This window comes from Liolophura sinensis, chromosome 1 (genome assembly GCF_032854445.1).
Source record: "Liolophura sinensis isolate JHLJ2023 chromosome 1, CUHK_Ljap_v2, whole genome shotgun sequence".
In the NCBI taxonomy this organism is placed as follows: Eukaryota; Metazoa; Mollusca; class Polyplacophora; order Chitonida; family Chitonidae; genus Liolophura; species Liolophura sinensis.
This window is the reverse complement of record NC_088295.1, coordinates 59,138,126-59,282,304: the sequence shown is the minus strand read 5'-3', so window position 1 is coordinate 59,282,304 and position 144,179 is coordinate 59,138,126. Positions and strand designations below refer to the sequence as shown.

At 39.2% G+C, this 144,179-nt stretch overlaps 2 protein-coding genes across 8 annotated transcripts in view; one reads left to right on the top strand and one right to left on the bottom strand.

The window, feature by feature from the left end:
* Positions 1 to 45,757: 45,757 nt before the first annotated feature.
* Positions 45,758 to 128,704, top strand: LOC135476125 (glutamate receptor ionotropic, kainate 2-like). Of its 4 annotated transcripts, none has more exons than XM_064756045.1 (17): positions 45,758 to 46,080; positions 79,399 to 79,693; positions 101,244 to 101,399; positions 106,419 to 106,670; positions 107,374 to 107,555; positions 108,032 to 108,085; positions 108,454 to 108,621; positions 110,661 to 110,693; positions 112,079 to 112,231; positions 112,933 to 113,040; positions 113,894 to 114,007; positions 114,664 to 114,876; positions 115,340 to 115,682; positions 119,685 to 119,902; positions 121,314 to 121,539; positions 122,150 to 122,418; positions 126,643 to 128,704. In XM_064756045.1, exons 2-17 carry the CDS (start codon positions 79,582 to 79,584, stop codon positions 126,832 to 126,834), a joined length of 2,793 nt encoding a protein of 930 aa, XP_064612115.1. In that variant the 5' UTR covers positions 45,758 to 46,080; positions 79,399 to 79,581; the 3' UTR covers positions 126,835 to 128,704. The 4 variants fall into 4 exon arrangements, with proteins under 4 accessions (XP_064612115.1, XP_064612107.1, XP_064612131.1 ...); XM_064756037.1 differs by having other exon boundaries at positions 122,150 to 122,424; XM_064756061.1 differs by lacking the exon at positions 110,661 to 110,693.
* An 11,692-nt stretch (positions 128,705 to 140,396) lies between these two features.
* The window catches only part of LOC135477299 (glutamate receptor ionotropic, kainate 2-like), a 53,566-nt gene continuing 49,783 nt past the window's right edge, over positions 140,397 to 144,179 (bottom strand). For all 4 annotated transcript variants that reach the window (XM_064757459.1, XM_064757460.1, XM_064757461.1 and 1 more), the window contains one exon: positions 140,397 to 142,780. In XM_064757459.1, the coding sequence (XP_064613529.1) occupies positions 142,490 to 142,780 (291 nt within the window). In that variant the 3' untranslated portion in view covers positions 140,397 to 142,489. The remainder of the gene's footprint in view (positions 142,781 to 144,179) is intronic.

Sequence of the window (144,179 nt, the reverse complement as noted above, 5' to 3'; positions counted from 1 at the left end):
TTGGCCACCTATCCATGCTTCTATGTACATGTCTCAAAGTGACATTTTGCCAGTATAATAAAACAATGGGATTTACTTCCTCCAGTAAACGTAAACCAGACTTTAAATTCCGACGCAGAACGCTCCTGGAAGGTATCACAAGATGACTTTCGAATCAGGACTAATGTCTTTGAGACGCACGGATTACCTTGCAGGATCTATTTAGCGGTGCGGCGGCATAATTTCATTACCTCAGGGATTAATCCACGCCACTTTTTCTGCTGACCTTTTGTTATTCGACAATTGGTCAGCTCCGCACAATGGCTTCCTGCGGGTCAGTTGATGAGTCGTTCATCAGAATTAGCACGGATAACAGCCGAGTGTTCTCGGTACGCCAAACTGTAAAGGGACAGCTTTGTCTATTAATAAGAAACCAATCCGAGCTCCATACTATTTGGTGACGTCTGGATGCTGTATGCAGTACGATCGTTACCCAGGGCTCAATGCCAGGACAGAGCCGTCTCTTTTTGCAAACAAATAAATTGTCTTGCATGAAATGGATAACATTAAGGATTTCTTTGTAGAACACGTGACTGCCAATGTGCTTGGCTCTTTCCACAGAAATAATGACGATGATGCAGAAGGTGGTCAGATTATGTGCAAGATATATTCAAAGCTAATCACTTCAGCTTTGTGCAGAATCATTTCACATTTTATGGTCAATACATTTTGATTCCTTTTCGTGATTTCACATTTTTATATCTCTTTCAAACAGCCAGTAGTTCCCCACAGGTGGTCAAAGTCGCATGCGCATGCTCCGCAATTGTAATCAGTTGCAATCAGTTTACATCATTGCCACCATTAACGATAGCGGTTGATCATTCGCCATTATTGTACACAAGTGACCCTTCTTATTAAATCTGGGGAGCGGAAGGTACTACAACAAGGTAGAAATGCTTATCCTTCAATCTCTGAAACACACAAGGTGCAGGTTAAATACAGCTCGTGTTTGTGGATTCTAGGTGTAAAACGACGTTCCTGTATAAGCTGATATATATATATCCCTGATTTTCTCAAGACTCCTACATTAGAGCCTCACATCGATACAGTTTCTTTACTGCCAGAAACCCCACACTCGTGAGCCTCGTTTCTCAAGCCGTTCCGCGACTGTCTGGAATCAAACTGGTCCAACAGACACACTGGGGGCGGAAACACCAAAAGGAAGTCGCGTCCGGTAAATTGATAGATATGTCCCCTTCCGAGGTAGTATGTAAATAAACTCGTACGTCAGTCTATCAGCTGGCATTACATGCTGTTACGGTGGTTAGCGTGCATGTTGTAATAACATGGCGAGAAAATAATACAGCCATGCAGAAAACAATTATGGTTTCCGACATGATTTATTTATTTCATTGGTGTTTTACGCCGTACACAAGAATATTTCACTTATACGACGGCGGCCAGCATTATGGTGGCAGGAAACTGGACAAAGCCCTGGAGATACCCACGACCATCTACAGGTTGCTGCCATACCTTTCCAAGTAGGGCAGGAGATAAAGAAGCATGAGATGGACTTGAAGTCACAGCGACCGTATTGGTGAGAGACTCTTGGGTCATGGCGCCGCTCTGGTGGGCTAAGAACTTCGGCCACAGGGGGCCTCATGATATTGTATATATAACCATATAACATATTATAGATCAATGGCCAGGGATGCTGTCAAACACTGGAAAGAACAGTCTAGAACAAAAAAGTCAGGAACAATTAAAGTACATGGAGGTGTCTTTATGACATGTTTCGTTTATTAACGTAAAAAGCAGCTATAAGAATTTTCCTTGCAACTTGTCGAAAGCGGGGTCTTCTTGCCGTCAGTAATAACGGCAATATTTTTTATTTGATATAACAATTGCTTGTTTATACGAGAGCCGTTGTAACGGCCAGACCGCTTCAGTTGCCCAATGGTTAGAGCGTCCGCCTCGAAGTCGGGAGACCCGGGATTAAACCCGGGTCAGGTCATACCAAAGGCTTCAGAAATGCTACTTGTTTCTTCCTCACTTGGCGCTCAGCAGTGAGAGGTTAGATCAAGGAAACAGGACTGGTTGGCCCGGTGTATAATGTTACTGGGTAGGGTGTCATGTTTGGTGTCTTCGGCATGATATTTTAGGCATGGACATGCCCTGTCATAGCATGTATGTACCCTCACCTAAGCATACGTACAAAAGTGTTAGACGGCCATGTTGAAATATATTTTTGGGTGAGTCATATTTTCCTGATGTCCAGTCATCCTTAGGGTAGCCCAACCTTATTGTCCGGAGCATTAGGTAGTTGAGCTTCCATTTCACTCCAACGCGACTATCCAGTAATATCTGGAATTTGAACATGTTTATATTGCTTGTGATATGTGTTTTCTTTTGATTATAAAATAACGATTATTACTTTATAATCAAAAGAAAACATACAGGCATGCTTTTGCCTGTTGTCTGTTCTGTTCCTTTAACATTTAGAATTCTCTACGAGGTTGTCTTTCTTGCGCTTCTGATTTGAATTTTACATTTTCTGAATTGTCACGATGTTTGTGTTACATCAGTCAGTAAAATAACAACATGATTAAATTGTTGATTTGCGTTACAGCATTCACATTTGTTTTTGCGTCAGTATTTACACGTCAAAGTCACAATGTGCCACATTTTCCGCCAAGTGGTGCTCAGTCCGTTCTTTTCCTTATGTTATTTTACTGTTTTTTGTGTTCGTCATTGAAATACATACGATTTCGTCTTAAAACAAACGGTATGACGGATCGAAACCATGCATGCACTTAGTCCGTTTTGTTCTGACATAAAAGCAATGAAAACTTAGTCTATCTAATTTAGTATAAAGGCACCATAAGGAGCTGCATAATGCAATAGGATGCTGACATACCAAGAATGAAAAAAAGAATAAATATATGTTAGTAAACTAACTTATTAATAATAATGCAAGCTACCGTCGTTATCAAATCAATTCTGTGTTTTACTCTGATTGTATTTATCGAACTTTGCTCAGTGCTGAATCACAATAAATGTGATGAGCGAACTTGTCATGTGGCTTCCTGAACGAAAAGCCTAATGGATCTTGCTGTCGTCACGAAGACATTGGGGATTATTTTTTCCTAAGGCGAGTACTGTAAAGGATAGAACAGTCTTTTGTGGTACACATGAAAAAAGCGGACAATATGTAGAATAAGTCTATATTATCAAAGGATTTTAATCTTTGCTGGAAACAGAGCATTTTACATTGTTGCTAGGAAAAGTATATGCATCTTTTGATAAACATGTATAAAGGGCCATTGGGGTGGGGTTAGGAGTGGAGGTGTGGGGGAGATTTAATACCACTGTCACGAATTGTGATTTGTGTTAAATAAGACAAGGCATGTCTAGGTGTTTTATCAGTCTAGTTTTGAGAGATTCTAGACTAGACTTTTTGTTTACAGTCACTAAAGAGAAATTTCTTTAATTACCTGGCCTTTAGCAAAGCGGCTGTCTGAGAACCACCTTTAGGCGACCAGGCCACATTGTTAAAGGCATCCATTATCTCGTCTGTCTTTAGTGTTAATATTTTAGCCGATTCCTCCGGTCACCCGACATTACTTAAGACATGCGAGTAAAACGGAGTGGAAGGTCTCAAATGGAAAGACGGTGGGGAGCTATTCATAATTCATTGTCCCAGTCAAATACCAGCGGGAATTAGTTTTACGGACGCCGATAAGGCAGTCCGAAATGTCAAGCGAAATTAATAAAAAGAACAACAACAGCCATCAAGAACCTGTACAAAAAATTCCCTAAAAATTTTTAAGCTTAAACAAAAAAACAAAAACAAAACACACACAAAAAAACCCAACATACACATTGCAGAATGACAGGGAAAGAGCCCCCTTTTTGTTCATAGTAGCTTTCAATAGTGTCCGAGAAAGTCATTCCATTATCCGAGGCGTTCAAGCAGAATGCTGTCAAGTATTAGCTATTCACCTTTGCTACTTCCTAAAATATTCATGGACGGGTTTGGCGTGGTAAACTGGTCTGTGTCTCCGGGAGATGGGACCTTTGGTTGGGGAACGGCCAAATAATTAAAGACTCTCAAACAACAGGAAGAATTTGGGTCATTTGTACATTAGAGAATAGTATAAGTGTTTGTCATCTTTTGGACGTGCAGATATCAAGTATGAGCCGTCCAAACTTACTCCCGACAAATATTGTTATTAATTTATTTATTTGATTGGTGTTTTATGGCGTACTCAAGAATATTTCACTTATACGACGTTGGCCAACATTATGGTGGGGAGCATATTGTTATTAACACTGGGAGGTGTATAGTGAGGTATAATAGTTTCCTCCCAGGTGTCTGGCGTCCATATGCCTGACCATCGACAGACAAGTGAGGTATATTCTTGAGCACAACGTTCAAGGCCAGTCTCCACAACGATAAAAAATAAATATATTTGGAAGTGTAGTTTAATGTTTTATTGCCTGGGTCTCTTTTAGCAACGAACGCATGGTCGTGGGTTTTCGTCCGGTTTCTGAGCGGTTTCCATCCACCATAATGCTGGCCACCGTCGTACAAGTGAAATACTCTCGAGTATGCTGTAAAACGCTAATCAAATAAATGAATATTACATGAGTTATAAATAAGGTTGTGTAGGCCTATATTATGTAAGGGAGGGCTAGTTGTTTGTGTAGTGCACAATATCACGACCAATGAATCTTAGACGCGATGGTTTTATAAGACTACTACACTGAACGAAGAGTAATGAAAACTAGACTTTCAACAAAGAAATGAAAAAATAGACGATAATGAAAAAAGAGCCAGGGCATTAAACGTCAAGACGTGAATTAAATATTTTCAGATCAGAGAATGTCTCGCGTCTGTTGTTTTCTGATCTAGGTTTCATGAGGTGGCATAACATGACTGAACATTCGATGCAGCCTGTATGTAATATCGCTTTTAAACTCTTAATCGTTTTTGTTGTAAAAGAAGACATCAAGAAAAAAGCATTTTTTATATCACCAACTGAATTTGAACTAATTTTTTTTATGATTCGGATGCGTGGTTTGTATCCGAAACACATAGCACTTCAAATCCAGAATACGGCCATGTATCAAGGTAAAACAACGTTCAAACAACAATCCCGAGTTACAGGGTTACTTTCTTCTCACTGCATAAGTCGCCCATGTTTTTCTTGGCACAGAGGCGTTATTATTACGCAGGAGTCATCTATCAGCATTATGTGACCGCATTGTACAGTCTCCAGACGTTTTATATAAGAATTGCTTTGAAAAACTAAGTCACTCTCTGCTCTTTATTGCTCGTGACATAAATAAGGTATTATTTTCATCTTGAAAGGAATTACCCCGCTCCTCCCCACCCCCTAAAGCTAGTCCGTCTTGTCTAGGACGCCTTCTACACGGTAATCCAAGTTGTTAGAGAACGTAAGACGTGATGTGGAAGGTATACATGGGTACAGAAGAAAAAATACTCCTAACCTGACACATTGCAGCTAAAAAAGAAGAAGACTCTTATGTAATATTCATTTCTACAGAAGAAAAATGCAACAGGTCCGTTCCCAAGGGTAATCTGCTAACTTTTCCGGTGACGGGAACTTGATTAATCCTTCAACAAACTTTAACTTTTTCATCGATTAAGCCAAGGTGGGTAGACATTCCGCCACATTTCATCATAGTTAAGCCGGGGTCATTCCTGACATCAGCGCTTGTGAGTGTTTACTTTTCTATTGGTTTTCCTGACCCCCCCCACTTGTTTTTTAAAGCTTAACGGCCTTTGCTGTAGCCTTAGTGTGGCACCTATATTGCAAGACTTCGTTGACAAAACCGTCGGTTTTGGCACACCGACCATTAGCCGACAATGTCCAGGAGCCTGACCCATGTCTTTCTAACGGAACAGGATATTTGTTTTCACCGATTTCTCTCCCCATGCCCTCACATCGTTTCACTCTCGGATGAAGATGGAATTTATGCCTGGAATATCCACTGTCTGCCCGGCATCATCGAAAACTGATGACCGCTTCTCTCTTGTGTGTTACCGGCTTTATTTCCTATTTGTATAATTTCTTACATACCTTTTGGAGCTAGTATTAAACGTTGTTTTGGAAATGGATCTTGCGATTATCGAGTTGGAACGCCCTTTAAGGACTACGAATGGTATATGAATGTCGGACATGACGCTCATATTTACAGGCGGTTGATCTACCGCGTCTGTATATCTGGCCACCTTCCCAAAGGACTATGGTTTTATACCTCCCACGATAATGCCGGCCGCCGTCGTAAAACACCAATTAAATAAATATATAAATAAGTCTCTCTTTCCATGTTTAGACTGTTCAACATCCTGCTGTTTTGGTAACTGTATCTACACGGTTACAATTATGTTTCAACAAACATTATCACGGGGATAATTTAAAAATTTGAAGAACGAGATAATTGCTGAGAATATGTAATGTGCCTTCTTATCCCGTCATTTGTGTATCCCACCATGCGCATAACTCACCATTCGTATATCCCACTATTCTTATACCCCGTCTCTTCTGCATCCCGCCATGCGCATAACTCAACATATGGACATATCACTATTCTTATATCCCGTCATTTCTATATCCCACCATGCGCATAACTCACCGTTCGATGTCCCACTCTTCTTATATCCCGTCATCTGTGTATTCCACCATGCGCATACCTCGCCATTCGTGTATGCCATTATTCCTATATCCCGACATCTGTGTATCCCACCATGCACATGCCTCACCATTAGTATATACCATTATTCTTATATCATATCATTTGTGTATCCCACCTACGCGTAACTTTTCATTCGGTTTCATTCTGACTATTCTTTTATCCCGTCATTTGTGTATCGCACCATGCGCAAATTTCACCATTCGTATATCCCACTATTCCTATATCTGCAGAAATGCAGAAATGACGGGATATAAGAATTATGGAATATACGAATGGTGAGGTATACGCATGGTGGGATGCACAAATGACGGCATATAAGAATAGCGGCATATACGAATGGTGACGCATGCGCATGGTGGGATACACAAATGACCGGATATAAGAATAATGGCATATACGAATGGTGATGCATGCGCATGGTGGGATACACAAATGACCGGATATAAGAATAATGGCATATACGAATGGTGATGCATGCGCATGGTGGGATACACAAATGACCGGATATAAGAACAGTGAAATATACGAATGGTGAGGTATGCGCATGGTGGGATACACAAATGACCGGATATAAGAATAATGGCATATACGAATGGTGACGCATGCGCATGGTGGGATACACAAATGACGAGATATAAGAATAGTGTTACATACGAATGGTGAGGCATGTGCATGGTGGGATACACAAATGTCGGGATATAGGAATAGTGGGATATACGAATGGTGAAATTTGCGCATGGTGCGATACACAAATGACGGGATAAAAGAATAGTCAGAATGAAACCGAATGAAAATTTACGCGTAGGTGGGATACACAAATGATATGATATAAGAATAATGGTATATACCAACGGTGACGCATGCGCATGGTGGGTTACACAAATGACAGGATATAAGAATAGTGGTACATACAAATGGTGAGGCAAGCGCATGATGAGATACACAAATGACGGGATATAGGAATAGTGGGACATACAAATGGTGAGATATGCACATGGTGCGATACACAAATGACGTGATATAAGAAAAATGGGATATACGAACTGTGACGCATGTGCATGGTGTTATACACAAATGACGAGATAAGAATAGTGAGATGTATATAGTGAGAGATGTGCGGACGGCGAAATACACCGATGATGAGTACTGTCTTCAGTAATCATTCGCATTGAGCCCAGTGCCTGAACATTGCATGCAAAGGTGGCCAGCGATCACTATTAGACGTGGACACTAATGCACACTACCAAGCCTTGAAGTCACCGGAACGCCAACGAACCTAATTTGTCTGCCAAATTTACAATCATTCCTTCAGCGGCCACGTGAGACGTGATTGTAAGAAGGCGTCCATGGGCCCGTGTCGGAACCTGTCGTGATTTGCCGAGTCCCCCACGACCACGGCGAGACGGCTCATTGAACACCACTGTCCTGTGAAGCATTTAATCAAACAGTCGGCCAGCTCGACAGTATTAGGTTAAGCTAAAGAACTTAGCTAAAAATCTCATTTTCTTGTTCGGATTCGACCCTGGCGAGCGGTAATTGTGTGGGACGTGCAGAGCAATCGGTTCAGCTTAGGAAGTAATATAGCCAAGGGTTTTTTTGCCGCAATTTAAAAATGACACGCCGATCTCTGGGTCTCTGGTTACTTTAACGGAATGGCGTCCATAGAGACGTTGTCGAAAGGAAAGTTTTTGGACCCATTGAAATCTTGGATCGGGATTGGTTGACTAAGCGAGTAGTGGAGAGTAACGTCTTTATGACGATGACGTGACCTGTATATTTAGTCTGCCAGCCATGTTAGCTTGAAGAATTAAGCCCTGTATGTGACATCATGGGTAGACAGGGCAAAGAGTCACTATTTGCACTGGCCCTTTCTTCTTTATTGAAAGGAGCGTTCAGTTACATACCTTGCACAAAAATGTTGATCTACCGCAAAATTGAAATAAGGCCACATTGACATAAGGTTTACGTTTGTTGAAGACCAATTTTCCTCCAATTGTGTGGTGTGCCACAAGTAGAAAACCCCGGGCACTCCCCAACTGATATGACTGACCCTCAGTGTATAGGTGAAAAGTAACCACGTTTGACGTTGAGCAGCAATCAATGTATCCACATTATATATATTTACACATTTAAATTTTCTATAATGAAGAATTTTCTGAGAAGACATGTTTACAAAATGCATGCATATTTTGATTTTTGAATCTAATTTTAAAAGTTATGGAGATAAATTCAGATATGTCTAAAACGCATCAGTATTACAAGGAAAGTTAATTTTTTTTTACAGTAGAAGACTTCAGGGCTGGAAAAAAGGAGCTCTAATAGTGCTCGATTCCCGGAAAACTGCCTCGTCTTAAGAATCTTTTTCCTAATCCTAATGGTAAAAAACAGTGTAGGTTGCATCCCATCTCATGGCCAAGAGGTTACAGTGTGAACGTAACAGAATGACTCAGGACAACTTATTATGGACAACTTTATTGCCCACAACTTATATTCTAGCATTGTACACGGTTTGAATAATGACTTCACCCAGTCGCCTAGAACATTACTCGCGTCTTCCCTACATCACTGAAAATTGTCGACTGCTTCTCTTTGTATGATTCCGTCCGATTTTCATACTTTATATACTTTCTTGATTCTTTGGTACATTGTGTTCGACGTCGTTTTGCGAACTGGCCTTGCGATTATTAATCCGGAACGTTCTTCTTGGTTGACGGCAGGTATACGAATGTGTGTTTCGACGCATATATTCAGGAGTCTATATCACCAATGCTATCGCTGTGAGTTCCACTACAGCTCACTGGCTTCCTCTCCTGTCGTACTGCAGCCAATCAATTAAATAAACAAGTAAATATATTTATTTATTTGATTGATGTTTTACGCCGTACTCAAGAATATTTCACTTATACGACGCCTGCCAGCAATATGTTGGGAGTAAATCGGGTAGAGCCCGAGGGAAACCCACGACCATCCGCAGGTTGCTGAAAGACCTTTTCACGCAAATAAATATAAATAAGATGAACTTTTTATATGAAAAAGTAGCCATTTTTGAAGAATAGCGGTTTGTAATTGTCTGCAATCTCTTTTTGATGGCAGCTAGTTATAAACTAGGTAACTAACAATTCACCATAATTTGCCAACATAAAAATCAGCTATGGCTTGATTTGTTGTTAAACCAAACGTTTCATGAATACTTTTACGGATTAGTTAACATCATGCCAAACTTTACCGGGCTTGATCAACGGTCGACAACGAGGTTATATAAAACTATTTACCGCGCTGACCAATAAAATCTACGTTTCCGTATTACTCTATAAAGTAATACCTTTCAAGCGAATGAGGCAGAATCCTTGATAGTCAGACACTAACCATTGGTAAAAGTGAATATTTAGCCTTCTTTAATAGGGAGGCTGTGTAGGAGATTTGTCTGGTTTGTGTATGGTCGTCACTGGCCTCAGCCCTCTACGATAGGCCCACTCTTCCTAAAGCGACCTCTCCTTAATCACCCGGTAGTATTTCAATTGCGTGTTCCTGGAACTCGGTGACAGTTACAGGATAAGCTAACCCGCACTAATATGAGCTAATATCCTTCCAAGCCTCCCCTATTGATGGGCTACTCTGGGACAGGAGCAGTTGATTATACCACTCCGTGACCAGATCCGCCGATTTACGACCAGACGAGGTAGAAAGCAATTTCGGACGGAGAGTTAACGAGATTTGTGGCCGAACTCCACGATAGAGATGTCTGTTAAAGTTTTGTACAAGACGGACACAAATCAATGAAAAGCCGATCTCTAAGGATCACAACCTGCATACAGACAAACATTGCCACGCCTTCTTTTGTATTTCTGCAATGTTTAACCAATGAAAGCTCAAATCACAAACTTCTTGCGGTAAAACTTAAAGCATTAGAAAATGGTTTATTTTTTCTACAAACTTAGATCCTTTTTTTAACCGCTGGAAGCTTATAATCAAAATTTCTTGTTGCAAATTTCTTGTTGTAAGTCTTAAAACATATAAGATAATTTTCATTAAAATAAAAATAAAGTAATCATTTTATTTCACAAATTTAAATTCATTTTGATTATGTCATTTCATTTTTTTAGTTTTCATTAGTTCGTGTTATTTTATTTTGATATTTCAAAATGTACAATACGCTTTTAAGACAAACGTTTTCGTTTATGTTTAGGTTATTTTTTCTCTCAGTTGATAACAATCAAAGCATTTGTCTTGCAAAGCAATCTAAACCGAGTGTTTACTTATTAACATCGCTCCCAGAGAAAACCACTGATAAATGGTTGTCTGGAATTAAAAAGGCTTTCTTGGCACCATTTTCAACGTTTTGTTGTCCAGATCAATATGACTTTTCACACGCTGGCTGATTTAACAAAATTATTGAGGGAACTTGATTTCGACAAAAGACCAATTTTTTCTAAATGTTAATCCGACTTATGTGTTCAGTTAGGCTATTTGTACATTAGCTGTATAAGTTAGCTTTAGCGATTAATATGTTAATTAGACAGCCGACGTGCTGATAAAACTCCACGCCATCGACGGCCTCCAAACTATAACTGTCAGGCTATAACTGATTAGAAGTATCTCAACACCGTATGGAGACCTTCCAATCCTAGAGGATAGCAAAGTGTTTCTGGTACACCTTGCATAAAGAATATCTATATATCCACGTGATGTGTCAAAAAATTGATAGGAACCGAGAGTATTTGCAAAAGCATATAGATCAAATTTCATTTTTATCACTATGGTCTTGTATATGCAGCCAAACAGTCCAAATGTCCCACCATTTGCAGTGCCGTATTACCAGTTTTTTAATTACACCGGTATGCAAACTTCGGGACAACCAGGTTATGTATTTTTTTTGTAGGGGGAGGGGTAAATTTGGAATGGCGTGCACCCGTTCATTTAGTGTATTTGCTATGACTAAGGTGGGGTTTGAACTACCAATCACGGCGAATGAAACAGACTTTCTACGAAGCCACGGTTCTGGCGGTTCAATCGAAAGTATCGTCATCTGTGTAGGAAATCACAGTGAAATGTATGGTACACGTTGAAGTGCAGACACTGGATACCGATCTGTTAACCAAGTAGCTAAATTATCCAGCACAGTATCATGGGAGGATTGTGGTTTCAGGGTATAGAATCTTCGCCACACGAATCCTGATCATTATCTAGTGACACAGACTGAACTAATTGAACTGCTGTCTGCGGAGTCCGTAAAACGGCGAGGGCAAAACTCCCTGAAGACGTTTATGACGAGAGTCATGAAGGGCGGAAGTAACCTTTGACGTGCGGAGATGTGCAGAATCTTCTGGATTACGGCGTGGGCCATGCACTCTGAAGATGTCACGGATTAGAGAACTATAACCTTTGACCATAATGATGCTGTTCAGCAGCGTTATTTTAAACAAGATTACTTAAAAAATGCAAGGTATGATGAAAATGTTGTTCATATGAATTTTAATGCGTATCTCATATCCCGCATCAAGCGATATAAATTTAGATAAACTGTAAGACCATAATATGAATAACTTCTCACTTTGTAAATTCAATTATTAATCCCGTTCTAACGATGTCACTGACTAATTAAATAATCGCAAACTAACGGAATGCATTGTACTCCACGCAGATTATTGAAACATCTCTTTTTGTTTGTTGGTCTTTAATTTGTGTGATTCTGTCATTAACATATACGGTTTCTTTGCACGGCTCTCATTGATATTCCGTCGAACCAGTTGTATCCAAAAGAAAACACTCAATATCAGTTTGTTCCTGTAGGACCTGATCTAGTATCTGGTTCTTATCTGGTGGGTCCCAGGAATCGAAACAGCGAAACCGAGTCTCAAATGACAGATGCTAATGGCTACTTAACTTCATATATTACTTGTCTCCTTTGAATTAGCTTCAAAGAAAAATTTGAGGAAAATTTTCAATTCAATAGCCGTTATGCGAAGACAATACTTAGGCGTCTCTTGTGTTCCGGTAGAGCTGTCATCAATTGGATATAAGACGTGGAAGCAGACCGACAGGGGGGTTTTCGTCTGCCTGTCTTGGAGACGTATAAAGAAACCCAATCGCCCTAAACTCTTTGCTTCTTTAATCGATACATAGTCTATGTGTCCGGAAGTCAATTTTCTGTGAAAGGAGTCGCGTTTGTGTGGATATGATTCATCAATCAGAGTTCACCAATCCCTTACTGAGAAAGTATTCCCTCACCCCACGAATTATTACGAAGTGATTGAGACCATTACCAATCAACTGCTTATACCCAGCTGTTCTATATTACTCATGCGCTGAAAATGCATGGTGACAATTAAACCAGGGAAGTGGTTTGCAGAATTGTTGATATTTGGGTTTAACATAAATTAATGTCTACTACCTGCAGTGCTTATACAAGTTGATTTTACTACCGTCGAATCTGTTGCATGAAATAAATGTTCTCTACTCATTGAATGAAACTGTTACTGTTCTATTTTATGTTTATTTCCGCTAATACAATCAATCCATCGTAATATTCATCACTGGGTAGAAATCAACACCATCCTTTAGTGCAAAATCTTCGTTATAATATTGAATATATTAAACTATGTATTATGAAAGTTATCATTGAACACATCTGGTAGATATGGCACTAAAGGAAAGAATATGATAATTGCATTTTATCCCATAAATATGTTGCAAAGATACAACCAATTTAGTCATTTTTCTTTAAACTGTTCTTTACTTATAATCTAATTCTTTAGGGTTTTCAGGTCTCAGTTCACTCGATGTGGGTCGGGTCACACCTAAGACCTTAAAAAAGAGGAAGTTGTAACTTCCTCGCTTGTCGTTAAGCATGAAGGGGGTAGTGCAACGACTGGTTGACCCGTATCAGTATAATGGCTCGGGCGGGACGACTTACTTGCCTTCGGTCAGTCCCCTCAGTGAAACAGCACTAGATAAAAGAACGGCGAAATTGTTAAGTATGAAACCCCAAGCACTCACTCACTCACCCGCTGTGATCTTTTATAACCCTTAAAATTTCAAAACCCCGGAACAAAACTATACTGTAACAAAGTGAGGATCTGAACTGGATCATGACATGGTAAAGACGTCCCTTACTTTCAGTGTGTAATATAATGACTGGTATATAGCGGATTGCAATGTTTATTACATGTTTTTTTTTTTCAGAACAACTTACTATTCCCTGAATTTTGCCGTAGGCTAGCTTGGTAATGACTGACTTATAATTATGCTGCACATTCTATAGATATTTAATAGTACCTTAATATCGCTCCGTTTCTCAAACGAGCCCTGCATGTCATTTAAGACAGAGCAGGATTGGCATTTGATTTTGCGAAGCCAAGATGTCTCAATCTGAACAATTTAAAGCTCCTTACATAAACTTTATATTTCAAAATCTAAATGACGGAGGTTAACCTCTACGATCGGGAATCCTTAACATGGATTTCTTGAAACTATACTTTGATTTGTTTTGTTTATGAAAAAAACCTCTTTGATATTATCTTATGACGTTTACAGAATATATTTTCAATATTCGTCTTAATCGAGTCTCCTTTTTGCTCAGATTGCTTGGCACATTACACAAAACGTGTGGGAATTTCGATATGCGCATATAACCGCCCCTTTAGTTGGCATGCAATAATATCTGCGTCTGGACATGTCACGAGTGAAAGAGTACTTCCCTCCCTGTCCTATTTGTAAAATTGCCTTCGCACTTTTGGCGTATATGGTATTATAATTGAAACCACACCGGCCTTTCAGAAGGCAATATGTCAGGGGCTATAGGAGGCAGTTTTTGGATAATACCAGCCTTTACGCAAGGCCGGAATTTCCCCGAGAGACGTTTTAATGCGCTGATTCTGATATCTGTAGATGAATGGCCGTTAGCAGTGTCTGGACATTTGCTGAAGGCTTAAGCCTATGGCTTTAGCTGAGACATTGGTTGTTTACGAATGAGCTCTTCGGCATTGTTGATTGACGAGTCGCCGTGTACTGGGATTTATATATACTGTAGATATTGTATTATGTTGTGGTCAGATCGCCTCAAGCGGGATTCCGTATCATAAGGGTAATATTTCGAACACCTGACATTTGTGCCAGTGAAGGGATGAATATATGATGTGATTTGTGACATTCGGACACCAATCGTCAACCATATGGACATTCAGGCTAATAATCGCAATACCAATTCCCAAAACAACGTTTGACACAAATCACCAAAGCAATAAGAAAGCACATGCATCTAGAAGAAAGAAATTAGGGCTTGTAAAGAGAAAATATACAGTCAAAAGTTTCAATGATTCCAGAAATACGCAAGATATATTCTAACGGATTAAACTAAATTAGTATCCAAACTTTATCATGATAAAAAATATTTATGATATATCTCACTCATTTCACGTCATTCATGTTTATGTGTGGAAGGAGAATGACAAGACCTTTGGAAAATCAGCTCCCCTCGCCAAATACTTGACAAAAATCCTGATTTAAAGCCACAACTGGACCAACTGGAAATGGATTCGAGCGCGCGACCTCATTGGTCATACATTGGAGCATGATGGCCACGCTTTCCTCGAATAAGTCAGCTAGGGCCTATCCAGGTTGTAAAAAAGGCCTTAGCAATGTAATTATTATATACATGTGCGTGCCTAAAAGGTAAACTGGCTATTATTCACAGAAATAGAATATCAGTCAGGTTTATACCGTCATTTCAGCGAGCTCAGTCTTGAAATTTTTTTTCAGCGATTTCAGCAAAACAAGCAATATTATAATTCACATAACTGTGATATTCCGTTGTTTAATACAATGTAGGTGTTTCTTTGGGCATCGAAGGTGTATATATATATTTTTTTATTTTTTTTATTTTTTATTTTTGGACAGTTAATCTCAGAAATGTTATAGTCTTTTCTCCACTAATGGACGTCGACGCATGCTGCTCGGTTTGTACAGTAGATATTTCGCTTATATTGTTACCGTGACTTGCATTCAGATGGAAAATCCATTCACGAGGACAGGTTGATTTCTGGCTTCTCCAATCTAGCATAGCATAGCTAGTCCTGGAGTTTGGTTTTTGCTATTCTGTCTGATGCGCTGTGGTTAATCTCTAGGGGAGGCTACCATTAGAGAGTGCTTGCCCGTTGGAACAGATCAGTTTATGCTTAATGGGAAAATGTCGGTAGTCGGTTGTTAATTGAGGTAATTTGTAATTGAATTGGGCATCTGGCAGGCAGGGTATCAAGACTGAGCACGGAGTCGGTAACATTGTGCCGTAAACGTCAGACAAATTATTTTTGCTGCAATGGCTTCTCCGAGGAGCACAAGTCCATGAAACGCCCTGTCCCAGATGACAGCATGCCATTTATGTGTTCGTTTATCCATTTGCTGGCGTATTCCTTATGCATAAAAGGTAGCGTTTTTAGTAGTCGTTTGCAATTCATATACATGTACACACTATCGCCGCATGCACACTATATTCCAAATGGGTTATCTCCCTTTTACCTCAGAAAACCTGAACGTTTAAGAACACAAAATTTAGGACAACTTTCAAGATTATTAAAAATTATCTTCTTGGATTCTGCCCCACGATAAAGCAGACTGATTGAACAGACCTGATGTTTTATGGATATGCATATGTCATATAGATTCGGTGCTGACTTGAGATTCATTTTTGTGATGTCTTATAATGACGGACATTTTTGTTTGGATCTGGATTTAGTCACTACCGATTTAGTCACTACTTGAGTGCTTGTCTCAAGTGGTTAGGATCGATGGCGTTTGAATACTTTTATAAAGCCAGTCTATTACGCCAGGCATTATTTGTTCCCACAGGTTGAAACCTCATCCGGTCAATTCATTTCCATCTAAGACTGTTTGTTGGGACAATAATACGCCAATAAAAACACGGGTCGGTGGACTATATTAGACCTAATCAAGTTACATGAAAGTTAATCAGGATTCCTGTACTTTGCAGAGCTGCCATGAAGACTCCTGCCACTAATTAAATTATCACATTTGTCAAGATTTAATTCAGGGTTTCTTCTTTTCCCAAACGCCACTTCCGCGCTCCGGTTTAATTCATTTTAAAGCCCAGCTTGTTGATTGGTAGTCTAGTTAAGTCCGGGTTTTAATCTTACCCCTTGTAGTGTCGGCAATACTATTCTCGCCTTTCACAGGACCGTTTGCCCCTCAAAGCTGTATCCGGTGTAAATACGGAACAGCAGCGGCTGGCAAATATTTGATTATATTTCACAGTTTGTCAAGCGATTTGAAAGACTTAACTGACAAACCATATGTTAATTTCTCTTAGAGGTTTCAAATTATTGCAATTCTAAAGTGCAATGAATATTGAGTAAGCGACACAATTACGACGCGGTTGGTGTGGATTTTTTTGGCTGGCATTTGTTTGGCTTCATAGGGATTAGTGAAATTCCGTGAATTCTGTGATGTTTCAATCGCAACCACGTGACTGAGTTTTGGAGTGGCATGCAATATATAAGCGGTCGACAGCACCCATTGGCATGATGCTTCAGCGGCGGCGGCACTTTGGCGGCAGGGACTCGCCATGCTACAAGAAGACAGAATATATGTACACATACCTAATGACTTCCCATCGTCATATTACAAATGAAAAATTGTTAAGTACGACGTAAAACCCTAGGCATATACACGTAATTTGATGGAGATGACTTGACTTCCAACAATATGGCACATACACTCTGAGCTCGCCCTGTGTTTCTTATCTGAGGGAAAGTTCGTATGTTACTTGCCAAAGGGCGTGGTTTTAGTCCTGTCACTCGGGTTTCCTCTAGCAATGAAAATGACAGCCTTTAAACGTTCCATTGACCTTAATTTTCGTCCATATTACAGCTTTATTATACACCTTCCACGTTTGCCTATCTTTGAACGTGGTGGCGATCGTGCCGCATATTTCGTATTGCACGTCTTGATATTGTTACATCGCCATTAGTAACGCGATGTCAAGCGAGGACGTCACACGGGGACTACTTTCTGTTTACAAACAATTGAAGGCTTCCATATACGTCATCCGATGACGTCAAGTCTTTCAATGTGTGCATATCCTTGCGCCATTCTAAAAAAATTACTACGTACTTTACAATCTTTCATTTTTATGCCAAATTTCATATTCGGCGATTAAAGATAATTCAATTTTCCATTCTTTTTGAATTGTTTCATGTAAAGTGTTTAATACATAGCTTATTGTTATGGATACGGGCAGATGTGAACTCGTTTTATATTTGCGTGGCGGAAGGGTGAACTCGCAAGCTCGTTCACGCTGCGGTGCCATGCAAAAACAGAACTCGTCCACATCAACCCGTATTCATGCAATAACCTGTAAATATAGGCGTACACGTCTTACATTTTTGAAGTGTTTTTAAAATGTATATAGTTCCAAGACATGGACACGAAACGTGATGACGCGCCCTAACCAGAAACAGTATACTGACATTAGACCGACCAGAAGCCCACTTTCTCTTCCCGTCATGGTGAAGCAGGAAATGAGCCTGGAGAGATTCCTGCTGGTTTAGCGAACGAAGGACTTCTATATATGCAGAATTATTCATAACGATTAATGAATTTCGGTACGAAGAGGGCTATATCTGACGTCCTTTTGATTGGAAATCCATCTCGTTGGATTGTAAGGTTAACGGCTTAAATTTTGCTCTTCGCAAAGAGTCTTAATTAAGTTAACTTTCATTTCCTCACAATGCTTTATTAATGACGAAATTTTAGCGTAACGCCCTAAAACAACCTGAAGAAGAAAAGCATAACACTTGAAAATTTCACCTCAAGGCTAAGACGTTCTGGCGTTAAAGAAACTGTCAGTAGGGATTTGGCTGAAGAGGTTAGAGACAAAAATGGCAAGTCAAAACCTTTCCAATAAAATCCACAGAAATCGAAAAAGAGTTTTAAAAAATGGGGAAGTGTTACAATAAGATTATGGCAATAAATCCCTTGTTTACGAAAGATCAGAGATTTCGATTGCTCATATTCTAAGTCGATTCCATGGATATTTCCGTGAAATGTGATCAGTTAGTTGACGCCTGGTATGTACGACGCTTTTGAATATGACAAGTGAGTGTCATGCTGATTAATAGCATACTGTATGATACGGCTTCAGAGGCCTTCATGGCCGAGGCATTAGTGTCCTAGCCCAGCCTCTCACCAATGCCGTCAGTGTAAGTTTAACATCAGCTCTTGCTGGCTTCCCCTCAGGTTGTATACGTAATGAGAAAGTCTGGCAACAACTTGCGGATGGTCGTGGGTTTCCCCTCGGCACAGCCCGGTTTCCTCCCACCATAATGCTGGCCGCAGTGAAGTATTCTTGGGGTCTGGAGGAAACCCACGACCATCCGCAGGTTGCTGACAGACCTTCCCACGTACGGCCGGAGAGGAAGCCAGCATGAGCTGGACTTGAACTCACAGCGACCGCTTTGGTGAGAGACTCCTGGGTCATTACGCTGCGCTAGCACGCTAACCGACTGAGCCACGCAGACCCCGACAGTGTTATAATGAATACACATTACGACAAATGCACGTTAAGAGAGAGTGAATGCTTAGGCTTTAACGTCGTACTTAACAATTTTTCAGTCATATGACAGCGAAGGAGTCCTTAAAGTGCATGGAATATGCCTCCTTGTTGCAGGACGGATTTCCACCGTTCTTTTATCAAGTGATGCTTCACTGAGACGACATACAGAACACAAGTGAGCAGCCTCACCCAAGCCATTATATTGATACGGGTCAACCAGTCGTTGCACTATCCCTTTTATGCTGAACGCCAAGCAAGGAAGCTACAACTTCCTCTTTTAAGGTCTTAGATGTGACTCGACCCAGGATTGACCCTGGATCTACCGCCTCCGTGCACGTTACGACAACTAATGTATAGGTTGTATAGTATCTGGTAAAGCTCAGTTTCATTCACGTATTGTATGTAAATTTATGAATGAATGTGTAGTCATTCATAACTTGTTGATAACTTGTTGTAATCTACAGGTGGAACAAGCAACAACATGAACTTCGGCACTAATTCTTCTGACAGTACTAAGGGTGAACTAATACACTAGGTTGAGCCAAATTACTCGCTGTGCGTCAGAAAATCGCACCAGTTTGTTTAGGTTAATTGTTCCGTCGCTCAGAGCTAACCGAAAACGCTAACTGGACTGTATCTCTGTAATTGCTAATATCCTTCTTCCTTATCGTAAGCGAATCTCCCGGTGCCTATCCGTTTTTAATGACCGTTATAATTCCAAGTTTTTCTACGCAAACTAGCTTCGTCTGGGGACCCCTGACTCGCACGTGTATAAAGACCCCTGTACGCCGCATGGTGAAAGCGATCTACAGAACTACATCACATGTGGCGATGTCTTATCTTGGCGTGTTGCGTAAATACTGCCGTGCAAATACAGAGTAACATGTGTTTTACCTTCTATGACGTACACACCTGAATGCCATATTATGTGAAAGAAAACAGCGACCTCAAAGCAAAAGAACTGGCCTGCACTCAGTTATTCCCTGTTATCTCACATAGCAATAACTTCTACCAACCTAGTTTATAAACTATGGACTTGCTCTCTTATCTGAAAAACAAAATGACCAACAAAACTAAATCTGACGTTCCAACAATTACCAGACATGGTCCCGTCACATTACTAACAATGCCACAGTCTGGCGCTCAGTGGGTGGTAATTATATATAGATGTGGTATAGGCGCAAAAAAATCGTATTTTTCATTCTGGACGTTTTTTTGGCTAGACATGCTATTATTTTTTCTCTGTCGTCATAGAGATATTTACTGAGCTGGCAAACTTTTGTGTGACAAAACTTACGTCTGTTCACATGTCAAGCTGAAGGGATGCAGCCAATTTATGTCTATTATATTTGCGATAAAGCATGTGATATTGGTTTCTACTCCGAGCAGTGGTATTTTTTGGCAGACAACGGCAAAGGAGAATGTAATAAAAACGCCGGTTCAGTTCGTGGGTCGCGCAGTGCAATAAGAAAGGTAATGTGAAAACACTGTGTATTTAATTAATTAATTCATCATTTTTTAATTACCTGACGAACATCCTATTATAAAGGCGCAAATGAGCCGATGTGAGTTGGATTCGAACGCGGGAACTTTTTGGCCAAAGGTTGATGTTCTGAAATGAATATTTAATTTAGGCGATTATTTTTTCTTAATCACGTGTGCTATTTAATATAACGTGCGTAGGTTGTAGTCTAACCGTAAACAGACGTTGATGGTTGTTGTCTCAATTCATCTGTCACACAGGAAGTCCCGAATTTCGTGCCCACCATGTGATATAAACTATGTATAAATATTTAATGACCCAATGCTGCTAGGTTAACTGCCTTATGTCTTAAACCCAATGAGTTTTGACATCCCAGGCTTTAATTTTATCCGTCTGTGAAAGGAGTTTTGCATTCAGATGTACATCAATATAACTTTTCGTGCCCAAAGGGATCCTGTACCCAGGAGAGACAATTAGCGTTATCTTGTCTGGGGATGGGAACGTCGGCCCTTCTGGTGTATCAATTATCTCCGGTCAGTATCTTCCCTGCCACGCGCCATCGACGGGTTGCTCCGTGACGACCCTCAGTAACTGTCGGACACGTGGTAGGAACGGTCAAACAGCAGTAACCGCCGGGGTGAGCCAATGGTCATTTCCTCGCCCTCCAGACAAGCTGATGATAAACTCAAGACCGAAAGCAATTTGTAACCAATCCAAACCTGTCAGATTCTTGTCAAACTTCTTGTGAGCATGTTCCGTTGATTTTGGACTATAACTGACCATCTGTTCGGAAGGTTGCGCTGCAAAGGGGGAGGAGGGTGGGTGTGTGGTTGAGTGGGTCCCGTCTGTCGATCCCGGTATTCCCGGTACATCGCTCAGCGAAAGGCTTGGCTTACCCTTCCATCACCAAATACCTTTCCAGATGCTCGTATTTCGCCATACACCAGACTTACCTGCTATAGACTTGACTTTAATGCCTGTAAGTGTATAGTTGAGGAGAAGGGCCTCTTTTCGTGTTATCTTTCACACCCCCTCTATTATTTGATGTTAGACGCCAGAGGTCGTTTTTTAACCTGCCATATATAGACGTTACGATCCCATAAGCCTTTCCGCGTCCAGTTTGCTGGATGGATGAGAAAGGCTGTAAAAACATATAAACAACTCAACACTTTCTGGTCAAGACGGTTGCAGCAAATTAACGACAGAACTTATTTTGAGACGGTAACAAGTTTATTAGCTTGTAAGCCTCAACAAACCAAAACGTCCTAAATGTGTGTGAGTCGTACTTACTGCACCTCAATAAATCTTAGAGTATATGAAGCTGTGGATGTTTTTGGCTACTCCTCGGGCGTGTAAGTGTTACTGTGACAAGGCCTATTTTCAAAGACAGTCATACAAAGAAACCATAGATAAAGTAAATGTGTATTCGTCAAAAATGCCATATATATAAGACATAAATGCCTATGTTATAAGAGACAATTCAGTCTGCCCTCCCTCAGTGATAAACTTCATCATATATTTCTTATATTTGACGGGTGTTTTACGCTGTACTCAAGAATATTTCACTTATGTGACGGTGGCCAGCATTATGGTGGGAGGAAACCGGACAGAGCCTGAGGGAATCCCGCGACCATAATAAATTTGATCATGTTTTACGAATAAAATTTCAGTCAAATCGTATTCATGCATTGAATGATCTGCAAATCAAAAACGAGGGCAAATATACTTTCATTGAAGTTTGGCTAAAAAAGTCTATATGATCAGAATGTGTAGGGTTTCTCTGCGACAGTGGTGCTTAAAGAAACTCATCGGACGTGACTATCAGCCGGGACAAAGCATGATATATACATAATATAAAATATTATGAAAATAGACGTACATCGTAGAGAGTAAAAATAGGCCAGCTACGACAGTGTGATAGTTGGCAAATGGTCACACGTAAGCAGTGAAATACGACCTCTTGTCAATTTACCAGTATTATTCTATCTGGTCATGTAAATACTTACACGGTGGCAAATTACATGTCCCCTGCTGTGTTGTCATCACGTTTAACATACGATCACATTAAAATGCGAAGGGAACAGGCTTCGGGGATGTTTAGTCCACCAGCAGAATCCTGGTTTATTCAGGCCAGCGGCGACATTTTGATAGGTTTTAAATGGTTACACGTAACCGGTGAAATATGATCTCTTTTCAATTCACCTTAGTCAGGGTTTTCTTTCCGTTTCACTTTCAGATACGTATCGTTTCAAAAACAACGATTTACCTGCGTATAAGTCAATAGTTATGACGACACCAGCCTAACTGTAAAAAGTACATTTTTTAATTAACACCTTTTAATACAAAATGCTATAACACCAACCGCCGCTTATTTGAATTCTGCTTTCACTGTTCCTCTGTTTGATGATTGTAGTTCTGATACTTTGTCAAATATATTGTAGCCCACTTTATGTTACCCCCTATTATCATAATTTGATAGCATTCGAACCATTATAGTTTTTTTTATTTACTAGTATTTATTTGATTGAAGTTTTACACCATACTAATATTTCACTTATACATGTACAGGAGCATATAGCATTATAATGGGAGGAAAGCGGGCTCGGCAATCCCAGATAGGAGGCTAGCATGTGCTGGACTTGAACTCACAGCAACCGCATTAGTAAAACGCTGCTGGATCATTGTGCTGTGCTGGAACGCTAACCCTTCGGCCACTGTGGCCACTCAGAATTATATGAACCACCCCTATGACAGTTATCTCTCATGGAAGTCTCCTCTGGTTCTGAAAGATTTTCGTCTCTATTTGACGACGACCTCTCAGTCAAACACAGAAGAGAAGTTTCGGTACAATACAGCATATGGTGCAGTAAAGTTTTGGCCAAATAGCATTGTGAGGACTATTCAGTTAGCAACTTATAGACCTACGTGGGGCACCACTCTGAATCTCTCCATGTTGCGTATATATTGGCCCCTACTTTGTTCCATGGGACTATCTATGATCAGTCGTTATATAGGCCGATAATGCTTTTTGGCCCGCAGCATCTTGCATTATTTGTTAAGTATCTGTGGAGGTATGCTTGTTGGCTCCGTTTCCTTCACCCGTAAACTACTGGTGGAGTGTGTGTGGAAAATAAATCAAGTTAATAAATAAAGAAGTTAATAAATATTATGATTCAGGGGCTTTCTTTTTGAACGATATTCTAGAGAAAGGCTTGTTTCTCTGTCACTTCTGGCAAGGAGCGGTTCTCTTTTTGGCTACGGGCCAACACTTTCGCTCCCTTAGAATAAAATTTCCACAATGACGAATGAATCAGTCATTCTGAATTCATATCTCCATGACAACGTGGCGTTTTGTTTTTTTTGTTTAACAAGGAAACACGTGAAAGCAATGAAAAAACATACAGGAGGTGTATTCGATCGCGCAACCTCATCCTAAAACATTAACGCTTTTACACACCTTGCATAGTGCAATGTACAATTTTACCTGCTGTAATGTTTTATTGGTAGTTGATAAAGCTTGTGTCAGATGTTACCAGACGTTTCCATGAATACAGTATCAGACGTTTCCATGAATACAGTATCAGACGTTTCCATGAATACAGTATCAGACGTTTCCATGAATACAGTATCAGACGTTTCCATGAATACAGTACCAGACGTTTCCATGAATACAGTATCTTCTGAGTCATTATAGTGATAACTGTGGGTATCATAGTCAGTAAGCAGTTGGCTTCGGTATATTGGAAATGGAAGGCACAAATATACAACTCTCGTTAGCTGGTCCAGAATTGTTGCAGCTGAGAATATTTTTGTCACTAGGGTTGATCCTGCATCGTGAAAATTGAGATTGTATACGACGAATTTGGTCCAGTGTAGAAGGCTTTGAATAAGAGTATAATGTTGAGTGCCTGGCACAGGTTCGTGAATACAGCTGGGTTCAGTAACGTAGAAATTGTCCAGGGGTATATATAGAGTTGTGCACAGTATCGTTTTAATTGAGCGTATAAATGTGTTCAGTGTCATGGGTATTTAGGTTGTATTTGAATATACAGTATCATGGAAATTGAAAGTATATACGAGTACAGCTGGGTCAGGTAGTTGACGATATTTATGAATACAAGTGGAGGAATTTATGAACACACCTGGGTCCAGTATTCGTGGAAATTATGAATGATATGAATACAACTTAACTGGCTCCAGTATTCGTGGAAATTGAAGGTATCTATGATATAGCTGACTCAAGTATCATGAAAACTGAGGGTATGTACAATAGAATTGGCTCCAGTATCATGGAAACTGAGGGTATATATGATATCTCTTGTTCCAGTATCATGGAAACTGAGGGTATATATGATATTTCTGGTTCCAGTATCATGGAAACTGAGGGTATATATGATATTTCTGGTTCCATTATCATGGAAACTGAGGGTATATATGATGTTTCTGAATTTTTTTCAATAATGCAAGATCGAGTATCATGGAAATTGTGGATATATATGAATATATCTGAGTCCAGTATCGTGAAAACTGTGGGCAATATGAATGCAGCTGAGTCCTGTATCGTAATAACTGTGGACAAGATGAATGCAGCTGAGCCCTGTATCGTAATAACTGTGGACAATATGAATGCAGCTGAGTCCTGTATCGTGATAACTGTGGACAAGATGAATGCAGCTGAGTCCTGTATCGTAATAACTGTGGACAATATGAATGCAGCTGAGTCCTGTATCGTAATAACTATGGACAAGATGAATGCAGCTGAATCTTGTATCGTAATAACTGTGGACAATATGAATGCAGCTGAGTCCTGTATCGTAATAACTGTGGACAATATGAATGCAGCTGAGTCCTGTATCTTGATAACTGTAGACAACATGAATGCAGCTGAGCCCTGTATCGTGAAAATTGATGGTATTTATGATATAGCTGGCTTCAGTATGGTGCAGGTACTTTTGAACAGGTCCAATATTGCGCAAATTTGGCCTGGAGTTACCACTAACTGGTACAAGATTCGTGAACATTAAAAGTACAGTTGTCAACAGCTTGTACACGATCTCGCCGAATACTGCTTTGTCATTTCGTGCCAGACCGTGTCAATGCCGTCTGACCCATGCAGTCAGACCCTATTCCATAATCAGCGGTTTTATGTCATTAATGTGCAGAGACCGATCTGATTGGTCAGTTCGTTCAAGGCTAAGATCCGGGGAATCTTGCAACGATAATCTCTGCGTGTAGGACAACAAAGTGTAGGACAAAAGGTGCCTTATCTGAATTAGCTGTGATGGTAAAGATGGATACGACTGGATTAAAATATCGCCATTGTAATGAAATCGGTCATATTACACGGACACATCTTGTCATATCTGACAATGACGTATCAGCATCGGGGTCATGTGGTCTCCCTTATCCTTCTTCTATCCATCGGGTCACCTTTCACTCCAACCACCATCCCCCCCGCCCCGTCCTTTCCTCCCCAGTTGTCTGGGGGCAGCATCAGCTGCTAGCATAACCTCCCGACCCCGAGGGATAGTGACAGCACAGCTACCATCCGCCTGCAAGAACATCTCAGTGAAAATGGAAATTTAATTTGTCCTATTTGAGCCGTTCTGTGGGGATACATCAAATTCTATCGTGAATTAAATCACTGCGCACGTACAACAGCGAATATTTATTTTCATTAAAGCCCATGGTAATAACGTGTCGACTCATCATGCAGGTAACGGCACTCTTCTCTGAATGTTGATTTATTAGTATTTCTAACATCTTAGAAACGGTCGATATATCAAGATCCCAGTACAATTAATCCAAAGATTCTACATGCACCTTAGTTCTTACAAAATGCAGCAATGTGATATTTTTGGTTTTACTTGATTGACTTATAGAATTCGTGTAATTATTGGTTAGTTGGTTAATGATAACGTTTCACCAAAAGTAGCCATGTACTTTGTGTCTTGTAAACACAATTCTGTATAATGCGCGGCACTGGATATCATCACAAGTGCTTAATCAAGGTACTCGAAGAGACATAAAATATTTACCATGTATATAATAGACTGTCAATACTTACATCGCTGCTGTCAAACATTACCACGATTATGAACAAACAGGACAAGAAAAAATTGTTTTGAGATGTTTACACAAGAAAATGTTCAAGGGCTGCTCGCTTAACTCCAGTGTTTCCTACCATAAGTCCACGTATTTTGTGCGATGCCATCTGGGAGCATTGATTCCGTTAATTGTTTGAATGACAAAGGAAATTGCTTCGCATTAAGTTGTCATGAACCTGAACAATACGACAGGGGCAATTCATATTTATCACACAGATGTTTGATGGCAAGTTAACTGTATGTCAAATATATGAAATTCTACAGAGAACAAGGCAAAGTAAATGATGAAATTAAATCTATACACTTATATATATGCTTTGTGAATTTAGATTCATGGACGATAAATTGGATTTGCATTCAACCGTCTTGAAAACGTTTTGGGTAGACATAAACTTAATGGGTAAGTCAATAAATAAAAGCTTCACATTTGTTAACTAGTACGCCGTACTTTTTCAGATTAGAAGTAAATAATTAAAACATGATTCAACATTTTAATGGGGTTTTTTTTCAGCTGGGACTTGACGATGCACTCCCAAATATTTCTCTTTTTTATTATGGCGATAGGGTTTACAGGGGGAAGAGCCTGAGCGCACAATTATAGTATCTGACAATTAAGTAGCGTAAAACTGAACCAGAGGAAGCTGGATTGAACTCTTGTCTTCTTTTTTTGTAAAGTTCCTAACGGCTTTACGCAGCACGATTAAATTATGTTTATATCAAATATCCAGTTAAATTTAGCTCTTTTGTCATTTTCATTCTCATTCCACAAACATAATGAACATATTAACTATATAATTAATGAGAAGAAGCAACTGTTTGTCATATAACGTTAACAAACACAGCCGAATCAGGTACGATCAATCAACATTTTGTTAAGTTTCTGAAATTAAGTTTTCAAAAATTGCTTTTCTTCTGGAAGGGGAGTATAAAAAAAAATTGTCTCGCGCCGAGTTGCAAATTGAGTTGTAAATCATTTCTGATTATCGTCGAAGTATTACGATACCTTTTTGCTTAATTGTTCGTAAACAGAGCAAAAACTGCACTTGGCAGCTACAAGGAACATTAATTATTAACGATCGTTTTGCTTTATTAAATGTAAAAATGCACCTGGTGGGTGATATTGAGTTATGTAATGCCGCCATGTATTTAATAAAAAACATGCTGCATCCCAGAAACACCCGGGAAATTAAATGTTGTACATTTCATGTATGTACAATGGATCCATTGAAAGAAGCTTCACCCGGCCAAACAAAAATGAATAAACGCTCCATATAGACCCTTTAATTCTTCAGCACTTAACGAGTAAATTTTCCATTGAAATTCACCAAGTGCAATAAAGAAATTTGATTTTGCTTTTTTGTGTAAAATCGTGCCATCATGTATTCTAAAGAGACCAAGTCGCGCCACCTGCATCAATGGAATATATGCATATATTATTTGATCATATACGAATTTTTGATTAACGTATTTTTTCTTGTTCGTGAAGATCGTGACCATGACCTGCATTGGCAAAAACTCAAAAACAGTTATTCTAACTGCATGAAATATATAGAAATACCCAGTCCAAAGCCGGCATTGAACATGTACCTGTATAGCTTCTGTCTGCGATTTGAAGTCATACATCTTACCCCTCCTCTATTTTCTGTTTCTATTTGCCAAGTTGTGTCTGGGTGACCTTTAAGAGTTCAATTCCAGTGATATTCCATGTTTGACTTTTCATTACTGTTTCTTTTACTCTCCAGAAGCTGAAAAACGGCCCCTTTTGTGGTAAATAAATGATATATTTGTTCAGATTTATTCTGCTTGTATAATATACGTATACTTAGATTTCAGCTCTTCCTGGAGCTCAATATTGGGCTCAGAGCCCATGGCACATGTACCAAGATATTGGTATTGTTAATTCATGTGTTAAGTTCTAAACATGCAACTTTTAACTTCTCCAGGCCTACCACTATTTATGCAATGGTGAATCTTTCAACTTAATCACTACAGTCAAATAGAGAATATTTCCCTTTATCGTCTTGGTTTTGATGATTTTTTTTTAAATCTAAGCATATACTCTTACCGATAAAAGAATTAAACTCTCATCCAAAGCTCCGTTATACAGAACACTTTATCTGTCTTCTTGTCCGTGTAAGATATTTATAGGCCTCAAAGTCGTACTCACTGCTAAAACTGCGTGGTCCAATTTGGCAAGAGTTTTTTGACCGTTAAAAGGAACAAGGAGTGTTTGATGTAGTGTTGGGGACTGCCTTTAAATTAGACTTGATGGCTTCGCCCATTGGTGAATTAACCAAAGTAAAAACAGATTTACGCGTCATGTTTTTTTCTTCCTCCAAGAAACAAGACTCTTTGGAACTCTCGTAAATCATTCACTGCACAGTGGCATGAACGTTATTGCGACACGAGTATTTTTCTCATCTTTTCCAACCTAGTATCAGGTTTTCCTTCTCCGCCATGGCCAAATCATTCACCTTAAGCTGTTTTGGCCACAAAAGTTGCTGTATAATCTATATATACTTAGATCCCAGTTTATAAGTCATCAAATATGGTTTAATGCAGACAAACAGATGGTACAATTACTCCAGAATTAATCAAGCCTGTTATTCGATATCCTTGATATGTGGGCTTTTAGCATTGATTTATTTATCAGATAGATGGTAATATTGTGCCAAATGTTTTTCCAAGAGTATCAGTATTCATTTGTGTGCTCATATAAATGTTTTTTGTGCTCATTTGCTACATACATGTAGCGGGGCCTGCCAGCTCCGTACACACCTGCAAAAAAGACCAGCCATCGCTCATAATCGCTGTGGGGGCGTCCGTGTCCGAGGTGGTTAACGTGGCAGTGCATGCGGCGCAATATCCCCGATGTGAGTTCAAGTCCAGCTCATGCTGGCTTCCCTCCGGCCGTTCGTGGGAAGGTTTATCAGTAATGGTCGTGGGTTTCCCCTGGCTCAGCCGGTTTTCGTCTCACCATAATGCTGGCCGCCTTTGTATAGGTGAAATATTCTTGAGTACGGCGTAAAACACCAATCAAATAATAAATAAATAATTGCTGTAATTTTGACATTCTCCGTATAACATGTTCAGGGCCCTGTTTCAGAAAGTAACCAATAGCTGTAACTCTACTGTAACTAAACCATATACCTGTAACTATATATAGGCCATGTATGGTAGTTACAAACAAGTTATCCTACAATTGCCTTCTTTACACAATTACAGCAGTTAATTAAAGCATGGGAGTCTTATTATTCGGACTCCTTATTTTATATCCACACAGGTTTAACACGTATTCTTATAATCAACTTATAATAATTATAAAATATTCTATCGAATGTTTCAAAACTTAGTTACGACAATAATCGTTTACGTTGCGTGTTTTTAAAGAACATATATAACTGAGAAGTTTTTTTGTAACTGAGTAAACATATGCTGCTGGACAAAAAGCAAAATTAACCCTGTCTTAATCTATTACTTAATATACACTTTTATATAATGTATTATATAGGTATATCAAAGAGGTGTCCATTTGTTCCCTTGTGTAAAACTTTTCGGGCTTGGGAGTGTAGTAAAGATATATTTATCTTGGGTATTTTCCAGGAATGTTTTTGCAATCTGGTAACGATAGTCTACGTGAAAAAAAAAACTAAAAAATTTCTTGTCGGTGTACAAATATACGTTATGGGTTGTATGCAGGTGTTAAAGCTCTGCTCTGTGCCTAGTATGCCACTCTGCAGGGTTTGACGCAATGTCTTTTACATGCTTACAAAACTCACGCGCGCACTGCAGTCAGTGGGAAGCAAAAACCAATAACTCACCACAAGTCAATAGAAGAGGGAAGGACAGAAAAAAAAAACAGTCTAGTTTTTCCCTGGCACGCGGCGTTTGTTGTACACACGCCTCTGCGGGCGCTCATTAGAGTTAAGTTCGGAAAACGAGCGGAAGGATCGTTCGTATTTGTACAGATATAACAGTGTTTTCTTAAATCCCCAGAAGAGACCAGATGGCTGTGAAAAGCGCCGGATTCTTCCTAAACTCTATACAGGATAAAAAAAACAACTTTTATCTGGTTATAATGAGGTGTGTATAGATGGAAGTTAGTTGGCAGAATAACCAAAAAGGTTAAGCACAAGAGGGATTTCTGGAAATTTGTTTCTGACTTTGCCCTAGTGTTTGGCGGTATTCAAACACGACAGAGGATGGTTTGTGAGGCCAGTGGGATTCTGTCATTATTCAGATTTGATGTGAATACGCGGGCTTGTTACAACTGTAACGTGGCATTCTTTATCGTGGCAGCAATTATTAACCGATGAGAGTGGGAAAATTTAATGCCAGATAATGGTAGGGAAGATATGAAATATAAAAGCAAAGTATAAAATTTCTGACTTCAGCCAAAATTTGAAATTACTATCTTAAAGCTTATTTTTCGGCTTTAGAAATAAAAATTTTGGCCACCCCATCAATATTATCTAATGACAAATGTGTCAAAATTTCCAATACCAAAATGTAAGAATCGTGAAGAAGTTTTAAATTTTGAATTAAGTTAGAAATGGCTTTGTGGAATCGTCTCCAGGTGTTCTTTTTGCAGTTATTTCTTATATTTCAACTAAGTTCATAATCAAGAAAAAAATTAAGAACTTTAAAAAATTAAGAATGCCAGTATGTGAATATATCAGATGTAACTGATGTATAAATGAATATGTATATATGTACATGGATTTAACATAATACCTTATGACTAAAGGCTGGAATTTGTTCAGATAACAAACTGTTAATTTTTTGTATGAGTTTTTTTTTTCACACAATAAGCTTTTCACCCGTTAAAGGCATCAAATGACCATATGTTTTTACCCTGAGACGAAATTGAAATCAAATATGCTTCACTGACAAATAACAAGATTATTTTTTCTAAAGACATCTATTAGATTTTTTTAACGAATACCCAGGAAGAAGAGAAACCCAGGGAGAAAAGAATATCTTTTTTTCCACAATCCATGCATGTCATGTACTTTACCCATGATTCCATTCGCTTGATCTCGCCATTAATCACGTGATTCTCGTCGACAGATGTTTCCTGTCAAGACATGACTCGTCTTGCAGCTATGCTCTGTCAAGGCGCGCGCTTCGGCTAATATTTTGATGAACGACCTGTAACTCGAACTCGGTGTTTTAGCTTTTTTGCGGGCTTCCTGAGATTCCCTCGATTAAGTCCCACTACACGGACGGGTCATAGTGACGCTCTTTTGGGGTCAGGGATGGAAGCAGCCTCTTCTTGAGTTGTGTGGCCTGTATGTGATTATGCCAGCAAGCCGCCTTATCGCCCATCCTCATGTCTTCCGTGCGCATTTTTTGTGGAGCTTACCCTGTACGCATGTCTTCATATATTACCGCTTGACACGGGACTTTTATCCGCACCCTCTCTGTATTTATTTTGTAAACACATCAGAGTGTGACCAGTTAAATATACTTTAGGCCCAAGGGTTTTCTTTGTACATCTCGGAAGAGCATTATATCTGAAGAACTCACCTCATATATTAACAAAGATTGCTTATTTTTAAACTGCGCTCTTCGTTCTTTTTTGCATAGTTACGCTGCTCACCACCTACAGTTACGCTGCTCACTACCTACATTTACGCTACTCGCCACCACAAATACGCTGCTCGAAATCTACAGTTACGCTGCTCACCACCTACAGTTTCGATGCTCACCACCTATGCTTACGCTGCTCACTACCTACAGTTGTGCTGCTCACCACCTACACTTACGCTGCTCACCACATACAGATACGCTGCTCACCACCTACATTTACGCTGCTCACCACCTACAGTTACGCTGTTCTCCATGTCTCAGTCATATGACGACGGGGTGTCACCAAGCGTGTGCACATATGCTGTGGAATGGCGAGTCCATGGGGCAAAAGTGCTGCCGCCACTGTATCAGGCCGAAGGCACATGACAACCCCACCCAGCCACATTATACTGACACCGGGCCAACTAGTCACGTTTTCTTGGTCTAACTCCTTCGTGCTGAGCTCCAAGCGAGGTAGCAACAAGCACCATTTTTAACATCGTTGGTATGACGCGACACGGGTTTGATCCCGGGTCTTGCGATTTCGAGGGAACAGAACATTGCAAGCAGAATACGTACATTGTGAACTTCAAGAAAGCGTAGTTTTGGACTTAGGTCGTCGTGAGGCAAGAGTTTTGTATTTACTTCCAGGTTATTTAGACATTATTGTCACTGCCATGTTTGCAGGTGAAAGTGCCTCGATGTCAGGTATAAGGTGAGTTTGCTATATCCGGGCTCTTTTGCGCCGTCCGCTACTGTTCTGCACATCCTTGTGGTAATAATAAATGTGTAATCATGCAACCCTGATTTGGCATGTACTCGCCCTGCAACAAGAAAACGCAGTATATACACGCACAACTTGTGACTTGGTTAAGTAAGACGCAAAAGCCCAAACATACATACATTCATACACACATACATACATACATACATACATACATACATACATACATACATACAGACATACATACATACAGACATACATACATACAAACATACATACATACATGCATGCATACATGCATGCATGCATGCAGGCATGCACGCACGCACGCACGCACGCACGCACGCACGCACGCACGCACGCACGCACGCACGCACACACACACACACACACACACACACACACACACACACACACACACATACATACATACATACATACATACATACATACATACATACATACATACATACACACCTACATACACACCTACATACACACCTACATACACATGTATATACACAATAGTCATGCGTAGTCTGAGAAATTGGCGATATTATGACCGATGTGGTAAAAGGTAAAAGTCTACAGATACAAAAAGTGCTTACGAAATCCTTTCAATCTCTGCTGATGGGCGTCCCATTTCTTTCAACCCTTAGAGAATAGTTTCGTCTGATCTGGGAATGTTACCATTCCAGTCAGATCGAGCGAGTTTAATTGGCTCGTATTGGTTTAAGACGTTCCATGCGGAGAGGGTGAGACCCACTGGCCGTGATATGGCTTCCTGCCACAGTTACCGCGAGATTTGACGTGGCTTGTAATCGAGCGGGCTCCTATAACTGATCAACTCATTTCCGGTGCGACGAAGAGTATTGTATCGGTCAGACAGTTAGCAATAAATACTCTCTTCTCAGTAACCGTTCGCTGGTATTGAATGGGCATCGAGAACGATCGTTGGTTCCACTGTAACAGAGAAAAGGGCTTCCGTTTAATCAACTTTATAGCAGCGATTACCTCGGTGTGAGAAAATTAATTCCTCATCGGGATACATCCACGGGAGACAAGACACGTCTGAATCTGTCTTCGTTTTCAACGAATATCTTACGGCCAGTTCTGTTTATCACTGCTAAGTTCACTGGATTTCGTCCTAAATTGGGAAAAATAAAGAAGTCATATACTGTAAGTGTGCCACAGCTAGTTAGATATTCTCTTCATTTTCCCCCGGCGATCTTTATTTGAGCCTTTCGCTATCGAAATGCACATGGGATATATGGATTCCGGAAATCTTCACTGACTAAGCATCAAACGCCAGAAACATTGTTCAGCAGTCAAAATTGATTAAAGCTGTCTATACATGCGAGAAATATAATCTAAACTTGTCAGAGTAAGTTTTAAATTCGATCTGTTTATTCGTTTCTTATTTAATCAAGATATTCTTGAAGCTGAATTAAACCACGCATATTGGGTCAAAATTGGAGAAGACGTTTCAAAGGGACATTTAAATTAATCAGTCATTTCAGTTGCAGAAATTAATATCTGCCCTGGTATTTACCAGTTAATCTGAGGATTATACGCGGAATACTCTTAACTTGTCAGAATTACTTCACCATAGCGCTTCTTGGATATTTAATGAAGGCATTCTTTGGTGAACTTAAATCGGAACAGGAGTCTATAAATTAATCCCCACAAACCTTTCCGATATAAACCGGCAAAATCAACTTTAGAAATATTCAGCATCGGCAGTTCAGCCAAAAAATAAAGAAGAAGTGTTATGATTATTAACTCAAAATACCATAAATAATCTTGGAAAATTACACACACGTGTCAAGTTTGAAGGCTGTAGCGAGAGGATTGCGAGATGTAGCACATCGCGATGTGATGCTCTAAATGGGTGTACACTGTAAAGTAATGATAACTGTGGATGAGCAGCCATGTAGTTACGTAACTCATCACAAACTAGCTAGGTAATCCGTCAATTAGGCGCAAGTTATCTTCGTCTTTATTTCCCCTGGGGCCAGAGATAGCGAGTGGAAGGGGTAGAAGTCTTTCAGCACGTGATAGCAGTATAGGCATTTGCATGAAGCGTGTACCGCCATTGCGCTTTAGAACCAAACAGCTAAGGGATTTGCGATCATAGGTTTGCTTCAGGAAAGCCACAACTGCAAATGCCACCGCGAGTATAACTGTTGTAGTGGCGACATCTCATTTGATTGGTATTGATATTTTTTTTTCTCGATTCAATAACAATCTTGGCGAACGAAAATTAAAAACTAGGAAAAACACCCATTCTAGACCAATTTGAAGAACTCTCCAAACCTATTAGTATATATCTATAAACCTTGACTATATGAAAACGTAGGTACAGAGTTACGGCTTTCTGGCTACTTGAAGAGATTTTTTGAATTTTTTAACAATCTGAAATAGGGGCTGTAAAAACAGTCATGTTTATTACATCATCATTATGCTTTTTATGAACATTTGCAATCAAGGGCATAATATGTTTGCATTCGACGCGAAGCTATTCACGGACGACGAATTTTAACTGAATGTCATGCCTAAAACATTGACTGTCATCCCTGCATACATCGTTGAAAAAGTTGACTGCTTCTCTCTTATATGTAAGGAGCTATCTTTACCTTTATAAATATTATTTCACGACTAATGTCGACCTGACTTGACGCTTTTCTAGTGTTTGTTAGTTAAAATAGTGTTTGTTAATTAGAATATATTTGATTTGTACTTTGGTGTTAACGGGAATTCTAATAGTTTATACACATAATACCCATAATAATATATACACACATATATATATATATATATATATATATATATATATATATATATATATATATATATATATATATATATATATATATATATATATATATATATATATGTGTGTGTGTGTGTGTGTGTGTGTGTGTGTGTGTGTGTGTGTGTGTGTGTGTGACTGTTTATTATATCCTAAGCTCATCAACTCTGTAATCCGTTTTAAGGCATATTCACAGACACTTTTTATAGCAAAATTAATTTACCTATATGTTTTAAAGATTTTGAAGGCTTATAAACGCCTTTCTGTGTGATAAGGACTTATATTTGAATAGATATCCTCTATCACAGGACGGATCAGTCGCATCCTTTTAATGTATAACGTGAGAGTTTTACAGATGGTCTGGACGGTACATTACACACTAATATGCAAATTGCCTTGGCTACAAACGCCGCCATCTTTCAAAGACTTATTTGTTAAGCCTCGAAGTGTATTGGAAACCCTCGTGCATTAATCCATCTTTGTCTACAGGGACATAATCCGCCCGAATTGAATCAGACATTGTTAAACCTGATTTCCCTGTTTACTTACTTACTGAGGGTGTATAATAGAGCGCGTCTGGATACAGAGCCCGTCGTGACTTACAAATACCACTAGCTCTCTTTCCGAGTGGCAAAGCTTTCCATGGCCATGAGGCCACGGCACACTGAGACGCGCTATGTTATTTAGAAAGCCTTGTCTTCCGCGGTCTATTAGGTTCAGGTAATACTCCGCCTAATTAGTTTGTAACAGCGAGAGATGGGTCAATTCCGGGGAACGTCCCTTGTTCCGGAGACGCTCCCTAGTTAATAATATATAAGGACAAATATGACCGGAGATGAATTCATTGAGAGAATTGAGACGTCTGTGTACTGTATAATGATATAACGGTGTACAGGTCGGACAACAAATGGTATATTTGAGTCTAATCACCCCAGTATTACGGCATGTTACGTGCCTGTTTAATCTTATAATAATACATAAAGACAAATGTGGCCGGAAAGAAATTAATTTGGGGAAAATGAGACATCTCTGTACTATACTCTGATATATAGAGATTATCATAGGAGTGTCTGATCTGCGATGATGTGTCAGCTTGAGTTGTCTAAGGTCGACCTGTTGTATCAGCCGAGCTCGAATAGAGAGGACGATGCTAGGGATTTGAACCTGCGCCGAAAATGGTTCACCTATAAACGAGTGCAATCATTTCAGATCGAGTATGTTTATGTTTCAATTGCAAACATTTTTTAAAAAGCCTATATTGTAAACACCCACGACCTTACACAATTACAAGGTGGTCACATCACGAAACACTGATAAAGCCCAACGCTGTGTCGTCACGTCAGAGAGACGTGAGTTATGCGAGCAAAGTTTTAACGTGTGGTATAGTATAAAGTCAAACAGACGTCTACATGATGATGACTGAACTGGAAGTTTTGGCACTAAAACAGTGTTTCACTGAAAACATGATGCGGCCGTGTAAGTACTGATCGTGTCTTGCTACAATGGAGGTATTGGACATGTTCCATGCAAAACGAGCACTGGACATTGATCATCCCACATCACTGGCCTCGGTGCATTGGCAGAAATAATAATGAAACTACGGACGACTACAGTAAGTGTGCGAGAGTTGGACATATTGAGAGTAGTCCCTGTTTTCAGAGGAATTGCATATACGAACCATCCTATACAGCAAAATATGGGATGCCTTTGTATCACGTGGGCATCGGCCATAGGTGTATGATGAAACCATATACTGGTTGGACAACAGTGGTATGGAGACTGATTACCGCGATATTATGTAATGTTTAATCGTATGATAACACTGAACGACAAATATAGCCTCAGAGAATTTAATTTCGGAGAATTGACAAGTCTCTGTATATAATATTAATACTGATATATAAAAGTATATTGGCTTATATACTGGTGGGGAGACTCGGGATTAAACCCGGGTCGGGTCATACTAAAGACTTTAAAAATGGTACTTGTTGCTGCCTCGCTGGGCGCTCAGCACTGAGTGGGTAGAGCAAGGAAAAAGTGACTGGTTTGGTGTGTCATGTCTGGTGTCTTCGGCATGATACTTCAGTGACGGCTGCACTTTGGCGGCATGGACTCCCCCTGCCACAAGAAGACACAATATATGTACACACCTAATGACTCCTCGTCGTCATATGACTGAAAAACGGTCAAGTACGACGTCAATCCCCAAGCATACGTGCACACTATACTATGGTATGTCACGTGCACGTTTAATCTTATAGCTATATATATATATATGAGACAAATGTGACTGGAGAGAAATTCCTTGAGAGAATTGACATGTCTTTGCATAATATAATCATCTAACCCTGTATGTACAGTGGTCGGGCAGCAATGATATGGCGCTATATATTACAGCACGTTACGTCTTTAATCTTATTAACTAATACATAAAGACAAATATGGCCGGAGAGGAATCCATTGCATGTAAGAATGGAAACGTTTGTATGTTCTGTTTATTACACTGATGCATACACAACCCAGAAAGCAATGGTGTAGAGCCTCATTACCGGTACCTTACGTGATATTACGTGCTTAATCTTATAAGGCAAACGAATTTACCGACGAGACAAGAATAGCCTCACGGGCTTATGCACCCAGTATGGATTAGAGGCTATTAGTGTATGATGTCTCAACGCCGGAACAAAGAACTCCTTCCTGTCAATAATCTTGGCAGTGCGCATATAAACTTAGCTATTAATTTTTCATCTCCAGTTTATCGAGGCTGATATGAATCTTTCCATTCGTATATTGGCTGATTGGGTGGGCATGTCAGATGATCTTGTTTGACATCGGTCCTATGAATCAGTGGGTAAAGCAATGATGGTGATGTCCAGCTTTGCGTAAAAATTTTACAAAGCTAAGAGGAGCTAAGGGCAGGGTGAGGTGGGTTTGGGGTATTGGCGGTGTGGGAATGAAGAAATGAGGAATGTCAACAATACATAAACATGCAATTCCAACTTAAATTTTAATACCAGTCTCAATTAATGTCTCGTTTTAAAAAAGTACGACAAATTCTTCAATGTTTTTGTCCTGCACTGAAAATCTACCATAGGACGGGCCAGTATAGTTACGTTCATATTACGTCAGAGGAAACGTCACAACGTGGAGATCACGTGCTTACAGTTTATATGTTTAACCAGGCCCTCGTAGTAAACATTTGTGTTTCCATTAATTCGAAAAAGTGAGACAAACATTCAAAATATGGTGCCCATTTAGCTTTACGTGTTAGATTTGCCAGTGAGGCAAAAATACTTTTATTTTCAGCATTAATTGCGTGTTGATAGACAACACACTGTTTGCGAAGCTCTAAAGCCCCAACAAATACAGACAACACTACCTCACATGATATCACTCCATGAGCAAGAGTGATTTACAACTACACGCACAAAACGCCATGCGAAACGTTGACATACTGGTGACGTCACGTAAAATACATAACAGCGCATGATCTATGACTAATGATAGGTGATAAAGAAAGTCGATTACTGGGATAAGGTGGCCTATACAGAAATATACCAGGAAACATTGCGTCGAGTTTTGGCTTTCTTTTGCTTGTCAAGACAGAAAAAAAAAAGAAACATATATCAGTTTCCATCAGATTTTCATACTTTATGCGTATATACACTTGATTCTAGTAGCTTGCCTCGGGACCATGTGACATCTTTTTAGTATTGGAAGATACCATCTCCCATCTGTTAGTCCTTTACCAACTCTACAGAAATGAAGAATACTGTTTTACGTTGATCTAATTAAATCTATATAACTATAATCCTTTCTTAATTATAAAGTCTGTTTTTAGATCTCTGGATACTAAAAACTGTCAGGCTGTTGCCTCTTTCTTAGTACGATTTATACACGTGGGTATGTGCAGTATTCAATGCTCTGCGTGTAACTTTGGTCTAAGTCCCGTCCCTTAATTTTCAACTGTACATTTGTCTTACGTATTCCTGTGTCTGTTTCGCTCTATGTGAAATGTCTCCCTTTAGGTATGTAAATTTGTGAATAACAAGGCATGGAATCATAAAATAGAATCATAAAAACATACAGAAATACATAACATGCATACACATGTGGGTTGCCATTTTCCAGCACTTCTCGTCAAATTGCGCATTCTCGAGATTTGACTCTGTACGAAACAAGGTTCAGCGGTATCGGGTTACACAACAAACATCAAAACAAAGGTGTTAAAGTCTATTCTACCCACAAAAAATGAAGAAAATGAGGCTAAAACGGCATATTTCATGCAGCTTTTTGCTGCCCTTCTCTTTCCCTTCCTCCAAAGCGTTAATACATTTTAGATCAATCAACGGGAAGGTTATTCCATTGTAGTTTACCTAGATATTTCAAAGCTGTGTATGTATGACGTCGTGTCTAAGTGTTGAGTGACGAAGGAATGTAAAATTGCACTGTACATGTATTATGACGCCATAACGCTGAGCTCAGATCGGAACGTCATGAAATAAATGTTTCTTTTTCCACGTCATGACGTCAGGGTGTAAACTATGGAAAATGTAAAATCAGAAGCGATATCTATAAACTGCGAAATAACGCTTTTATCACTGAAGGAAATTCCGATAGTTCACCTATATATAAATCACAAAAGTAACCAGTAAACAAACTCAAACTCTTTTATTTGTAGACATAAACAGTATGAAATCATCTCGGGGAGGTAAACGTACCGGCCGGTGTGTTGCGTGACACACTCGATATTGTTTGATATGTCATCTCTATTTAATATGTATATTTGCACACGGCCCGCAGCTAACAGCGGGTTAGAATTCAGTATATTTTACATCTCATTTTAGTTTCTCCATGTTAGAACCGTTTGGGTGCTGGGAGATATGTTTTACTATATTTAGGCCGAATGACGTCATTTGCATCACTACATGCACCGCGTTGATAAGTGTCTTCCTTCCATATAAAACCTCTCTTCGTTGTTTAAATCAAGATGTCTCCTGCCCAAAGCACTCTGAATTTTCCAGTTATCACGCTGTCTCCCCTGTCCTAATTTTACTGTCTATCTGATGTGGTCTTTTATATTGCACACCATTCGTTCATTCAAATAAACACCTATAAACAACTTGTGCAAAATAGCACTAAATTAAATGGCTAGTCCCCAGCATCAAATAAGTTATGTATGAACCTCAACTTCGTCTATCAGTCCATATCATGCTGGACCATGCATTATTTGTTAAATATTTCAAGAGCTACATCATATTATAATGCTTTACATACAGATCAACGCGTTTCTGTAAGTGTAAGGAATTAAGTTTTTTGGGGGGCGGGGGGGGGGGGGGGGAATGGAAGTTTTTTCACGTTATTACTGATATTGTTTACAAAATGCAACTTATCACATCTGTATAAAGTGTAGCCTTATATAAAATGCCATTCGTTCTGTATTTAACCTGCAGATGGTCGTGGGTTTCCCCTAGGCTCTGCCCGGTTTTCTCCCATTGTAATGCTGGTGTAAGGCACCAATCAAATAAATAAATAAATCATTCGTTTTGTATTTATGACCTTTATAAGGACAATATGTGAACAAATGACAAATGTCACACGGCTTCATATATCATTCGTTGGTTGTTCGACTTAACGGTCTTTGCTCAGTGCGTTAATGCGTACAAGCGTGTAATGAATTAAGGGTGTGTTTTCTGACATGTCGGTTTATTAATTTCGGGATTACAACCTTCCGATAAAATATCTGCTAAAAAAAGGATAGCTACATGGCACTGACATCTAGACACATCTTAACGCCATTATATATATTATATATTATATAATACACCACTCTTACTCAACTTACGAAGTGGTGGTATCTTTATTTGTATGATTATAGTTTGAGGTCGTGCAGAAGAATATGTCAATGAGGTGACAAAGTTTACGGGATTATCAGACCGGATATAGAGTCTTGAGAAAAGCATGATCTTTGGCCAGCTAGACTATACCATCTCCATTAAATCAAGTCAGACACTACACATATTGCGATATTTTTGTCACTCCATTAATACATACCTCCATCCGACAGCTTTGTCGATAGCAGACTTCCTACAATAACTTAACAGACCGCCATCGATGTCCAGTCAGACGCTTAATCACTCAGGTTGTCAAACAATTTAAGCAAATAAAACTATTCAGACGTGCACTTTACTTATATACTGAAAGTACTTAAACGGTAGGTGGGCCAAACTCAGGAGACAATGGAATACTCCAGGAAATATGTTGACTTCATTAATCTAGTTGTTTATTTCTGCCTCTTTTGCCCCACTCGTAGATGAAGTGGAAAGTTCTTATCCTATTTTATACATATTGCTTTTCTTTGCTATCCCCCATTAAAGGAAATGTGTGATGTGGCTTAAGATATTTAAAAGTCGTTTGGGGCGTAGAAATGATTTTAACTACAGTTTTCCTTAGGCTCCATAGTGGTCAGTGCGGAAATTAAGTAACACGCTGTAGTGACGTCAACAGTGACTGGTGTCAAGACAACTTTGTAGGGGGGGCAGAGCCCGAACTGGGAGGAGCTAAGTTGGCCCGCGTTTCTACTAGGTTCATCGATGTTCATCGTCATTTCCTAATATTCCCAACCATTGAGGGAAAAATGCATTAAATAAAGAAGTTATTAAGGAATATAAAATATGCCTCAAAAATGGATACTTATCTTTTACCTTTTGCCATATACTTATATGTTTCCCTTAAAAGATAATACTCATTTTACAGTGCTTTTCACTTATCCTTTAAGGAAACAGATATTTGATTGAATAATGCATTTATATAATTAACATTCATCATATATTGAGCCGGGTGGATCAGTTGTATTCCTTCTTGTTGGATCAAGGCAGTTAACGTAGATTTATGTCGAGTGTCTGACTTGCTTACATAAAGATACCATGCAGCCACTTACATGAATTGCAAGTAAGCACAAGTAAACCTACTTGAGCTCTGTTTAAAGGGAAATACTACAAGAAGAAAATGCGAAAGCAAACAGCACCAGTACAGAAAGACCATTGAATTTCTATGGTTTTCCTCTTTAGATTTTGATATTCATTCACTTAAATGCAATGAATATATTAAAATTGACATGGGCTTTAGGGATTACATTGATTATGTCACCAATGACGTCACAACCACTTTTCAATCTCAAAAAACAATATCAATCAAAAAAAGTATATGTATTATCAGGTACAGTTTTAAAGGAAAAGAGCTCTAAAAGTCGAAGTAGGCTTCACTAAATAAACCACTTAAAACTATATATAAATATACTTTCATTTATTTTTTTAGATTTTTATGAAATGAGTTAAATGCGTTCTAATATTTGAATTTTAAAGTGGGCTTTATGAACCACGCTATCAGAGCTCTGGTTGTATGTGGGAAGGTCTTCCAGCAACCTGCGGATGGGCATGGGTTTCCCCCGGGCTCTGCCTGGTTTCCTCCCACCATAATACTGTGGGATACTGCCGCCGTCGTATAGGAGAAATGTTCTTGAGTACGACGTAAAACACCAATCAAATAAATAAATAAATAAATAAATAAATAAATAAATAAATAAATAAATAAATAAATAAATAAATAAATAAATAAATAAATAAATAAATAAAAATAAAATAAATAAATAAATACTATCAGAATTTAGGAACTCTGACGCCAGAGGAAGTTTTTTTCTGACTCTAATAATTACACTGAATATTGGAATACCATGAGTAAAAGATTACTAAAATAATGTTCCCAAAAATCCCTTCTTTCTGGTGCACATTAGGAAAAAAGTGAGGTGCCGCGAGAGTTCCTAGATACTGTCAGTATGGCTCATAAAGCCCACCATAATATTCACATAATTGATTACCTTTTAACACCCTTTAATAAATCTGAAAAAATAAAAAAATATATTTTTACGCATAGTTTTCAGTTGTCTGTATGGTGAACTTTACTTCATAGTTTAGCTTTCTTTTACCTTAATGGTCTTTCTCTCCATGTTTGGTCTTTCTATTCATTTCGACTGAAACGGGTTATATCCTCTTTTACGGGAAATACACATGTACAAATAAACACGTTACACGTGCAAAAAGTCTTTTTAACACACTAACATCAATTTCCATGTAAGGATATATATTTTTGCGTCATCTTGTGTATTTAACAATTGGCTGAAAACGTCGAGGATTGAGTAGGCCCTACCTCCCTATAGATAGATACTCTAATATATCGTGATAGTGACGACATAAGTTTGAAAATTCTAGTTATTATCAGGCATAGTTCTCAGACTATTGTCCATTATTAATTGTTCACTTCTCTTGTTATGTTTCACTTTGTCCTCTGCCATGCATGCCACGGACGAATGAATTGCTCGAGTATGCAGATCCCACTAATGAATGTACTGTGCAGACCATGTCCAATCTACGGGCAAACACTGTACCTCCTCTAATCCGACCTATATAACATTGAATCGACTGAACTGCAGGTTTTTCATGAGACCTCAGCGCTTACGTATCTTGGTTTCCCAAAGACGTAGGTCTGTTGAGTCAAGTTTTATAATTATATGGTTAATACTTTTAAACTTAAATCTTACAATCCTGCAATCCACGCAACTTATCCAGTAAAACAGTGTCGTATTTATTGGTACTACAATGATCTAACAGGGAGTTCTTGAGCTCTGTTCATTGTTAGTTTATGTCACATTGAAGAATTGTCTGTGCCTGTTTAAAATTCCATCGGTGTCTAAGAGAGAAAAAATCAAAAGCCTTAAATTAGCGATACCTTGGTCTTACTTGGATCATGTAGGGGGAGTTGGGTTCCAACATCCTACCTCATTGTTCAAAAGAAGTGAAAAAAACCCCATCTGTTCAGAAGTAATTGTTTCTTTCTTGTTTATTTGATGACAAAGAAGCCAAAAAGAGCCACCACCGTCCTGGGACTTCACTGTAGCGTAATACCCCTCTCCAGAAATCTCCCCTTGCAGACTTTCACGAAAGGCCTTTCGTCTGGAACATAAAAGAGGCATTTGGGTAGTTTGGAATACAAGTATAAATAAACGCATGACATATTTTACATTTACATAGACGTTCCACGAATCATCCCATTCCCCTAAATACCTGAGGAGATTTCTGTACTACTTTATAATACATATCATCATGTTCATAAAAACAAAGGTTCATAGATGGAACTCTATTTGGTTCATATTTGGCTCGAAGTTTGAAAACATATGAGAACAAGCTGAAAACTGTTTTTACTGGAAGACGTCTGGTAGGGATTAGGTTATGGGGAGGAGTGCACGTAGCTCTGAAGAAAAAAATAACAGCGCTGGGATTTAGAATCAAGTAGGGGATATTAGTTTAGGATTAGTTGTATCCTGGTTCGAAATATTGTGGCTGGGCTGTGAGGGGTGGGGTGGGAAACCTTCAGGGCGTAGGGTAAAGTGCATGATGTCTGATAACGGGTCACAGTATAGATGTATCAGTGATAAAGGGGTCCGAGCAGGGGTGGGGAGGTGGCTATTTGTGTATATATAGGTTAAATATTTTGGAGTAGATTACTAAACAATAATGGGTATATGTTATTCCCTTGCTTTCCAACAGGTTCTCGATTAGGGCCATTGTTTCTTCCAGCCTCGCCGGCTTCACCCCATACTCAGAAGTGCAATCAACAATAGTCAATTACCCGCAGCCTACCGTGCGTGGAACGTTTGAGGTTCCCTTGTGTGGGGAGGATAGCTAAATATACGTACCCGAAGAGAAACCCACCTTTTCACATGTGCCAAGAAAAGAAAACAGCGTGTAGGTCCACACGCGCCTTAGAACCGCGCTGTACCGCCTGTTGGTTAGATCAGCCGAGCTCCTGCCTGTACTGTCGTGTCTACATACTACCAGTTTCTTAAAGGCCGACGGGCACAAACTGGAAATTTACAACGGAACTGGAGTTGCAGTTCTTGTGTTGATGCGAAAACCCCAAAGGGACAAATAGACTTTGAAGACTGTTATCAAGACCCAAAAGTTGGTCAACACGGGTTTACCTACCCTGAGGCGCCTGGACGTGGGAACAAATCGATAGTCTTCAGTCTGTGGTTGTTTTGTATTGGACATACACGAAAAGGTAGGTGCCTATACAGGTAGCAGTAACAATGCCCTTCTTATCTGTTCCTTCTATATACACCACATGTATACGTAAAATTTTGGTCGATTTTAGTTGTTTAGACTTTGGGTGAGAGAATAATTTTTAAGATGGCATTATATTGTAATAGGAAGACATATCTGTTAGATCTATACCAACTTTCAGACAGTGTATTACTATTTGAACTGGACAAGGTCAAGCATTCCACTAACAAGTTCATAGATCTCGCCCATGGCTTTGCTAAATGATCGAACAATGTATATCATATAGATCATATTCCAAGGCTATGTTGAATGTACAGAGTCATTTTGGGTTTATATTTAACGAGATCACAGATAACAAATTTGGTGTTTATATGATTTTACAAGCTTCTCATTCTCTGAAAAAGTGACAAATTTATTGATACCCAAGGACTTACATATTGTTGATTGTATGTAGTACAGAATTTTAGTATCATCAATGACCGTTTAAATCAAAATACATATAAAATCAAGATAAGCTAAAGCTGATGTGTACACTGGCTATTAAATAGGGAGGGTTGGGGCGGGGGCGGGTGGGGGGGGGTGATATCTTTAATAGTGTATAATGTTCACACGGGTTCAGTCTAACCAAATGTCAAACGCTAGGATCGTTCCATTTTTCGTTGATGGGTATTCAGACAAATGTCGCATATCGCTGTTTACGCCTAGGCTCTGCGCCCACGTGATAGCATGTATAGATAGCTTAATATAAATTTTTTTCGTAAAATGTTATACAAATCCCACATTTTGAATGCATTTCGTAATATGTTTGGACAGACCATGTCTGATCACACAAACATAACACACAGGTATGCAAGCACGCGGTAATACAGTTTTTGTTTGTTTAAATGATGAAAGTGTAAAGGGCAATATTTTAATTAACTATGGGGTATTGATTATTTCTAGTGCGTGGGTTACAGGCGTTAAAGGCCATTAATGTCAGACTTGTACGCCATACGTGTCCTGCCACGCCCGCTTCTCCTCGCCGCATCCACACCTATCTCCACCCCGACACCTCCACATCTGTTATATCCCTGGGGAGAAGCGAAATGGGCGACAGTTTGGCTGAAATAATCAGCTGTGTTTTGTATATACACTCTAATACTGAAACAGTGAATGCAACAAGTAGATACGTTTTAGAAGCATGACTGCGGAAACGCGTAAGCCTGGTCGCGGATCGAAGCCTGGGACTAACATTTACTCTGGCACAGAATTTCTCACATAGACGGCCATGTTAAGTTATTCCCTTTTACCCCTGGGTCAGGTTCTATGGTGGAGTGAAGAAGAGCATATAGTTACATTAGACGTTGCGAAGTTAACATGGATGACGTAGGCTCTGGCCAGGTTTATTAATTTGCGCGGTTTCAACTACGTATACATAGTTACATATACCAACAAAATCTTTATGGTATGATTACATATACACGAATTACGTCGAAATTTTGGCGAAGTTGAGGGTAGAAAAGGTATGTTTTGCTGCACTTTCTTTCATTTTTAGGTTATTTTTGAAATTTTCATTGTATGAAATGAAGTAATCAATTTCAGGGCTTCAGAACATATAAGTGATGAATCCGGTCAAATTATGCGCTAATGCATGTTGTCTAAATGTGTATTCTATATACCAGCCAGCACTCAATGTTATGGTACTATAACACGAATATATCCCAGACTATATAGGCCAAATGTTTTTGTATAGATCAGCTAAGCCAAGGCTTGGCTTAATCTCATAAAACAGTATTAACGATACCATGATTTATTTTCACGCCTTCCAGCTTTACCAGTAGACCATGAATAGGTCAGTTTTTATTTTGGAACTCCAAGTAGCTTCTTTACGTACATTACTGTACATATACTAGCGTCAAAGAAGTTCAGTTTCGGTTCCGTGCGCTCTTTTGTCATTAATGGTAAGAATCAACAATGAATTTTTCTATTGTGCCTCAGTTCACTGATCGTGCAGCAACCGGTGTATACGCATCATGGTCTCTCAGTTATTGTATCTTGAGATGAATTTGGACTACAGTCACTCATATATCTGAACAAAAGGCTTCAAATTTGGTCTGATTTATGGGCAACTCGTATACAGTGAACGCCAAAGGCCCATCAACTTTATGTTTTCTTCTCTTGTGTTCAGCAGGTTCAAATCTGAGTAATAGACCGACCGCTTAAATCTATATACAAGTCTTTTTAAAGTTGTAAAAATCTAGACCAATGCACAAATGTGTAAAGACATCATTACTTTACAATAATGTGTACATTAGAGGTAATGATACAGTTCGTATATCTACCGTACGATCTTGTACGAACTTGCCACATATGTACATAGTTTTCACGAATCTGTGGAGCATAGATGATAATAAGAAGAGATAGTTATATCCCGGGAGATAAAGTTTCGTGAATGAAAAATGCGCGCCACAACGCTATAATTCAATCACGGTATGAATTTCATCTTTGAACTCTGTTCGTGGTCAAGAAAACTTCATACTATTTGAACAGCTGATGGGGTTGTTCACGACTGTTTATCTTTATGTCAGAAAGTTTCACCCGGAAATGACGAGTTTCTCCAACGCTGTCCATTCCGTTCCATTCTGACGTCCGGGTTATTGATACACCCTGAGACCCGCTTTAATTAACAAGCCGCACACCAGCGCTGACAGATGTTAACGGTCTGTAGTTTCCAATCCCTTATGTATATATATATATATACGATGGTCAGGCCCTCTGCACTCTCGGTGTATAAGCTACTTAGTAACTCGGCGGACGAGAAGACAGAAAAGACCCACTGTCATGCTACCGTGTACTGTTTGTAATTCCAAAGATTATAGTTTAAACGTTTTTAATCATTTCGATCAGTTTATAAACTGCTGATAAAAAGTTAACAAACGGCTGATAAAAGGTCATTCGTTTATCTGAAATACATAAACTCAGCAGAATATTTCATTGTGATGATATTAAATGGGTGAGAAACTGAAATATATAATGTAATTTTTCATGGCCATGAGCCATCGACTATATTTGCTCTAAGTGACATTTTGAGAGGCAAATGCAGGTCACTAAATTTTACTTTTGGTACCGAAACTCACATTTTTTTTCAATAGAATGTTATTCTATATTTTAAGCAAATATTAAAAAGTCTTTGTGAGATGAATTTGATAAATTAGTCATATTCGTAACTGCAGTTCAAATACAGTGTATATTCTAAAAAAAACATGGTTTTCTTTCACCTTACGATTTTAATAGGCCTATGTTTGCGATTTTATTTCCATACAGAATGATGATAGTTTTACGCCACATCGGCAGTATTTTAGCCATAATTGAGTGGCGATGGATTATACAGAAGCATTTCTTACTGCTGCCACCATCCAAAATGTCTTGCTTCCTGCATGATGCTTGAGTTCTCGTTGGTCTAGCCTGTACATGTTGTTGTTGTTATGGAAAAGGAGACAAATAACTTTGGGACATTCACAGAAAGGAAGTGGAGCTTATGTCAAAATATCCGTCAACTTCAGTCAGTCCAAGATGGTGGATTCGGCGTTCCGGCTGACTATTTTAAGTATATTTCTAAACACACCCATCAGTTGCGCAGCCCTAATGGTTGTTGTGGTTGGCACGACTGAACACGATACTGGTCTTGTTCCTTGCCAAAGATATGGTGCGAAGTGATAAAGCCTGGTATAATGAGAGTAGCTGCACCTTGACCCCCTCTCTCCTCCCCCACACTCTTCTCCCCTCTTTCACACCCTTCTCCCCACACTCTCCGTTTCCACAAACAAACGCCACTATCCACTGCACCAGTAGGGAACCGAAAGCCGTCTCAATTACCAAGCCCACTTAACACATGTTTACAATTACCGCCGACTGATTTTGTGTCACAGTACCTGTCTAAACTAAGATGTCGACGGAGAAAGCTGGACACGGTGTTTGTGCAGTATTAGGCCTATTTACCTCAACCCTTGTTAGACCCTACACGAAGTGCAACTACATAAATCCTCAAGATACTTTCTCTCAAATCTTTCGTCCGCCGCGCGAAAGATGTAATCAGCATTTCTCCCGTCACAAATACTTCTTTTCCATCACAGCACAGAACTCTTGAGCACTCGTCAACTTTTAACCTTTTGATACCATAGCCAAAACAAAGACAGCCCATGTTTTGAACCTTTATTACGGTTACCTTTTAAGTTGGAAGCCATCAGCAATAGTTTGGAAACTTATGTCTAAAGTTCATGCTAGTCTAGTGCCCGGATGTATTTAGAGCCATTTTCGACATCGTACAACAGCTCTGTAATTGAAGTTCTTTTTTCGTGAACACTACTGCTACTTCAGACTCTTGAACAAGTTACATTTTCGTTTGCCCTCAAGTGGCACAGTCGCTTCTATTGGCTTACATGTTTTTTTTACATGCAAGAACTTATTGCTTTAGCAAGGGTCAAAAACTGGCAAATATCAGAGACGCTAATTCCTTCCAATTGCTACACATCGCAAAGCAAGTATAAACAGGTGAATAGGGAAAATCATGGAACGTCAAACAGATTACAAAGTGGGTCCTTCGCCCTCGTGTCCAGTTGCAGATTGTTTAATTTAACAGGAGACGTTTCGGATTTGGCATCTTTAGCTTCCTTGTTATTTCTTTACTAAGTGTCTTTGACTGGCAGAGTTTTGTAAACCAACCAGAGAATTCGCCGAGTCCCTGCACACTGTTGTGAGCAAAGCTTATGAAGTGAAGTTTTGTTGGCAGAAGTCTTAGACGTAAACTTGTCCAGAAGTTTTAAACATTTTCCAAGTAAATAATACTTTGATATCTCGCCTGAATTCAATCAAAATGTCAGTGCGGATAGAGCTTGAGTCTCTCAAAAGTTCCCAGCGGATTACTTCATGTGGAGTTCATCGAGGTTGACAGTTACGTCACGCTATGTATGCATATTCCGTATATAAAACGTCCGTATCTAGTTGATTCATCACGATCTGGTAAAATACTACTAGTGTTGCACTTTGGACTTAAATGGTGAAATTCAACATTATACACAGCGTATTTCGAGATTCTATCTTTCGGCTACATCGTCAAAGGTTGTTAATCACCTTTATATGGTTCACATCAGTTTAATTTTCTTAATTTAAAATTCTTCGTAAGGTTTGGTAATAAACATTTTTTTTGGAAAATTTTGCCTTGGCATGTGCGCTAATTTTCGGCTTATGGCATATACAGTTCCGTGGTGAAGCCTTTAGTGAAGAAAAGACGTTCTTGGTTGTTTTGTTCAGAACTTGAATCTTTTATTCCATCAGACGGTATATCCAGTTACTCTACGATTGAATGCCAGAGACCAGAAGGTGGACTGCCGGTCTGTTCGACACCCCAATTGTTAATGTCGAGGGAGAGCACAGTAGGATATCTGACACCTCACGGAGATGTTCATTACAGTGTATTTGTATTAAGGTCATTAAATCGCAGTTCAAATTAACACCTTGTTTGCTCTGCGTTCAATTGTTCCTGGACGGTGAGAGAGTAAACTGGTGGTGGACTTGTCTCCTATTCTCAATTACTCGTCGACAGGAATGTGTGACAAGTCTTGCTCGTAGACAGTTGGTCCTTTCCCTCTAACACACATTAGGCGTGTAGATTTATTCAGAGTTTTCCGAACTGCAAACCGCCTTGGGACAGTCTCGCATGTTACGAGCCATTTCTTTCGTCTCCACCTGACAAGGAGTTAACTGGTCATTATTAATGCATGTCCATAATTTGCCTCTGCGGTCTTGTGGGTGTTGCCAAAGTGATGGAACTCTCCACCATTTGCATATTTCACTTTCCCTCGCCAGATTGTCTGTGGATTTCATGAGGGGTATCGTAAGTGATTATCATCAATTTAGTGTGAAATCTTTCTGTTTACCCTGTAAAGCCCCATCTTACAATGGCTCCCCCCTGACACGTCGAAATGTACAAAGAAAATTTGAATTTGCCGAAAACCTCACTGGAATGAATTGATTTGGAGAAATCAATGGAGATTTGAGAAAGTTGTACAGTTCCGCAGCCTAAAGCTGTCATTGGTTTCTGACATGCTTACAATCTGTGAAGATATTTCCGCGATAGCGCCTTCTCCAGGTGAGGTTGACTGTTTCTTTTTTCTTTTCTCCTGTATTCAGCTATCAGCTATCTGTAAAATCACTCAGACTTTCTACCAACATAGTCTTTCGTCACCGACACCTAGAACATCCCAATCTCTACACATCGATATGTTACATGCCAACATTATTATAAAGAAAATGATTCATAATGTTTAAGTTTATACGCCTTTTTTTCAAGACGAAGACTTCATTGCCTTCGGCGACGTTTGAATTATTTTTATGTTGGGGTCCAGAATACTTTGACGGAGATAGAAAAGTGCTAGATAACATTTGATCCATCTTTATGTAAGCCCCAGTTTTGACACTGCCATGGTTAAAGTTGTTTTTAAGACTTTATATAATATGGCCTTGAAAAATGAACTTTACACTGATCGCCTGTTGCCACCATGTCACAACGAACAGGGATCCAAGCGATTACAGGAGAACAGTCTGAATCGAGGCCTGAAGGTTATATTTTTCTGATATAAGGGAGAAGTTTTCTCCGCTAACACATCGCTTTTCCTAGCAATGGCAAAGAAATGGGATTAGTCATAGCCTTCTTTGCACACCATTGACGTTGAGGGACGACACCGAAAACATGTGCCGGTCTTATAGGTCATTTGAACGGTTGAGACAAGTGGCCAAAAGAAAATTACAACCAATGAAGATGGCTTTGTTTTTCATACGTCGCTGCCAAGCCGCGTGGCAGTCAAACTACGTTACTGTATGATTGACAGTCTTATGTATCATAGTTATTCACATTCTCTTTCGCCTTATAGATGAATAAACTCTGACTTATTTTTCGCACGCCCTGTAGTCTACGTGGAGATGACATTACGACCAAGTATTGATCAATCGCCTGTTATTTTTTGGCCCATAAAGTCCCTTCGTCTTCCCCGCTAATAACTCAATTTACCCGCCAAATTTTCAAAGGTTCCCCCATCACCTTCCGGATCCCAGAAGGAAAAGAAATGGCTGTAAAGTTCTTATTTATTCATGCCTCACATTATATACTACCTTGTTAAGTGTGCGTATAAAATTTTGTGAAACTTCCCAACGGGTTGGTTGGTCGCTGAACTTAATACCCGCGGCAGAACTGCGGCTGGCGACGTTTCTGGTCTCCCCAGGCGTGAGAGTTACAATTAGTTACTGGAGCGAGATAGGCTTTTAAGTGCATTTATTTAATGGGTGTATAAGTCACGGGATAAGATGTATACTTTTATTATCCTGATGTTAATATATTCCTTTCCCTGGACACGAACGGTAATGTAGACGATTTTAACTATATATCTCAGGGCATTAGGACGTTTGCGGTGTCCACATGGGAATAGGTATAACGTTATGAGACTATATTATACTAACATCCCTGTCAAATTTAGCATATATCATAATTATTCTTCATCTGAAGGTAGCTCATAATTTCAGATAGCAATTTTTTATGTTTTTTTTGTTGCTTGATGAATGGAGAGAATTGGCCTTATAGGGGTATATATATATATATTTATATTTTACAGCAGTTATCTTCGCTCTTGTGCCATGGTTGCGTGCATATCTATTAATGACTTAACTTGTGTACTATATTTGAATATTCATTATGACTTTATCATTTAGTTTCAGCTGTTTAGCAGACTCTTTCATGGAAAAGTCTGGGGGGGGGGGGGGGGGGTATTTGTCCGCATTTAACTATCATGAAAAATGTGAACAATTTTCACGCCATCATACTCTCAAAATAGGTGTATTTGTACTCAGTCAAATTCTTAGACATCCAGGCCGAATCCCATATAATAACAAAAGGAATGTTGGAAGTTTTTTCAGTTTTAATGCAAACATTATATTTCGACTAAATTAACTAACATATTTAAGTAAAAAGCTTCAGAAAAAGCTTTTTCCAGATTTGCTCATCCGACGATGTTAAAATAACCATGTGTTTTTGCCCTTTTCTGTGGCGTCATGTACTATACTTCATCAAGCATCTATTTGACCTTGAATACAATTAATTGTATTCTGTCTGTCGTGCTAAAGGTGGGCTTATATAGTTAAAACTGCCTATAATTGCCAGCATGTATAGTCTTTCTAAAGTAAGTCGACAAATTGAAATATCTCGTTCACGAGTTATTAGCCATTTTATGATAATGGGAATGCATCATTTCTGTAGACAGACATTAATCATATAAAATGCCATTTATGAAGTGGAGCCTTATGGATGGTAATAAAAGTAGGTCTGATATATAGCATGCTAAGTGAAATTATTGCAGCTCACAGCCTCATTTATAGTGTTTTTATTACGATTTTTTCTTTTTCGTAAATATCAGTTTGCTTAAATGTCCTCCAAATTGAGCCGGACGAATGATGTCTGTCTCGAAAAGCTATAATATAGACCACCTGAAACTCATCACGGCTAGTTTAGACCGTCTGCCGCATGCCCACGCGGTGCATGGCATGTGTTTGTTCTTGGCGCAGAACTGAGACACAATCGGTGCAAACCATTAATGAGTTACACCTATCCACCTGCGTCCATGGCTACCTTTGTCTGACCAGGGATTCAAAACCAGACGAGTTTGGTGTTGCCGTTTCCTTTTGAAAATATGACATCTGTCCTTGTCCCTGACAGATTTCGATGACAGTTCTGAAAGGGCAGAAAATACTGAAGACATTCGTCAGACTTTTGGGGATAAAAGTAGTGACAGTGGAAAATTATGTTGACTCTGAATGTGTTATTGGTTTGAAATAAAGTAGGGATGTTTTATTCTTGTCAATGATAACCGAACTGGTCGTATATTAAAACACATGGTATGGCAAATTGATATAGCAAAATGTGTGTGTCTCGAATATGTTCATTGTGAAATTTACCTCATCAATTGATATCACCTACGCATTGTCAGTTTTTTAAAATATTGTTATGATTTCGAAGAATTAGCTGATATTTAATCAGGTATGGTAACTCAGTTGTAATTTTATTGGAATCTTGGCGTCAAAGCAGACCTTGGTACATAACCAGTCACTGTACCAAAATGGACCTTCAGCATCAATCATTGCAACGTCAAAGACTAGCCAAAGATCTAAGAAAGTATATATACAGTACGAAATTACAAGACGGATTCATGCAAAGTGAAACAGTAGCCTGTTTTCAGTGATGTTGGAAACACGCAAGGAATATTCTAGGCAAATAAGTGAAATCAGTATCCGAATGGTGTACCATGCTAGTTTATGATTTGTCGATAAGTAGATGAGCAGCCATACTTTGATTTTTGATTGTATATAGTATTTATCCTGTCATCAGCATCGTCCATTATCCACTCGGGCACACCGTAGAGTTCACCAAAGCCTGTGGCAAATCCTTACATTACTCATTTCCGCTTGAGAGGAAGATGAAAGTATTTAGTCTGCTCCTGAGTATGGTGTTTTAATGGCAAATCGGCAGTCCTCATAACTGGTCTAATATTCCATATAGACCCAGTTATTGATGAATCAGTGGCCTCCAGCCATTCCTCAAGCGCCACGACATCTGCCCCGCTCCATGTCTCCCAGACCAGGGTCCTCTGGATCAAGAGAGGAAACAAAAACGCGTAATGAAAACGTCTGAAGTTATAGGGCAAGATAAATAATTTGCGCTTTGTTCGTATGTAAGGTCTGCCGACCAGTGCCTTCTGTGGCCTAGCAACCCGGATAGACATAGATAAAGATCACCATTATGAAGACAGCGCTATTTCCCTAATTTACAGTGTGCCACTGGCCAAGTGTTTCGGTTGATGGTATTTGGCTGTTGCAATTCGTCTTCGTAACTTCAACTCCACGCGGGTTGAGCCCAATGGTGCAAAAGGACAAACTCCAGAACTGATGCGCACCATTCGCTGAGCAGAAACGCAATTGAAATCATAACTCGACAGTTAATTTTCAAGGTACGGAGTGATTTTGAAATTAAAAGCAATTTCCTGACAACGGTAAAGGTATTGACGGTAATGCTATTAAGGGGAAGGTCGCTGCAGGCGTTGTTTATCTGTCACGTCGTGAAGACAGGTGTTGTATAGAATTGCTCCTGTTCTGAATCCCATTATTAAAAGGGCATTAGATGTGTTAGAAGGACTGAACCTTGTTTCATATTCGGTTTGCAAAGGTTTCTCAACACATTTATTCATTTATTTTTGTGTGATAGTTTCTTACATGTTTGCAATTTAATGAATCCCGATTTCCCCCAGTTTCTTTTGCGGTCTTAGATAGAATTAGATGTATTCCCCCCTATTTACACTTTTCGTTTTATTTATCTTCGGCTTTGATCGAATCAGCTAAAAGAATAACGTGATATATGACTCGGATATGACGCTTATATCCCTCGCTCATGTGATTGTCACATACAATAACGCATTCAATTATTTGTAATATCCTGTTGCCTTCTGTTTGTTTACAAATCAGTATCACAGAAAGGTCGTTTTGGATTCTGACAATTTTGTAGGGGCTACATTCCATTCCAAAGAGTTACCGTTCACCTTCTTCAGGTACCTGTGTTAACAGCCATACTGTTTTTCGATAGCCTTTTCATTCTCAACAAAAACACTTACGGCATTTACTCCAAGTTTATTTTTTTCATGCAATCCGGTGTCACGTGACGCCCCACAAAGTCCCTCTGGCGGCGCAAATCTGTCAACACTCGATCTCTTTCTCCGCTAAACTATTCATGACATTTAACGCTCCTGTCTGTAGCAGGACGAAAACCTTCCTTTTTATAACCGAAACTGTCTTCGGGAACTCATTATCAATATTAAAAGTTAGTGAAGTTGAGGCGTCGAGTGATAATTGCGTTGTGTCACCGCCCGAGTTCCTTACAGGAGCTTCTAGCAGAAGAGGGATGTTCCATGTGCAAAGGCCATCAAACATGGCTTCTTTTTGCTGGTTGGCGTTAAAATAGAACGGGAATGTGGAATAATTATTTTTAAAGATTATATTCTATACTTGTTTGGCGGTGGGAATCGGATATAGACTTGGTTTCGTCTGATGCATGTATTATGTGTGTGGATGTATTAGTTTTTAAGAAAACCGGCATGTGTAGTTATAAAATTTACAAAATATCACGCAGCACGGCTATAGTATATATATTACTTCGGTATAGCATAAGATTCCAGTGCAACTACAGGGGCGCTGTTCTAGACCATAAAGCAATATCCATAGTTATTTTAGCTGGAGGCGCTCATAGTTTCCAGTGCCAACTATCCGCAACAACACAGTCCCTTACCCTCTTCGCGCAACGACAGCCCTACGTCGGCGGTGTGAGCAATAAGGTGAGAAAGTTGGACTGCGGCCATGACCAGGATGCCGCTAATAAATAACATGAATAAGCATTACGGCGTGGTTGCATTGTGTTGATGGTTAAGCAGATATGCAGAACACATTATCTGATCTGGAACATCACATAATATCTATGTACAGGTTTACTATATTTGCTTAGAGACTGTTGCATAATGCGGAGATTTAACCTCGGTTCTCATATAGTTATGGGTAAGAGGTCGAACCAAGGTGTTTGGAATATGATGCAAAATATTTTTGGGGAAATGATTTTTTTTATACCACATATTTAGCGCGCACCTATACCCCACAATGGAACCTGTTATTGCTCCCCACCTATCTATTACCACACATTTAGGGTGTGTCTATATCCCACAGGGAAACACAGTCTGATCTGTCATTGTTTCACACCTATCTATTACCACACATTTAGGGTGTATCTATACAACAACACAGTCTGGTCTGTCATTGTTTCAGGCCTATCTGTTGCTACACATTTAGGGTGTATCTATACAACAACACAGTCTCTTCTTCCAATGTTTAACACCTATCTATTACCACACATTTAGGGTGTATCTATACAACAACACAGTCTCTTCTGCCAATGTTTCACACCTATCTATTACCACACATTTAGGGTGTACTTATACCCCAAAGGGGAAACACAGTCTGGTCTGCCAATGTTTCACACCTATCTATTACAACACACTTAGGGTGTACCTATACCCCAAAGGGGAAACACAGTCTGGTCTGCCAATGTTTCACACCTATCTATTACCACACATGTATGGTGTACCTATACCCCACAGGGGAACACAGTTTGTTCTGCCATTGTTTCACACCTTTCTATTATCAGACATTTAGGGTGTACCTATACAACAACACAGTCTGGGCTGTCATTATTACCTATCTATTACCACACATTTAGGGTGTATTTATACCCCACAGGGAAACACAGTCTGGTCTGTCATTGTTTCACACCTTTCTATTATCAGACATTTAGGATGTACCTATACAACAACACAGTCTGGTCTGCATTATTTCACACCTGTCTTTTACCACACATTTAGGGTGTACCTAGGGTGTCTGCCATTGTTTCACACCTATGTCACACATGTCGGGTGTATCTATACCTCACAAGGGAAACACAGTCTGGTCTGCCAATGTTTCACACCTATCTATTACTACGCACTTAGGGTGTACCTATACCCCACAGGGGAAATACAGTCTGGTCTGCCAATGTTTCATACCTATCTATTACTACACATGTATGGTGTACCTATACCCCACAGGGAAACACAGTCTGGTCTGCCATTGTTTCACACCAAAAACAACGTTTAACACTAGCTCCCAAAGACAAGGGTATGTAAGAAATTATACAAATAAGAAATGAAGCCGGTAACACACAAGAGAGAAGCGGTCAACAGTTTTCAATGATGCCGGGCAGACAGTGGATATTCCAGGTATGAATTCCATATGAAAGTTCAAATCCGTAGTCCATGAATACGTAAGTATATTATAACACATTAAGAGCGTACCTATACACCACTACGGAACAGAGTTTAGCCTTTCATTGCTTCACACCAATGTGTAATCAAACCTTTAGTGTGTACCTTATATCCCTCAATACGTTTCAGGTGTATCTGTATATATCTCCTACAAGGGAACAGGCTTATACAAGGGAAAACGCTCATGGTGTGCGTACACCCCGTAAGGGCAAAGACCTATAAAGGCTAATTCTGTACTCCACTACGGCATTCGCTTCAATAATACGCACCTATACCCAACAAGATGCACCTACATCCCACAAGGGCACAGGTATATATATGGTTTGTTTAGTGTACACTAACTCCCAGAGGGTACAGGTTAATATACCTGTCCCACATATATAATCCACAATATGTTCCACAGCTGTCAGGCCGTAAGAGGGAAGGTCTGGCCGCAACCTGCCGATAGTCGTGGGTTTCCCCCAGGCCCTGCCGGGTTTCCCCCCACCATAATACTGGCCGCCGTCGTAGAAGTGAAATATTCTTGAGTACGGCGTAAAACACCAATCAAATAAATAAATAAATAAATATAGCCCACATGGCAACATGATAAGAGTGTACCTATCTTCCACAAAGCAACACACTTATCATGAACCTAAACGTCACAAGGGAACACGTGCTGGCCTCCGCTTACTTTCACACCTGTCTACTCTTGAACCATCTGGGATTACCGACAACCTAACCTGTCATGATGCCAAACTTTTGTCTTGGGATCGGTTCACCCACCTGGGGCGCTAGTGTTCCACGAGCTTACGAAGTCGGCAAAGCCACTGGTTCTTTTGATCTCGTAACGTTGCGCTTAAGGTATAATTTACCTTGATGTTAATAGAATACACATCAGACTAGTGTTACTTACGCCAGGTGCGGGTCTCGGTTAAGAGAAGTAACTAGACACGTGCGGGATCAACAAAAAGCGGTTACCTAAGGCGATCAAACACTCTTTGGATATCTGAGACAGGGTTATCCGCACTGAAAGTCTTCCTTGATTAGGTCGTTTAGAGTCATAACTAGTGGTATCACTTAACCCTACACTTTCGTGGTTCACCCCGTCACAGACTGATAAAAAGGAGGTGTGTCAGACCGAGATGGGTGTATGACGGATACAGATAAACCTTCCTTGCAGTATCGTTGGACAAAATATATGAGAATATATAATTCATTTATATGAATAATGTCTTCAACGAAAAGTAGAGAGCGCAAAAGATCTCACGAGCGTCGCCAACAGCTTATTGACACCAAATCCCCTCTAACATTGAGACCTATGAATTCTACAAATTCCCCGACCCAAGGCTGGATTTGAACTCGCACTTCGATTGTTCTTCCCTCTGAGAGATCACAGCTTGAACTTAGGAACGTTTAATGCTATATTGTTCACAGTACACATTCTTTGGACATTAACAAATTTGACCATGTACCAGAATGTATGTTCCATGCTTTATGGTTTTCCGTGATAGGAGTAAACACACTGTACATTAAAAACAAATAACAAAAATTCTATGGCAACTTCACAAATTATATCTTTATAATATTTATATAATGACTAAGCTGAACACAGAGAAATGAGACAACTTCGTCATCGTTACCGGTGTTCCCTTTTACGCTGGGTTTAAAGGGACTAATATTCACACAACACTTGATAACTTTCCTCGTAGGTCACACCTAATGACATTTACGAAAAATAAAGGTGACATATTTACGCATTGTCCTGGACGTGAGTCTTTTCCTCCCCGAAACCGAGGCATTGTGCTATCCAATCATACGTCTTTAGCGATATGAAGACATGATGATGAATTACATAGGAATTGATATTATGTATTGCATTGGCGGTTAATTCCGCACTAAAGACTGTGGGTGGATGAATTGGGAGAGCCTGGATTAGAACCCGTAACCTCATTGGTCAGGTGGCGATCTACTAGAACGTTTTAAAAACGAAGTACCTTTCGGGGAGCGCAACAAGTTTCACAATATTTTCAGTGGAGTGTAAAAACCAATGCTGAGCCCAACGTCACCATGTCTCCAGAACACACATGCTTTCGATTACATCGTGTTGTTACTAAGATATCTCTCATGTTTTCAATCCCACGAGTTAACTACGTAGAGAAAGAAGTGCATCGCTCCACCATAACATACCATGACTTAACGGGAGTCATTTTTTTTTGTCATTCAGAACATTGTACGTTCTGATGAAGAATGCTTTATACTGGTTGTTCTCCAAACCTGCCTGACACACCCTATCTGATTCCGATAAGCCATCTTACCGTTTAGCCGTGTGTGGCAGCCAGTCGAACAGCGCACTACGATAACAGCACATGTCTGCCTGCCTGGCAACACACAGCACATGCCTGGCAACACACGCTTGAAGAAGTTGCTTGGCATTTTCTTCAGCATTAACGAGAAAGGCAGAACCATAAAGAGGGACCTGTCAGTACCATTACGAGCAACTCCATACGCACACGGTGTAATATCAACACAGACGCGATACACTGTAAAAATACTTGGAATCTTTCGGGGGAAAAATGATACAGAATACTCACAATAGTTTATGCTAAAATGCATACACTACAGCAAACGATATAGCTTAAATGGTTTACTTAGGTTTCACTTTCTGGAGCTAATAATCCTGCTATATATAAACTAATTGTGTTTATCCTGACATATTTTGTCTGGGATTCAAGCCCTACGCTTGCCACACTTGGCATACACCATCTGTTTGGTATAACACACATCCACGTATTATTATTATGTTGTTTTTGTTGATACTCATCAAATGAGGGAAATACTTCGACCGAGTTTATGCCCAACACCACCGATTTACGGGGGTTATATCTATGGTAAATAACTTTGGAAATATGTCTGTATTGATTTGGGCTGTATACACACCAGCCAATCACGGAATGATCTTTGTGCATGTATCAAAGTCAAGCCAGCAATACATACATACATCACATGCGCATGACTTATATATTGTGACTGACAGCCCATCTACACCAGCACTGAAGCCTTGGTGTCGAAAACGAGCTTATGGAGTATAACATTATGGTTTTGGAATAAAGTATTCTTTCAGCATTTTCGATGAAGTTATATACACGTCCAACACACCAAAGTGCAGAGCTTGTCATGTTACGTGTCACTGAATAAAGGCAATTTTGATAGTGAGTATATGGGTGATTTTACTGAGGGCTTGGGTGATCTGTTGGAAAAAACGGACTGTATATGTAGGTTTACTGGCCCTACATGCACCTTCCAGTCACACCTTTGTCAGCTATCCAAAGTAAGATAAAGAACCCAATATCTAGATGCTGCTTGTATATAATACCGATGCTGTTCACCTTGTCTTGACATCGAGTAATACAGCAAATCTCTTGGGAAAGAAAAAAACACGCCATTTGCGAATCACGCAGTAAGCCGCCACTTTTCTTCCGTGCGTATTTCATGTACTTGACCAAAGCTTACCGTTGTTTTCGGATCGATTATGCCATGGCGACTTTTTTATTACCTCAAGCAGAGAATCCCACTCGTGGATTGGAACGCCGCGGAGCATCTTCTATTGTCAACATAGCAATGAGCGCACGGTAATTGTTACATCCCAGTCCAACCTAGTGTGAATACGGGATTTATAAAGTGAAGTCCAAGAAATGTAAGTTTGCATATTAATTTATGCATATCTCCATTGATTTGAGTCGACTATACAGCTTAAGTGGCTAATGGAAACAAGTTACATTAGGGAAATTTTTTCAACCAATTGCGTTTAGTGCTAAAGTAAAAAATAGTATACCGGTAACTTCTTTTAGTGTTGTTTCTAACTCAGACTGTGACAATGTAACTACGGGTTAAATTACTCATGTATTAAATATCAAATACCGGTCTTGTGGGATAATGGAATATTTGTCAACGCTTAAATGTTAACCTATGCGTCGAAACATACATTCGGATACCAGCCGCAAACCAATAAGGACGTTCCAGGTCAATTATCGCTAGGCCAATTGCCAAAAACGATGTAGAACACGAACCACCAAAGAACTAAGAAAGTATATAAAGTAGGAAAATGGGACGAAATCATGCGAAGGGAAGCAGTCAACAGTTTTCAGTGATGTTGGAAAGACGCAAGGTAAATCCGAGTTAGTGGAATCAGTATTCAAATCGTGTACCATACTAGAATATCATTTGTCGATAACAAAATAACTATCTGAGTTACGCTTTGATTGTATGCAACTGTTCATATATCTAACATGGCGATTTCATATACTTCCCCCTACGGTTAAACGGAATTAGGCACAATTATGGAGTTGAGCGCCATAGATTCTCGACGCTTTTTTTTGCCATGCTCTATGACATTCATGCATTGTAGTTAGGTAATTTTGCTGAGTGCTTTGACCACTTCTATTTAAGAACTTAAATGTGATTGTTAATATCGTCAGAGACCAGATATACGATAGTTCTGACTGATACGACTACACTGTGATCCGATTCCTTCTTTAATACACCAATGACTACACGTATTTATATATATATACATTGCTTCTCAGATTTTCCCAAAAACCCACTGAAATCAGATGCACTTATCGTAACCCATGCTTACTTATAGGTCAATTACCTAAAATGCTCTTTTTAGGTCAAATGAATGTCATCCTACTTTCAGCCCTGAAACTTACATGTATGTCAATTATATCTGACTTTCACGAGATTATTTGTGACATATCTCTATATCAATGGCAAATTAATCAACGGCTGTGGCATGAACGGACATATCGCCTATAGCATGATCAGCCGCTAAAACGCATGCGACAGAACCAAATTAGGCCAACAAATTTCAAGTGACTGCACCGGTTCACTCTGAATGTGGTCGTTTTAATCTCTATATTCTGTCCTGGCGTGACCTGTTTTTGGCTTTAAAGCTGATATCCCAACCCGCGTTAATTCTGTGCTAAAATGGCGAAGCTAGTGTTTTACTATACACGGTGATTGCATCGCATGTATGTACAACCTTCTATCATATGTGACCCCTGTGGCCTTGCGGATCAGATCGAGGTGACTTTAGGTTACACGTGCACAATGAAGGCACATGGGCGCAAGATTTGAGCGAAAAGAGCATTGATTGGGTAATACTGCCGCAAAGACATTTTAGGTTGTTAATGCGCTTTAAATTTCTGTACTGTTAGTTTGGGCCTCGTTAAAATATATCAGAATTTTGTCCGTTTTGAAAAGAGCTGAAAACTTTTATACCATTGTTATTCCCACCAACCTTGGAGGATACCAAGCTTACAGAATGCTATGACTTCACTTCCAGCAACCACAGCTCAAAAAATGGTGGCCATACTAGGTTGATTTTTTGATATGTTGTACAGGAAAGTGCAAGCTGCATGTGGTCGCATGGCATAGTACCACACGAAAGTATGTACAGGGTATGTATTTGTGATGATAAAACTGACAAATTCACTTCATAAATAGTAAGACAAATTAATACGCCCGTGTAACATATAGGCTTATACTGATTTGGTGGCCATCTTGGCTAGAGTTTCTACATGTTTTTGACTTCTCAAGCAAGATAGCATGGTCCATGTTATCTTGGGAAGATTCTCTATATGACACACAGTGCTGTGATTGGAATGCTGAATCTAACAGGAAGTATACGGAGAGACTATTTGTTTTTAATGATAAGCACTCTTGACTCGTGACCGTCCAACGCCATTCTCAAGTGTTGATATTAAAGAAAGCCCCTGTTTATTGCATCAGCAATCCGGCATACGGCCGTCAACTGGAAACAGCATGTGAAAAATCATAATCGCGTTTTGTGAGCTTAGATGACCCCGGGAATGTTCCTTTAATTGAGATTTAACTGGGTCCCGGATATGACATATGTGTGTTTAATGCAGTGTTCCTCGTCAGACATTTGACACCAGGAACAAAATCAGAACACGGTATTATATTGGAAAACATAATATATTAGATGGAATGAAAACTTAATGCAGAACAGGATTTCTCATCCCAAAAAAAGGAGTAAATTTTCGATATTACGTTGGTTTATTGAAGAATGCGATGAGCACTACAGGGAATGAATTCTCTGAAGGTTTATTCCATATGCAACATGTCACCGTATATCGTCTATTTATTGTGTGAAACACTATAGACAGAGAGTTCTTTTATTACGAGTTCCGCCAGTGAATTTGTCAGCTTATTAGCGAGAGAAAATATACGTTAGTGAGTGAGTGAGTCGGTCAGCCCTGCTCCAGTGAAGTCTGAGACAGTGAATCCGTGAATGAGTCGGTGAGTTAGTCACTCCTGCTCCAGTAGACTGTCCGTTTGTGAGTCAGTCAGTCTATAAGGTAATTATTCAGTCAGTCAGTCATGTTCCAGTGCTCCTTCCGTTAGCCTGTCAGCGTATGAGGCAGTTAATCAGTGAGTGAGTGAATGAGTGAGTGAAGCACGATAGACAGAGGGTTTTGATGTCGTGTTCATTTGGCGATTTTGTCAGCTAATGAGTGAGTGAACTGGTACGTGAATGATTGAGTGAAGGAGTCAGTCACTCAGTCAATCAGAAGGTCAGCCCTGCTCCAGTAGCCAGACCGTTAGTTAATGACTCAGTGTATGAGTCAGTAAATCGGGAATGAGGCAATGAGTCTCCGTTAGTCTGCCAAACCTATGAGTCAGATAATCAGTGAGTGAGTGAGTGAGTCAGTCAGTCAGTCCTGTTCCAATAGCCAGTCCGTTAGTCTGTCAGCCTACGAATCAGTTAATCATTGGATGAATGAGTGAGTGACTGAGTCAATTTAAGGATTAGTTAATCTTGGAATCAGCCATACGCTTATTTCATCAGCTAGTGAATCAGTTATGCGGGCCTACTGTTCATCAAACATTCTGCATTCAAATGCTTTAAATATTATACTGAAAATATAGCCAGACCGTCTTTAGAACTGGTCTCATTGTTCGATGATGAAGTGACGATTTTACGAATGCTTTAATAGACGGTGTAAAACATTTGTGCCTTCAGGTTATACCCTATCTTATCCAGCTAGATATATATGTCTGCAATTTACACCTGTGAACTACCCAACCGTTTAATCACTTTTCAACTGTACATGTATATACCTCGTAGCAATGAGCCTCATACATTATTATGGTGCTGGCACATATATTTTATGACCATATGTATTAATATTGTACCAGCAAAAACTGTTGTTTTTTCGCCCTGCTATAGCTGATCAGCGAAGCACTGACGTGGATAAATAAATAAACACAAGTGTATAACAATGCGGGTGTAGTCATGTAATTGTAGCTCCTATATTAATTTTCCATTTTCGCTTTGGTGGATCGCTCTGTGTGTTTATTTCGGTTTCTCACTCATATATGATATAAATGCCAGCAACCTGCGGACGGTCGTGTGTTTCCCCCGAGTTCTGCCCGGTTTCCTCCCACTATAATGCTGGCCGCCGTCGTATAAGTGAAATACTCTTGAGCACGGCGTAAAATATCAATCAAATAAATGAATAAATAAATAAATAAATGATATGAGGTGTTTGTGTTGTCAGGAATGATTAGTTCACCCGTCACTCGTCACAAATTATGACATAAAGTAGGGTAGTACAATGGTATTTCTCCTCTACGTCCACCTGTGCCTTTCTTTCCTACTAATCCTCGACTTTGTTGTCAAAATCAGCCCGCCATAATGAGGGCACTGACAAGAGGCCTTATTTCACTGGTTGCGTGTGACCATTTGCCAGCTGTCACCCGGTCGTTGCTGGTCTGGTTTTACTCTCTGTGCTGTACGTCTTCAACTATACATTGTATAAACTAAAATCGGTTTATTCCAGCATGACATTGAACATAATAAATGTTATTCGCAGTACTTCGTATAATTAACACTTGTATTTTTTTGCTGATTTCAAAATGAATATCCATGTAGTTTACTTTCATTACTCAAGGCAAGTATGTGTAAAGTATTTGTAAAAGCTCCGAGATATATTGATGTATCCGTCTGTGCAAGATCATATTTCATAACCCGATTTAGTCGTATATGTGTTTGTGGGTGATACAATATTTGGCTAATTTGTTGCGTAAGTGTGGCAAAAATGTGTGTAACCAGTAACCAGTAAATACGTTTCTCCATTTACATCTTGGAATGTTTCTTCAGCTGAGGAGTTGATAGACGTTTTCATTCAGCGGCTGGTTATTACGAATAACGTTACGCCAAGCGAACAAAGAGACGGGAAAAAAAGATTACCACATATTTCAACATGCAAACGGCTAAAGACCACGTATGGTATTGCATTTCTGCCAGTTTGATGTCAATTCTGACAGAGCCGTCTAACAGCTTTTTCATTAAAGGGATGTCAAAAGACAAAGCCGAAAAAGGCCAATAGAGAACATTTTGTCTGAAAGCAAGCCAGCTAGATTTTGAGAGGGGATAATATCCCTTTTAGCACCGAGAAAATCCGCCACGATTTGCAATCTGGCTTTCAAGATATGGCTAAAATACAGCTGAAGATGTCACCACACTGTTAACGCTCAATCAATCAATGTACGAGTTCGAGGACAAACAACGAACCACTTATAAGTATTCCAGACTTTGCTATATACTGATATACTCATTACACAGACCGATGCTAATTAAATTTTTAGCCAGTCGCGAACAGACTGGCGAACAGTCGGCTGTTTTGGATTAAAACGAAAGTTGTAACAGGTTTTCTAGCCATTGAGCTGTGAAGCTAAAAGTTCCAGACGGTGTAAGTAGATTAAGAAACCAAGAAACCGTATACAGCGGTCTCTATCTCTCTTTCCCCCTTTATGCACCTCAGCTGGTCGGCGGTTCCTAACGATCTGGGTTCGTTACTGGGGTACTGGTCTGTTGATTCTCGTTCACCAGTACGCCGTCCATACCGCCTTTGATATTGTCATAGTATTGCTTTGTGCCTTGATTCATTAACCCTTCTATACCCAAGGCCGAAAGTACAGTGCGTAAATCTCTGCTAATCACGTATAAATATCCTAATATACGCAATGTCGGATATCAGCTACATGCCTAAGTAAGCCAGATAAAGGCTTCTTCAGTACACCCCAAAAAACTATTGACTCGTTAGTACCGGAATTTTTATTAGCTATTTGTCACCCCCCTTTATGAGTGTATCGACAAATTTGGTGCTGCATATTCAATGAAATAGACTGGACAAAGCGGTAAGTGGGATCGATATAGATTAGACGGTGAACAGTCCTTGCACTACCTCGTGCTGGCACACAGTCTCTTAGGGTGCAGCTGTTCTGAGGAAACCCATAAGGGTAGTTAACTTATTTGCCGGAGGAAGTGATGCGTACAACGCTCTCTGAGTGTATGGGGACCATGTGGCGTACAGGCTGGCGAACCTCGCGCCATGCGCGTGCAAGACCACGCTCGTAACAGCGCATGCGTCGCCATATATGATCGTTTCACATCACTTCCACCACTAGACAAGTTTGACCTGCGACAAACTTAGGCATTTTAAGGCTTATAAATTGACTCAAAAAATCTACTAAATTTAACAGAAAGCATGTTGTCTGAGTGATTCCGCTACTGTACAAGATTATTCTGTTAAAGGTCAAACATGCATTCTATAAAAAATTCAACATAAAGATCCCCTTCGACCTGGGATACAATGTGTGTCATATTGTATCCCAGATTAGACTAACAGAATATGATGTTGAATATGACACATAATTGTGTTATAATAACAGAATTCATTCTAGCATCACTCAGATATCAACTTTTCTGTTAAAATTAACAGATTCATTTTTTTTTTGGTGTAGCCCCACCACTAATGTCCTTGCGCGGAAGTATAATCAGTGTTTTTAAATAAAATAACTTTATGTTCCTGTTGGAACCATGTGGTACATTCAGATAATTAAAGAGCATCCTATAATTTTCTTGTAACTGTGATTCTAGTTTCTGATTTCATGGAAATCAGACAGCTTTGATTTAGGAGAACAAACTTATCTATCAATTTGTACGTGTTTGTATTGCATTTACGCTTTGGAAACAACATGAGTTATTAGAAATCGTCATAGCTGGACTCACTTCATTATCACTTTGTACAACAACAAAAGGCGTGTGTTCCACCAGGGTGGATACAAAAATCTCAAACATGAATGCTTGCCACACCAGGTTACATGGCAAGATATGACTGTCTTTCTTCTGTCATTGCGTTTTGGTGTCTCGAAAGGCTTGGATAATTTTCTATTAGTCTGCGTTAATAAGTCAGCACAGTTCTGAGTTATTAATGTTTTGCAGGATTGTTACTGCGGATACAATAGTTTTCACGAAAACTCCACATGAAAACAGAGTTGCTTCACAACGCTTTTTCATCTGATGGTTGTTTGAAGTCATCCCTTAAATCTTCATGTTATTTGAAGTCATTTCCCAAAGAACAACGCTTCAGTTGCGAAAAGAGTTGTGAATGGTGATATTTTCAAACAAACTAACTGTACATGTACACGTATAGGGGCAGTGATGCAGATCACAGGAAAGTGTTTTCTGCATATTTCACCAGGAACCGTAACTCTACAGATCATTTTTGTATACAAATTCCGTAAAATATATTGTAAAGTTAAAAACTGTCCAATGATGCGTCAAATATGAAGACGAAAATGTATAAATAATTTTGTATATATCTATATCTGTATATTTTAAATAAATAGATTAATAAACATATGAATAGATAGCTATGCCGTACCTACATCAGTGACTATAGCTAAGTTAAGTAAGTACATGTAACTGTAAACTGAATAAAGTGAAATTAATTTAGTGGCTAAATTCATAAGAAGCTAGTAAATTAGAAGAAGTTATGCTATAAATAAATAAAATGAATGAAATAAAGTAAAATACGCTTCAAAAGATCAAGGTAATCTATTTCCCATGCGACCTTAACTGTCTTTATTGTACAGTGTACGCCGAAGGTGTGGGTGTCTGACAGGATGCGTGACCTGATTATCCCGCCAGTGACTCCCGGCGCCTCTCTAACCTTGTTACCCGAGAGGATACCTTGCTCGTAATTGTGCCGTACATGTACCACGTCTCTGTTTTACATTAAACCCGTCTAGTAATGAATATACAAGCGGACAATTCCACGCCAGAAAGGAAAACAGCAACCTGTAAGTCTGGCGAAGTTCTAACCAGCGAATTATACCTTGTTGTATTCGCTGTGATCTAAATAAAACCTGTCCCTGGAAGCGTTTCGTGCTGATATACATATTTATATATAGCTGCAACAAAACGCCACAGGAAGATATTTTTTATTTTTTTTTTCTTCATTAGATGAGACAAGAAGGTCTTTCAGAGAACAGCGTTGTTGTTGTTGTGGTTGTTTTGGTGATGATGTTCTTCTTGTCCTTGATCGTTAGGTGTATTTTTGAAATGCGCATGCGTCGGTCATTTTCGTCGTTAAATATATGTCCTAGCCTTGGAATCTAAGGCTATGTGGATGAGTTACAGTAACCAACGATTAATGAGATCAAGAGTTCGTCTTATTATGGAGACATCCTGCAAAGCCAGACTGGAGTATTGTCTATCATCACTGTAATTTAAGGTAACATTTGGTGGGTCGCACAGTTTTTGATACCGTTAGTCGTATTGGTGGTTTGCACCGTATATAATCAATCAATGGCATTTATTGTTGGGTTTATGGGTATGTAGAGGACATCGAGGCTTAAACTACCGCACCTGTCGAGGCACCTGACAAATTTCATTCCTTTAAGCCGCAGTCGACCCATACATGGTTGTATATGTGTATAGCGTTCACTGTAATCCCTTAACACACGTGGATTTCAGGGAAAATAACAAGAATATAAGCACCAGTTCATAATGCGGATAAAGCAGGCGGTGATTAAAGGTGGTTACCATTCAACTTCTTTCCAGGAAACACAAGGTGCGGATTCAAACCCTACCTTTGACAGGAAATGTGTAGATTTCTTCGCCCTCTCTGCTATAGTGGGACCTTGGTGATGACATGCGCTCGACCACGCCCCTTTCCGCAGTGTGATTTTCGTTGAAGATTTCTAGTTTTCCACACATAGGTGTGTGTGTGTGTGTGTGTGTATACACGTAGTACCGTGCATGGGATATTTCATGGTCTCCTTAAAATGACCACCATTGCACAGATGAATAATAATTAACGGAAGTCTTCCGCGCGCGCCTTTTGACATTATCACTCTAACTGTTCTTGCTCTAGGCTTGCAAAACGTTTTTAGTGCTAATTGAAACTAGTCTTTCGGATTTATCTTCCCAAGGGTGTGCGGTGAGAGAACTATTTTTATTAAGCTATCCACATTGTTTAAAGAAGTTCAAGACATCTGCATTTTTTTGAGCTTGAACTCAGTTAAGCAAACAAAGTTGGTGATGTATGCATGGAACATAATTTTAGGCGTGTATATATACTTTGTACCGTAGGTATATATACAGATGCGGCTGTCTTTGTGAGCAAATAAATACGGTTTATTTCCTGGACAAAAAAGGCGTTCTACTGCTGAGAAGTCATTTCTTGTGAGCGGAACCATGACTGGAAACCCCACTTGGGTCATGCTGATGGCCTCCAAACCTAAGCAATTCTATATATTATTAGGCTATGGATTTGCCACGCAGGGAACGCGTAGAGATGCGGAGACTGTTTAAGTCTACACTTATGTACTAAAGATGTTATACTTTACGATATCAAATCACTGCTTTATTGCTTTGGTTTGGTTTAAACCAGTTACCGGCGAAAGTTGTTCGGTCCCTGGTATTTGTCAAGAGACTTAGTGACCTATAGCTGGTTTCTTGATTTAACTAGCACGAAGACGACTGTATAAAGATGGTATAATGAGTTAGCACTATATGGTTTTCAATGTGTTTGTTATACATCACAATATGACAACCCTGAAGATATCTCAAAAAGCAAATGTGTACCGTTTTGTACACATGTGCCCGTGTGGCTCGCGATGTAAACTTACACTTATGTCACTTACATGTACACAATTTAGTACACAAATAAAGTATCATAATTTACATTAAGATGTATGCAAGTCACACGTTAATGACCCAGTTGGTTGCAATAAATATGTACCTTGTGTATTTTTGTACATACAGTTGCTTTTAGACGTATAACACAACTTTGCATTTGTTTTCTTATATCAACGCACTTGGTTAAGGGGTTTTCGAATGGTACAGGGAGCTTTTCATGAAGACAGTTAACCAGTTCACCAATATGTGGTATACAATTGCAGTGTCTTATCGTTGGAAAACATTTAACTTGAAGTCGCTGGTAAAGTGGGCCTACACCATATTCTTTTGGATCACTGTGCCACTAGCTGTGTATTTAATTTCAGGACAGTAAAAGTTATTAACTGATGATTTTTTGGCAAAAATGTGAAGAAATATGATAATGCAAGAAATCTTCCCTTAAAAAGTTAGTCAAATCAGAAGCTTTGTACAGTGGGGCATTTGCTGTCTAATTAAACAGTAGTCTCCGATCCTTCACCATTTTATACCGGTCGTTGACTGTGAGCTTTTATCGCGTCTTTTCACGACATCGTGACGGTGAAGACATCCATTTAGTAGAAGCGCCATTGTTTAGTAGGCAACCGTTATAATAGCTTCAAAACTCGGAGTTTACCCGGACTAGTAGCCCATACCTTAAGGACAATAAAAATACGATCAGTTCATGTCATTGTAACTTCAAGGGAAAAGTATTTAATGAACAGGAACCCTACGTGGAAAGAAATGTTTTTAAGTTTCTAATTTCAGTTTTACGATCTCGTTTTTTTCCAATTTCGTGTGACTCTATCGTCAGCACTGCTGCTGAGTTTGCGACGAGATGTCAGAAGGTGCTAAGATGCTGGTGACAAGCGGGAATAGCTTTGTAACCTTTCACACTCTCCGAATGTTTCCTGTTTTTTTTTCTCGAAGGACTCCTATTTCTTTTATGGGATGTGTTACTTTGAAAAGAAACACGTGCTGGTTGCAACATCTGATATATACCATAGCATAACTACACATTATCAAACAAAAGAAACTTAGACAGTCATGTGGGTGTATAACTAGCCACTTTTGACGTTCCCCACTGGCCGAGAAATCTAAGCCGACGTCGCTGTGGACGATTAGCCCACAGACCCATGAGGTCACCATAGGCCTCTTGTACCATTCGAAAACCCCTAACCAAGTGCGTTCAACATACAAGCTCGTGTTGCTTTCCAGTCAGTGTTGTATACGCCTGGACATGATGCAGCCTGTGGAGGAACACAAGCGTACACTGTGCTTTCGCTTTTAAAGCACCAGTGTGTAATATAAGCTTGGGCGTAAAAGAACGCCTTGCAGAATGCCCTGTATCACATCACAACTATGACCGAAAACATGTTTGTAAATCTGAGGAAAAAATCTCCGCCTGCCAGGACGTTAATGCATCCGTTAATTCGGCGTTCCAGCAGCATGTCTTTCATCGTTAGTCAACAGTCGATTTTATGGTGAAGGATGGAACGAATTATTTGGCGATAACGGAACTCAAGGTGGGCTACTACGGGACAAATAGACAGCCGCCTCCATCTGTGGTGCTAACTTTGTAATAATGAGGAAATCTGAAGATCGTCTAGGAAATAGATTTTGAAAAATGTTTTGACCATTTGGAAACTGCACGGTTGATACAGCGTGTGTATATACTTGGTGTTGGTTTCGTCTTTGCGGGTATACATCTGGGCGCCGTGAAGGAAGACAGGCACGCCAGATGTAACGCTGCAGGAATTAACGGTTTGGATTTTTTGGCATCATCTGGCACAGCGTACGGATAGATAACCGAAACATGAATTTTGCTTGAGGTAAGAACGATCCACAAAAATAGCACTGTTTTATGCTTTGGTGCTCGAAATAGGATATATTAATTCCAGTAAATTAATCATGATTTCCAGTAGAATTGGAGGCAGTTCTGAATAACAGCATTACATCCCCACAAATAATTGAAAATGGTTGAGATTCCTAATGCTATAGCTGCAGAATACTGTGTGGTTCACAACATGCCCTAAAATACCATGTATTCAATTAACATGCAGTATACCGTAAAGTTCATTACTGCACTGAATCATGTGGCCACAGCCTGTACTGGGCCAAAAAACAGTAATTCCCACACAGTAATCAGCAGCTGTATACCGCACGCTACTGCCCAGATTTTGGATATTTCTGAAACGTACCGCACAGTACATCCCATCCAGTGTGCTGAGGTTACAGCTCTGCTGTGCATTAGAGAAGATTTACTTTATAAAACACAGGACGAAATTGCAACTAACCTCATCAGGCATAACAGAAACCTACACAGCAAAAACCGCAGTTTGTAGGGTAAAAATGGTGACAATTGTGGACCAAAAAGCATGGAGGTTTTTACTTGAAAGTATATACGGTTATGTAAGTATACAACGGTACTACAGAGGCTTTATTTTACGGAACAGTTTTTTTTTATGTAAAATAAGCGTTTTATGTTTGATGTAGCATGGATACAGGTTTGAATAATTCCTGAGCATGACCTTTGTATTAAACACTGTAACACTTATACAAAATATATATTACAGTATGTTATACAATTAAAGGGTGTGGCTTTGGAATTATTCGAAACAATATGCATGCTATATATGTATCTGTTTTCATGTACATCTACGTGCAATGTGTTATATGATCGCTTCGCTAACAAAACGACGTTGGGAAAAGACCCGCTATCCGCGACCACTACAGACAAGACATATAGATGTAACTCGTGGATTCACGATGGTGCTGAAGATGTCGCATTCTATGGCGGTTAAGTTGAATTATTGGATTTCAATCAAGGCCCAATATTGTTCTACCCACAGTACTTGTGTGTTTTGATCAAGGGAAAAATGCAAAATGAATCTATATGAACCTGGGAACATACTTATTTACTTGTTTGATCACCTGTATGGTTAGAAATGTAGCACACTTCGTCGACACAAGAGATTCCTTGGTTGTAAATAACGTATTTGAGCTTATTTTAAGGATATTGGGTGCAATATGCCATGATAAACAATTAACCACCATGAATAAAACACATAGTATACATTGTAACAAGAAGAAGATACGACCACAGAAGTGTCTCCTTACACTCCATTTGCCTATCGAACTGTGCAGTAATCTGTTAACAATTAAAAAATCCATTTGTATACTTGACGCCTGATGTTATTTGAGAGGATGGAAAAGATACAAACATCCCAAAGCTGAAGTGGAATGGACAGAACCCGAAGGCACTTGTCATCAACAGGCTCAGCGGAAGCCAGGTCAGAATCCGGCAATAGTCTAAGGTCATCAGTTTGCCAGACCCTCGTGGCTAGCCTTATCTGTACCCGTATTAAATGCAGATGTCACATCAGACAGGCTCGGGCAACGATCTCCCTGTGTCGGTTACTAACCAAACTAACACTGGATTCGGAGAAACCACAGATGGTCTGGCTTAAGCTAAAAACCAAGTTTGACAGACACACATACACTGAAAGCCCTCTCTTACTCATAGACTGACATTTATGTCGATGTGGCCATAATAGCAAACAAGGTTTTTGAGAACGATCCACAAATTGATTCAACTTCATCATTAAGGATTTGTAAACAACGAAAAATTTGATTTGCTGTTGGTAATAAGGCACTTTTTTCTGTGATGTTAAGCCACTGCGTTCGTTCTTAATGAACCAACCCTATCAATTTTGCTTTATCGTTTACAGTGTAAGCGATAAAACTTAGTTCAATTTTGTTTTTTGTCTGAGGATTGCTATCTACAAGCCCTCTCTTTGGCATTACGCTGCAACAAAACCGTTGCATGTCTTTCTTTTTGCTCATTTACAACGTGTAATAAAATTTACAATTGATTTTAGTGTCAATGAAAAAATTTAGTGGTTAATGATTTGAACTTGTTGGTCGATAATGATACAATAAAACGATACTGAAATTCTAAAAATTTTATGACCACATTCTAGCAGACCCACGAAAATATGAAATGAAAACGATTATCGTAGTTTGCCGAACTGCCTGTGTTAGTGAAGTGGCGTGTTCGAAACCCCAAACTCTTGCTTCCTACTTACGGGCTTTATGCCGGAATGTTTGTCGTTCTTTTTTGTTTCTGGCTATTGTGTCTTCAGGTTCAGATGTAGAGATGTCATCTATATATTCTTAAAACGAAATCCGATTAAAGCAATGTTAAACGTAACGTGGATATTTATTTATTTATTTATTTGATTGGTGTTTTACGACGGCGGCAAGCATTGTGGTGGGAGAAAAGATCGGAGAAAGCCCACGACCATCCGCAGGTTCCTGCCGAACCTGCCCACGTACGGTCGGAGCATGTAGAATTATTAATTGCATGCAGTTTCATCATATCTTACTGGATTCGATGAGTCTATAGCACGCAAAGGGTTTTAGTATGGCTCTCTTCAGAAAGCAAAATTCTTTTCCACGAAGAAAAAATCCTTTGTTATATTCAGTCCATGAGCATGTGTGATAAATCACTCAGATAATCAATCATTATGATATGTCACCCGCGATGTCAGGGTTTGGCTGTTAGCCGAAGCCCAACCAGGCGGTCACTTTGAGATACCCCTGTATACTGGTTAATGTATACCCATTAACTCAAACTCCCGCCAGCCCACCACCAAAACACACACACCACCCTGCCCCAAAGAATCATACAGTATCCTCTACACTAAAGATCTCTTTGATCATGATGGTCTCTCCAAGAATTCTTTTCATCACAGTGGTTTCCAAGAAGCGTGAACATCGCCGGGTTACATTGGTCTGAGGATTGCTCCTTTACCTTTTGAAGAGGCTCATTGGGGTAAAGGAGCAACCGCTCGATAAAATGGACATAGGCATATTGAGAACTGGGTCCATGGATACTTGAAACTTAATGTTCTATCACTTAGATTTCATTTGTGCACGTTCGGTGATTATGAATGAATGAATGATTATGGCTTTACGCCACATCGGCAATATTTCAGCCATATCGTGGCGATCGGTGATTATGGATTTATTATCTAATACCCCAGAATATTATCTGATATGTTGAAAGAAAAAATACAATATATATCGCAAGAAATGTCTGATATCGCTTTTTTCAAATATCTTTTGAAATGTTTGTTTTGATGTTTCTTTAGGTGATAAAACCGGTTTGCAGGCCATGTTCAGTTTTGTCATACATGGAATTAGCCAATGAAATCAATTTACAGTGACGTCATTACTTGAGTGAATTGCACTGTCCAAATGACGCAGACAACACGGGGAATGCTATAAATGACATTTTAGGTGATTCACTATAATTGCATTATACTTGCACTTGAATTCAAATTTGAAAAGAGCACAGCCGAATACTGTTAATTAGCCTATATATTTTTGTGGAATTATAAGCTGAATGAGAGAGGAAAAAAACATAAAACATTCTTTGCGATCAGCTGCGGTTCCATTTAAGAAATTGTCTGAATTCTGTAAATTTTCTGAACCTTACGATTATGTTAGAGGTGTTGGTAAAGTATGTGGTCGCGAAGTGTTCTTTACATATTCAGTGAAAACTGTAAAATCGTTTAGTTAGAAGCGCCTGTCATATGTGTGTAGTCGCGAAGTGTTCTTTAAATATTCAGTTTACGAACGATGTGAGCTTTTTTTTATGAAAGTGTTTACATACCAGGTTGAGTGAAGTTCAGTCATCTAACTTCTAACTCTTAGGCCACAGATCGGCTAAACCCAACAGTGTTTATCCTGTTAAGATGTTAAGAGTCTTCGCAATATTCATTGTATAGCAAATATCTTCTGAATTCGTCTGTAGGCTATATATGATCGGGCAATTCCTGAATTCACCACAACTTGATGAAACGAATAACGTTAACTCATTTACACGTTCTTTGAGCGCATGACTGGTTGAAATCTCTAACCTCATTCATTGGCTACATGTCTGCGCATGCTACATGTATATGTGTAACGTTGCTTGTATACCTTGACCCATCGTTGATCGTCTGATCTCGTTTCACAATTCAGTCGTCTCACCCGACTGAGATGAACACATGCCGTCGCCTCTAGCACTGTTTGAAATAGCGGTTAAGCGCTCAAAAAGCAAGGGAGGTGCGCAAAGCGTACTAAGTAATTCTACTGACCAAAGGTGATTGATAGAGTCTTCGTAAAAGAGTTGGCCTGAGGGGACATTAAGCTCCTCGTCGGAGAAGAACGGATTCATTATTGCCGCGACTTGATTTTAAAAGAGCAGTCGGATATATAGGCGAATAGAACTTCCCACCCAATCGTCTTGCCGCCATGTTTGTTTTCGTTTGACGCATGCTCAAAAAAAGGCGGTACAACGGACGATAAAAAGACTTCTGGGAGTGGGGGCGTGAAGGTGTTGGGTGGCAGAAAGTCGTTTTGGTGCGAAGTGTCTAGATTAACAGTAGATAGGGTTTATTTGATTAAAATCGTGTCTAAATCAAAGAAAAGAATTGATGTTGCTTTGGGGAGTGCATCAAGGCAATAAATCTTGAGTTAGGACTGCTCATTATGTCCTGTCCGCCGTAGAACTTAGCCCGTGGGAATTCGGGCGAATTCATTTTGTTTGAACAGTTGTGTTTTGCGTACACAACACATATATACGCATAGGCTTACGCCGAAGTTATTCTTTTAAATTTCCTGTATCTGGCCTCAGTTGTTATTTTTCTGCCCCAGAGATATAAATTGTCTTGTTTATAAAGGCTAAGATAAAAATATCTCCCACAGGATTTTGTTTCATGTTATTTTGTGGACAATATTGTGTAATCTTTGTTCATACATAATACCGTTAACTCAGCGAAAATGTCAGTGGGAATGCCAGTCCTCTGTGCATTCATCTTTAATACCCAGACAAAACACCGGGAGATTGGTAATAAGTGTGTACACAAATATGGCATAGCATCAGCTGATTGGGAGTTATACGGGCTCTATAACCTTCGGAGCCTGACCCACTGTTCATGGCTAAACGTTGTCAGGTTCAAAATAGATACGGTGTCGGCTGCGTTTTCGATATGGTAGGCAGTTGAGTAGAAACCGGTTCACTGAGAGCTTATTGTACAGCAGGAAAGCGCTGCACAGTATCGGGGATTCACCTCGAGAAAGCCTAATTTACCACTTGACGATCGTGTTGACGCAGGAGCCGTGCGATGGTCTGGTCGCGGCTGTAAAGAGACGGTCTATACGGGCAAAGCATCGCGCTTATACCTCCCCACCGTTTAAGCCTCTCTGTCCTATAACGGAGAACGGGCAGACACATTTCTACTACTACTACTACTATATCGCACAAATTGACGGTTTGAACTGTGTGCGTTCGACGACTTTTACACCGTGTATATCCCCCTTCTCTCTCTTGTCTTCACAGAAAGCTTTACCTCGTCGGCGATGTAGCCCCGTGATGTGTATCATTATGTTATTGGACTCCCTGTATGGATTTTTCTGCTCAGTTACTCCGGGCCGGACGACCGAGTCGGATTAATACAATCGTAGGATCAGAGACAATTACGACGGGAGCGTCTTCAGGAGGTGACCTTGTTCAGAACTCTACATGGCCATGTTTGAGGGTGTACATAGACAATGCCTGGCGGTAGGCATCGGACTCGTCAATCTCCTAGCATGGATAGTGCATGGTCAAGGCGTCTCGGAGACCATTAGAGTTGGTAAGTGTGCACTTTGTTTTTTCAACCATGTTAATTACTCCACTATTCCAGCACCCCCCCCCCCCCCCCCCCCTTCCTCCGCGTAAGCCACGAGACAGACGCCGCATGCTATTTCAGGATGGCACTTCAACAGCCATCAATTTATTAAAACAACAGAAATTGCGAAGAACCCGCAGGCTACGCTCCGCAGTGGTGGCTCGATCTCTTCCCTTGTACATACAGTGATATGCATGCTTAATTATTAGGTAACTCTCTTCAAACATTGTTTATTTGCTATTGGCTGAAGATAAACGTTATTTTATAAGAAAACAAAAAAAATATCTATAAACAAGAAACTACAAATAACCACACAGACGCCTGTTAGTGGTGGTATCCCAGGAATGTATCGTTCACGTTGCATGTATGTATATGTACGTGTGTGACGAGTATTTCTACTGTATGGTTGATGTATTACAATATGTGTATGTGCACAGTGCATCTGTCATTTCTATAGAACAGACACAGTACTTGCACAACCAACCGTACGTTATGGTTAATTTCTTCTGTCATAGTATACATAATATACGACCACTTTACCGTGACATATTTTCAGAGTACACTCTGACTCAGGTCTGAAAAGTGTATTATCATTTAAGCCTGGTATGACTAAAATTGAATTGGTTTTGTATTAGAACAAAACTGGTATTAAGATTTAAACCTGTATTAAATTTTAATAAACTTATGAACAATTTGAGCGAAGGTACTAAATACAAACGTTGTAATAATAAGCTGACTTACACACTCTGAGTGAGAAATGTACATATGCTTTAGTTATGTCTCTAATTAGTTTTAGCCACCTGTTAAGCCTGTATATTTTAGTGATATAACCTTTGAAACACGAAAATTTGGAGAGTACTACAAATGCTGTGAGACACAAACAATGCGGAAAAGACAACAAATACGGCGTGAAAGTTTGGAAATAATTTCGATTTTTTTTATCTCAATGTTGATTTAGAAGGCTGACCTACATATTGTGTCATATTGACAAAATTATATGTGCTTCGTTGTTTCTGCTCTCCAGTACCCGAGCAGTACTAGTCTTTCTGTGAATTGATTACCAAGAAATGAAGTGTGTTGGTCACTTGGGAAATCCTTCGAAGCCATCCCACAATTGCAGTCCCACTAGACTTTCATTAGCTCGGCGACCCCTTGTAAACTTCATTGTCTAGAGGAAGTGAACCAATCCCGTGTTACACTCCATAGCCAAGTTGTCAAACCGAAACGTTAAATTTAAAGTACATGTAACTAAGGGTTGGGTTGGTTGTCACATTGTACAGGTACTATATAGACCAGAACAAAATCAATATTACTTCCCAATGTCCTAGGCCTGAAGTTGATGTCGTGGATCCTTTATTTGAGAAATGCTGTGATTGCCAACCTATCTCCCAAGCATTCACTCCGCCGTGGTCTATTCTTTCATTTTCGTTGCTCTTTGATGTCCTAAATTTCTTGCCATAAAATTCGGCCATGGTTATTTGCTTGTTTTCATTGTTTAAAGTATGTTTTATGTACAGAACATCTTTCTCTTTTACTTGAATACGGCGTAAAACACCAATCAAATAAATCAAATAAATATTTTTTATGATCTTATCACGTACTTGTATCTCTTTTAACTAGATGTACGAATGGACAAGAATCCATAGTTCACTATATAGACGATATATCTTTTTTAACTACTACTCATTAATGGGCCCTTCGGTGAATCAATGAAATATAGGTGTTTTATTTTGTCTTTACGTTATACATATATATATATATATATATATATATATATATATATATATATATATATATATATATATATATACTAATGAAATATACCGTAAAACAACATAACGTTGTTATAAACTGAAAACAACACGCTGTGTAAACTACGTTATTCCATGTTGAGAAGAGCCTGGACCGTGACTGCAAGTATCTTGCTAACACACACACACACACACACACACACACGCACACACACACACATATATATATATATATATATATATATATATATATACTGTAAGGAAAGAATATACCTATAGGCTAATCGAGTTTAAGTTGTTCACAGGTTCACATCTTTACCCATTTATACGATAGCCGCAAACCATCCCTAGCCATTCAATGTTTATGCATAATTTAAACATGCCAAGAAAATATACACGAAAGACCTGAAATGAATCTTGTGAAGTCGACAAGGTAAGTAATATATCTATTAGCCAACCATTTGTCCATCATATATATGCATACAGCAACTTAAAGATTTAATACGCCTCATTAATTTAACTACCTGAAAACTGAACATATAGCAATGAAACCATGTCCCTAGATCTGTTTTGACCATAATGCGCATGTCCATGTTATACACGCTTCCGATAACACAAATCGTTCAACATTGTGGAACTGTGTGTTGTCAGTTTAGCAGTGCTTGCGCTCTAGTTTTCATACACAAAGGAAATATTGAATGTTAATGAAATGAAAGACGCACAACAGCACTTTCGACAAGAAATGATGGCAGTTACTAAATGATGGCCAGAGGGATCCGTTAAAACATAAAAGGATTGTATATCTAATATTAACAAAGAAATAACTTGAAACAACAGTTAAGTGTAAAATATAGAATTTTGTAGAAATATAGTGATATGACACATCATAATGTTACTTTGCAGCCCACAGCTATAGGAATCCATTGACTCATTGAATGGGTAGGCCCACAGGAAAACACAGTTTATAATGGGATTATGTTACGCTTAGACGCCTCCTAGTCAATTTTGATGTGTCGTCTATGTCTCACAAGTGTGGCAAGTGTATATATGTATTCATGGAGTTTTAACGTGGTACTTAACAATTTCTCAGCCATACAACTACAACTTTCTCCTTACACACAGAAAAAAAATGTAGAACTTAGAAAACATGTCAGAATGTGCTATCCACACGATAAATATGTCAATGTAGGAAGCATCCTGGTCTCGGTCACTCATTTCCTCAACGGCTTTACATGATAATAGCACTTACGAGAGAGGCTTTATTTCAGTAATCTACGGTAGCAATGATAAACGAGCGGAATATATAATAGCAATAGTTTGTCGTCATCCTGTTGTTGCACTGTATAATATTTGAAAACTATACTTCTATATTATGTGATCAGGAGAGGCAGAAGAGGGGACCATTTGTTGACACTCTCTGATAAATGTTCTCTTACATATTACAGTTTATACAAATAACACATGATTGATGTGTCTTGATCGAAACAGGACTTTCATAGCGTTAATCCTTTTCTGTGATACTGTCGAGTATGCTGTGCGTGCTTGAGTTTACGTTGGGCCTATGTATGCAATGTTATAGGATGTACGTGTTTGTCTGTGTACACCGTCCCATGTACACAGAGGAGACATGCATGCTTCTGTATCACACAATCATTTTGCGGCTTATTGTGAATAGTTGCATTTTTTTCGCGGATATTTGCCTTTGTGCCTGTTTCACTTTTGAGTTAAAAATCATATAATTTGTGACTAAGGTACCCTTTAATAGATTCAGTGAAGTTTAGATCGATTTGCTATATAGCTGAGCGGAAGGCCCCTCCTCGGATCTGTCTATGTTGATATTCACACTTAAGCTTTATTGACCTGATGGTTCTCGAGACGTTTACCACCCATTGAAACTTCTTTTTTCCACATCAGCTCTTCCTTCAAGGTACAATGGCTTAAATTTCGAAGCATTATCATTGGCACGTTGGGAAAGGAGTCTAATTCCTCTTAAGTCAGCTTCTTAATGATACAGTACAATGGATTTTTCCATTGAGCCATAGGCTTAAACCTGATCGTTAATCAACATCGCATGAGTAGTTTACTCTGTGCGCATGGCTTAACATTTAAGCAAACTACACTCCTTCAACCGACCATTGTTTGTCATATAGCTATCTATCCAGTGACTTAAAACTTGTAATATAGTCAAAAGTTCTCGCTCTGCACAGCATTCTTCAATTTATGGGGAACTGTGTTTGTCTATTTCTCACTAATTTTCCAAGTTTGTGCTGCAGTTATATTTTTCATTCTACATTCGTAGATTTTATAAGACTCATTTTTATTTCACTTTTCCATTTGCATGTATACTGCGACTTGCATTACATAACACATATTCACAATATTTATTGAATTTTGTACCAAACTACACGTATTCACTCTGTCAGTTTGTGATCGTGTGTATTCGTTATATACAAACTACTCTGTATAAACCGATCATTGTACAAAACAGTATTGCGGAATACGCCATATGTTTGTCGAGATATACACAACCAAACTTTATTTAGTTAACCTCAGAACGCGTGTCTCATTGTCCCCTGCTCACAAACAGTGGTAATGAAATGCATAGATTTTCATATGTGGCTCTATATATCGTCACGATGGGGGGTTGGTGGCGAATCAGGTCCCTTACCGAAAGCTGTCACCGTCTGCCACGTGTTACATTGTAAATGTCTTGATGGAGCATGATTGTCACACATGGGAGAATATCGTTCATTCAGTATTTACGGCTTCTCTCTGATCTGTGTCTGTGATCTATGGGAACGTGTTCATGCTAGTCCACCTTTTGTATGGAGTATGGAGAATTCTTCGAGATTTTCATTATAAATTGAATAAAAAGGTCAAAACTGAAAACTGTGCGGCTGGATTAACTGTGGGCACAACGTAAAATGTGGAGTTCAATGGTCCAAAGTACACAAGGTACATCATAGACAAAAATAAGTTTATAAGTTTTTATATACTTGCCTCTTTTTGATAAAAATTGATTGTTACGAGGCATCTTATCTAATCTAAGACCTTCTAATTCTGAACCAGACATGTCGTTCTAAACCTGAACACAACATGAAATTGTAAACTTCTACAAAGCGTGTTCTTCCACACCTGAACAAGGCCTACCCTTAATCTGGACGAAGCTTGTCCTTCTAAACCTGGACGAAGCCTGTCCTTCTAAACCTGGACGAATCCTGTCCCTCTAAAAGTGGACGAAGCCTGTCCTTCTAAACCCGGAGAGAGCTTGTCCCTCAAAACCTGGACGAATTCCGTTTTTCTAAACCTGGACGAAGCTTGTTCCTCTAAACCTGGACGAAGCCTGTTCCTTTAAACTTGGACGAAGCCTGTTCCTTTAAACCTGGACGAGGCCTGTCCTCCTAAACCTGGACGAAGCCTGTCCTTCTAAATCTGGACGAAGCCTGTCCTTCTAAACCTGGACGAATGATGTCCTTTTAAACCTGGACGAAGCCTGTCTTTCTAAATTTTGACGAAGCCTGTCTTTCTTAACCTGGACGAAACCTGTCCTTTTAAATCTGGACGAAGCCTGTTCTTCTAAATTTAGACGAAGCCTGTCTTTCCTAACCTTGAAGAAGTGCGTCCTTATAAACCTATGCGAAAGTCTGTGCGTTTTCAAGTCATGTGATAAAACCGTTATACGTGATGCTTTATAGGCTATGTTAACTGGCACAAGATGAATGTTCCAATCGGGATAGTGGTTCTCCTATATAAACAACGTAACCCCAAGTCTAGAGCACACCAACGTAAGGCGCCTTTTCATACGTCGCATTATGTGGCGGAAATGACAAGGAAAATGGACAGAATGCTTAGGGGGGCTTTACTTCACTGATATATATGGTTCTAAACATTTTAACAGTCACAGCACGTTCATTAAACATTTGCCAAACATGGCACAGAGTTATTAAAATGTGTTGATCAAAAACACGTGTGGTTGTGTAACTAGCTGATGGCACACGAGTAAGTATGCATTAATAAGTCTCCCATGTTATATTTAATTATCATCTCTAATGGCCCCAATGATTGGGCTAGTTGGACTTCTTACAACAGAAAGTGCACTGGGCCATGGCGTTCGCGACCCCTGTAGGCATTGTGGGGTATGAACTGTATCACACCTATCTTAACCAGTGGTCCTATATTTATTTATATATACGTACACGCTGAGTGTGGAAATGGCATATTATAGATTATAGAGATCGGTGAGGTGGAGCGAGATAAACCTAGCCGAAGATGTTTTAAAAAAAAGAAAAGATAACGCTCCGTATGCTAGAAGATAACATCAGATTTTCACCGGGGCAATGGCAGGTTCGGAACTGAGAGTTCGCTCATGCAGTTTGTACCGTTTGGAATTATTACAACGGTGTTCGAAAGATACCAATACACACGCATCCACATGCATCAAGACCTTTGTGAGCTGGTACACCCATTATTTCTTATCTACCAGGCATTTCTACATCCCCATACATGGCGATAGCCCATAAAGGCAATACAGACTATTTAGCTCAACAGGCCCTCAGATTAGATATCAGATTCCAGCTCAAACATACACGGCCACTAAACCTGTTCACATTTATTGTACACATGCTCTGCCCAAAAGATAATACTGCCGTTCATTCGTCTCCTATTTGTGGTTATTTACTGTGTACTAGGCTGTATTCACTTGCAATGTCCACCGGGCATTGCAACAGGGGTATGTACAAGCGCTCATAGTACGCCCATACATACCCACGCTTTTATACACGAAACCCGCATCAACTCCTCAGCTCGCTCCATTCCCTCGCATCGTGTTCTGTCCAGTTCTCAGAAAATTTTCTGATCATCACAGATGGCTTTGATAGTTTTGTGACTGATTCAGTTTAATGACTCCACATTGGATAAATAACAGTATTCTAAATACAACCCTCCATGCAAATTGATTGTACTTGCAAAGTTGCTGTTTTAACTGTTTTCAAATGTGTAAAGGTTAACGGGTTATTGGCGGTACGTTGATGCAACAAAGCATATAGGAATGTTCACGAGAAAACAATTCAAACGGCTTAATGGCTAAATTTGTTTTAGTTAAACACTGAAATATTTGAATGATTGGAATATAATTTCAACGTTGCTTGTAGAAGAGAGCATTGTTCTGTGTCATGCCATTTTCAGGCGTATTAAATTGTGCCATTGTGATTTGATGCAAATTTATAAGTGTCATTAAAACACTTATTTTGAATCTGTTCCCTTGAGTTGATGAACAGTCACATGAATCTCATAATAACACAAACGGATATCATTATCTGGGCATCTGTGACCATTCAGTTTCACGTAACAGAGAAATGAACCACGGCTAATGAAATCTGTTCTAAGAAATTAATGTTTAAATTTGGATGTTTTAGCTTAAGATCTTTCGTCTTTATGTGTACTTACATTCTTAAAAGCACAGCCAAAAGCCGTTAGTTCGTGTGTCAAGCTGGTTGGATTACATTAACTACCCTCTTCAACTCAAGTGCTTCATAAACTGTTTGAAATGCTGTATAACTGTTTACAGACGTGTGTGCGTGTGTCAAGAACGCGTTTTCTCAGCCTGGTATGTCGACTCCCCTGCCCTCAGGCGGAGCTTTAACTTGTTATGGCACCATTTTACAAATTACTTCAGCATGGCAAATAACGTGTTCGAACCGCGCACACGTGGATGGTGAAGGATTTATAAGACAGCGGTTTGGTTACTCAGATGTTAATGATAGCCTCGGCTTAAGTATCCCAGCCCCACGGTATCGCTTGTGTCATATCGCCGGGCGAGGGAGAGCAAATCATTACCGAGACAGCTGATCCGATAAATACATAATCAATAGTGCTCTGCTCCACTAAGATAGTGCGGGAATCTCAATGGGGTTTTGATGCAGAGACGATGACACAACATAGCCGCAGACGACTGCCGATACCTAAAGAGGACTGTGGAATGTGGAAGTAGCTTCTCTGGGCGAACTCCTTTCCAGCTATGTCTCATTAAACTAACAAGGGGTTGCTATCATATAGATTAATTAGCAGTACTGGTGAAGCTATTAGCTTAACAGCTCCAAGAACGCTTGAGTTGTCACACAAAATGTCATATAGCTGAAAACAATGATAACACGCGCACATTACCGAAACATAATCATACTGAATCAGTATGCTGTAAGAAGGAATTAAGAGCTACATACATCGATATATCACCATATTGTAGAATAGAATTGTTGTGTTTACGTGTGACTTGTGCGGTATCGATGTTCTATACAGAATACGATAATAGGAAATCCGGCCGAGGAGCTCCACTTCCTTATCGAAAGTCGAGATTTAAATTCATGCAGTGAGAATGTCGTTACGGAAAGAAAACACAAACCGTGGATCAATACGTATAAACGAATTAATACAGGTTTGTAGTAGAGATGGATTTAAAGTGCAGAGTTGTACAATGTTTTAAAGGACAATAGGCTTTATCCAGCTTGCTCGTATAAGGCCGATGAAATGCCCACATGTACAACAGGGCTTCAGACAAACTACAATCAGTTGCATGTGGAAAGATTTTGTCCTGTATGCCTGTAGTGTAAACAAAAACAAAATACACATAGAGCTAAAAATGTGCACTATGTAATCCCTAATTATACTGTCAATTCAGCGTTATATTTGTCAAACAAATTACAAATTAGAAATTTTACATGCTTTTCATCAGTGGAAAACATCTTTGGTCAAAGCCCATGGCCTTGTATACGTACTGGACTTATTGTCACTCACTTTATAATTAAAATAACAATACCATATTATAACGGTTTCGTGCCCCGGCTACAATTTTTCTGCCGTTGAAATTGCCTGCGTCATGCTTATTCTTCAATCTCACCGGATGCCAGCGGGACGGGTTGTAATTGGCGGAATGCCTTAAGCGCGAAAATGTACGGGTCAAGGAAACCTTTGCCGTTCTGACTGACACAAGTGCTTCCCAAAAAGCTTTTTGCCGTCGGCTCGAAAAGTCGCACTGTAATAGCTGTCCAAGCGAAGGCTTTGCTCCGGGTCTTTGTTTATAATTTTCCGTCTTCGTACAGGCGTCATTCAATCCAGTGTTTATGCTAACTTCATAACTGCCTCGGTACTTAAACGAGTTAAGTCAATCAGTAACAAATTAGCTGTTCCCGTTGGCAAACCCAATTTGTTCAGGTCGGCTTGACTTGTGACGCCGGAGTGTATGTTGTAAGATTAGTTCTGCTAAGGACCAGTGAGATTCAGGCGACAAGATAAGATCAGTGATACTCAGGCATCACAGGCAATATCGCTCACATGACTTATCACGAGAAATGACGTGACATATCAGCGGATATATCAGATGTTACGTAACGGGATTAGAACCGTCACTACATCATCGTGTATGATGTATTACATAAAGTATGATTAAATTTTTGGGATAAATCAGCAGAAATATCACGTCAAAAGGACTTGCTGCAAACTGAAGAGATAATGATATGAAACGGACGAAGCAACATTCTTTGGAGTTCTTTCGAAATATGACAGGAAATGATATTTTTCGTCTTAATTGAAGTTACATAGTAAATACTATGCAACCAGTCGCATGACATTTGTTGTAGGACACTTGTCACATGTGACTATAGTCTCATACTTTTTCAAAAGATGTCAGAATTTGCTGAGTGCTTGTTTAGACTGATCACATCTAACCAGCACAGTGCACACTGGAAACAATTCATATCTTCCACAGGGAGTGAATTGTATGCTACAACTTCCTATTGTATAGTAACTCAGGGAAGTGTGCAGGATGTCTTCATTGTCTAAATTGCTCATGCAGTTTTACGAACATTCGACACTTTATTGGGTTTTTAGCGGTAGCTTCTGCAAGTGTAAAGTCAATCGCATGAGTGGCTGTTGAAAAAAAAAAGCAAGTGACAACCGTACGTAGAGATGCCTTCCTTCATTGTTAGATGTCACCTCTTGTGAACTATCGTTACAACACTTGTCACGACAAAAATTCGCCGCACACATGTCACCTAGGATATAATACTGCGTGTTTCACTTGATTAATTAAACGTGGTATGTATTGATTTCGTTTCTGACATTGCTTTTATACTTCAAAATAGTGCAACGTTTATTGTCCCACATATATATCCTCATATGTGTCTTTTAAAAAAAAAAATCAAGTTATGGAAATGAAAGTGAGACTTGAGTAATACATGTATATAGAAACTGAAGCGTTGTGACAGCCATGGATGGAACACGTTAGAAACCGAAAAACTTGGACTTGGTCAGTTAAGTTAACCAAGCATAGACAATATCATATGACTCGTTTTGCAAGGAGGCATGTAATATTGCATGACAGTGCGTCTAAATATATGCGTGCGCTATATATATATATATATATATATATATATATATATATATATATATATATATATATATATATATATATATATATATATATACTTAATGCAATCCGTAGCCATGGTACTTAAATAGACATCGTGTGGCACCTTAATGAGTAGCTAATCCAAGCGCTTTGCTTTAATTGTACACACATTACAGTATGCTTTCGTTCGATCGCTAAATAATGAATGGTTGTCGAGTTAGGATGAATACGCAGCTGTCTTTACACTACGTCCTTAAATTCAATGACACATGGAGTACAAGTACTACAACACTGCTGTGTCTCTAATAGCTAACGCCCCTCGGTTTGGGTGTACAATCGTTATCCGATATGCCTTTAAAGACTTAGATAGCACCCTGTGTTTGTCTCTTCGAGATAGGCGAATTCCGTTACATTTTTTTCTCGTGGCGAAACCGCGCTTTCTGGAAATCAGCATCAAGGTATTGATACGTTATTTGATACATCGCTGTTAATGCCTGCACGCTCTTTTCTTCGTCCGTTTCCCTTCGAGGTGTTATGTCTCTGTCGTATATAGACATACCACTATAACCTTTATTTCGATATCTCGTTGTTTATTTTGTACGTCGTAGATATGCGCCTCTGCGGGAGCGGGTGCTGAAGATATGCTTTCGTCTGGCATGTTGCATGTTGAAGACAAGGTAGGGAACTGTTTGTCTACACGGGTTTTAGCCCACACCTGCCAGGTTTTATCGACACCTAATACTGCGTGTATCCCAGGAATCTTAAAGGTCAGAGGAGACGATGGGATAACCGATATAGGAATACCATCGTCCGGGGTGTGATAGTTTCTTGTGGACGACATATATAGGATTTACATGGGAAAGGGGAGAAAGGGGAACGGATAGCGTCATATACACACGCTACAGTGACCGACGAATGCATAGTGCATTGAAAGACACATTCGTGTTGCTTTTAAACTTTTTTGATGCCTGCAGTATGTTTCTGTAAGAGTGTCAAATTAAACTCGCCTGATATCCAGGTTATTTCTCACCAAGTTTATAAGAGGTCATACATCTTACTCAACACAGTGCATTCACGGAGAGCTACGGTCACTTACACTAAATCCTCTTTTATTGGGCAGCAGCCTGCATGTAGGGATTTTTAATGCATGTCTGGCGTTGTGCATTGAACGACACTTTTTCGTATAGGTTTCGATATAAAAGAATACAATATGGAAAGTAAAACCCGAGCAGCAACGACAGAGTGTGATATGGTCGGCAAATTGTCACAGGTGAAGGGCGAATTATGGCATGTTCGATCGTGTTAGCACACAGTGAATATGTGGTCCTTTCTGACTGGACAATAAACACAGGGCACTGGAAAGGGACAAAATTATACGGTGGTGACAAGATCCAGATTATACTGAGAAACTCCAAAACAAGCAAACGATATCAAGATGATACTTAGTCCCATTGCTTCTGACGTCTTCATCCAGATATCTTTATATACTTTATTCTGCAATTCGACTCCTGGCGTCGTATTTATCAAGCATCTTAAGACAAAAAATGAAACGAAACTTGCAATTAAAATACTTTGCTCTATGAAGTCTTATTATGTACGCTGATTCTTTACCGCAGAACAATGTACCAACCACAGTTTGACTCCCTTTATCTTTTGGGTTTGGTTTTTTAAATACTTACAGTTTTTGACTCCAGTCTTAAGTTGCTTGATAAATACGGGTCCAGTATTCCAGTATTTGTGTACTAGACGTAACACGGGGATTTGGAGTTATGACGTCACAACGTCTCAAAATACCTATCTTGTCGTGAAGTAAATTACTTCATTTTTGCATGGGCAGATATATAAAAACTATCCACAAAAAAAAATGACATCGATTAACTGACTTACCTTTCAAATCCTTTAAAATATATATTTCAGATAATATAAGTTCATCGATTATGGATAATATTAATTATTCTATATATATTGTAACAATACTTTGATTTGCGCTATAAAGCGTCGACGATGTCATGGCGTAAAGAGACTTCCCTAGGTTGTAACGTTACAACTCCATAGTATTATATGTACAAATAAGTGTCAATTGCCGTGACCAGATTTGTTACATGCGGACTGTGTATAGGTTCTAAAAACAATTAAGCCTACTCTCAATATGAGGTTTAGAATCCGAAATGCGATTGAGTGTCGGGTTGGACCCTGGACAAAATATGTAGCCTGTCTATATACGGCTGTTCGAAATCGCCGTATATAGACAAGCCTGCTATTTTAACCTATATATGGTGAAACAAGTATTTGAAGGAAAACTCTACGAACAAGTTCATCTTTGTCCCGAATCAGAGCGTTCGTATAAAGTTTCTTATGGACCTATATTATTCCTTGGACAAAAGTGCATCAAAGTGACAGGCAAATGACATTAACTTCATAGCCTAGAGCACTCAACTCGGTTAATCCAATTTGCCTTGTGTTTATATACTAAGCCTGGTTTTTATTATTCCACTTGAACTGTTATGTTCTTATCGCCGTAAGAATTAAACATTGTGACACAATGTTAACAATCATTAAAAGCTCAGATACTTTAACTCAAGAAAAAAAGCAAAACGTAAAAATAATTCAACAACAAAAAATATATATATATAACACCTAAAGATCCTGAGCATATAGAGCATATATCATTAAAGAAGCCATTATATATATATATATATATATATATATATATATATATATATATATATATATATATATATATATATATATATATATATATATATATATATATATATACACGCCAAACTCAGAGAGATTCCCTTTCAAATGCCATTACATATACCATTCCGTACAGATCAGTTTACGACAGCTTCTAATTGTGTGTTGACTCTTTCGTGAGAATGGTGGTGCAAAATCTTTTGTTGAGAAGTCAGGGGAAAATATTTCTGTTGAGAATGGGTGGGCAAAATCCTTTCATGAGAATGTTGTTTCAGATATTTTCTTGAGAATGTAATGCATATGTCCCATTCTTGAGAAATCTATGTAAAACTGTTTTTGAGACTAGCTATGACAGAATGTGTTTTGCGAATGCTCTATAATTATAAGTAAATTCAACAAAATATGACTCTGTCTGGACGCAGTATTCCTCAAATCTAATGGAACAGTTTATGTACCGTTCTATACACGTATTTATATAGACTGCTTTTTAATGTTCTATTCGTAATGTTCGTTCTTAGTGCAGAATTATGTCATATCCATTTTTTTTTTATAAAACTTTGTATAAGAAAGTCAGCCCTTCAGGAATGATTGTAGACCCATATCTGGATAACACCATGTAAATCTGTGCTAAATGGTTTGCTAAATGGGAACTCAGGATGGCGTAACTCAAGAACCACCTCTTAATCCTCGGAGATCGTTTTTTCTAGTGTCTAGTTGTTTTGTGTCACTGATGATCTCAAGATGCAGCTGAACTTTCTGTAAAAAAGCGCCCTATTGAAAGAGACATCGCATGTGTTTTCGCATATAGGGTTACATTAAAGCGTACTTGTTACACACTGATTACCTGTTAGCATGACGACCTATATAAGGATCGGGTCAGAATGCCTACGACTGACAATGTAGATTCAGCCTGTACACGCTTCTATTATTTTCCCGCCGGAGGGATCGTATATCCTTTTGTATTTTACCTCGTTTTCAACTCTCCTGTTCTGTCGATATCTAAAAGGTGGTCCCCGGAGAAGATACTGTGGTTGTAAATTTCGCCCAAGGTTTTAAAGCTCTCGTGGTGAGTTAACCAACCGTGTCGAGATCTGAATAAAACACATGATGTTTACCTTTCAATCCCTTGTTACAAGTAACGATTTTACACGGAATTCTTCATTTTAAGCTTGACCGAGAAACGAAAGAAAAATAAGCTCTCTTAACAACTGAATCGTGTCAGTCAAGGTTTGTACGCCACTGCCGAAAGCTATTTGCTGAGATTAAATTTAGTGAAGAAGATATCTAGGGAAACCCACAACCTTTGCATTGGCCTCTTTTTGAGTACATGTATATACAGTCGCCATGTTCACTTCATATAACCACACGATAAAAAGTATGTACTGTGCAACATACGGAATTCCAAGCAAGGACTATTTCATGAAAACTACACAGACTGTTTGTAACATGTAACTGGTGACATACTTCATCTCGGTAGGCTTTACCAATTGTTGATATTTATTTAGGTATTTTATTGGTCTTTTGCGCCGTACTCAAGAATATTTCACTGATACTACACGCCAGACATTATGGTGGAATAAACCAGGTGTCTATGTTTATGGCATGGCAGTATATTTTACTGTATTGTGAAGAGTATGCATTAGTGTCATGGAGGGAATTGAATGGGAAGAGCTCAAGGAAATATGTCCGGTTGCGGTCGAAATGCGGATAATAATTGGACTCCTCGGTGTTTTAAATGAAAAAATAGACTACTATGGTAGTAGGTAAAACAGTTACAGCATGACTTATAGACCTGAAAGTATGTATACTAACATCTGTTGAAGATTTTTTTTAGACATCATGATATTTATGGATTGACATCAATTCACAAACTTTTCAAGGACCAGCAAATTAAAGGACGGTTATTATAGACGGATTTTTATCACTTGGTCTGTTTCTACAGGCGATAATATTGACCGTGGTTATTCTTTGATATTGTCATGTGACTTTAAACCATAATCACCCATTCACTCGATATTGTAGGACCGTCAGACAGTTATGAAGTGGACATGCGTTTAGACAAATGATTGGTTCGTTGGTCAGTTGGTTGATGGTCAGTCAGTAATTCACAACCAGTCGCGGCTATGTCTTCCATGGCAGCTGGTCAATAGTTCAAAAGTTTCCTCTCAGCCATTTCATTGGTTTATATCATTAGAGCAAACGCCTTAGTTTCAGGTGCAAGGTTAGAAGTTATAGATGACAGTATTAGATGAAACTTCGGCAGGCAAATGGCGTACAGTTGACTTTCAGTTTAAAGAACATTGGAGATTTTCCTATACGTTTGAAGTGAAAATTTCACCAATCACTACATTTTTGTTGATGCAGTGACTTATAGGCGACTTTGACTGGCTTACTCGTCTCAGACGTTGCTCTTGCTGCTTAATACCAATTAGTTCGCGTACTAGGAGCCAGTTCTTTGCTTAAACTACCGTTTTACGTCAGGAGGTTGGTCTGGTAGCCCATCTTGTAAAAGCGACTTTCTTCTCCGAGCATTATCCCAACCTCTGTCATCTAAGAAATATGTTCTTGATCGTGTATTGAAACCAACAGACCTGTACGAACTGTCAAGAACAAGCAACCGACGAATCACAAGCAGTACTGTTGCAAATAGGTCAACTGGATGTCCCACAGATTGGTTAGAGATGCTCAATTTTTCTGTGACGTCATGGCGTCACAATTGCTTTCACCGGGAACAGAATGTAATGTAGCGTTGTCACGAAAAGGGGTGGTGGGATAGCGGATGTGTTGGATCTATCCATCCATTTTCTGAGTAACACTTCAGATGTTCAGTTCGCACACTGCGTTGACTGACTGAGCGGTGTAGGCTAGTAACTTGCACAATGGAAATCTAATATTGTTTTTGTATCTGACTAGAAGTTTTTTGATAACTGGTGTGTGCGAATCGATTGCATTCAGTCAGCTTTATATTTTGTATGAAAATACATATATGTATTTTTATATTGTAACAGGCGTTGTGTTGAAAATGGTTCTTGAAATTGGAACGTCCTATTTCATGTTGACGGGTGGGATATGAATGTCGTATTATGGGCTCTTCCATGTAACTGCCTGGCGACAGGTGTTTCATCTCGTCTGCATTAACTACAAGCTGGGCCGCGTGAAGTGGTTTATCACTTCTAGTAGTGTATAGTATAGTATGCACGGCACTCAAACATGCGAGATAACAATGCATTTGTTTAGGTACATTTCCTTTCACTTGAAGTTTTCTCTCAATGTTTGGGTACGTCTCAAGTCTTTAAATCTGTTAACGTTTTGACATTTACGCCCTACCCAGCTACGTATAGGCTGACGTATCAAAGAAGTAGAGCAAGCGGTTACTATGGCAACGCGGAAGAAAACAGCTGATTGCTGACATGATGGAGTTTGTCTTGAGACTTGTTGGTTTGTCAGCCCGCGTAATGTTTAGACAGATTCTTCCACCTTCAAGGAGTTGACGTCAAAATGATGCCACGTCCAGGAAAAGCACCAACTTTCCATCTGTGAGCTAAATTCTGCTTTTAGGCTCAACACTATGTAGTAGGGAAGTGCTACATGATTGCTCACTCAACGATATCCTTTGCCGCAAAAACTGAGCTTATATTCTGACTCCCAAAAACTTGATGGGCCCAGAACGCGACGTCGACTTTTAAACTGGCCTTTAGCTTGAACGACTTTTGAAATCGGAAGTCGCGGTTTGTTTCCGTTGAGGCTTTGGTTGAATTGACAATTACCCAGATATCACACTTTCGTCATTGCTCTGGCCTACCCTCTATGCCGTACGTCTTTAATTGTATCACATCCCAAAGGCAAGTACATTTTATTTGAAAGACCTGTATCCGTTTGTATGTTTAATACCGTCTTGTACAATCAGAAGCCAATAGGCCTGTTGATACCAACCTCTAATTTATATACGACAGACAATCTTTATAGGGGCCACAGAACATTAAGCGCCAAACACCCACCTGTAAGGTTTATTTCGTATATCCCCAATCCTGGAAAAGACAGTGGTTTAAAGGTCAATAGGCAGTTGCTCACGCTTTATGAATGGACCAAGTAATGAGACCGCCCGTCTGTGCAGGTCGTCCGGGGGAATTGAGGATTACTTAGTGCGGAAATCATAGCTCAAAGAAAAACCGTAGAACGGAATTAAGTATCGGTGACATTGGGTATCACACGGCGTCCGGAGGCCAGATTTAGCACTGTTGCCCTTCTTTTAGACTTAGCCTGAATACGTCTTCCACAGAAAGAGATTTAAGCGAGCTATACGACTGGCTGGTTTTCAGCCATACGCTACACGTATACATGGACAGTGCAACGAGGATGTATGGGAACTATGACGCATGTCGCATGACCGCATATGCTATTTTGTTTCTTATAGTTGCACAATGAACTGTGCTCGGTCTGTTTTGCTGACATGTAATAAAGGATTTATGTTTATTTTGCATTTTTGTTTGTATTTAAAAAAATAACATGGTTTAAGCGTCATAATAATACTGAACAAGCTGAATGTACATTGAGTTGCCATCGACATTATATATGCACAGTGACCAAAGAAACGTCATCGTCAAGTCACATCCAAATAAATTTGAGCTGGATTCAAGCCAGTGATCATATAGGTCCTGGGCGTTGTTTTTACCAAATAAACTAGCAAAGCCGCCCATGTCTATCCAATGATTTACAGATTGCTGTTAATTTGTCTGGCGCTCAAAAAATGCGGTTTACTGTTTCATGTTTTCTGTAGATGTTGCCAAAACAAATTTCTTATGTTCATAACCCAGTCTATCTCTGTCAGTAATGTGCATTTTTTCGTTTCCCAGTACTTTTGTACTTACAAAGAGCACAGTGACATAACTAAGATGAATTTATCACTTAGCATTCAATGCTAAAACACGCTGATATGTAAAGTTGTGTTTTGGAATAGTTATACAATTATATCTGAGTAAAATAATACGTATTGCCCAAAATGTTTTAAGCGGCATTTCATTGTTCATAATTGCATAGTTGAACCTCTGTTATACCTACAGAATACGAAAGGATTTTGGCTTTCTTATACATAAGTTAGTTCTTACGCGTCAGGAAAAGGGCAAGAGTTCATATTGAGTTTTTGACTCAGTATCGGTGGGAATGATAAGGAGGGAATACATTTTGGCTAGAACTCAATAAAAGTATATCTGTATAGAACAAAAACAAGTGCAAAACGAATTTACAGTGGTTTTGTTCTTTTGTTTTCTATTTTCAAGAACGGTAGGTAGAATTGTAAATGTATCTGGTTCTGTCTGGTTTCCTGATAGAACATCCGGATGACCATAAGGACAGGTGTCCTCTTAGCGGATTACATATACCAGTGAAGTTGACAGTTTGAACCCATGGCTTATACACGGTGTCCCAGAAGGCGCGCACCATACAGAGCGGTGTGTTGCCCCATCTCTTCCAAACATAAAAACCAATTCAACTCTTTCTTGTACTGTTAGGTTATTAGCCATAATTAACTGTGAAAGATGGGAAAAAATTAAAATCAGTATTAAATTAAATTCATGAATTTTTCTTAACGGCAGTATCGTCATGGGAATACTTGAATTTTGCACGTCGGATGAGGGTAATGACGTTGCTTTTAACCTATCAATATGGCAAGAGACAACGAATCTCATCCTTTTATTTTAATTGATGTAAATGTAATGTCAGGTTAAAGTCGTATATTCGAACGTAAGTATATGACCAGACATGCTTTGCCTCTAATAAGGAGGTTTCCTCCGACCATAATACTTTCCCACGACGTATAAGTGAAGTATTCTTGAGTATCATGTCCTAAGGTATCCTAAGTCAAATAAATAAATAAATAAGTCTAATAAGGGAGCCTTTCCTGCCAAAAGCAGTTTGAGATGTTGAATTTGTTGTTCATTCGGCCCATTGACGTGATGTTTTATCGGCAAAGTAGTCACCTATAACCAAAAAATTGCCAAAGAATAATGTCCAGTTCAATTCGAATCCGAGTCTCCATTGCACTGGAAACGGTACCACATTCGGATTTTTTGTGGATAGTGTTATGTTCCGTAACTAATGCCGTCATGGCCTTGATAAGTCATCGCGGTAACATGTAAAGCCATCTACAGCACAACATAACACGACGTCGTTGACTCTACTTGACTGGAGCTGGCTGTCATACCGCCGGAGACTAGACTAATGCAGTATGACGTATTATGGGAGCCTGCGCAGCGGGCGGAAGTAAACAAACGGCGGTTGTGATTGGATTACTGTAAGAAACCAGCTCTCGCAAATAGACATATGTCGCAGTGAATAGCAACCAAATTAATGATTGATTGTTATTATGTATTTACATCCAATGAGAAGCTAATTGTAACTGACCTGTTTGACTTCGAAAGTGCTACTTTATCTGATCGAATGCCGTGTTCAAATCTCTCATAGAAATGATGTCCTCAGCTTCGGCTGACTTTTTGTCGGCTCGCGTTATTTGTATGTTTTTTCATCCGTTACAACGAAGCGATAGCCTTTGTGTTCAACGCAGCTAAAACATAATGTATTTACGCAATAATTGAAGACAGACGCTTTACTTGATTATTAAATAATCAAAGATTAATTTATCACCGGTAGGTTGTTTCTCAGCAAATTAAATATCAATTTTCTTCACTGGAGTTTTAATTAAATTGTGTGTTATATATATCAATCATGCTACGTCGGTGTAATTTGATACGTGACTTTATTAAAAATGAGTCTTTGAGGGCTCTTCTATCATTTTAACAGCATCGATGAGGCCAAGACTGAAATAAAGATGTTCGCACTTACAGCCTGATCTATAGGGCGAATGTCGCTGGCTGTTCGCGTACTACGCTTCTAAATGAGCTGTACAAAAATTTATCACGTATATGAAATTAAAATTATCTGAAAAATTTGATCACTGTCTGTTAAATGAAATGTTCTGAAATTTTTGTAGACATTTTTTTCATATAATGATTTGCGTTCACTTTTCATAACCTATGCATTTGTGTCTAGACGAATGAGATCGCGCGCTCAAATCCATTTGTGGTTTAAATTTGAAGTCTACGAAACATTCCACAAATCCTTGGCTGGGTATTCTTAACCGTATTTAACGACAAAAAATTGATAAAGAATGCCAAACGATACGTAATAATAAAATAAGAAATGTTTTCGAAGTTTTCAAAGTTTCTTAGTGATTATCATTTGGTGTAGGATTTCTTGATAAAGATCACATTATAATATCCACAGTATCAAACATAAATTGGATAATTCATTCATAAACACCAAATTATTTTGTGTTATATTCAGTTTGATGCTTAGACTTAGACTTTTTTTATTGGAGTCACAACAAACATGTACAGAATTGTGTTGACGTCTTAGCTATTCCCTCGTAGGTTCCCCAAATCGCTGACAGTTTCCTCTTGTATTATTGTAGCTATTCCACAGATGGTATTAACTGCAGAATGCATACAGAGGCGGGTTTCAAGACTTCAGTAAATGTGTTATGTGCCCAATTTAACGTTCGTCAAATTTATATTCCAAACACGCGCGTGCTTCCTAAATCTCTAAATGGAAGAATTCTGTTTTTCTTGTCACAAGACAATTGTCACTGACAAGACAACTGTCACTGTACTGACAAGAAAGGACGCGTGCTGTGTTGAATCGTACAGTAAGGCTAATTTGTTTCGGTGCTGACCGCGAAACAAAAGCTTCTCCGCTAATAACGGAAGGCAGAATGCTCCCATATGGCATTGACAGATTCTCCTGTATTACAGTGTTATCATACATTCTAAAATGAGCTGTTGGGCGTTTTTTTTCTCCTCCTTTGTAAACATTGTTCATTTTACCCTGCAACTCTCTTAATCTCACATTATATAATCGAAACAACTTCTTGAAATCTGTCTACCTAAATTCCCATCGCCATAACTTGCAGTGAGGTGGCTACATGGGTAGCATATATTAATATTTTAACCAGAGTGTCTTCGATGTCGTCAACTCGTCTATTCTGTCTTACCTGCGAAATTTTAGCTTGCAACACGGATCCCTATTGAACTTTTTATGTCTACGACTTTTGAAGTGATGGCGTAATACACAACTGTTTCGTGACAAATATAGTGTCTCATAAGGGGACAACATGACAGTAATGTTTGGCCTGAAATGTCAGAAGCGTATAGGAGTTTGAAGGATGTTGGGGTATATCACTGCAATGATAAGGCCGTGGGGTGGGGCTAGTGTGAAGCAGGACCTTGATATATTGCGACGTCAATAAATGATAGTTGCATAACGTCTACAATGTTACAATGTATTAGTTTCTACTGTAACGTTGTTCCGTTTTTATCGCGATTTCATAATGATGACGTGAGAAACGAACCTTTGACGTCAATAAAAATGGGGTCAAAGTCCTACGGCTGGGCGTTTGACGGTCCCCCAACCAGTCAAACTCGTCTGCTCCATCCGTTCTGAGATTATGCAAAGTATTTTGCCAAAGACATCCTTCTGTTCAACGTCCCTAATGACTTAATAGATATTTATCACTCTGAGTTGCCCTCTCAAGTGTGCTAAGATAGAAATGATGCATCAATGGTGATTTGTCAAATTTACATAGCTGAAGTTTTTGTGCTTGTCATTTCAGGAGGACTCTTTGAACCCGAAAATGAAGGCCAGGCCTTAGCGTTTAAATACGCCATCGAGAAGCTGAATGTCAACAACAACATCCTGCCACAGACGTTAGTCATTTACGATGTCCAAGAAGTGCTTACGCACGACAGCTTCCACGCTTCAAAGAAAGGTAAGCATCCTGAAGTTGTTAAGGAGTGATCACATATGTGTCGTTAGGGCCAAACAAGATTGTTTGCTGGTCATGTCAGCTGGAGTCCGCTTTTGGTTGTCAAGCTGAGTCCAGTATTGATGATTAACCACAGACTCGCTTGACACTGCCATCTCAAGATGGCCGCAAAATGTCAATAACTTTCAGCACGAATGCTTCGCTTTCAAGTCTTTGCCTATCCTATTAAATGAGACCCTTCAGCTTGATTGGGTCAAAGCGTGAAGATGTATTTTACTTCAGATATATAATGAAACGTCTCGTTCGTAATATGGACAAAGAGACATGCGATAGAAAAATTTTGGAAAGATAGTCCTCTTTTAAAGTGGAAGAAAGAAAAGGTACTTAGTTTATTCTAAGTGATTTAATTACATGAAATGCTCTCATAAAATTAGGACATAGCCTTTTGTATATTTCTAAATATGATCAGGCTGTTTCATATCCCACAAAGGCCCTCATCATGACAGTTTTATAGTATGCAGTAGAGAAGATAGAGAAGCTAATTTGATGCAATACGTGTGTAGGATAAAATGGCTCTACTTTAACTTTCATAACAGTTTCACATGTAAACCTGATTTCCAAGAAAACACCAAGGTGACATTTCCTTTGAGACTGTGACGTGGGTTCGTTAGCACGAACTCAGAAAAGGAAAGAGCTGAAAATGTGGTTCTGCAGTAAAGAATCAGTTTGTAAATTTTAAACTTCGTGGGGGAAAATGTTTCTATTTCAGCTGTGTTTAACATTTTGACATTTATAAATATGGGCCCTTGTTTCTAATATACCAGCACTGCTAACAATACAGGGCACTTTTTAATGTAAATTCAAGTACGCAGCTGTTTTAAAATACCTCTTCATATTTTGATTTTATTTTTTCCTTTGAAACTTGCAACAGACGACGCGAATTCATGTAAGATTTTGTGCGTCCAAAAAACTTATGGGTTTGGATAAAAAAAAGTTTGAAGACATTGTGTGGACGAAATGAAGGAGAAGGGCTGTAACCCGAGACAAAATGTGTCCATAATGATGTGTCTGATTGTTCGCGAGACAATAAACAGAAACCAACCCCTCTCACTCTCTCAGGGTTTATTGGTGCAATTTGTGGGTAATAAATCTTCATTCCATGTCAGCTCCGCCAGCCACGGCTAAATGATCTAATAGATATGTCTTTTTGGTGTTTTCATGGCCTCAGACTATAGAACGGCACTTCTGGACAGTTCTCCTCTGTACGTGCTTAAGAACTCGGCAAACTGTTGCCCCGAATCGCCTGACGCTCTATGGTGCCCCCCTCCTCAGGGGAGCGTGTCAGTCGTCTCATAGACCCAGCGATAAACCCCAGCTATGATTTGCCAAATGTTTGCCCAATGCCACTGAATCGTCTTTTCATTGTCAACTTAAGAAATTCACCCCGTCCTTTTAAAATTGGAACGCATATTTACGAGTCCCCTGGACCGTTCCCTAAGGTGACCTTAGTCTGAAATTGTGTGTGATATTAAAGTCCAGATCTGAGCTACATCAACTGTACAATTCCCGCGTGTAAGGTCTCCTTCAGACAAAACCCTCGCGGAAACCCAGACTTATTTTTCACCGAATTTCCATTAATTGTCATTGATTAAGATTACTGTGCCATTTTGTTGATTCGTTGGAATTAATTTTGCCCTGAATGTTGCGAAGGTTGTACTTTCATTTGCTTTAGTTGATGTGATCAACCTACCTACATACGTAGTTTGGATTTTCATGTCAATATATAGATCTATATGCTAAGTGATAGCATACAAATTTTATTCTCTAGTGTGGGGATTTAATTTTTTAAAAGCGGTCTTAAAGAAAAGCTACTGCCACTGATCGAGGCCTGAGAATTTTCTTTTTTTCCTCTCAAGGGCATTCTTAAAGGCTTGCTTATCATACCTAAAGCCAGTGAAGCGCTTAAAGAGGATTGGAACTCCATATGTTGCAGTTTATTTTAAGGAAAAAAAGTGTTTAACCTCTTTTTATATAGCCATTACTTTCAAATACATTTGCTATAGAGGACTGATTAAAGCCAATCTCGTTTGGTGTTGCAGCTTTCACCTTCTTGTCCACTTTGCATTTGTGACCAAGATGTCCACACTGTTCTCTGGCCATGCCATACACAAGACGAATTCTTTAAGGCAACCTATTGACAGTTTAGGAGCGAATTCACTGTCTTTTGTACATTTTGTTCTAGGGAAGACTCGATTATGCGAGACAAGCAAGTTTTTCAGATATTTGGTACACTCATATATTTTTTACATCTACAAAACCATGTTTGACATTTTCGCTCAACCCCTCACGATCTGGAAGTCTTTGGGTTTTGTCCCCGCTGACAAGTTCCGCCCGAGGGTGGCAGCTGTAAAGATAAAACAGATCTCTTTGTTTGGTTTACCCGCAGATGTCCTTAAGTCAACCATAGCCACAGGTTGTCCCCAAAAGTTGTTGTTGTAGTGTCTAATGGTGGCCACCAGGATCTCGGAGAGCCCTGTGTTCCTGTCTAAATTACTGTGTACTCTTAAAGACAGATGACCACGACCAATGACTCCCCGCCAAGTTTATTTATTTATTCAGGGGACCCTTGTCTTCCATTGTCTATGTGAGGTTGAAGTTCAAATTCAACAGTGCTCCCACCCAGTCATATTCGGGCTTATCGTGGCATCACAAACAGGATCATGTAGACATTATTTGGAACGTGTTATTCATAGTTCAAAGGTCAATAAAACACCACTGTACGACGAAAAATAAATAGAAACCGAAGACATCAAAGTTTTGTCACGATGTTGATCTATTGAAGGACTATCTTTTGATAAGCATGACTTTGATGCCACATTATCAACTTTTTTTTCAGAAATGTACTTATTAAATTTACTTAAAAAAAAAACAAAAAAAAAAACAATTCTTATTCAAGATGTTTTTTTTATTTCCTCCAGTCAACTACATACATAAATTCTTAAACAGTATTGAATGAAATCAGCCAGTTACCCTCATCGTTATATTTAATCCTGTGGTTTGGACGAAGGTAGAATTGTTTCATTAACAACAAACAAGTTGTGGTCCCATTTGAAACTCAACTTGTCAATCAGATGTAAAAAAAAAATCCTGGAGTATGGGGTATGACTCAGCAAAATTATGTTTTTTGATGAGGAACTTGTAGTTTGTTTAGACTTGATTTTCACCTCGGCGTGTGTAAATTTTGGTCTGAGAAATACTGACAAAATTTACACAAGATCAAATGACTGTGTTATCACTCCTGTATTTTAAGCGTGCCGAAGTGACGAACTGCAATTACGAACAACAACAGCGATAGCCAGATATGCGATTTTCAATTTTCTGGTCGCTAAACTCAGCGGAAGAATCTTGAAAATTTTTCGTCCGGTTTTCGCCTGGAAAGACACAGGGATTGTTCCATTTGTTGGAGAGCTTCTCTACGCAGCACTTGTAACAGTACCCCGGAATTTTCTCTCCGTAAAGCCTTACCCCTCGGGCCAGCCATTTGTGGTACGCCATATCTAACGTGTAGCGGAAACAGGAGCGAGGTCTTATATTTGGGGATTGGGAAGTGGATGGTTACTTGTGATCCGATGAGCGGGATACCCACGGAGCTCCGGGTTATACCCCTGTGCTCAGCTTTCCAATCAGCTAATCCGCCTCTAGCACCGTCTTCTCGTACTCAATCCAAACACAGAGTCGCCTGCGAAAACAGACACTAGTTCTATCAAATCGAGTGGCGTGCTAAAAGCAGCTGAAGTAAAACGCCAAAGAGGAAACGTTTCAGAGGCAATTTGCCTCCCATAGTTGTTTTTCCCTGTATCCCACTTATGTGTTTAGATGGGGTTTTTTGGTGATCCGTGGCCAGCGGCCCAAGACCGGCCGCTTGTCAATGAGATGTTTTTCCTCGCCGTCGGCTACCCGACAGATACAGGACTTCCTATTCACCAAAGCACGCGCGGGCTATTTCTTAGCCAGCCGTTTGCAATGGAACCTCTTCGCTGCGAGCGGCAATATGGTTGACACAATCGTTTTCTATAGCTTTTAGAGCGTTGTGGTTCAGCGGATACTCTGTCTGAACCGTTCTCCACAAAACAGACCATTCTACTGTATTGGAATGGAGTAATTTCTTACTGCACTTAAGGAATATTTGAATAAGGAAACATCACCTGTCCACATTAAATCTTGTTGGCAATGCTAACCGTCCATGATAAACAAACTTAGCAAAGCATTCACAATAGCGAATTCCGAATTGAACTAGGGAATTCTGAATTGAAATGAAGAATAAAACCTCACATTCAGTACGTCCAGCATTACGGCTAAATAAATTTAAGCGATATTTTTCAAAGTTGTTCCAGCACTTGTCGAAGTTTTGTCGTTCACACACAGTCGTTTGTCAAAGTCAAAGTGTGCTGATGTAAAACCTTGGATAACAAAGGCCGTTGTGTTTTGTTGTGGCATGAATGCACTTTCTGTTTTGCAAGAAATAAACATCAAAAGTAATATAGCATAGTAAACAGTTCTGACGTTAAGGCAAAGTCTGTGCTAGGCCTAAGTCAGTTTGTTGATTGTAGGGACAGATTTCAGTTCCCACTTGAATCCCACTTGAGACTTTAATATTTATGTTTCTCGTGTTTCTCTGATACTACGTCACGACAGCCGTATACACAACCAGATTAGCACAACTAGGTTTGTATGCAGTATACGTCGTCCGCATACACTTAAGACTGCGCCCATTTTTGAGCATATAAGCTCAAGCACTTGGTCGTGTCTTGTCAGTATAATTTGTAACTGACGAGAATGATTTTGTATCGAAAGGAGTTTATATCTGATCAACCATACATTTACTGAATCAGTCTGTCACCAAACCAATCAACCACTCAACATGTTCCCCTGTTGATTTATGTGCGAATGATACCCGTTGTTGTATATACACCAATTATCCTGAAGGGTTACTGAGATATATCTTATATTTTACATTAACAGTGTGTAAACAGCTCAAGGAAGGGGTCGCCGCCATATTTGGACCCATGTCAAGTTTGTCTGCTGCGCATGTGCAGTCCGTGTGCGACGCGATGGAAATACCCCACGTGCAAACCCGATGGGATCCGAATGACATTCGAGACTATTATTCAATGAACTTATACCCACACTATACAACACTAAGCAAAGCCTATTTGGACTTAATAACGTACTGGAAGTGGGAGCGATTCACCATTTTGTATGAGGATAACGATGGTAAGTAAATATCTATATATCAAGGTGGCCACGCTTTTGTATTATTTATTTTAGTCAACACGGGATATTAAGGAAGTGTTCTTCAGAAAGGCGTGGATCACCAACGGAGAGAAATAAAATGTATTTTCTAGCATTTTAGCGTTCAAAAAACATGAGGAATTTATGCAAATCGTACATCAAAATTTTAGTAACCGAGCTCATGACCACAGGAAAAAATGTCCGTGATAAAATGGGTGTTATATGTACCTCTTTACAACTTTGCTTTTTGTGTTATTCAGTAGCATAAAATAAATATTTATGAATGGATTATGAATGAGATTCGAGACCACTTTGTCAACATTTCCGTTGTTTTCTTGTGATACTTATTAATGAACCCGTACTTAAAGTGATTTGGATCTGAGATTATGGAAGACGTTCACCAATGGATGCTCCCTTGACTTAAGTTCAAGCATGGATCTACTTTCCATTGTGTGAGATGGAGGTGAACAATAACGTTGACGAATATAACATATTGTACAGCAACAGTACTCTAATCAAAGTACCGGAAGTGACGTAAAGTAACGCGAGATTTCCAAGTAGTAATCCCGGTCTTGTGCACCGGCTATATATACAGCTTAGCAGATGTATTCTAGCTCGTATGTTCGATGTTAAGCCCCAATTGACCGAGACCTATAAACAGTGTTTTGTTTCCCTCTCCCCGTAGGTCTCATTCGATTACAAGAGCTGTTTAGAGCTTCCCAGAAGAGCAGTCTTAAGATCACCGTGCGTAAGTTAGAAGCGGTGAACGGAAACTACATTCCAATCCTGAAGAGTCTGCGGGATAAAGGCGAATCCAGAATCGTCGTGGATTGTCATGTATCAAAGGTTTTTCAGGTGTTAAAACAGGTGAGTCATGAAAAAAAACATGTAAGGCAACCTTTGTGTGCGAATGTCCTTTTGGACGTTCATTTGACAGCTTTTGGCTTATCAAGGCATGCCATATGACTGAGATTCAGATTAACTGCCATGGCAACGCACAATTTAGGTACAGACAGTGGTGGTACTTCAAAAGGTAATGATCCGACGTATGTTCCTGATGTCTCTGGATGAACCAATATGTCTTCTTATCAGCAAAGCCCTATAAGTCTTCAAACGACTAAGTTTCCCGTCTGTAGAGATACTGCATTCCTTGTACAAACTGATAAAGGATGTCATCGAGGATTATGTGAGTACATCTCCCATACAGTACTGTATGATGCTATCTGCCATCTGTGTTTTGTGTTGTCATGCCTCATTGCTACACAAGGCTACAAAAGACGATTAGGATACATATGTGTGTGCATTCTATAATAAGATACCTTTGTGTTTGTATCTCATTTCAGGCTTTACAAGTTGAGATGATGTCTCAGTACTTTCATTATTTTTTCACGACTTTAGTAAGTATTTTCATTCACAGTGTGGTGATGAAACTGTTCTGATTCATTACCCACCTCGTATTTTTGGAGATGTGTAATGGTGAAGTGTATATAATCAACGAAAATTTGCATAGAAATAAGCAATAAAAACCATAATTACCAAAAGCAATGATTTGAATTATGAAGGAAACTTAAGCGATGTAGAATAATTCAGTAATTGAAGGAGAAGAAGTAATCTATTCAAGAATTCTGAACAAGCAATGGCAAGTTAAGTAAAAATCAATCCACCTTGACACACCATGTTTACCGTTTCATATATGCTCATTCCCACAGAGCAAATAAGCCTTCTACAGTTTCCTCCTCAACGTCATGAACATTTTGTGTTTCAGGACTTGGGTCTAATAGATTTGGAAGATTTCAAACATGGCGGCGCCAACGTCACGGCGTTCAGAATTGTTGACCCAATGAATCCCAAAGTACGTGACGCGATTAGCGACTGGGCATTGGAGGAAATGAGAACGGGAAAATCCGCACTTATGAGGCAACGAGAGATGCAGGTATGGTGAACCATTGTGAACATGAACATTCTCAACTGAATTTTCGATGAGAAACGAAAAATGTTCATGGCAGGTTTTCGTTCCCAAAGATCGAGTTTTAAACTATCTTGGGAATATCTGTAGAGCATTTACATGTAGAAGGCCTGCACACTATCAGTTTTAAAACGCCTTATGAGATATGCTTCCATGAAGTAGCCATAATATTGTTTCAAACTGAGTCGTTTTCTTTTTATATGCTCAGCTCTGCAATTTTTGTTCGAAGTCATGAAGCTACAATCACGACCGAGTATTACTCATGATGACTGATAGGATTTACAGATTTATTTTCTAAATACTCATGAGGTCTGCTAGGAATAGCTCATGTATCCCTTTGTGTGATTGTACCTATTTCTATAACATACTGAAATATTTACGCAGCGGACTCAGTCAGTACAAACGTAAACATATCTCTGCTCATAGTCATGCGTGTTCATGTATAGGACTTAACTGTAAAGCATGGTATACATATACGTGTTATTGGCAACTAACCTAATTATAATCAATCCAATAATCGAATTTTCCAATCCGGCCATACATGGGAAGGTTTTCCGGTAACCTGCGGATGGTCGTGGGATTATCCACGGACTTTGCCCGTTTCCTACCACCATAATGCTGACCGCTGTCTTATAAGTGAAATACTTTTGAGTACTGCGTAAAGTAAATCAAATAAATAAATAATCGAATTGTTCAACGTGTAAACAAATGAGCCCAAAGATAGATAATAATAAAGGCAGGGACGGAAATCAAATAAAGTCTGCATAAATTTATATCCGGAATGTTTTCGAAAAAATTCGAGCAAAGTTAACATCTGGATATGTCTAGATCCCTGTGAAATGTAACAAGCAAACGTCGCCTTTAAAGTAATTAGGGCGTCGTATGATTACTCTGTTTCAGGAGTTATCCAATTGATGTACATATTTCTTTCTTCGTGTCATACATTCTGACCTTTTTCGTCTAATATACTGACGTCCAAAAGAAACTTTACAAATGCGATTTTAACTTGTTTCATTTGGACACACATGCGTCTTTGTGTGACTGTTCATGAAAATGTTTCTCCTATCATGGAGTCTCATCTAGTTCACACCATCCTAAAACATCACTCTCTTGAGTACATATCTCTTGCATACGCAACATGTGGTTGCTTTTGTTCGGTCGTCTCTCAGAGCCTTGGTAAATTTTCATTTGGACGTCAGTATATATTTGACCATACATGAGCCGGAATGGTTAAGTGACAAATCTGTTGGCCAGTTGGCTAAGGTTCATAATGTCTGTTCTTGACGTATTTAATATGTATCAGTGTTATATTAAAGTAATGAGAGTTCCAGAGTCTCGGGGTGAAAACGGAAGGCAGCCGAATGATATCATTGGTTTCATTTAGTGTGTTCCCAGTGCATTCTATTTCATCTACTAATACTCTTGTCAGCATCGTATGGTTTTGACTTCCTGGGGATAGAAATTGGGACAGGATCCGTCTTAAAACAGCTCCAGGCTGTGTCAAAGACGATGTATTGTTTGTATAGTTTTTTGTTCGTTTCCTTTGCTGACAGCAGCGGATGGAGGTCCTCTTTAAATCCGCCCCCCCCCCCATAAATGTACATTACAAATGGAATATGATCTTGTCATATTCTGCTGTCCATTGGGGGTGCTGGTGCTTGATTGAATTTTTCGCCTAGAATCGTGTCTCTGTCCAACTGAGTAATGCGCGCTTCTCTTATAAGTAATGGGCTATAGTTTCTTGGGACTGATGGATAATACCTCACCCACGCATTTATTGCAGCCACATAGGAACTTTGTATAGGAACCTTTGTATCAAATATTGGTCGTTGTTTTAGAAGCAATTCTGTTTTTGTAAACATGGAGAGAGAAGAGAAATACTAATCATGCAATTAAAGTAAAATCACTTTACTTAAGGTTACGTTTGAGTGCCGTCATAACCGAAAATGGTAATCTACTGGTTTGTAATCAAGGTCTGATTTACTCTGTCTTCATGCCTACCTCAGATTCTCAACATAACTCTTAAGGGTAATTTCACGGTAGGTGGCGCTTTCCGTCCTCCGGAAAGTAGACCGTACCACCCCACGTGTATGACACATACTGTTGTCAAGCCATTGTGTCTTGGATAGCTACATTTTATGATTTTTCTGCCGTATTATTTACTTTTATATTCGGGTTTGTTCAAAGGCTTAATGCATTATCACACTTTACATTACGTGACTTTTAACTCCAATATATTTTCGATGTACATCGAATTAGATTATTTTTCTAATGTTGTACATGAAGTGTTACGGAACTTGATGATACTTATATTTCAATCCATTTCAATCGAAAGGTCAAACAGCAGCCGTCGGTTCCTTAAATGTAGTTTTGTCTTTAATGAAAATTTGTAGAGCTATATTCCATGATCCTTTTTGACCTTTATAGCTAAACGTGTGAACCTCTTAGAAAATCGATTTATTTAACAAGATTCTAGACGTAAAAGAGTTTCTGTGGCCAAACAACTTTAAGGATAATGGTTTTGTTTGGACTTTAATTAAACACGCATAATAAACATGCGAGAAAAATAGTGGATGTATGTTAAATCGACTACTTTGACTAGAATTCCATGAATTTTGCATCTTTAAACCCCAAAAGATGGTACATGATGAGATAATCTTTTTGAACTACCCGATGCATGCTTTAGAATGTTGTTGCATGTGACGTAGAAACATGCATGCGCTGACATTATTAGGTGTACCATATTAAAAAGTACAGAGATAGGAATGATCCATGGTTTCGCGTCTGAAAGCATGTCTGTTCCCGTAAAATGATGAAATACTTTGTGAGGGTATTAAGGCTTGCTCGTTTTCATGTGCCCGTATATTTGTAACAATATTAGTATTAGTTATTACTTGATTTCATTTGGAAATGTTTCTGGTGTTGCACCGTACTCATTTCGTGTTTTACCGTTATAGTTCTGTCGCTGGTTTAAACCCACTTTGTAAAGCATTAACAGCATTGGTATAATTTTAATCTCGTTTGAAAATTATTAATCATATTTGTTTAATATTAATCTCGTTGATAAAAAGCCGCATTTGTTTATTAACATCGTATATATAGTATTAACTTCTGTTGTTTAATATTAACTTTGTATGGTATTAAATACGTATGTATGACATTGTGACTATTAGTATACAATTTCAGATAATCAGTGTTTAAACAGACGTAAGATTAGCATCAAAGTTCATGATTGCTAGCTGCTTTCATGCCTGATGTCTGGCCAGATTACCATCGATTTGGGGAATTCACTTCCGCCCCTTCGAATCTTTTATACGGGGATTAAGAGATTTTCTATCCCGACCACACTGATTTATGAATAACTTGTATATTTAACGCGTTTTAGATTTGTTCTTGATAGAAACCGATCGTTTGTTCTGTGCAGACGGAGACAGCCCTGATTAACGACGCAGTACTGGTTTTTGCCAAGGCCCTGAACGAACTGGCCAGAGCTCAGGATGTAAAAACGGAAGGACTGTCTTGCTCCAGGAGCGACTCTTGGAAGAATGGAAACAGTCTGTTAAACTATATGAAACTGGTAAGTAAGAATGACTGTGTACATGTCATGTAGAACATTCCACTATTGTGGGCCCTAATTAACAATTAAAGGTGGAAGCGGATCGTTGCCGAGTGGTTAATGTCCATATGTTTAAGTACTTAGGTCACGCGAGACGTGGGTTCAGTGTAGGACATGGGATTTTTAAGATTTCCTCGCTTCGATTGATTTGTTCTCAGCACATTGATAGTAATAAACTGTCGACGGTGACGGTCATATAAGGTAGTATAGTATTATATGAAGTTCTCTGTAGACATCTTGCCTTCCACCAATGACTTCCCGGGGCTCTGCCCGGTTTTCTCCCACCATAATGCTGGCCGGCGTCGTATAAGTGAAATATTCTTGAGTACGGGTAAAACACCAATCAAATAAATAAATAAATAAATCCACCAATGGCATGTGTCCCTGCAACATTATAGGGCCCTGACTGCATGACTGTCTTTTGCAAGACCATTACAAATTTAACCCCCATCCCTTGTATCTTGCAAAGACACTTACCTTTTACGTTTCGTGTAATCCTTTTCCAAATTTCTGATACAACACCATGCATTCACTATAAACCTGGCGCTTCATAAAAGAACTTGCAATTTATATAATTTATATATTTACTTATTTTTGTATTTATTCATTCACTCTTCATAATAAAAGTTGAACATATTGTGGATGTATGTATTTATTTACAGATGGAATTTGATGGATTGTCAGGTCCCGTTCGCTTTGATCAAGAGTCTGGACTCAGAACAGACTTCAGTCTCGACATAATCATGCTTGACAAGAAGGGACTGCAAAAGGTGAAAATCTGTTAGACAATATTAATACTATACGTAATAGTACGTTTCCAAATGATGCATTATTGTTTCTCATAAGTATAATATCTGTGCTCTCCATGAGAAACAGTGCTCGCTTATGGCCCCTGACGAAGGCAGGTACAGCGCCATCTACATGTTGTCTAAGGGGGGATAATTCAGTGATGTAACCAATTACTCAATTACCCAATTGGGGTATATCACTTTGTTGGACAAAATCCAGATGGCGATATACCTGTCGTGGTTATTAGCCATAACTGATCATTGTTTCCAGTTATTTCTTCATTGGTGAAATACCCACTGGCACAGGGTCATTTCACAGCATGATATATTCATAATTTTCATGTTTTCAGATATTCATATTGTACGTCAATGGTTGTGAATTTTCCGATCAACATATAATGGGAATGCAAGGACTAACTTAGAACCCCCACCCCCATCCCCACTCCCCCCTCCCCCCGCCACCCCAATTTGGGCTCTCCTTGCAACAAAGTTGCTTTGACAGCTATCATCGTTGACGCCACCACAGCAGGCTCCTTAATTTCTGTACTATCCGCTGGGGCATTGGAAAAACTGTAGAAGAAGCTCAGAAGCCTTTTGCAATTTATATGTTAAGCCACTTTCTAAACTCCATATTATAAGTTACAAACCAAGCGTCTCATGTTTACGTTAAGCAAGGGCAAAACCACGTCAAATCGCACACGTAGAATGTCACAGTTGTTGCGAATTGACGGTTGTTATTTAATATCCAGCTCCATTATGAAATCTGTGCGCTTGATGTATAAACGGGAAGCCGAGTCAACCAACATTATAACAATTTGATTTCTTAACATTTCAGATTGGGAATTGGACTCCAAAGGCGGGTGTTAATATAACACTAAACCGGGACAAATATTGGGAAGAAGTTAGAACCGATCTGGCGAACAAAACACTTATTGTGACCAGTGTTCTGGTAAGTCTTCTGATGAAGGAATGGGTGAAGAAATGAATAGTAAGGGCCTAATGCCACATTGGCAGTACTTCAGCCATATCGTGGTGAAGTATTCTGCAGAAGATGGAGATCTGGGGTCGTATTTATTAAGCATTTTAAGATTTAAGTCAAAAATTAAAACGCAGCCACAATTGAAATGCGTTTCTCTATGAAGTTTAAAATTTGTACACCGATCATTTATGGCAGAGCAATGTACCAGCCACAACTTGACTTTCTTCCGGTTTTATGTTTGGTTTATTGAGCACTGGCATTTCATGACTTGAGTTTAAAATTGCTTCATAAATACTGGCCCTGGAATCAAATCCGGTTATCATAATGTCTTAAAATAACTCTTGATATATGTAAGGCTATTGCACTACCATTGTAGTAAATATTTTCTTGTTGCATTTTCATTCTTCTTTTGTTGTCAGCTTGTGACCATTCCATGTGCACTATGCCAACCAAGAGCGATATTTATACTTAATCATTTTAAATATATCCTGAAAGAAAAAGATATAAATGTATCCTGAAAGAAAATATATACGTTCTGTATATATGTATGTTTAATTTTGAGATGATGTGGACATATTGTGATAAAAGAGCATCAAAAGTGTCCGATTTTTTCTGGCTACTTTCAGGAAAATCCTTACACTATGGAGAAAGTGTCTGATCCTGGGCACAATTTAACAGGAAATGACCGCTATGAAGGCTTCGCCGTGGATTTACTAAAGGAAGTGGCCAAACACCTGAATTTCACATACACGATTAGAATACGTGAAGATAAAAAGTTTGGCAACCCGGACGATATTACGGGTGAATGGAATGGTATGGTCCGGGAACTAATAGATAAGGTAAGGGATGTTTTGACACTGGAAAATGTCTAAGGAAATATATATACCCGGTATATATTACATTAGAATTTTATTTATGTATTTGTTTGATCTGTGTTTTACGCCGTACTCACTTATACGGCGGCCAGCATTACCGTAGAAAGCAACCGGGCCGAGCCCTAAGAAAACCCACACCATCAGCAGGTTTCTGGCGGACCTTCCCACATACGACCGGAGGAAGCCAGCATGAGCTGGACTTGACCTCACAATGATTGCATTGGCGAGAGACTCCTGGGTCATTGCGCTGCGCTAGCACGCTAGACACCAGGTCACGTAGGCACCCTAAAATACAGTAGAAAGAAAGACAGAAAAAACTTAATATTTAAATTGATACAAAAATGAGGTTAAAAACAGTAAATATAGCTGAAAACTTGATAAACTATTTATTATTACAAACGCATAACGAAAATGTCCATCTCTGCAGAAAGCTGACCTTGCCGTGGCCGGAATGACCATTACCTACCGGCGTGAGAAAGTCATCGACTTTACCAAGCCCTTCTTGAACCTGGGCATCACCATTCTGTACAAGAAACCCGATAAACGGCCCCCGCAACTCTTCTCCTTCTTGTCGCCTCTGTCCATCGAGGTGTGGGTGTACATGTTAGCGGCGTACCTGTGCGTCAGCTTTATGCTGTTTGTCCTGGCTCGCTTCAGCCCCTATGAGTGGTACAACCCCCATCCTTGTAACCCGGACGGCGATGTGGTGGAGAATCAATTCAGCATCCTGAACAGTCTGTGGTTCACCATTGGTTCCCTCATGCAGCAAGGTGAGCCGCACTAAAGGGAACAAAGTTGTAGTAGCTAGACCACGGTCTCAGGCTGTGTTTGTTGTTCGCATGGAACGCGCTATAGATTCTCATTTATTTATTTTATTGATCATTTACGCTGTACGGAGGAATATTTCACTTATACGTAATTAACATTGGGGAGATAGGACAAAGTAATACGTTTGTGACAGATATGGTGTTAGTGTAACAGGTATAGTGCTAATATAAGGAGTATGGTGCTAATGTAACAAAATATGGTAAAAATTGCTGGACAGTTTGTCAGCAACTTTCCAGAGATCGGTAGTGTACCCTCGGGCACATACGTATAGTGCTGATGCCCAAGCCTGATAAGAGCTCAACAGCAGAGTGTCAAATTATACTTTAAAGGATATTTGTTAGAAGCTTAGTAATAGGTTATATCTTGCCCTGTGACAGAATAGGTGCGTAATTTTACTACCGTATGGCATGCCCTTGATACAATATATGCATGATTTTACTGGGGTCAGAGGTTATATCTTGCCCTGTGATAGAATAGGTGCGTAATTTTACTGCGGTATGGCATGCCCTAGATACAATATATGCATGATTTTACTGGGGTAATAGGTTATATCTTGCCCTGTGATAGAATAGGTGCGTAATTTTACTGCGGTATGGCATGCCCTTGATACAATATATGCATGATTTTACTGGGGTAATAGGATATATCTTGCCCTGTGATAGAATAGGTGCGTAATTTTACTGCGGGATTTCATGCCCTAGATACAATATATGCATGTTTTTACTAGGGTAATAGGGTATATCTTGCCCTGTCATAGAATAGGTGCGTAATTTTACTACGGTATGGCATGCCCTTGATACAATATATGCATGATTTTACTGGGGTAATAGGTTATATCTTGCCCTGTGATAGAATAGGTGCGTAATTTTACTGCGGGATTTCATGCCCTAAATACAATATATGCATGATTTTACTGGGGTAATAGGTTATATCTTGCCCTGTGACAGAATAGGTGCGTAATTTTACTGCGGTATGGCATGCCCTAGATACAATATATGCATGATTTTACTGGTGTAATAGGTTATATCTTGCCCTGTGATAGAATAGGTGCGTAATTTTACTGCGGGATGTCATGCCCTAGATACAATATATGCATGATTTTACTGGGGTAATAGGTTATGTCTTGCCCTGTGATAGAATAGGTGCGTAATTTTACTGCGGTATGGCATGCCCTTGATACAATATATGCATGATTTTACTGGTGAAATAGGTTATATCTTGCCCTGTGATAGAATAGGTGCGTAATTTTACTGCGGTATGGCATGCCCTAGATACAATATATGCATGATTTTACTGGGGTAATAGGTTATATCTTGCCCTGTGATAGAATAGGTGCGTAATTTTACTGCGGTATGGCATGCCCTTGATACAATATATGCATGATTTTACTGGGGTCAGAGGTTATATCTTGCCCTGTGATAGAATAGGTGCGTAATTTTACTGCGGTATGGCATGCCCTTGATACAATATATGCATGATTTTACTGGGGTCAGAGGTTATATCTTGCCCTGTCATAGAATAGGTGCGTAATTTTACTGCGGGATTTCATGCCCTAGATACAATATATGCATGATTTTACTGGGGTAATAGGGTATAGCTTGCCCTGTGATGGAATAGGTGCGTAATTTTACTACGATATGACATGCCCTTGATACAATACATGCATGATTTTACTGGGGTAATGGTGTATAGCTCGCCCTGTGATAGAATAGGTACATTCTTTTACTTGGGTAACAGGGTACAAATTGTCATGTAATGGAATAGGTTATAGGGTATAACTTTCACGGTATTAGAATTTAATGGGGTAACAGGGTACACATGTTTTTGCACGTGGAGTGATTAGTCCAGAGTTGTTTAAATTACAGACAATGGCTTGCCATGCTATATAATAGTTGCAGGATTTTAAATAGAGTGAGAGACTAAAGTTTGCCATGGGATATGAGGATTGTAGGTTTTTACTGGAGTAACAGCAGTAGCTTGGCGAATTGTGCGTTCTGGATGAGTGCGATTACACAAATGGTTGGAATATCCAGTGAGGGTTTTTTGTCACTCGGCCCCAGGGGCATTTACGGCCTTTTCCTTCTCTCAGGGGACATGGGCTCTTTCCACTAAATTATTACCCCTCAGATTTCATGCTTTGGAGATGTGGTTAAAGTATGAAATAAGTAGGTGGCCGTCTTGGTAAATGGCAATCTAAACGGTAATTGATAATCTTGGACATGATAAAAAGCCTAATCACATGGCTGGGATGTTGGTGGACGCAGGTATATGGCCGGTACAGCATCAATCCCTGCCGGTGATAGATTATCCCTGGACGAGTGTACAGTCATTGTTGCGAGGATTTTGGGACGGCCCGTTGAAACACACTGATGAATGATAGGGTGGCCGAGAACGCGTAGTAATCAATTATTTATTATTGTGCCATTATCCTATTAGATGGGGACTTGCAAAAGACGTTGCTTCCCAGCTTTTGCCAAAACGAGCACCTATCTCAGATGTCGATATAAAAAACAGGACATCACCAGCCGTTACAGCTTCTCTGGCGTCTGTATCCTGAAAAGAAAAAGACAATTCATCAAGAGGCGGTGTGTCGTGGGTGTCGCAACGCGTGTAGAATATCACCTCTTCAGTTATTAATCGGATGCATTCAAGTTGTTTGTCCTTCGACTCCCTCCTCGCGCTTCCTTAGCCGTGGTTTATCCCGTTGCTGTGTTACATGGACTATATAGTACCATTAGGAAATACAACAGCAATAAACCAAATTACTACCGTACCCCTGGAAAATGCCTAAGGCATAGTCGATCGAATGTTTTATGTATTGTCTTTACTGACTGTTTCTGGCAAGGGGTATAAACACTTTTTTCCATGCGAAGATATAATACGTTCTATGGTTTATGTATGAATATAGATGTGCGCACTATACACAAGGTAAATTTGTCTGGGTAGAGGAGTCATGAAAACTGAAATGACCGATCATGACAGTACATATGTGTATAATTGTAATGGTCACTATATATCTGTCTGATCACATGATATAAAATACATACTCTCAACGTGTGTGTTAAACATAATTTCTTGAAGTATTAGAATAGTTTAAAGGTTCCCGTCATTATTGGAGGTTCCCGGCATTATTGGAGGGTACAGTAAACGTCATGTTCATCATACAAGGATTTATAGACCAGTTTTAGGAATGAAGCTCCTCAGTATCTTCCAACACAAGCCTTATCTTATAAGATTAAGTCACCTCCTAACCCACAACGAGGTTATGTTTTTCTATGTTATGGACGGAACTTAACGTTGCAGGACTGCTGTGAGAAGCAGCTTCTAGGCCTTTAACAAAAACAGATATTTTTCAGTGTTTGATGGTTTTAAGTCTATTTATATGTACTTCCGTTGTCAAACATTTTTGCAAAGTGTTACGCTTTTGAAGCTTTTGTACTTCCGTCGAAACATTTTGCAATGTATTATTTTTAAAGGATCTTTACTTCCGTTGTAACACTTATTTTTGCAATGTGTTCTCAAAGGGGTGTGTGGGTTGGTGGGTGTGTGGGTTGGTGGGTGGGTGGGTTGGTGGGTGGCGTTTAGGTGGATGGCGTTTAGGTGGATGCGTAATATTCTATGGTGTACTAATTCTTGGCTTCATTTCTTCTGACAAAACTGACTTTGCCTTGATGTCGATAAATGCATTCTTCTCAGATTGATGCTCCTTACTTGTAGATAGTACAAAAGCTCTGTTGAAAGGCCATAACAAGAAACAAAAAAAAAAACACATGAGCGGGAAAAGTCTATCCACTGAAAGCAAACACGAACACTGACTCCTTTAGGGGTCCTTTCTTATACCGTTATGTTCTGCATTACTGGCCTTTAATACTCTACACTGTGTGTATTTAGAGTTAGACACCATAAGAGCGTTATTGGAACCGAATTTATCTCTTTGTCTGCAGGTTCGGACATTGCTCCCAGAGCTCTGTCTACTCGCCTTGTCAGCGGAATATGGTGGTTCTTCACTCTGATCATGATATCCTCCTACACGGCTAACCTTGCCGCCTTCCTGACCGTGGAGCGGATGGTGTATCCCATAGAGAGTGCTGATGACCTCTCCAAGCAGACAAAAATCAAATATGGCACCCTGTGGTCTGGGTCTACTAAAACCTTCTTCCAGGTAAATTTTCCGGGGCAGGCAACGTATATTTCTCATGAGTAATGGGTACAGAGGGGAAATAATGAACGTTCCTGGCGTCTGACCCAAAGTGGTTTACAACATCGCATGGCCGTAGATTTGTTAGGAAGTTCTAGTTTTTATGTGGACGTGAACGCATAAAGCGGCTCAGATGTTCGTGAACACGCAGGGTTTTGTTCAGCACAGAAACAACAGGACGTTTATTATACACACTAAACATAAGTGTTTCGTTTATAAACATTTTATAAGCGCATCCTGGTGTGTATTCATAACAATTATGTCTAATAACTAAAGAACTGTGTTTTTATAATAAATATGTGAAATGTTTATACAGCAAACACTTTCACATGTATTTCGGGTTTTTTACACTTAATAGCTCAAGTCTGGACTTGACTTTACTGGACTATTTGTGTTTGTTGAAAATATCTCCCACATCTGTGTAAGCATTTCACGCATTTACTTTAACGAACACATTTCTTTAATTACTCCTTGAAGTCGGGAGATCCAGAATCAAATCCGGGTCAAGTTATACCAAAGATTTTAAAAATGGCACTTGCTGCTGCCTTGTTTGGCGCTCAAAATTGCAAGGTTGGAGCAAGGAAACAGGACTTGTGGGTCGGGTGTCAGAGACACCCGGTTGACACAGTGACTGAGTGAGGTGTCACGTCTCATGTCTTCGGCATGACACTTTTGTGGCGGCAGCGCTTTGAGGGCTCACCCTGACACAAGAAGACACAGTATATGTACACACACCTAATGACTCGTCGTCGTCATATGACTGTAAAATTGATATATATCCATTCATTCACTAATTACTAAACATAATTTTTATGAATGTACACCAGGGGGCGTCAAGTGCAACAAACATGTTTTTAAACGAAAGATTTATTTTTTGTGTGTAGCTTTACTGTGTAAAATACCCTGTTAACAAAAACCACAAGTGCCATTTTGTGATGATGAACTAAAAATCGAATGATGGAATGAAGTTCAGATGATGTGCTATTGTCCCCTATTTATATTTATTTATTTGATTGGTGTTTTACGCCGTACTCAAGAATATTTCACTTATATGACGGCGGCCAGCATGATGGTGGGAGGAAACAGGGCAGAGATCGGGGGAAGCCCTGTGTATAGGGTCTATGTTTAAAAGATGGTGGTAGTGTAGGGGCATATGAAACAATTGGTCTACGATCTAAGCTTTCACGTTCAGATATATATTGTTGTATATTTACTGTCAAGTTTTCAATATTGTATTCGCTTAATAGATCATGTCATAGAAGAAACATTTAAAGTTCGTATACTGTTCAGTTACTACGCGAGTTAAGAAAGTTACTGATACTAAAATTTCAGCGTGCTCAGTTGAAAACTAACGTCACTTTCCTTTTCCTTCAAGACATCGGAGGTCCCAACCTTCGAGAAGATGTGGAAGTTTATGTCCACCACGAAGCCATCTGTTTTTGTTAACTCAACCCAGGAAGGCGTGGACAGAGTTCTACAAGGAGATTATGCGTACTTAGCGGAATCCACGACCATTGACTACGAAGTGCAACGAAACTGTAGCTTAATGATTGTCGGGGGCTTGTTGGACTCGAAAGGTTACGGCATTGCCACACCTATTGGTGAGTACGAGCGTATCGCTAATTCATGTCGTCTTATACAACGACCAAAATGGCCATTAGGCGATACTTGCCCTTGTTTGTGATCTTTCACTTGCTTGGACACATAGCACGCTCTCGTTGCCTGTGGGGCGTAGACGTAACCGAGCACAGGTGACCGTTTGCGCAGTCTATTCATGAAAGTGAATTTGTGAGTATGGTGTTGGGGCGAAGGATTGGCGGGGAGGGGTGGGGGGGGGGGGGGGTGTTCATTGCCATTCCTGTTTTGCTTTGATTTTTTTATTAAAGGCTTCTCTGTGTTGTGTTGCATGAAGTATTAAATCTAAAAAAATTACATGTACGTCACACGAGGAAACATTTGTCAGTAACTTACCAAATGCCCGGGCAATCCGTTTTCCTCCACTCCAGAAATAGACCACTGTGTACGTGCAAAATTCTCACCTGTCGCGTTTTAAACAGCACTCAAATGAATGAATTCAATGATGAATAAATAAATTTCATAATAAATAAATAAAATTTAAATAAAGAAATAAAGATATAAATTTAATAATAAAAAATAAATTTATTACTAAGTAAATAAATTTATTAATAAATCAAATTCTGTGTTTTGCAGGATCTCCTTATCGGGATTTAATTTCGGAAGCCATCCTCAAACTCAAAGAAGATGGGAAAATCCAACAGATGTACAAAAAATGGTGGGAGACGAAAGCGGGTGGACAATGTATGTCAGATGACAGCGCCAAAACCAAAGATGCAAACGAACTGGGCGTGGCCAATGTGGGCGGGGTCTTCGTTGTCCTTTTGGCGGGACTAGCGTTTGCGATGCTTATTGTGATTTGTGAATTTGTGTGGAAAGCAAAGAAAAATGCTCGAGAGGATAAGGTAAATGTAAGTGCTTGCTGCAATGCGTTTATTTTGTTTTCTCCTAATTTACTACTTATTTAACCTTAATTTGTATGCAGTGCGTGGATTTGAATTTATGATGCATCAGAGACCTTCAATAAAATTTACACTAGGGTATTGGTGACCGGACAGACCCAATTGCCCTTCCCTGAAGGCAGTATTATTCTAATAGCCTTTCAGTTACCTTAGCAACATATTAGTATGCATACATATTATCAGTGCGTATTTGATTCTCGGAAACATTTCCTCATTTACCTCGGAATATTTTGACTGTGTCAATGTTCATAGCATCTACCAGCATCATAGCAAAGGGAAGTAACTGTAATTGAGGGTGGCGTCATAACTTCAAATCCACATATTATTTTTGCCTGAGTGTGATATGTGAACGAATCAGTTTGTTCGATTTGTTCAGTAAAACACATACATGTTTGTAGTGTGAAAGGTTTCCGAAAATTAAATGCATCCCGTAAAGAGAAATGTGCGTAAATTGCTCGAGCTGTTAAATATTTGTAATATTTTCCTTTCTCTGATTGTAGTATTCATGTCATTTAGTACGTATCTTTTATATATCAACTGAGTGCTTTTTGTGTAACATTTGTGTTTGATCATTTGATCACATTGTAGATCCATTATTTGTTTTTAGTAGTATTGCCATTATTATGCCTTTATGTTCATAGTTGTTTAGATCGCACAAAGTAATCTGACACCAACACATTGCAATGCAAACAGCAAAAGTTACATTGTTCCGCACTGTTCATACCACGTCCAAATGCCATAACTCACTAGTTTTGCTGATGATCTGTTGTGGAACAACAGTCTTACGTCAATCACCAGGAAATTATTAAATCTACTGTAAACACACGAAACCTAGTCTTCATTGAGATATAAAGCTTTATTGAAGTAATGAGCAATCAGCTATTTCTATTTTACTTAAAATTTAAACAAAATATATAAAATAGCTAATAATTAAAGAAAACAATAAATGAGTTCCGCCAATGTCTCCATGCCTTGCTTTCATATCAGCTAAATGGCAACACTTTTAAGATCTCTCCAGATCACATAACTGACCGGATTTGTTCTAAAATATTAATGTGTTCGAAGTACAGAACATCCCAACACAAATTAATATGTCGACAAAATATAGACATTTGAAGTGAAACGTTTTAATTTGGTAGGTGCTTATAATGTTGCATGCTTATGAGCTTTAATTACACGCATTACTGGTGCATTTATACATAAGTTAGAAATATAATATGTGATGTAATAAAATGCGTATTATTCAGTGCTGCGACTGTATGTATATATTGGGCGTCATGCTTGTGGAATGTATACTAAAATAATTGGTAAAACGTGGTGTAGTTACACCATGAATGAGGTAGATTTACTGATAATGCACCATGTAGTCAAAATATAGTCTGCCACATAGAAGTGCACTCATAGAAATATTACTGATATCGACTAACTGACATTAAAACAAACCAGTACTAACGCATACTTCAAACTAGAATATGTCTGATTAATACGCTGTTGTTTATTGGAAAATAATCAAAAGAGAATTCACAGAAAACAGTTGTCAAAGTAAAGCTTAGCCTCTAACCAAAAACAACAACTCAAATTTCTAGATATAGTAGGGCATTATGCTTGGAACTTCTACAACAGCATTAAAGAGAAACCACATCATTAAGCATGGAAACAAAAAAACAAGGGAATTGAACATCCAAGATATACTAGTACTGCTACGTTACACGTGTAATCAAAAACAATGGTATTTAACATTCTAGATGTACTGTGACATTACACTTGGAAGCTTCACAGCCGCGCCCAACTTTCTGGACGAAGTGGCGGGTTATGTGTGGAAACAAAAACAATGATACTGAACTGCCAACATGAACTCTTCCGTGGAAAAAAAAAAACACTTCCCAGTTATACACTGTGACATTATTTGTGCAAACAAAAACTGGTAATGAACATGCCACATATATTGTGACATACAGCGTGGAAATAAAAACTGGCAATGGATCTGCCACATATATTGTGACATAGAGCGTGGAAACAAAAACTGGCAATGGACATGCCACAGATATTGTGACATTATGCGTAGAAACAAAAACTGGCAATGAACCTGCCACATATATTGTGACGTCATGCATAGAAACGAAAAACTGGCAATGGATCTGCCACACATATTGCGACACAGAGCGTGGAAACAAAAACTGGCAATGGACATGCCACATATATTGTACCAGTATGCGTAGAAAAAAAAACTGGCAAATGGACATGCCACAGATATTGTGACATTATGCGTAAAAAACAAAAACTGGCAATGAACCTGCCACACATATTGTGACAATGCGGTCGTTGTGAGTTCAAGTCTAGCTCATGTTGGCTTCCTCTCCGACCGTACGCGGGAAGATCTGCAGCATCCTGTGGATGGTCGTGGGTTTTCCCCGGGCTCTGCCCGGTTACCTCCCACCATAATGCTGGCCGCCGTCTTATAAGTGAAATATTTTTGAGTATAGCGTAAAACACCAATCAAATAAAATAAATAAATCTATTGTGACATTATGCGTGGAAACATAATCTATGGCACTTAACTTGCCAGATAAGCTGTTAGATCAGGGAAACTTAATTTCCTCAGGTAAACCGTGACATTTTACGTGAAAACAAAATCAATGGCACTTAACCTGCCAGGTAAACTGTTAGATCAGGGAAACTTAACTTTCTCAGCTAAGCCTTGACATTATGCGTGAAAAAAAAACATCACTGCATGGCACTGTACTTCCCGTATATACTGAACATCTTTCAAGAATATACAATATCTCGAATCATAAAAAATATAAACTCTGACATTCTTGATGTGCAAAAAACTTAAGGTCTATATGCGACTGATTGGATTGATCGGATCAGATTAGATTTCAATTAAGTTGGAAGATCCAATATGTAATATATTTAGTGTATTTGATAATCATGGAGATCAGTCCAGTATACATGCTATCGTTCATTCAGATAATCGCAGGTTGGATTCGTAAATAGTTAAAAAAGACTCGGCCATAAGATAACTAAATGTTTCTCGTCGTGGAAAGATGGTGTGGGATTGTGTAGACCTTAGACACGTGTGCTCAACTGCCCGAGTTATACACGGCCGTTGGTGATGATGGTTTTGTTCGCTTGAGTCCATCAGGCAGTGAATTTCAAAGACGAATGTTAAAGACTTCGCAACACGTGTACAACACATGCGTATATATGACGTCGGCGCGACTTGTGCCCGTTGGGAAAACTTGCAGCCTAAATATCAGCCATGCACCGAGTGGATCAGAGACAAGGGAGTTTTGGTTAAGAGAGGGTACCATCAATGTATCTTTCATGCTGGGTGTTTATGACGTACTTTTGTTTTTAAATAAAAGTACTAACAATACAGCAGTACTGTAATCGCAGCAAAACTGTCGTAAGAGAAACAATACAAAACAAGTCGGGCACCAGTCTGTAATCAGTTATTTCCAGACCAACCTAAAATACCAATTCTCGAAAGAATATGTGAGAAATAATATGTAAATAGTAAATATTTATTTATTTATTTGATTGATTTTTTACGCCGTACTCAAGAATATTTCACTTATACGACGGCGGCCAGCATTATGGTGGGAGGAAACCTGGCAGAGCCCGGGGAAAACCCCCGACCATCCGCAGGTTGCTGCAGACCTTCCCACGTAGGACCGGAGAGGAAACCAGCATGGGCTGGACTTGAGCTCACAGCGACTGCATTGGTGAGAGACTCCTGGGTCATTACGCTGCGCTATCGCGCTAACCGACTGAAGCACGGAGGCCCCGGGTAAATGGTAAATAAGCTGATAAACTGGGGATATAGACACCGATCTTACGTATTCTCGTATCTAGCAGCAGGCATATAGGAATATGCATATATATATATATATATATATATATATATATATATATATATATATATATATATATAGTACTTTTTTGTATTAGGTTTTGCAAACCTGGGTATGCTATAAAACAGTAAATCGGTGTAAGGGTCTTCATTGTACGTCAACAACAGCATGTAAGCAGTTGTCATTTACATAACAATGCATTGATAGCTCACGTCTCATGTGTTTAAATACGTGGACAATTCTCTCATACATTGACAATTCACTTGGCAAACATTATATATTTTACTGTTATGTCTTTTTTTCCTTCCAGCAATCCGTCTGTTCGGAAATGTCGGAAGAGTTCCGCTTCGCTATCCGCTGTATGGGGAGTTCCACAAAGCCAGCACACAAACGAAAAGAAAGCGAAAACGGAGTGGTGGACAATGGTTTGCATCTAATGCCCTTGACGGGATATACTTCTCCAAACCGGACGGCCGTACCCGGTAAAGATGTGTACACCTGAAGCGATGACGGCAAGCCTTCGAAGGTGTCTTTCATCTGACATTCAATCACTGAATATCATCAGTGTGCTAGCGGCGCCAGAGGCGTCTGGGCATGTGGGCGCGTGGAGATATGCATGAGAGAGTGACAGACATTTCTCATGTTGCTAAAGGATGCATCTTCTGCCGACAGCCTCGTTTTGGCCTCCGGAAGTTGACTGTGTTTTGCTTTTTTTTTTTTTTTACCACAGCTGTTAATAAGGGGGTTCGTTTTAGAACTGTAAATAGAGCGAAAGATTTGAGGGCTGCACTTGAAAGATTTTTTTATACGAGTGCCTTATATGTTCATTGTACAGAGGGAGAACGAGGATTTTTTTATATAGCTTTTTATTGACTGTTCAACGCATTTGTAAATACGCTATACAGAATATCATTATCAACATACTTGTAGGTAACTGTAAAAGCTGGCTCTCGAAGATAACGAAAACTTTTGCTAACTGCTGAAGTAGAGAGTAACGGTGAAGGCTATAATCTCGATTCACCTCCGAGTAAATCTGGGTTTTACAGTGTACTGCTTTAACGTGTTTTCAGTGTCGCCTTGTACAAAGAACCTCTCCACAATGTATCTTGTCTTCCGTCAAATTTTTGTGTTTCGTGTTCGTTTGTTTGACCTTGCCTCTGTATATATATATATATTCACTCACCCATCATCGCGGTGTTAACATGCTGCGGATTAATAATATAGATTTCTATGGAAAAAAACAATAATCAACGGAAATTGTCTGGGCATGGTAACAACTTTGGTAGTTCTAAGAATAGTTTTCTTTCATATATAGAAAGGAATGGTAGTTGTAGATGTAAACCAATCATTATTGGTCCTGTACCAGAGTTTTTTTCCGTGTTACACGTGTAATCTGTGGGCCTCTTTCTTCCCAACAAACATCAGTTTCATCCCATCCGCAAGATTACACAAGCTTTTTCCCCCGGACCTCTATCCGTCACACCAACCCCTTTACCTTGTAACTCTTTGGACACATGAATTTTGCTTCATCGACCAGAATTCTTCATAATATATAGAAAATGAATTATAACTGGGGTGTTTGGGAACCACTGAAGTATTTCCGTAGGTATACCTTTCAACAAGCTCCAGAAAGTGTTTTGCAAAATATTAAATATTTTTTTCTGGAGGAATACGATTGACATTATGCTTTAATTTGAAAGAGTTTATCCAGTTTTGTAATTTTACGCAAAACCGTTCCTACCAGTGAGCTATTTATGACCAATGTGGAGAGAAGCCTTTTTCAGATGGTTTTTAATCGACTGTTACAAAAGATACCCGGCTTAAGCCTGGATAAGCCAGTTTGGCCTTTTGAAATATTTGATATAAAGGCACTTTTGGTGGTCGATGATAGCTTTGCCTCTTCATCTGTTTTGTTAGAAGTTGTTCGTTAAAAGAAAAAAAAAGCTTCAAAAACGCTTTTGCTCTACAAAAGCAGTTTGTGGGTTTGGTGAGAGTGTGAAATTTATTTAATAATAACTGTTTATTGGGATCACCAAGAAGATCGCTGTGCGTAAGAAAAAGTGTTCAGTTCCAAACGAGTTGATTTTCTAAAGAAAAATGTTACCCCATTGCATGAAAAACGGCCATTACAAAATAGCTATAGACGTTTTCTATTTTTTATGCTGTTTGGTTCCGTATGCCAAACAATTTGATCTTCGCCAAGTCTTATCCCTTAAAGATATTGCTAATACGATTGCCATTTGCTTAATAGGTTAACGATGAGGATCGGCCGTAGAATTGTGAAGATATGTGGTATTTTTTGTAAGAAATGACAAGAAGTGACAACTGAGGCAATATTTGGGTATTTGCAATAAAGAGAAATACATGAAAAACTAATTGCCCAAGTGTGTGTTCCTTTCATCAAAAAGTTTTGCGGCAGCTCTTTCCTATATTATTCGACACACTAATGGAAAAAACAATATACTTAGCCGATCGGACCAATGATGTTGCACGCTCAACCACAGCTTTTTCCTGTTTGGCTGCTAGGTATATATATATATATATATATATATATATATATATATATATATATATATATATATTTTGGCTAGTGGCTGCCGATGGGGGGAGGGGGGGGGGTTGCTCCGGATTCTCTAGTTGAGTAGTGGGTAAACTACAATTTCGTAACCAACTTCAGTCAGACCCTACTAAATTTTCAACTGATCAAATATTTCTCGATATTTTACTGCTAATTTGCATAATTTTATATCTACACGTTTCTTTCTTCATTGCATAATATTGTCAGACCACGATGGATCTGGCAGGAGTTAAAACCTTACAATGTAGGCCTACTTACTTAATGTTTGTCATGGTTCCTTTTGTGCAGCCGTCGATTTGTTGATCCCTTTGCTATAAAATGTACTGACGAATCATATAGACCTATATTTAAAGCAACTCCACTTTCAAGAATTTTGAGTGCATGTGTATATTATAGATGTATAAAAATTATCGTTTTTAAAAATAGATCACAAACGATTAATTTCAATTAAGGCAAAACGCGTTACTGCTGACAAGCAGTCAGCAGGTAGGCTCATACAATGGAAACAAGGATTGCTTCATCAACGCGGGCATTGTTTATATGAAAAGGGGCAAAAAAAGTATATCACTGGAAAAATATCAACTGTTGTAAACAGACAATAAGGCTGTGTACATCTTGAAAGTGTCCACATCAAAACCTATGAGTTCCAAAAAGACATAACAGTAAAATATATAATGTTTGCGAAGTGAATTGCCAATGTATGAGCTGCGTGCATGGGAATGCACCTCCTGTCATAATGACATGCTTAAAAGAAAAGAAATTGGTTCCAGCATAAGTAAAAATAAGACAAAAATCATTTGGAATACAAACTGAAGATGCCGAACACAGCCTTGAAACTGTCTTCATAAGTTTTTCTTGCTTACTTAAGGAGGAAATTCTTCGCACAAAAAATATACTCAATATGGGGCGGACATGTACCTGTCATTCCCAAACTTCCCAAACTCCCCTATCTTTTTGGACGGCAGACCACGGAGGATACGCGAGCAATCAGTTCGGTATTTCTTTCCATGCCCTGACTGCTGCCAATAATCGCCATAGGTTCTTTTAACCTGTAAATTTTGAAATATGAAAAAGAATCAGCGTTGATTACCACGGTCGTAGGACAAGCTGTTGATGAAATGTTCTGATGACAATATGAAAAAAAAACAACAACTGTCAACTAGCACGTATAAGGAAGCGTTTCTGAGTACGACTCGACTGAAGTTGGATGCGACTTGACTGATGTTAGGTACCGGTAAGCATTGGTTAATGACAGCTACCAGTGGTCTGGGTAGAAGTTTACCTGGTCCCTTCCGGCTTCCTCCACGCTTAAAACAGAAGACATGAACAATATTATATCATGTATAGATCTTACACATTTCTCACCGTGACAGTACCAAGTTAGACGATCCCGGTATTATTTTCATGAGGCATGAGTTTTCATCTGTCATAAGTTAAACTGACAAATCGTTAAACTGTTGGAATTCTTGTTTCATTGATTGAAGAGGTTACTACATGTATATAAGATGGTACGGCTAATTATTGTTGCTATAGATCTCTATCGTGTCAAAAAATCTCAATATGCAGTATTTTTCTGGATCATATACAAGATGCTCATTGCCCAAAGACCAATATTGCATACACGTGAACCAAACAAAATTTGGCCTTGTACTTTAAGAAATACATTTAGCCTTAACTATCGTCACAGATAAGCTTCTAGCCTCCTGAATCCATTATCCATATTTATCAAACGTCTTAAGACTTAAGTGAAATATTCAAGTACAGTTAAAATAAAATGTTTTGCCAGAAAAAGTTTAAAATTTACACACTAATACTTTATTGCAGAACAATGTACTAACCACAGTTTGAGTTCTTTCCTGTTCCGAGTTTGGCTTTTTAGGAACTTGCAATTTATGACTTCAGCCTTAAGTTGCTTGATACATACAAGCTCCGGATTAAATCCTTCTATCCTGCCAATTCAAACATTAAACTCCCGTGTATTTTTTGATATAAGAAATAGAATAATCGTAGCAAGAATATTAAAAGTTGTTAACTAGATACCTGCTAACTAAGAGTGATACGCAGGTATTAAATCTATACAAAGAACCTTCAGTTTTTTCAGCAGCCATGCAGTTCTCCAGTTCTCCCGATAGTACTGTTCCAGTGGCAGAGTAAGGCTAATTGCGTTTGGGATTTGTGGCTTATTTACGCAAGATTTATTTATTTCATTGTTGTTTTACGCCGTACTCAAGAATATTTCACGTATATTCAGCATTATCGTGGGTTGAAACTGGGCAGAGCCCGGGGGAATATTTACGCAAGAGTCAGGGCTTTTTGGGAGTCTAAAGCAGCTATATCAGGTTAAAAAATAACTTTGAAAGCAAAGAAACATTAGTTACAAATTACATGTTTTTATATAATAGACGCAAGTTTAATATCGTAAAGAGTATAATATTCGAGATGGTTAGTATCGTTATTTTCAAACTCTGGTGTTTTCTTCGTCAGACACCGCAACTTATAACAAATGAGAGGCTTAAAACTGAAAATAAACAATTTATAGCTACTGCAATTCTACTGCGCAATATTTAGATTGGGTTTCAGGCGCTTGACAGCGTCCCCGCTGACTTAGATGGATAAAGCGCTGGCTAACAGCATCTATCAGGTTCGTGTGTTCGAATCCAGCTCTCGTTGCATCATCTGCGTTTTGAAGTAAGGAGGTTTTTCAGGTAACTTCCGAAGGTAGGTGGTTTAGTCCGGGCATTGCGATTTCCTCCACGCATAAACCTGTCCGCTGTCGTATTTGAAGAAAATTACTGTATACGGCGTTAAACATCAATTAAATAAATAATTAAAATTAACGAAAACACGAATACGTGCGGAATGAAGAAATCGTATTCTGCGATGCCCGGACATTCGCCCATTTTTTTTACTCAATTACCGTATTTATGTCGGCTTACCCAATGATATATGCGCCAATACTGTCTTGGGTCTCAAGAACATCCGTCTCGGCACCTTATTCTTAGCCTGGAATCGAATGTATACGGCTGGGCTTATTCCCTCTCCCACAATGGCGCTGGCCGCCAGGGTAGCAGAGCTTACGGAATATTTTAAGCTTCACTGGCCAGGGACCCTCATTAGCAAGTTTCCATTTTGTGTGTGTGAGATCTGGAGAAAGTTCAATCACCTTTGTCGTGGTCTCCCTGGAAGCTTATTGAATCCAGGTCAGGGATTTCCGCCATTTGCATCTTGTACCAGGCGCCATAAACTTTTCCCGAATCATCTATACGCATATTGTCTGTAATGCCTTTAACCTCGGAATAATTCCATCGTTTTTCATGATAACCTTTCACCATAGTCGGAACTCTAGGGGCCATAACGGACCAGACACCTCCTCCCCCCACCCCACCCCACCCCCATTTTTTTCACTGTTAACATCTGAACAAGATTAGACATAACTTGTTGATACTTAACGGTGTCTATGGGGAACCGTTTGCCATTTAGTCACAGACTTCAAATGGGTTAAATGACCTATATTTACAGCGACGCATTTTTATCACCGCATAAAATGGTCATGCGTTTTCGCGCATACTAATCAACAGATATGGGCCAATGGTGCTCAGCTGATATCGCATTTCCTTTCATAAATGCTAATGTATGAAATATTTGATCGATAACCCAGACTTAATGTCTTTTCGTCCGATGTAATAAGTTGACACAGACGAGCGATAAACAATGATTAGTACTCAGAACAACATACATCCTGGTGCGAATTCCACAAGCACAATAGATTGTAGGGGCAATTTTTCATTAACAGACGTTCAACTTGACACCCAGCGAGAGCTGGGTTCGATCCTTAGACCTCTTTGGTGGGGAGCAAGTAGGCTGCACCTAAAGCGTGCTACATCCTTATGTAGTGGGTGATATGCAAAACTCAAACGTAGTATGTTTTTCTTGGATTTCGAGATAATTATTTCGTTCATTCAAATGTGACAGTTATATATTGCAACAAGTATCATGGAAGGGTAAATAATTAAACCTTATTCTCTCCCAGATTAAAGACCATTTTCATTTTCAAATCTCTCTAACCACCGTTGTGTCTATAACTATATTCAGATTTTTCTCAGATCAGCACATTGAGAGCAAACAAAATACCCTGTTATAGTCTAACATACATATCATTCTTAAAACAACTACAGCTCGCTTGCCGATATTTAAAGAAAAAAAAGTTCAGTTAACGGTCGTGGAGGTACTACTGGTGAAGTATGCAACTATTAATGGATCACTTACTCTGAATGAGAACCGCGTGTGGCATCAACACAAAATTTGGAATATAAACTCGGTGTGGAGAATTGCTAAGCAATCAGATGTTTGTTTATGTATTTGTTTGATTGGTGTTTCACATGCTACTCTCGATTATTTCACTAATACGACGGCAGCCAGCATTATGATGGGAAGAAACCACATAAGATCCCAGGGAAATCCATCCACAGGATGTTAACAGACATGCCCAGGTACGACCGTAGAGCAAGCCAGCATGAGCCGGGCTTGAACTCACAGCGACCACATTGCTGAAAGTCTCTTGCATGAGACAAGCAGTCAGAAGGATATCTATCATTCATCAGGTACACCTTATACAATGGCAGCATTAAAAAGTTAGGCCCGTTTACGTGAATAATTTAGCCGTTTGGTGAACCATAAGGATACGTCTATTTCATTCGTAAATATTAAGATAAATGGCTAGAAATGACCGCGCCATTAGCATCTCAAGAAACGATCTGTACCCAAGACACCGTGGAACAGAACTGAGTGCAAAAAGATAAGTTCTGTCTCGCTGAGCTGATTACTGGATCTCAAGGTGTTTTTTGATCTTGGCCGAATTCCCCCAGAGGGACCTACTTGGTATCGGGAAGACGATATAGTATGTTGGTCACAAACACCGGCCACGGAACGACTGACGCGTATGAATCCCCGGTATATGTCGGTGGAATTTTAACAAGTCCGCTCCATGTCGATAGTGGCTGGCTCAATGAATTGTCCACTTCAATACGACATAAGCGGTCTGAGGGATACCAGATGCGTAAGCCGCCAATTACTCGCGAATACTAAATGAGCCGAGGTGATCTAGATACCGTAAACAAAAGGCCTACAGAACTAATAAACCGTTATTTACTTCGACCCAAGGTGACGCCCGTCGTAAGATGTCGCGGGCACGTCACATTATTAGAATGCAAGCGTTGCGTTGTCGGTTTAATTAACTTACGACGCCCGTTAGACGTCCCACCGGAGACATTTTTGCTGAGGATGGAAAGATTCGCCATGTTGTTTTCTGCCTAGAACGCAACTCATCTGTGTTACTTCCTAGACCAAAACGCCTTTCTCTTTAAAGGATCGACTGTCCTCCATTAAGTACATGACTGTTATTTCCATGAGCTTCATGTGATTTCGAGCTAATGAGGCAGACGTCCGAAAAATTACCATGCCATGTTAAAGAGAAGGATAATTAGCCTTTGTTCCTTTCAATCTTACAGACAAGAAAAACGAATTTAGACTGATCAAATCCCCACACTTCAAATTGTATTTTCCACCGTACCACTTTTATTCTACGCGGGTGAGCTTCGTTTAATGATACACATGCATATTTAAATGTGATTTATACTGAGTGGATATGCCACTCAAATTCCTTACAAACTCACTTAATGCATTAACATTATAATCATTACCACAAACCCGCATACACCCAGAATCGCCACATTGGCCAACTTGATGATTCAGTCGCCTAACGCGTTGTCCACTCCGAAGCTGAGTTGCCCCAGACCTACGAGGTCACAAGATCGAATCTAGTTATCGCTTTGTTCCCATTTCTCTTTAAGCCAGTAGACTTGTCATGTACTTGGTAGATGGCGCTCCTGTATGTTTTCACCATCGAAATCTTTGGCCGCCGTCTGTTAAATAAAAACGTTTGAGTATGGCGGTTAAACGCAATTCAAATAAATAAATCAAAGCAGCCGTAATAGTACAGTCGAGGTAGGAGTCAAAACTAAACATACTCAATTTTACGTCGACCAATATCGCGAAAGATTCCTGGTCTGTACTTTATGTATTGTGCTTGCGCGCAAGTGCTCTAGGTTTTTTTACTGTTTCTCAAAACGACGCCAAAAAGCAATTTTACCCAGATAAAAATAAAATTAGTTGACTTAATGTCAGGTGACAGCAGCTGTGTTTTTACTGTTATATATATTTATATTTATAATGTATAGTTAATTGTGTGATTAATTTGTACACCGCACTCAAGAATATTTCTCTTGTAGGAAAAAGACCTCAAAAAAACACGGCAACCCGCAAGCTGAAGCAGACCTTCCAAAGTCATTTACTTATGGTTCTGCATTCAGTTGTATAAGTTAGTTGCAGTCTATGAAAACGAATACATTTATTCATCTGATTTGTGTGTAACGTCTTACGATGCTCAAGCTTTTTCCACTGTGATCAGGTTTATGTGAAGGCAGAATACCTAGAGCAAACAAATGCCCTTCATTAAACACCTGACAATTCTCCGTGATCTCACTGTCAACGACTGAATTGGTTGTGACAAGAACAACGCTTCTGCTATAAGCCTGTATACATCAAAACTGTAAATGGGCTTTGTCGATGGGAATTATTAGAGAGAATAATTTGTACTAAGGCAGGATTTTCTGATAACTACAGCCTTAGTGGATGTAGGCAGGAGAGATTATTGGGGCAAAAGGGGAGAGAAAAAATAGATTTTTCTGGTGCCATTGGGAGTTGATCAGAAGTGTGTGGATTAGTTTTACATGGATTGGTCAGAGAAGCTGTTCGTCTTGAGTGCCTATAAAGGTTTACAAGGGCTTACGATAAAGGAGATAATTGTTTTCATAAATTAAAGTTTTATTTATGCCCCCGTGTGACATGACAATGATAAAAAGCAGAATCATCTGGAGATCTGGAAATCCGTCGACCTTGTCGGGTCAAATCCGCTGAGGGCAAGGTACGAGTGCCAATTTCTGGTATGATCGATTTTTGAGAATGGGCCTAACAGTGCTCCGTTATGTTTCGGGACAAATTATTAGATTTATATCTCGGTCCAACATGATGATAAAAATAGTCATTTGAAATTAATAAGAAGAAAAAGTCGGTGTTGTTCATCACGGATGTCCAGGTTATCTGCGGCGGATCAAAATGGCCGCCGTGAATGCTGTTTATCTGGCATAGAATGACGCGGATTAGCGATAGCGACTGACACATCCATTCTTAGGTGAGAGGGAGCTTTAGCCAAAAACTTGTATAATGTCCAGACTGATGAGTTTCCTTTACACGAAAACAATCTGCATACAATATTTTGCTACAGAAAAGGCAAGATCTATGACAAGAAGAATCCAAATCCCTCATGAGAGATAAGAGCCAATTAGCCGAGGCTCTCCGAGGATTCGGCTCGTGGCGTGCACAAGCTTTCTCCCTGGGGCGTGCCACAGAGTGGCAAGGGAGGTTACTGCGGCTTTTTCTCATGTAGATAAAATCTGCCTATTGACGTCTACTTATTCCAGAATATATGGCAATTCCCGTAAGGTTTTGGTTCCGAGATAACGAAATGAATAAATCAGTTTCAAACTCCGAAGAATCAAGCTATGTTTGATTGTGAATACAGAGCATGCCCATGTAAAATATTCCGTATAAACTGAGATTTTAAGTCAGCATGGAAAGTAAATTTTACACACATCATTTTTAATGGACTTTTTTAACTCAATGTCCAGAATAAGAGTATCACATGCAAGAGTTTAATTTATATCAATACAATAACTTTACTGACCTGAATAAATGCATAAAAGTTCAAATGCCAGCAGTTAGTTTAAAGGAGGTGTCTGTTTCTCTTACTAAACAATTCGCTTCCGTTTGTGAAATCCGAAGAAAGTCAGTAATTTTCTTCTGAGATACATTTTAAAAACATCAGACAAAGCATTTCATGACAGTTTATTTATAGACGTCAAAATCCCATCTAGCTCCCAGGGTCTAATCAGTGGTCATCCTACAGAATTATCGAAAGAGCAAAATGCCCACTTAATCTTCATGATAACGAGAATACTATTTAGCACTTGGGAATGCTGTCGAACAAAACCTAACTGGGCACGCGAATGTAAACGAGAGAAAAAGAAAAGAGTAATGGAAGAACTCTAAATGCTAAATGACAGAACTTATGTTGAGACAATTTACACTATCCGTGAGCTTCAGAGGAAAGGACTCGCTTTGGTTTTGGTTTCTAGAGAATGTTATTCATCAGTTCATTAACGGCTGATTGGAAAGGTAAATATCCATATAGTCATTCTCGTTGTTTATGTAAATATTGATTCTGAAACAGTGTTAAAACGTGACTACAATCATACTGTCCCAGATGTCCTTTCCCCTTAGAAAATATTGCTTCCAAAAACATACACAGGGCCAATGAGGAAACCGATGCCAAAGAAGCACACTTTTTATGCTAACTTTTTTCACGGGCAAATTAGTTAGCTTCCAAAACTCTAAATCTTTCTTCTGTCAAGCTATTCGGGCGACCTGCCGATCTTGTAAAGGATAATTGAATACGACAAACGTTGTTCAGAACTTGGTCTTGTATTTAAACAGTGAAATGTTATCGCATTTCTTCCAGAAAATTCAGAAGAACAGCAGTTAATCTTGGGTCTCTTTTCCTGCTATCGTCTAAATGCATAAGCTTCATAATGTAAAAAAACCGTATTCAAACCCATGCTACAGGCTGACTTCAAACAGTTTATTTCCTGTTTGAAATTGCTCCTTTGCAAAAACGTTCGCATGTACGGCTAAAGCTAATATGGTCTTTTATCTTTGGAGGTTGGTTTTGAATGTTTGTCCTGTTGAGTTGATTGTTTTGATTTCTTCTTTCACGCAAGCAGTTAAAACTTTCTTTCAAGGCGTTGAATGGTATCCCACCTTCTCAGTTGAGGGCGTTACTTAAACTTTTCCGCCTCTCTAGGCTACCGGCATATTTTGGAATTTACTATCTTGCATTTTTGTTTTTTCTCTCTGATATTCTGAGTTAACTATTGGCAGAGAATTTTTATTCTTCCAAGCCGACGAGTTCCACCAGAAGTTAGGCTAGTGTTTTCCAGAGGACAAATTAAATTTCGAAAATATCAGCCATAAAAGCCTTTAGAAAATTTAGCTATGTTGCCTTAGTTACCCCACCCCCTTTGTTTTCCACCATCTATTACAGTTCCAAACATCTATTAAAGTTGGATTCATAGGCTTAAAGAATCGTGCCGTTTGACAATCCGAATTCATTCTCTACCCAACGGTGTTTCCTTTTGGGTTAACTCTTTGGGTTATACTTTCCATGAATTCCTGTGACTTGAAACCGCCTCTCCCTCCAAAAAATTATTTCTATGTTTGTACAGATTTTAACGTTGGCTTACTCAGACCTAAATCGTTAAGTATACCGTGATTGCAGTTTATTGCTTATAAATCCGAGAGGACAGATCATACTGTGGTCCACATATTGTGATGGCAATTTTGCTGTTTATATATGACACTGGACTGACACTGAAATCCACATACTGCAAGTGACCATCGGTGACAATAAGCGGTCGACGACAACCTATGGTCATGTTTAACGTCAGTGACTTGCCACAGGTCGATAGTTTACCCCAGGCACTCAGGTTTTCTTCATCCACGAAACTGTCCGTCATCATGTAAAGAAAAAATTCTTAAGTATGGCGTTAAAGAAAGGAACAATTCTTAAGCATGGCGTTAAACAACAATCAAGTACTCCACATGTGAACTCCACATAATACTCTGGCCGTTTTGCTGTTTATACATATCAGAGCGGATGTTTCCTGGAGTCGGCATAACGTGATGGCAATTTTTGTTCTTGATATATGAGTGGAGAATCCAGATGACAGATCCCTCAGTGTAAATACCGGAACCTGGCACATGTGGTCGCCAACCGAAGACGAATTCAGTATGCGGCCGAAGGAGGCTTGAGGCATTGTCTATCTTCACGGTAACTAGGTTCTTTATCAGATACGTGATAATAGACAGTTACTGTCCGAAATCCCTCGGCCAAACACGTAACTTAATCACAGCCTGGATGATTGGTCGTCCGGGCCCCGGAGCGAGGATATTTACTGTTAGTTTTGGTATGTAGTCTGTCCATGTACTCTGGGGACCCTGATGCTCCGCTATGACGAGAACGTGGTAGGACTGGGAAATCTGGTAGAAAATGGGAAACTTTTTCCAGCCATAACTGTTAGAAGGGACCCGAGTAGCTGAGCAAAAACGAAGTTTGAAAGGTAAATTCCAGGTCCCACTTGTTCAAAACTGGATTAAGACGTAATACCAGATTTAACTTTAAGTTAAGTCTTGTACATAGCCTAAAAATTATGTAACATTATATTACGTATAAACTAAAACTACTGTTGTTATTCTTTGACTTTGGGGAACTGCATTGGCAGCTGAACAACTGGACCCAGGCCATTCGGCACAGCCTTTAAAAATTTCAGACGCATATTACCAAACGCAATTTAATTGATACCTGTCTTCTTGGCACACCAGAACGATGAATTTGTGGTTGTATCACTTTTTTTACAATGACACAGGCTGCACAAGGGACAGGTCACTTTCATACAGTCAGTAAGAGGTTCGGGTTATCAATATATCAGTGCGAGGGCATGTTTAACTACGCATCAGAAATTAAATTACAAAAGTTGATTCCTGTCAACCAGATAGGAGTACCACTATCTTTGCGGTTCGTTTTTCCGCAGAAAGCGACGTCGGCAATATTGCAGCCATATGGTGGCGAGTTGGCCTTCATTGAGTATGAAAGCTATTACATTGTCACAAGTGGGTAAAATAGTCTCGCTTCTCTACACTTCAAAAAGGGCGTACATGTGCTTCAATAATTTTGGAGATTATTTTTTTAAATCCCAAAGATCTCTTGTTTTGTGTTTACAAAAACTGAATTTATTTTTTCACACGACTCTTTCGAGCACTATGATCTCCTGTTACTTTTAAAGCTTGCACGAATTTGGCGGTGATGAGATTTCCTCTCTGTGCTTCGGACATCCCTAGGATCCTGTCAACCCTGTGTCAGTTTGATATGAGCTGTTTTGTTACATACATGGTGTCTGAGGTATAATGTTTAACTGAAGCAGCACCATGATAATGCTAGAGACGTCCTTCTGCAAGGAGATATCGTCACGATTTGTACAAATAAATGCTGAAACCAACATAATGGCCGAAGGAAAAATTGCTTTTTGGAATTAAGATTCACGGCATCCATCGGGAAATTCCGCATGATTCAAAAGAACAGGACTTGTTATGGATATTGATGTCTGGTAAAGAGTGACATCTATCGGCATTGCATGAACTAAGGGAGACAACTTTCTAGGCTCCTTCTTGTTTCAGATCTAAATATCGCTATAAACATCACGGTAAGTTATATATTGAGTGAGAAAATAACTAATTTCTGAAGGTGACATGTCTGTCTTTAATTCAGTAAAATTCGAAAGAGAATTGAAAAGGTTACTATGACTGATACAATGTAAGTCATCATGTGTACACTTGTTTTATGGAGCGACACCTATGGACTCGCCCCGTCCACAGGGAGACAACTCTCAAGAAATAAATCCACGGCCTGACGTCTATGGAGTATATGGAAACTAAAAGGAACAGATTTTCATAATAATAAACACAATGAAGCTATCAAACCTTATTCCACACTAATAAGAGGTGGAAATAAACGTTAGGCATACGTTTTCTATGACAATTTTTGTTTTACATTCATAAGAAGCTGGCTGTATAGGCTTGCTAGGCAATACGACGCATGGCATGCTATGTCTTACCCTGTGATTCCAGCCTTTGATGGCCGGTAATGTCCCTATTATTGAAAAACGTAAATAACGAATAACTAATGCTTGTTTCTGAAATTAACAACACTAAGAGATTGTCAATAACTTTGATAACCAAATCACAACTTTAGTCTTGTTATGGACACATATATTAATACATTTCAATTCATTTCAAATGGCGGCCTTCAGATTTAAGGAAGGAGAAAACATGTGTGCCGCACAGTAAACCACCGCCCTTAATACGAAGCTCTCTATCTTAAAGGCGAAGCTGAAGCAGCCACGGAAGGATTCGAACCTGCCACCTCATCCGCCAGGGACAGATCAACCACAGTACGGACTGAGAACAATCAACCCATTTTGCCTTTATTAACACTCTTCGTTTTGGCCCATCAGTTTTTTTCAACTTTGAGGCAAATGAGAACAGTAAAAGAGAGTTACAAGACAGTCTAGCTGGAAATTTGTACCCTCACTGCAACGCCTACAAACTTATGCAACGTCAGTAATGAATTATTTCTCTTGAAAACATTCCGCAACACTTACATGTATAGTTTCTTCCTGAATAGATAAAGAATTTTACGAGCAAGCTGTTGCTTGAGGGGATCTCTACAGAAAGCAAATTATCATAAAACTAATTAGTCCTGGAAAAAATCGTACAAAGTTAGGTCTTTTTAGAAGGCCGGGTTCATCTCATTTCAGAGAAGAAAATCCCAGACGATGTTCGTCAATAATGAAAAACAACTCCCATTTTGAGACCCGCTCATTTGTAATAAAGTTTATTATCTTATGTAAATAACAGTCACTTGTGCCATAAGAGCAAAAATGTTGAGAGAAAAAAAGGAAGAAAAAAGAAAGACGAACATATCTTTGTTAGAATGTAAACTATAAAGAAATACTGCACTTTGAAACATCTAATGTTTTAGCAGGCCAAACGTTCGCCTACTCACTTAAGACAATAAAATGCATTACATGATATGTACATTTCACGTTTTTGGTATATCAAAGAGGCATTTATCCCCTTGAAATAGAAATGAAACAGTTTACCCGCGATTACTCGATACAATACATACAGATATTCGTATAAATTTACATCTTCCGTGGGAAAGGAGGAAGTCCAAGATAAAGAGACAAAAAAGATGTGCAGTTTTGCAGGTGATTCTTCACATCCGATTTGTCCACTCGTCACATTCCTTTTTGTATCATCCGGGCATTTCAACATGTCAGGCGTTTGGCTGGCTAGTTCTGACATATCACTTGTCGCACAGGAACTTGAAGCCGTGCACATTAAAAATCAGGGCCAACTGTTTTGGCCCAAGGGTTAAGTTCCAAGGAAAGCAGTACAGTTGACGTACAACACCCTTGCCAAGACCATTGTGGCGCCATTTTAGCCTTGTGGGAGTGGAAAAGTTTACAAACAACAGTTCATTCTCACCGAAACAAAACACCAAAATTTCAAATATCTGACGGGATATCCGACAACATCCGTGTTTAAAGCACAGAACGGATTCATCAGAAATGCTCATCCATTCTCGCATATGACATCTTCTATCCTGCATTCAACAAAATCAAGGTGGGATATGTGACCCAGGCAAAGGACAGTGTGTTTTCAACGTAGGAATGGTGTCACCAATTTGTGTATTGTTTTTAAATGTAATATGTACAGGTTAAAAAAAAAAAGGAAAAAAAAAACAAGACAAATCTATTCACCAAATATGAAAATAGTTACACTATTCTCAAGTTTCCGTATCACTGTAGTCCACGTGCATAAACTCGCCTTGGTGAAACCCCTGGTGATATTCAGTTTTGTAATCGTACTCGTATTCCCGCATGGAAGGGAGCGGGGATTTTCGTATTTCTCTGAGCTGAATGATGCCGTTCGGAGAGTCTATATGCGCGTCGCTATGGCGATGGCCGTGTCCAGTTTTACACTTGGAACAATGCCTTTTAAATCTGGGTTTTTGTGTTGACCCATGGCACCGAATGGCGAACCTCAACTCTTCCGCCATTTCAGAACACGTGGACTGCTGCAAAAACAAAAGCAACAACAACCAATGATTAAGCGAAGTAAGACGAAACAAGACGCTACAAACATGTTATACACTGTTTAGATGTTTATTTGACCGTCTTCCAAAGTTACATACTGAACTACAAATAGCGTTCTTACTTTTTAATATGCATTCTGTATAATAATTCATGCAATACGGCTTTTTGTTTGCTTGCTGTCACCAAATACTGTTGCCATTTAGCAGGTTTCTAGCAACGATAGGCATCTTCGCATTTACACAGCAAAAGTTCGTGTTTACCAGCTCTATTTTGGGATATCTATTTCTATGGCCTTATCCAATCATTTCACTGACCTCATCACCCAAATCGCACGGCGTATGTAGATGAAATCCGGTATAAATGCGGATACGTTAAATACATCGCTATGACGTATGATTAAATGCTTAAATGGACCGCTTCCTCCCTACTCTCCCCAGTGCCTAGAATATACGTATATGAGCCGGCATTATCTACAATCACGATTTATTTTAGCGTGACACAGCCATCCCCCCGGAAGCGTCTCTGGGCCACCTCTGGAGCATTGGCCAAAGGCCTTCCAGACGCATTAGGCCGGCAATCGGATGGCAAGCAGCCAGTGACATTAGCCTATGAGTATTTGTCATGTCAGGGGGACTCATGGCTATATGGTTCCAGTTGGAAGTCGTGATTTGTGGTCCAGTCCCGTCCGCTGGGTGCATGATTAAATCACGGTATCGCTTATGGTTATTAAAGAAGCTACGCCTTATCAATCAAGGCTTATCATGATAACATTTGCTACAAAAGACCGGTCATCCTGCGTGCGGCTCCAGTGATAAATGCTAGCGTATGACAGACGCATAATAAGGAAGGTGGCCATTTAGATTCGACTCTCACACAATATCATATCAGAGAGGGTTCGAATCGTGCCAAGCCACGAGGCCTGTTAGGCTCTAAATTAGACAAATTGTGCTCGCTTTAGGAATGCATTAGCCCCAATTCAGTGAAATTCAAGTGATAGCTAATTTCTAGCCCAAAATTACGGTCAAAATATCTCGAATGAGAAATGGACGGTGATCGCTAATAGGTGGGCAGATGTGCCTCCATGACTTAAATATCAAATAGTCAAACAGCTTCTTCTCTATATGTATGTATTTTGAGGTAAACAAGGACTGAACAGACATAGCCATTTAACTGTAGTCTGTTGCGAAGTAGCCCACAGCTGGGCAGATGTTCACGCTAATCAACATTTTCAGGAAGTGTCTCTACCCTAACGTACGGAAATAAAAATAAATACTGTTGCCATTAATTTCTTTTGGTGTCATCTGTCAGAATATTTGTTCCCCCTTCCTGATGTGTTATGCTGGTCAAGCTGAAAACAGACGACAGAACTTTCTTGTGCGT

Excerpts from the sequence above, each read along its gene's own strand:
- LOC135476125 (XM_064756037.1), top strand. The coding sequence starts at position 79,582 with ATGGCCATGTTTGAGGGTGTACATAGACAATGCCTGGCGGTAGGCATC. Across the intron at positions 79,694-101,243 it reads CTCGGAGACCATTAGAGTTG|GAGGACTCTTTGAACCCGAA; the intron begins GTAAGTGTGCAC and ends TTGTCATTTCAG. Across the intron at positions 114,008-114,663 it reads TTATTGTGACCAGTGTTCTG|GAAAATCCTTACACTATGGA; the intron begins GTAAGTCTTCTG and ends GGCTACTTTCAG.